This window comes from Chiloscyllium plagiosum, unplaced genomic scaffold (assembly GCF_037043375.1).
Source record: "Chiloscyllium plagiosum isolate Xiang-an unplaced genomic scaffold, Cpla_swu_hap1 HiC_scaffold_30, whole genome shotgun sequence".
NCBI lineage: Eukaryota > Metazoa > Chordata > Chondrichthyes > Orectolobiformes > Hemiscylliidae > Chiloscyllium > Chiloscyllium plagiosum.
Genome location: NW_028270168.1, coordinates 32,191,219 through 32,335,038, shown reverse-complemented (window position 1 = coordinate 32,335,038; position 143,820 = coordinate 32,191,219). Strand labels below are relative to the sequence as shown.

General features: G+C 38.8%; 3 protein-coding genes and 1 long non-coding RNA gene across 9 annotated transcripts; 1 reads left to right on the top strand and 3 right to left on the bottom strand.

Annotated features, from left to right (window-relative positions):
* Positions 1-63,156: 63,156 nt before the first annotated feature.
* LOC122563701 (tissue alpha-L-fucosidase-like) lies at positions 63,157-82,234 on the bottom strand. Of its 2 annotated transcripts, XM_043717809.2 has the most exons (8): positions 81,639-82,229; positions 74,728-74,862; positions 73,248-73,385; positions 72,251-72,356; positions 70,441-70,641; positions 69,567-69,754; positions 67,938-68,037; positions 63,157-63,780 (listed from the first exon to the last, which is right to left on the bottom strand). In XM_043717809.2, the coding sequence occupies exons 1-8, from the start codon at positions 81,992-81,994 to the stop codon at positions 63,640-63,642; spliced, it is 1,365 nt and encodes a 454-aa protein (XP_043573744.2). In that variant the 5' UTR covers positions 81,995-82,229; the 3' UTR covers positions 63,157-63,639. The 2 variants fall into 2 exon arrangements, with proteins under 2 accessions (XP_043573744.2, XP_087832995.1); XM_087976869.1 differs by lacking the exon at positions 73,248-73,385 and having other exon boundaries at positions 81,639-82,234.
* Positions 82,235-82,306: 72 nt separating this feature from the next.
* On the top strand, positions 82,307-89,509 carry LOC122563702 (uncharacterized). The gene is made up of 2 exons (XR_006315696.2): positions 82,307-82,584; positions 89,254-89,509. It is a non-coding gene; the product is annotated as an uncharacterized LOC122563702 (long non-coding RNA).
* On the bottom strand, positions 85,425-112,131 carry LOC122563698 (zinc finger and BTB domain-containing protein 8A-like). 2 transcript variants are annotated; one of them, XM_043717789.2, is made up of 4 exons: positions 112,000-112,131; positions 89,884-90,832; positions 89,202-89,380; positions 85,425-87,812 (listed from the first exon to the last, which is right to left on the bottom strand). In XM_043717789.2, the coding sequence occupies exons 1-4, from the start codon at positions 112,129-112,131 to the stop codon at positions 87,450-87,452; spliced, it is 1,623 nt and encodes a 540-aa protein (XP_043573724.2). In that variant the 3' UTR covers positions 85,425-87,449. The 2 variants fall into 2 exon arrangements, with proteins under 2 accessions (XP_043573724.2, XP_043573735.1); XM_043717800.2 differs by lacking the exon at positions 112,000-112,131 and adding an exon at positions 98,632-98,651.
* LOC122563700 (zinc finger and BTB domain-containing protein 8B-like) lies at positions 107,528-130,717 on the bottom strand. Of its 4 annotated transcripts, none has more exons than XM_043717804.2 (4): positions 130,661-130,717; positions 128,022-128,986; positions 123,490-123,668; positions 107,528-112,494 (listed from the first exon to the last, which is right to left on the bottom strand). In XM_043717804.2, exons 2-4 carry the CDS (start codon positions 128,950-128,952, stop codon positions 112,186-112,188), a joined length of 1,419 nt encoding a protein of 472 aa, XP_043573739.1. In that variant the 5' UTR covers positions 128,953-128,986; positions 130,661-130,717; the 3' UTR covers positions 107,528-112,185. The 4 variants fall into 4 exon arrangements, with proteins under 4 accessions (XP_043573739.1, XP_043573741.1, XP_087832994.1 ...); XM_043717806.2 differs by lacking the exon at positions 130,661-130,717 and adding an exon at positions 129,945-130,649; XM_087976868.1 differs by lacking the exon at positions 130,661-130,717 and adding an exon at positions 130,025-130,649.
* Positions 130,718-143,820: the final 13,103 nt, after the last annotated feature.

Below are 143,820 nucleotides of genomic sequence, written 5' to 3'. Positions count from 1 at the left end.
TCTCTGTCTTTTACTCTCTCATTTTTTCACGCTTTTACTCTTTTTCTCTCACCTTTTTCTTTTTTCTCTCTCTTCTTCTCCCTCTTATCCCCTCTCTATTTTTCTCTTTTTCTCTCACTTTTTCTCTATTTTTCTTTCTGTTTCTCTCTCTTTATCTCTCTCTTTTTCTCTCTCTCTTATACTCTTTTTCTCTCTATTTACCTCTTTTTATCTCTTTTTCTCTCTTTTTCTCTCTCTTTTACTCTTTCTCTCTTCTTCTCTCTCTTTTTCTCGCTTTTTCTCTTTTTCTCTACCTTTTTCTGTTTTTCAATCTCTTTTTCTCCCTCTTTTTCTCTCTGTTTTTCTCTTTTTCTCTCTCTTTTCCCTCTCTTTTTCTCTCGTTTACTCCCTTTTTCTCTCACTTCTCCCTCTCTTTTTCTCTGTCTTTTTCGCTCTCTTTTTATCTTTTTCTCTCTTTCTGTCTCTTTTTCTCTTTCTCTCTTTTTCTCTCTTTTTCTCTCTCTTTTTCTCTTATTTTTCTCTCTCTTTTTGTCTTTTCCTCTCTCTTTTTCTCTCTCTTTTTCTCATTGTCTCTCTATTTTCTCTTTTTCTTTCTCTTTTTCTCTCTTTTTCTCTTTTCTCTCTGTTTTTCTCTCTTTTTTCTCACTCTTTTGTCTTTTTCTCTCTCTTTTTCTCTCTTTTTCTCATTTTCTCTCTTTTTTTCTCTTTTTCTCTCTATTTTTCTCTTTCTTTTTCTCTTTCTTTTTCGCTCTCTTTTTCATTTTTCTTTCTCGGTTTTTCTCTTTTTCTCTTTCTCTCGTTATGTCTTTTTTCTCTCTCTTTTTCTCTCTCATATTCTCTTTCTCTCTTTTTCTCTCTCTTTTTCTCTTTTTCTCTCTCTTTTTCTCGTTTTATCTTTTTTCTCTCTTTTTCTCTCTCTTTTTCCCTTTTGCTCTTTCTCTTTCTTTTTCTCTTTCTCTCTTTTTCAATTATTCTCACTTTTTCGCTCTCTTTTACTCTCTCATTTTTTCACGCTTTTACTCTTTTTCTCTCACCTTTTTCTCTTTTTCTCTCTCTTCTTCTCCCCCTTATCCCCTCTTTTTTCTCTTTTTCTCTTACTTTTTCTCTATTTTTCTTTCTGTTTCTCTCTCTTTTTCTCTCTCTCTTATACTCTTTTTCTCTCTATTTACCTCTTTTTATCTCTTTTTCTCTTTCTCTCTCTCTTTTACTCTTTCTCACTTTTTCTCTCTCTTTTTCTCTTTTTTCTCTCTTTTTCTATTTTTCTCTATCTTTTTCTGTTTTTCAATCTCTTTTTCTCTCTCTTTTTCTCTCTGTTTTTCTCTTTTTGTTCTCTTTTTCTGTCTCTTTTTCTCTCTCTTTTCCCTCTCTTTTTCTCCTTCTTTTTCTCTCTTTTTCTCCCTTTTTCTCTCACTTCACCCTCTCTTTTTCTCTGTCTTTTTCGCTCTCTTTTTATCTTTTTCTCTCGTTCTGTCTCTTTTTCTCTTTCTCTCTTTTTCTCTCTCTTTTTCTCTCTCTTTTTCTCTTATTTTTCTCTCTCTTTTTGCCTTTTCCTTCCTCTTTTTCTCTCTTTTTCTCTCTTTTTCTCAATTTCTCTCTGTTTTCTCTTCTTCTTTCTAATTTTCTCCATCTTTTTCTCTCTTTTTCGCTCTCATTTTCTCTCTCTTTTTCTCTCTTTTTCTCTCTCTTTTTCTCTCTTTTTCTCTCCCTTTTTCTGTCTCTTTTCTCTCTCGTATTCCCTCTTTTTCTCTCTCTTTTTCACTCTCATTTTCTCTCTCTTCTTCTCTCTCTTTTTCTCTCTTTTTTCTCTCTTTTTCTCTTTTTCTCTCTCTTTTTCTCTCTCTTTTTCTATCTCTCTTTCTCTCTCTTTTTCACTTTTTCACTGTCTTTTTCTCTCTTTTGCTCTCTCTTTTTCTCTCTTTCTTCTCTCTCTTTTCTCTGTCCTTTTCTCTCTCCTTTTCTCACTATTTTTCTCTCTCTTTTTCTCTCTCTTTCTCTTTCTCTCTCTTTTTCCCTCTCTTTTTCTCCTTCTTTTTCTCTCTTTTTCTCCCTTTTTCTCTCACTTCACCCTCTCTTTTTCTCTGTCTTTTTCGCTCTCTTTTTATCTTTTTCTCTCGTTCTGTCTCTTTTTCTCTTTCTCTCTTTTTCTCTCTCTTTTTCTCTCTTTTTCTCTCTCTTTTTCTCTTATTTTTCTCTCTCTTTTTGCCTTTTCCTTCCTCTTTTTCTCTCTTTTTCTCTCTTTTTCTCAATTTCTCTCTGTTTTCTCTTCTTCTTTCTAATTTTCTCCATCTTTTTCTCTCTTTTTCGCTCTCATTTTCTCTCTGTTTTTCTCTCTTTTTCTCTCTCTTTTTCTCTCCCTTTTTCTGTCTCTTTTCTCTCTCGTATTCCCTCTTTTTCTCTCTCTTTTTCACTCTCATTTTCTCTCTCTCTTCTTCTCTCTCTTTTTCTCTCTTTTTTCTCTCTTTTTCTCTTTTTCTCTCTCTTTTTCTCTCTCTTTTTCTATCTCTCTTTCTCTCTCTTTTTCACTTTTTCACTGTCTTTTTCTCTCTTTTGCTCTCTCTTTTTCTCTCTTTCTTCTCTCTCTTTTCTCTGTCCTTTTCTCTCTCCTTTTCTCACTATTTTTCTCTCTCTTTTTCTCTCTCTTTCTCTCTCTTTTTCCCTCTCTTTTTCTCTTGTTGTCTCTCTTTTTTGCTCTCTTTTTCTCTTCTTCTGTCTCTTTTTCTCTCTTTTTTCTCTCTTTTTTTACTATTTTTCTCTTTTTCTCTCTCTTTTCTTTATCTTTTTCTCTCTCATTTTTACTTTTCCACTCTCTTTTCTCTCTTTTGCTCTCTCTTTTTCTCTGTTTTTCTCTCTCCTTTTCACTCTCTTGTTCTCTCTCTTTTTCTTTCTATTTTTCTCTTTCTCTTTCTCTTTTTCTTATACTTCCCCTCCTTTTTCTCTCTTTTTCTCTCTCTTTTTCTCTCTTTTTTCTCTCCTTTTTCTGTCTCTTTTCTCTCTCGTATTCCCTCTTTTCTCTCTTTTTCACTCTCATTTTCTCTCTCTCTTCTTTTCTCTCTTTTTCTCTCTTTTTTCTCTCTTTTACTCTTTTTCTCTCTCTTTTTCTCTCTTTTTCTCTCTCTTTTTCTATCTCTTTTTCACTTTTTCACTGACTTTTTCTCTCTTTTGCTCTCTCTTTTTCTCTCTTTCTTCTCTCTTTTCTCTGTCCTTTTCGCTCTCTTTTCTCACTATTTTTCTCTCTTTTTCTCTCTCTTTCTCTTTCTCTCTCTTTTTCTCTCTTTCTCTTTCTTTTTCGCTCTCTTTTTCTCTTCTTCTCTCTCTTTTTCTCTCTTTTTTCTCTGTTTTTCTCTCTTTTTTCGCTATTTTTCTCTTTTTCTCTATCTTTTCGTTATCATTTTCTCTCTCATTTTTACTTTTTCACTCTCTTTTTCTCTCTTTTGCTCTCTTTTTCTCTCTTTTTTCTCTCTTTTTTCTGTCTCTTTTTCTCTCTCCTTTTCTCACTCTTTTTCTCTCTCTTTTTCTCTCTCCTTTTCTCTCTCTTTTTCTCTCTCATTTTCTCTCCCTTTTTCTCTTTCTCTCTTTTTCTCTCTCTTTTTCTCTCTCTTTTTCTTTTTTCTTTCTCTCTCTTTTTCTCTTTCTCTCTTTATCTCTCTTTTTTCTCTCTCTTTTTCTCTCTCATATTCTCTTTCTCTCTTTTTCTCTCTCTTTTTCTCTTTCTCTCTCTCTTTTTCTCGTTTTATCTTTTTCTCTCTTTTTCTCTGTCTTTTTCTGTCTCCTTTTATCTTTTTCTCTCTCTTTCTCTCTTTTGGTCTTTCTCTCTCTTTTTCTCTTTCTCTCTTTTTCAATTATTCTCACTTTTTCTCTCTCTTTTTCTCTCTCTTTTTCTCTCTCTTTCATTTTTCTTTCTTGGTTTTTCTCTTTTTCTCTTTCTCTCTTTATCTCTCTCTTTTCTCTCTCTTTTCCTCAATCATATTCTCTTTCTCTCTTTTTCTCTCTCTTTTTCTGTCTCCTTTTCTCTTTTTCTCTCTCTTTTTCTCGTTTTATCTTTTTCTCTCTTTTTCTCTTTCTCTCTTTTTCAATTATTCTCACTTTTTCTCTCTCTTTTTCTCTCTCATTTTTTCACGCTTTTACTCTTTTTCTCTCACCTTTTTTCTCTTTTTCTCTCTCTTCTTCTCCCTCATATCCCCTCTCTTTTTCTACATTTTATCTTTTTCTCTCTTTTTCTCTCTCTTTTTCTGTCTCCTTTTCTCTTTTTCTCTCTCTTTTTCTCTTTTGCTCTATCTCTCTCTTTTTCTCTTTATCTCTTTTTCAATTATTCTCACTTTTTCTCTCTCTTTTTCTCTCTCATTTTTTCTCGCTTTTACTCTTTTTCTCTCACCTTTTTTCTCTTTTTCTCTCTCTTCTTCTCCCTCTTATCCCCTCTCCTTTTTCTCTTTTTCTCTCACTTTTTCTCTATTTTTCTTTCTGTTTCTCTCTCTTCTTCTCTCTCTTATACTCTTTTTCTCTCTATTTACCTCTTTTTATCTCTTGTTCTCTCTCTTTTACTCTTTCTCTCTCTTTTTCTCTCTGTTTTTCTCTTTTTCTCTCTCTTTTTCTCTTTCTGTTCTCTTTTTCTCTCTTTTTCTCTCTCTTTTCCTCTCTTTTTCTCTCTCTTTTTCTCTCTTTTTCTCCCTTTTTCTCTTACTTCTCCCTCTCTTTTTCTCTGTCTTTTTCGCTCTCTTTTTATCTTTTTCTCTCTTTCTGTCTCTTTTTCTGTTTCTCTCTTTTTCTCTCTCTTTTTCTTTTTTCTTTCTCGGTTTTTCTCTTTTTCTCTTTCTCTCTTTATCTCTTTTTTCTCTTTCTCTTTTTCTCGCTCATATTCTCTTTCTCTCTTTTCCTCTCTCTTCTCGTTTTATCTTTTTTCTCTCTTTTTCTCTCTCTTTTTCTGTCTCCTTTTCTCTTTTTCTCTCTCTCTTTCTCTTTTGCTATTTCTCTCTCTTTTTCTCTTTCTCTCTTTTTCAATTATTCTCACTTTTTCGCTCTCTTTTACTCTCTCATTTTTTCACGCGTTTACTCTTTTTCTCTCACCTTTTTTCTCTTTTTCTCTCTCTTCTTCTCCCTCTTATCCCCTCTCTTTTTTCTCTTTTTCTCTCACTTATTCTCTATTTTTCTTTCTGTTTCTCTCTCTTTTTCTCTCTCTCATACTCTTTTCTCTCTATTTACCTCTTTTTATCTCTTTTTCTCACTTTTTCTCTTTTTCTCTCTCTTTTACTCTTTCTCTCTTTTTCTATCTCTTTTACTCTTTTTTCTCTTTTTCTCTTTTTCTCTATCTTTTTCTGTTTTTCAATCTCTTTTTCTCTCACTTTTTCTCTCTGTTTTTCTCTTTTTCTCTCTCTTTTTCTCTTTTTGTTCTCTTTTTCTCTCTTTTTCTCTCTTTTTCTCTCTCTTTTCCCTCTCTTTTTCTCTCTCTTTTTCTCTCTTTTTCTCCCTTTTTCTCTCACTTCTCCCTCTCTTTTTCTGTCTTTTTTCTCTCTTTTTATCTTTTTCTCTCTTTCTGTCTCTTTTTCTCTTTCTCTCTTTTCTCTCTCTTTTTCTCTCTTTTTCTCTCTCTTTTTCTCTCTGTTTTTCTCACTCTTTTTGTCTTTTCCTCTCTCTTTTTCTCTCTCTTTTTCTCATTTTCTCTCTGTTTTCTCTTCTTCTTTCTATTTTTCTCTCTCTTTTTCGCTCTCATTTTCTCTCTTTTTCTTGTTTTCTCTCTCTTTTTCTCTCGCTTTTTCTGTCTTTTTTTTCTCTTTTTCTCTGTTTTTCTCTCTTTTTCACTCTCTTGTTCTCTCTCTTTTTCTGTCTCTTTTTTCTCTTTTTCTCTCTCTTTTTCTTATACTTTCCCGTCCTTTTTCTCTCTTTTTCTCTCTTTTTCTCTCCCTCTTTCTGTCTCTTTTCTCTCTCGTATTCCCTCTTTTTCTCTCTCTTTTTCACTCTCATTTTCTCTCTCTTCTTCTCTCTCTTTTTCTCTCTTTTTTCTCTCTTTTTATCTTTTTCTCTCTCTTTTTCTCTCTCTTTTTCACTTTTTCACTGTCTTTTTCTCTCTTTTGCTCTCTATTTTTCTCTCTTTCTTCTCTCTCTTTTCTCTGTCCATTTCTCTCTCCTTTTCTCACTATTTTTCTCTTTCTCTTTCTCTCTCTTTTTCCCTCTCTTTTTCTCTCGTTGTCTCTCTTTTTCGCTCTCTTTTTCTCTTCTTCTCTCTCTTTTGCTCTCTTTTTTCTCTCTTTTTCTCTATTTTTTCGATTATTCTCCTTTTCTCTCTCTTTTCTTTATCTTTTTCTCTCTCATTTTTGCTTTTTCACTCTCGTTTTCTCTCTTTTGCTCTCTCTTTTTCTCTGTTTTTGTCTCTCTTTTTCACTCTCTTGTTCTCTCTTTCTTTCTACTTTTCTCTTTTTCTCTCTCTTTTTCTTATACTTTCCCCTCCTTTTTCTCTCTTTTTCTCTCCCTTTTTCTGTCTCTTTTCTCTCTTATATTCCCTCTTTTTCTCTCTTTTTCACTCTCATTTTTCTCTCTCCTTTGTCCTTTTCTCCCTCTTTTACTCTCTCTTTTCTCTCTCTTTTCCTCCTTCCCTCTTTTTTCTCTCTTTCTATCTCTCTTTTTCTCTCTTTTTCTCTCTCATTTTCTCTCTCGTTTCTCTCTCTTTTCTCTCTCGTTTTCTCTCTTTTTCTCTCTCTTTTTCACTCTCGTTTTCTCTCTCTCTTCTTCTCTCTCTTTTTCTCTCTTTTTCTCTTTTTCTTTCTCTTTTTTCTCTCTTTTTCTCTTTCTTTTTCTCTCTCTTTTCTCTCTTTTTTTCTCCCTTTTTCTATCTCTTTTCTCTCTCATTTTCTCGCTTTTTCTCTCTCTTTTTCACTCTTTTTTCTCTCTTTTTTCTCTTTTTCTCCCTTTTACTCTCACTTCTCCCTCTCTTTTTCTCTGTCTTTTTCGCTCTCTTTTTATCTTTTTCTCTCTTTCTGTCTCTTTTTCTCTTTCTCTCTTTTTCTCTCTCTTTTTCTGTCTTTTTCTCTTATTTTTCTCTCTCTTTTCCTCTTGTCTTTCTCTCTCTTTTTGTCTCTCTTTTTCTCATTTTCTCTCTATTTTCTCTTTTTCTTTCCCTTTTTCTCTCTTTTTCTCTCTTTTCTCTCTCTCTTTCTCTCTTTTTTCTCTCTCTTTTGTCTTTTTCTCTCTCTTTTTCTCTCTGTTTTTCTCTTTTTCTCATTTTCTCTCTTTTTTTCTCTTTTTCTCTCTATTTTTCTCTTTCTTTTTCTCTCTCTATTTCTCTCTCTTTTTCTTTTTTCTTTCACGGTTTTTCTCTTTTTCTCTTTCTCTCTTTATCTCTTTTTTCTCTCTCTTTTTCTCTCTCATATTCTCTTTCTCTCTTTTTCTCTCTCTTTTTCTCGTTTTATCTTTTTCTCTCTTTTTCTGTCTCCTTTTCTCTTTTTCTCTCTCTTTTTCTCTTTTGCTCTTTCTCTCTCTTTTTCTCTTTCTCCCCTTTTCAATTATTCACACTTTTTCTCTCTCTTTTACTCTCTCATTTTTTCATGCTTTTACTCTTTTTCTCTCACCTTTTTCTCTTTTTCTCTCTCTTCTTCTCCCTCTTATCCCCTCTCTATTTTTCTCTTTTTCTCTCACTTTTTCTCTATTTTTCTTTCTGTTTCTCTCTCTTTATCTCTCTCTTTTTCTCTCTCTCTTATACTCTTTTTCTCTCTATTTACCTCTTTTTATCTTTTTCTCTCTTTTTCTCTTTCTCTCTCTCTTTTACTCTTTCTCTCTTTTTCTCTCTCTTTTTCTCTCTTTTTCTCTTTTTCTCTACCTTTTTCTGTTTTTCAATCTCTTTTTCTCCCTCTTTTTCTCTCTGTTTTTCTCTTTTTCTCTCTCTTTTTCTCTCTCTTTTCCCTCTCTTTTTCTCTCTTTTACTCCCTTTTTCTCTCACTTCTCCCTCTCTATTTCTCTGTCTTTTTCGCTCTCTTTTTATCTTTTTCTCTCTTTCTGTCTTTTTCTCTTTCTCTCTTTTTCTCTCTCGTTTTCTCTTATTTTTCTCTCTCTCTTTGTCTTTTCCTCTCTCTTTCTCTCTCTCTTTTTCTCTCTCTTTTTCTCATTCTCTTTCTATTTTCTCTTTTTCTTTCTCTTTTTCTCTCTCTTTTTCTCTTTTTCTCTCTCTTTTCCTCTCATTTTTCTCTCTCCTTTGTCCTTTTCTCCATCTTTTACTCTCTCTTTTCTCTCTCTTTTTCTCCTTCCCTCTTTTTTCTCTCTTTCTATCTCTCTTTTTCTCTCTTTTTCTCTCTTTTTCTCTTTTTTCTCTCTCTTTTGTCTTTTTCTCTCTCTTTTTCTCTCTTTTTCTCATTTTATCTCTTTTTTCTATTTTTCTCTCTATTTTTCTCTTTCTTTTTCTCTCTCTTTTTCTCTCTTTTTTCTCTTTCTTTTGTCTTTTTCTCTCTCTTTTTCTCTCTTTTTCTCTCTTTTTCTCCCTTTTTCTCTCACTTCTCCCTCCCTTTTTCTCTGTCTTTTTCGCTCTCTTTTTATCTTTTTCTCTCTTTCTGTCTCTTTTTCTCTTTCTCTCTTTTTCTCTCTCTTTTTCTCTTTATCTTTCTCTTTTTCTCTTATTTTCCTCTCTTTTTCTCTCTCTTGTTCTCATTTTCTCTCTATTTTCTCTTTTTCTTTCTCTTTTTCTCTCTGTTTCTCTCTTTTCTCTCTCTTTTTCTCTCTTTTTTCTCTCTCTTTTGTCTTTTTCTCTCTCTTTTTCTCTCTTTTTCTCCCTTTTTCTCTTTCTCTCTTTTTCTCTCTCTTTTACTCTCTTTTTCTCTCTCTTTTTCTCCTATTTTCCTCTCTCTTTTCTCTCTCTTTTTCTCATTTTCTCTCTATTTTTTCTTTTTCTTTCTCTTTTTCTCTCTTTTTCTCTCTTTTCTCTCTCTTTGTCTCTCTTTTTCTCTCTCTTTGTCTCTCTTTTTCTCTCTCTTTTGTCTTTTTCTCTCTCTTGATCTCTCTTTTTCTCTCTTCTTCTCATTTTATCTCTTTTTTTCTCTTTTTCTCTCTATTTTTCTCTTTCTTTTTCTCTCTCCTTTTCTCTCTCTTTTTCTTTTTTCATTCTCGGTTTTTCTCTTTTTCTCTTTCTCTCTTTATCTCTTTTTTCTCTTTCTCTTTTTCTCTCTCATATTCTCTTTCTCTCTTTTTCTCTCTCTTTTTCTGTCTCCTTTTCTCTTTTTCTCTCTCTCTTTCTCTTTTGCTCTTTCTCTCTCTTTTTCTCTTTCTCTCTTTTTCAATTATTCTCACTTTTTCGCTCTCTTTTACTCTCTCATTTTTTCTCGCTTTTACTCTTTTTCTCTCACCTTTTTTCTCTTTTTCTCTCTCTTCTTCTCCCTCTTATCCCCTCTCTTTTTTCTCTTTTTCTCTCACTTATTCTCTATTTTTCTTTCTGTTTCTCTCTCTTTTTCTCTCTCTCATACTCTTTTCTCTCTATTTACCTCTTTTATCTCTTTTTCTCACTTTTTCACTTTTTCTCTCTCTTTTACTCTTTCTCTCTTTTTCTATCTCTTTTTCTCTTTTTTGTCTCTTTTTTTATCTTTTTCTCGATCTTTTTCTGTTTTTCAATCTCTTTTTCTCTCACTTTTTCTCTCTGTTTTTCTCTTTTTCTCTCTCTTTTTCTCTTTTTGTTCTCTTTTTCTCTCTTTTTCTCTCTCTTTTCCCTCTCTTTTTCTCTCTCTTTTTCTCTCTTTTTCTCCCTTTTTCTCTCACTTCTCCCTCTCTTTTTCCCTGTCTTTTTTCTCTCTTTTTATCTTTTTCTCTCTTTCTGTCTCTTTTTCTCTTTCTCTCTTTCTCTCTCTTTTTCTCTCTTTTTCTCTTATTTTTCTCTCTCTTTTTGTCTTTTCCTCTCTCTTTTTCTCTCTTGTTCTCTCTCTTTTTCTCATTTTCTCTCTGTTTTCTCTTCTTCTTTCTATTTTTCTCTCTCTTTTTCTCTCTTTTTCGCTCTCATTTTCTCTCTTTTTCTTGTTTTCTCTCTCTTTTTCTCTCTTTTTCTCTCGCTTTTACTGACTCTTTTTTCTCTTTTTCTCTGTTTTTCTCTCTTTTTCACTCTCTTGTTCTCTCTCTTTTTCTGTCTCTTTTTTCTCTTTTTCTCTCTCTTTTTCTTATACTTTCCCGTCCTTTTTCTCTCTTTTTCTCTCTTTTTCTCTCCCTCTTTCTGTCTCTTTTCTCTCTCGTATTCCCTCTTTTTCTCTCTCTTTTTCACTCTCATTTTCTCTCTCTTCTTCTCTCTCTTTTTCTCTCTTTTTTCTCTCTTTTTATCTTTTTCTCTCTCTTTTTCTCTCTCTTTTTCACTTTTTCACTGTCTTTTTCTCTCTTTTGCTCTCTATTTTTCTCTCTTTCTTCTCTCTCTTTTCTCTGTCCATTTCTCTCTCCTTTTCTCACTATTTTTCTCTTTCTCTTTCTCTCTCTTTTTCCCTCTCTTTTTCTCTCGTTGTCTCTCTTTTTCGCTCTCTTTTTCTCTTCTTCTCTCTCTTTTGCTCTCTTTTTTCTCTCTTTTTCTCTATTTTTTCGATTATTCTCCGTTTCTCTCTCTTTTCTTTATCTTTTTCTCTCTCATTTTTGCTTTTTCACTCTCGTTTTCTCTCTTTTGCTCTCTCTTTTTCTCTGTTTTTGTCTCTCTTTTTCACTCTCTTGTTCTCTCTCTTTTTCTTTCTACTTTTCTCTTTTTCTCTCTCTTTTTCTTATACTTTCCCCTCCTTTTTCTCTCTTTTTCTCTCCCTTTTTCTGTCTCTTTTCTCTCTTATATTCCCTCTTTTTCTCTCTTTTTCACTCTCATTTTTCTCTCTCCTTTGTCCTTTTCTCCCTCTTTTACTCTCTCTTTTCTCTCTCTTTTCCTCCTTCCCTCTTTTTTCTCTCTTTCTATCTCTCTTTTTCTCTCTTTTTCTCTCTCATTTTCTCTCTCGTTTCTCTCTCTTTTCTCTCTCGTTTTCTCTCTTTTTCTCTCTCTTTTTCACTCTCGTTTTCTCTCTCTCTTCTTCTCTCTCTTTTTCTCTCTTTTTCTCTTTTTCTTTCTCTTTTTTCTCTCTTTTTCTCTTTCTTTTTCTCTCTCTTTTCTCTCTTTTTTTCTCCCTTTTTCTATCTCTTTTCTCTCTCATTTTCTCGCTTTTTCTCTCTCTTTTTCACTCTTTTTTCTCTCTTTTTTCTCTTTTTCTCCCTTTTACTCTCACTTCTCCCTCTCTTTTTCTCTGTCTTTTTCGCTCTCTTTTTATCTTTTTCTCTCTTTCTGTCTCTTTTTCTCTTTCTCTCTTTTTCTCTCTCTTTTTCTGTCTTTTTCTCTTATTTTTCTCTCTCTTTTCCTCTTGTCTTTCTCTCTCTTTTTGTCTCTCTTTTTCTCATTTTCTCTCTATTTTCTCTTTTTCTTTCCCTTTTTCTCTCTTTTTCTCTCTTTTCTCTCTCTTTTTCTCTCTTTTTTCTCTTTTTCTCATTTTCTCTCTTTTTTTCTCTATTTCTCTCTTTCTTCTTGTCTCTCTTTTTCTCTCTCTTTTTCTTTTTTCTTTCTCGGTTTTTCTCTTTTTCTCTTTCTCTCTTTATCTCTCTCTTTTCTCTCTCTTTTCCTCTCTCATATTCTCTTTCTCTCTTTTTCTCTCTCTTTTTCTGTCTCCTTTTCTCTTTTTCTCTCTCTTTTTCTCTTTTGCTCTTTCTCTCTCTTTTTCTCTTTCTCTCCTTTTCAATTATTCACACTTTTTCTCTCTCTTTTACTCTCTCATTTTTTCATGCTTTTACTCTTTTTCTCTCACCTTTTTCTCTTTTTCTCTCTCTTCTTCTCCCTCTTATCCCCTCTCTATTTTTCTCTTTTTCTCTCACTTTTTCTCTATTTTTCTTACTGTTTCTCTCTCTTTATCTCTCTCTTTTTCTCTCTCTCTTATACTCTTTTTCTCTCTATTTACCTCTTTTTATCTTTTTCTCTCTTTTTCTCTTTTTCTCTCTCTTTTACTCTTTCTCTCTTTTTCTCTCTCTTTTTCTCTCTTTTTCTCTTTTTCTCTACCTTTTTCTGTTTTTCAATCTCTTTTTCTCCCTCTTTTTCTCTCTGTTTTTCTCTTTTTCTCTTTCTTTTTCTCTCTCTTTTCCCTCTCTTTTTCTCTCTTTTACTCCCTTTTTCTCTCACTTCTCCCTCTCTATTTCTCTGTCTTTTTCGCTCTCTTTTTATCTTTTTCTCTCTTTCTGTCTCTTTTTCTCTTTCTCTCTTTTTCTCTCTTTTACTCTCTCTTTTTCTCTTATTTTTCTCTCTCTTTTTGTCTTTTCCTCTCTCTTTTTCTCTCTCTTTTTCTCATTTTCTCTCTATTTTCTCTTTTTCTTTCTCTTTTTCTCTCTTTTTCTCTTTTCTCTCTCTTTTTCTTCTTTTTTCTCACTCTTTTGTCTTTTTCTCTCTCTTTTTCTCTCTTTTTCTCATTTTCTCTCTATTTTTCTCTTTTTCTCTCTATTTTTCTCTTTCTTTTTCTCTTTCTTTTTCGCTCTCTTTTTCTTTTTTCTTTCTCGGTTTTTCTCTTTTTCTCTTTCTCTCGTTATGCCTTTTTTCTCTCTCTTTTTCTCTCTCATATTCTCTTTCTCTCTTTTTCTCTCTCTTTTTCTCTTTTTCTCTCTCTTTTTCTCATTTTATCTTTTTTCTCTCTTTTTCTGTCTCCTTTTCTCTTTTGCTCTTTCTCTCTCTTTTTCTCTTTCTCTCTTTTTCAATTATTCTCACTTTTTCGCTCTCTTTTACTCTCTCATTTTTTCACACTTTTACTCTTTTTCTCTCACTTTTTTCTCTTTTTCTCTCTCTACTTCTCCCTCTTATGCCCTCTTTTTCTCTTTTTCTCTCACTTTTTCTCTATTTGTCTTTCTGTTTCTCTCTCTTTTTCTCTCTCAGTTATACTCTTTTTCTCTCTATTTACCTCTTTTTATCTCATTTTCTCTTTTTTCTCTCTTTTTCTATTTTTCTCTATCTTTTTCTGTTTTTCAATCTCTTTTTCTCTCTCTTTTTCTCTCTGTTTTTCTCTTTTTGTTCTCTTTTTCTCTCTCTTTTTCTCTCTCTTTTCCCTCTCTTTTTCTCCTTCTTTTTCTCTCTTTTTCTCCCTTTTTCTCTCACTTCACCCTCTCTTTTTCTCTGTCTTTTTCGCTCTCGTTTTATCTTTTTCTCTCGTTCTGTCTCTTTTTCTCTTTCTCTCTTTTTCTCTCTCTTTTTCTCTCTTTTTCTCTCTCTCTTTCTCTTATTTTTCTCTCTCTTTTTGTCTTTTCCTTCCTCTTTTTCTCTCTTTTTCTCTCTGTTTTCTCTTCTTCTTTCTAATTTTCTCCATCTTTTTCTCTCTTTTTCGCTCTCACTTTCTCTCTCTTTTTCTCTCTTTTTCTCTCTCTTTTTCTCTCTTTTTCTCTCGCTTTTTCTGTCTCTTTTCTCTCTCGTATTCCCTCTCTTTCTCTCTCTTTTTCACTCTCATTTTCTCTCTCTCTTCTTCTCACTCTTTTTCTCTCTTTTTTCTCTCTTTTTCTCTTTTTCTCTCTCTTTTTCTCTCTCTTTTTCTATCTCTTTTTCTCTCTCTTTTTCCCTTTTTCACTGTCTTTTTCTCTCTTTTGCTCTCTCTTTTTCTCTCTTTCTTCTCTCTCTTTTCTCTGTCCTTTTCTCTCTCCTTTTCTCACTATTTTTCTCTCTCTTTTTCTCTCTCTTTCTCTTTCTCTCTCTTTTTCCCTCTCTTTTTCTCTTGTTGTCTCTCTTTTTCGCTCTCTTTTTCTCTTCTTCTGTCTCTTTTTCTCTCTTTTTTCTCTTTTTTTTACTATTTTTCTCTTTTTCTGTCTCTTTTCTTTATCTTTTTCTCTCTCATTTTTACTTTTTCACTCTCTTTTTCTCTCTTTTGCTCTCTCTTTTTCTCTGTTTTTCTCTCTCCTTTTCACTCTCTTGTTCTCTCTCTTTTTCTTTCTATTTTTCTCTTTCTCTCTCTCTTTTTCTTATACTTCCCCTCCTTTTTCTCTCTTTTTCTCTCTCTTTTTATCTCTTTTTCTCTCCCCTTTTCTGTCTCTTTTCTCTCTCGTATTCCCTCTTTTTCTCTCTCTTTTTCACTCTCATTTTCTCTCTCTCTTCTTTTCTCTCTTTTTCTCTCTTTTTTCTCTCTTTTACTCTTTTCTCTCTCTCTTTTTCTCTCTCTTTTTCTCTCTCTTTTTCTATCTCTTTTTCACTTTTTCACTGACTTTTTCTCTCTTTTGCTCTCTCTTTTTCTCTCTTTCTTCTCTCTTTTCTCTGTCCTTTTCTCTCTCCTTTTCTCTCTCTTTCTCTTTCTCTCTCTTTTCCCTCTCTTTTTCTCTCTTTCTCTCTCTTTTTCGCTCTCTTTTTCTCTTCTTCTCTCTCTTTTTCTCTCTTTTTTCTCTCTTTTTCTCTCTTTTTTCTCTATTTTTCTCTTTTTCTCTATCTTTTCGTTATCTTTTTCTCTCTCATTTTTACTTTTTCACTCTCTTTTTCTCTCTTTTGCTCTCTTTTTCTCTCTTTTTTCTCTCCCTTTTCTGTCTCTTTTCCTCTCTCCTTTTCTCACTCTTTCTCTCTCTCTTTTTCTCTCTCCTTTTCTCAGTCCTTTTCTCTCTCTTTTTCTCTCCCTTTTTCTCTTTCTCTCTTTTTCTCTCTCTTTTTCTCTCTCTTTTTCTTTTTTCTTTCTCTCTCTTTTTTTCTTTCTCTCTTTATCTCTCTTTTTTCTCTCTCTTTTTCTCTCTCATATTCTCTTTCTCTCTTTTTCTCACTCTTTTTCTCTTTTTCTCTCTCTTTTTCTGGTTTTATCTTTTTCTCTCTTTTTCTCTGTCTTTTTCTGTCTCCTTTTTTCTTTTTCTCTCTCTTTCTCTCTTTTGGTCTTTCTCTCTCTTTTTCTCTTTCTCTCTTTTTCAATTATTCTCACTTTTTCTCTCTCTTTTTCTCTCTCTTTTTCATTTTACTTTCTTGGTTTTTCTCTTTTTCAGTTTCTCTCTTTATCTCTCTCTTTTCTCTCTCTTTTCCTCTCTCATTTTCTCTTTCTCTCTTTTTCTCTCTCTTTTTCTGTCTCCTTTTCTCTTTTTCTCTCTCTTTTTCTCATTTTATCTTTTTCTCTCTTTTTCTCTTTCTCTCGTTTTCAATTATTCTCACTTTTCTCTCTCTTTTTCTCTCTCATTTTTTCACGCTTTTACTCTTTTTCTCTCACTTTTTTCTCTTTTTTCTCTCTCTTCTTCTCCCTCATATCCCATCTCTTTTTTTCTCTTTTTCTCTCACTTTTTCTCTATTGTTCTTTCTGTTTCTCTCTCTTTTTCTCTCTCTTATACTCTTTTTCTCTCTATTTACCTCTTTTATCTCTTTTTATCTCTCTTTCTCTCACTTTTTCTCTTTCTCTCTTTTTCTCTCTCTTTTTCTCTCTCTTTTTCACTCTCTTTTTCTCTGTTTTTTCTCTCTTTTTCTCTTTTGTCTCTCTTTTTCTATCTCTTTTTCTCTCTCTTTTCATCTCTCTTTTTCACTTTTTCACTCTCTTTTTCTCTCTTTTGCTCTCACTTTTTCTCTCTTTGTTCTCTCTCTTTTCTGTGTCTTTTGGTCTCTCCTTTTCTAACTATTTTTCTCTCTCTTTATCTCTCTCTCTTTCTTTCTCTTTATCTCTCTCTTTTTCTCTTTTTCTATCTCCTTTTCTCTCACTTTTTCTCTCTTTTTCTCTCTATTTTCTCTCTATTTTCTCTGTCATTTTCTCTCTATTTCTCTCTCTTTTTCACTCTCTTTTTCTCTCTCTCTTTCTGTTTTCTTTCTCGGTTTTTCTCTTTTTCTCTTTCTCTCTTGTCTCTCTCTTTTTCTCTTATTTTTCTCTCTCTTTTTGTCTTTTCCTCTCTCTTTTTCTCATTTTCTCTCTATTTTCCCTTTTTCTTTCTCTTTTTCTCTCTCTTTTTCTCTCTTTTTTCTCTCTCTTTTGTCTATTTCTCTCTCTCTTTTTCTCTCTTTTTCTCTCTCTTTTTCTCTCTTTTGCTCTCTTTTTCTCTCTTTTTTCTCTCCCTTTTCTGTCTCTTTTCCTCTCTCCTTTTCTCACTCTTTCTCTCTCTCTTTTTCTCTCTCCTTTTCTCAGTCCTTTTCTCTCTCTTTTTCTCTCCCTTTTTCTCTTTCTCTCTTTTTCTCTCTCTTTTTCTCTCTCTTTTTCTTTTTTCTTTCTCTCTCTTTTTTTCTTTCTCTCTTTATCTCTCTTTTTTCTCTCTCTTTTTCTCTCTCATATTCTCTTTCTCTCTTTTTCTCACTCTTTTTCTCTTTTTCTCTCTCTTTTTCTGGTTTTATCTTTTTCTCTCTTTTTCTCTGTCTTTTTCTGTCTCCTTTTTTCTTTTTCTCTCTCTTTCTCTCTTTTGGTCTTTCTCTCTCTTTTTCTCTTTCTCTCTTTTTCAATTATTCTCACTTTTTCTCTCTCTTTTTCTCTCTCTTTTTCATTTTACTTTCTTGGTTTTTCTCTTTTTCAGTTTCTCTCTTTATCTCTCTCTTTTCTCTCTCTTTTCCTCTCTCATTTTCTCTTTCTCTCTTTTTCTCTCTCTTTTTCTGTCTCCTTTTCTCTTTTTCTCTCTCTTTTTCTCATTTTATCTTTTTCTCTCTTTTTCTCTTTCTCTCGTTTTCAATTATTCTCACTTTTCTCTCTCTTTTTCTCTCTCATTTTTTCACGCTTTTACTCTTTTTCTCTCACTTTTTTCTCTTTTTTCTCTCTCTTCTTCTCCCTCATATCCCATCTCTTTTTTTCTCTTTTTCTCTCACTTTTTCTCTATTGTTCTTTCTGTTTCTCTCTCTTTTTCTCTCTCTTATACTCTTTTTCTCTCTATTTACCTCTTTTATCTCTTTTTATCTCTCTTTCTCTCACTTTTTCTCTTTCTCTCTTTTTCTCTCTCTTTTTCTCTCTCTTTTTCACTCTCTTTTTCTCTGTTTTTTCTCTCTTTTTCTCTTTTGTCTCTCTTTTTCTATCTCTTTTTCTCTCTCTTTTCATCTCTCTTTTTCACTTTTTCACTCTCTTTTTCTCTCTTTTGCTCTCACTTTTTCTCTCTTTGTTCTCTCTCTTTTCTGTGTCTTTTGGTCTCTCCTTTTCTAACTATTTTTCTCTCTCTTTATCTCTCTCTCTTTCTTTCTCTTTATCTCTCTCTTTTTCTCTTTTTCTATCTCCTTTTCTCTCACTTTTTCTCTCTTTTTCTCTCTATTTTCTCTCTATTTTCTCTGTCATTTTCTCTCTATTTCTCTCTCTTTTTCACTCTCTTTTTCTCTCTCTCTTTCTGTTTTCTTTCTCGGTTTTTCTCTTTTTCTCTTTCTCTCTTGTCTCTCTCTTTTTCTCTTATTTTTCTCTCTCTTTTTGTCTTTTCCTCTCTCTTTTTCTCATTTTCTCTCTATTTTCCCTTTTTCTTTCTCTTTTTCTCTCTCTTTTTCTCTCTTTTTTCTCTCTCTTTTGTCTATTTCTCTCTCTCTTTTTCTCTCTTTTTCTCTCTCTTTTTCTCATTTTCTCTCTTCTTTTCTCTTTTTTTCTCTATTTCTCTCTTTCTTCTTGTCTCTCTTTTTCTCTCTCTTTTTCTTTTTTCTTTCTCGGTTTTTCTCTTTTTCTCTTTCTCTCTTTATCTCTCTCTTTTCTCTCTCTTTTCCTCTCTCATATTCTCTTTCTCTCTTTTTCTCTCTCTTTTTCTGTCTCCTTTTCTCTTTTTCTCTCTCTTTCTCTCTTTTGCTCTTTCTCTCTCTTTTTCTCTTTCTCTCTTTTTCAATTATTCTCACTTTTTCTCTCTCTTTTTCTCTCTCATTTTTTCACGCTTTTACTCTTTTTCTCTCACCTTTTTTTCTCTTTTTCTCTCTCTTCTTCTCCCTCATATTCCCCTCTCTTTTTCTCATTTTATCTTTTTCTCTCTTTTTCTCTCTCTTTTTCTGTCTCCTTTTCTCTTTTTCTCTCTCTTTCTCTCTTTTGCTCTTTCTCTCTCTTTTTCTCTTTCTCTCTTTTTCAATTATTCTCACTTTTTCTCTCTCTTTTTCTCTCTCATTTTTTCTCGCTTTTACTCTTTTTCTCTCACCTTTTTTCTCTTTTTCTCTCTCTTCTTCTCCCTCTTATCCCCTCTCTTTTTTCTCTTTTTCTCTCACTTTTTCTCTATTTTTCTTTCTGTTTCTCTCTCTTCTTCTCTCTCTTATACTCTTTTTCTCTCTATTTCCCTCTTTTTATCTCTTGTTCTCTCTCTTTTACTCTTTCTCTCTCTTTTTCTCTCAGTTTTTCTCTTTTTCTCTCTCTTTTTCTCTCTGTTTTTCTCTTTTTCTCTTTCTTTTTCTCTTTCTGTTCTCTTTTTCTCTCTTTTTCTCTCTTTTTCTCTCTCTTTTCCCTCTCTTTTTCTCTCTCTTTTTCTCTCTTTTTCTCCCTTTTTCTCTCACTTCTCCCTCTCTTTTTCTCTGTCTTTTTCGCTCTCTTTTTATCTTTTTCTCTCTTTCTGTCTCTTTTTCTCTCTCTTTTTCTCTCTCTTTTTCTCTTATTTTCCTCTCTTTTTCTCTCTTTTTCTCATTTTCTCTCTATTTTCTCTTTTTCTTTCTCTTTTTCTCTTTTTCTCTCTTTTCTCTCTTTTTCTCTCTTTTTTCTCTCTCTTTTGTCTTTTTCTCTCTCTTTTACTCCCTTTTTCTCTCACTTCTCCCTCTCTTTTTCTCTGTCTTTTTCGCTCTCTTTTATCTTTTTCTCTCTTTCTGTCTCTTTTTCTCTTTCTCTCTTTTTCTCTCTCTTTTTCTCTCTTTTTCTCTCTCTTTTTCTCTTATTTTCCTCTCTCTTTTTCTCTCTCTTTTTCTCATTTTCTCTCTATTTTCTCTTTTTCTTTCTCTTTTTCTCTCTTTTTCTCTCTTTTTCTCTTTTTTCTCTCTCTTTTGTCTTTTTCTCTCTCTTTTTCTCTCTTTTTCTCATTTTATCTCTTTTTTCTCTTTTTCTCTCTATTTTTCTCTTTCTTTTTCTCTCTCTCTTTCTCTCTCTTTTTCTCTCTTTTTTCTCTTTCTTTTGTCTTTTTCTCTCTCTTTTTCTCTTTTTCTCTCTTTTTCTCCCTTTTTCTCTCACTTCTCCCTCCCTTTTTCTCTGCCTTTTTCGCTCTCTTTTTATCTTTTTCTCTCTTTCTGTCTCTTTTTCTCTCTTTTTCTTTCTCTTTTTCTGTCTCCTTTTCTCTTTTTCTCTCTCTTTCTCTCTTTTGCTCTTTCTCTCTCTTTTTCTCTTTATCTCTTTTTCAATTATTCTCACTTTTTCTCTCTCTTTTTCTCTCTCATTTTTTCTCGCTTTTACTCTTTTTCTCTCACCTTTTTTCTCTTTTTCTCTCTCTTCTTCTCCCTCTTATCCCCTCTCTTTTTTCTCTCTTTCTCTCACTTTTTCTCTATTTTTCTTTCTGTTTCTCTCTCTTCTTCTCTCTCTTATACTCCTTTTCTCTCTATTTACCTCTTTTTATCTCTTGTTCTCTCTCTTTTACTCTTTCTCTCTCTTTTTCTCTCAGTTTTTCTCTTTTTCTCTCTCTTTTTCTCTCTGTTTTTCTCTTTTTCTCTCTCTTTTTCTCTTTCTGTTCTCTTTTTCTCTCTTTTTCTCTCTTTTTCTCTCTCTTTTCCCTCTCTTTTTCTCTCTCTTTTTCTCTCTTTTTCTCCCTTTTTCTCTCACTTCTCCCTCTCTTTTTCTCTGTCTTTTTCGCTCTCTTTTATCTTTTTCTCTCTTTCTGTCTCTTTTTCTCTTTCTCTCTTTTTCTCTCTCTTTTTCTCTCTTTTTCTCTCTCTTTTTCTCTTATTTTCCTCTCTCTTTTTCTCTCTCTTTTTCTCATTTTCTCTCTATTTTCTCTTTTTCTTTCTCTTTTTCTCTCTTTTTTTTCTTTTCTCTCTCATTTTCTCTTTCTTTTTCTCATTTTCTTTCTCTTTTTCTCTCTTTTTCTCTCATTTTTCTCTCTTTTTCTCTGTTTTTCTCCCTCTTTTTCACTCTTTTTCTCACTCTTTTTCTTTCTCTTTTTCTCTCTTTTGCTCTCTCTTTCCTCTCTTTTCTCTCTCTCTTTTCTCTCTCTTTTTCTCTCTCTTCTCTCTCTTTCTCTCTCATTTTCTCTTTCTCTCTAATTTTATTTCACCTTTTTCTCTCTCTTTTTCTCTCTTTTTTCTCTCACTTTTTATTTCTTTTTCTCTCACTGCTTCTCTCTATTTTTCTTTTTCTTTTTCTACCTCTTTTTCTGTCTCATTCTTTCTCTGTTTTTCTCTGTCTTTTTCACTCTCTTTTTCTCTCCCTTTTTCTCTCCCTTTTTCTTTCTCTTGTTCTCTCTCTTTTTCTCTCTTTTTCCCTCCCATTTTCTCTCTCTTTTTCTCTCTCTTTTTTTCTCTTTTTCGCTCACTTTTTCTCTTATTTTCCTCTCTCTTTTTCTCTCTCTTTTTCTCATTTTCTCTCTATTTTCTCTTTTTCCTTCTCTTTTTCTCTCTTTTTCTCTTTTTTCTCTCTCTTTTGTCTTTTTCTCTCTCTTTTTCTCTCTTTTTCTCTCTTTTTCTCATTTTATCTCTTTTTTCTCTTTTTCTCTCTATTTTTCTCTCTATTTTTCTCTTTCTTTTTATCTCTCTTTTTCTCTCTCTTTTTCTCTCTTTTTTCTCTTTTTCTTTCTCTTTTTCTCTCTTTTTCTCTCTTTTCTCTCTCTTTTTCTCTCTTTTTTCTCTCTCTTTTGTCTTTTTCTCTCTCTTTTTCTCTCTTTTTCTCCCTTTTTCTCTCACTTCTCCCTCTCTTTTTCTCTGTCTTTTTCGCTCTCTTTTTATCTTTTTCTCTCTTTCTGTCTCTTTTTCTCTTTCTCTCTTTTTCTCTCTCTTTTACTCTCTTTTTCTCTCTCTTTTTCTCTTATTTTCCTCTCTCTTTTCTCTCTCTTTTTCTCATTTTCTCTCTATTTTCTCTTTTTCTTTCTCTTTTTCTCTCACTTATTCTCTATTTTTCTTTCTGTTTCTCTCTCTTTTTCTCTCTCTCATACTCTTTTCTCTCTATTTACCTCTTTTATCTCTTTTTCTCACTTTTTCTCTTTTTCTCTCTCTTTTACTCTTTCTCTCTTTTTCTATCTCTTTTTCTCTTTTTTCTCTCTTTTTCTCTTTTTCTCGATCTTTTTCTGTTTTTCAATCTCTTTTTCTCTCACTTTTTCTCTCTGTTTTTCTCTTTTTCTCTCTCTTTTTCTCTTTTTGTTCTCTTTTTCTCTCTTTTTCTCTCTCTTTTCCCTCTCTTTTTCTCTCTCTTTTTCTCTCTTTTTCTCCCTTTTTCTCTCACTTCTCCCTCTCTTTTTCTCTGTCTTTTTTCTCTCTTTTTATCTTTTTCTCTCTTTCTGTCTCTTTTTCTCTTTCTCTCTTTTCTCTCTCTTTTTCTCTCTTTTTCTCTTATTTTTCTCTCTCTTTTTGTCTTTTCCTCTCACTTTTTCTCTCTTGTTCTCTCTCTTTTTCTCATTTTCTCTCTGTTTTCTCTTCTTCTTTCTATTTTTCTCTCTCTTTTTCTCTCTTTTTCACTCTCATTTTCTCTCTTTTTCTTGTTTTCTCTCTCTTTTTCTCTCTTTTTCTCTCGCTTTTACTGTCTCTTTTTTCTCTTTTTCTCTGTTTTTCTCTCTTAATCACTCTCTTGTTCTCTCTCTTTTTCTGTCTCTTTTTTCTCTTTTTCTCTCTCTTTTTCTTATACTTTCCCGTCCTTTTTCTCTCTTTTTCTCTCTTTTTCTCTCCCTCTTTCTGTCTCTTTTCTCTCTCGTATTCCCTCTTTTTCTCTCTCTTTTTCACTCTCATTTTCTCTCTTCTTCTCTCTCTTTTTCTCTCTTTTTTCTCTCTTTTTATCTTTTTCTCTCTCTTTTTCTCTCTCTTTTTCATTTTTTCACTGTCTTTTTCTCTCTTTTGCTCTCTATTTTTCTCTTTCTTTTTCTCTCTCTTTTTCTCTCTCTTTTTCTCTCTTTTTTCTCTTTTTCTTTCTCTTTTTCTCTCTTTTTCTCTCTTTTCTCTCTCTTTTTCTCTCTTTTTTCTCTCTCTTTTGTCTTTTTCTCTCTCTTTTTCTCTCTTTTTCTCCCTTTTTCTCTCACTTCTCCCTCTCTTTTTCTCTGTCTTTTTCGCTCTCTTTTTATCTTTTTCTCTCTTTCTGTCTCTTTTTCTCTTTCTCTCTTTTTCTCTCTCTTTTACTCTCTTTTTCTCTCTCTTTTTCTCTTATTTTCCTCTCTCTTTTCTCTCTCTTTTTCTCATTTTCTCTCTATTTTCTCTTTTTCTTTCTCTTTTTCTCTCACTTATTCTCTATTTTTCTTTCTGTTTCTCTCTCTTTTTCTCTCTCTCATACTCTTTTCTCTCTATTTACCTCTTTTATCTCTTTTTCTCACTTTTTCTCTTTTTCTCTCTCTTTTACTCTTTCTCTCTTTTTCTATCTCTTTTTCTCTTTTTTCTCTCTTTTTCTCTTTTTCTCGATCTTTTTCTGTTTTTCAATCTCTTTTCTCTCACTTTTTCTCTCTGTTTTTCTCTTTTTCTCTCTCTTTTTCTCTTTTTGTTCTCTTTTTCTCTCTTTTTCTCTCTCTTTTTCTCTCTTTTTCTCCCTTTTTCTCTCACTTCTCCCTCTCTTTTTCTCTGTCTTTTTTCTCTCTTTTTATCTTTTTCTCTCTTTCTGTCTCTTTTTCTCTTTCTCTCTTTTCTCTCTCTTTTTCTCTCTTTTTCTCTTATTTTTCTCTCTCTTTTTGTCTTTTCCTCTCACTTTTTCTCTCTTGTTCTCTCTCTTTTTCTCATTTTCTCTCTGTTTTCTCTTCTTCTTTCTATTTTTCTCTCTCTTTTTCTCTCTTTTTCGCTCTCATTTTCTCTCTTTTTCTTGTTTTCTCTCTCTTTTTCTCTCTTTTTCTCTCGCTTTTACTGTCTCTTTTTTCTCTTTTTCTCTGTTTTTCTCTCTTTTTCACTCTCTTGTTCTCTCTCTTTTTCTGTCTCTTTTTTCTCTTTTTCTCTCTCTTTTTCTTATACTTTCCCGTCCTTTTTCTCTCTTTTTCTCTCTTTTTATCTTTTTCTCTCTCTTTTTCTCTCTCTTTTTCATTTTTTCACTGTCTTTTTCTCTCTTTTTCTCTCTTTTTCTCTCCCTCTTTCTGTCTCTTTTCTCTCTCGTATTCCCTCTTTTTCTCTCTCTTTTTCACTCTCATTTTCTCTCTCTTCTTCTCTCTCTTTTTCTCTCTTTTTTCTCTCTTTTTATCTTTTTCTCTCTCTTTTTCTCTCTCTTTTTCACTTTTTCACTGTCTTTTTCTCTCTTTTGCTCTCTATTTTTCTCTTTCTTTTTCTCTCTCTTTTTCTCTCTCTTTTTCTCTCTTTTTTCTCTTTTTCTTTCTCTTTTTCTCTCTTTTTCTCTCTTTTCTCTCTCTTTTTCTCTCTTTTTTCTCTCTCTTTTGTCTTTTTCTCTCTCTTTTTCTCTCTTTTTCTCCCTTTTTCTCTCACTTCTCCCTCTCTTTTTCTCTGTCTTTTTCGCTCTCTTTTTATCTTTTTCTCTCTTTCTGTCTCTTTTTCTCTTTCTCTCTTTTTCTCTCTCTTTTACTCTCTTTTTCTCTCTCTTTTTCTCTTATTTTCCTCTCTCTTTTCTCTCTCTTTTTCTCATTTTCTCTCTATTTTCTCTTTTTCTTTCTCTTTTTCTCTCACTTATTCTCTATTTTTCTTTCTGTTTCTCTCTCTTTTTCTCTCTCTCATACTCTTTTCTCTCTATTTACCTCTTTTATCTCTTTTTCTCACTTTTTCTCTTTTTCTCTCTCTTTTACTCTTTCTCTCTTTTTCTATCTCTTTTTCTCTTTTTTCTCTCTTTTTCTCTTTTTCTCGATCTTTTTCTGTTTTTCAATCTCTTTTCTCTCACTTTTTCTCTCTGTTTTTCTCTTTTTCTCTCTCTTTTTCTCTTTTTGTTCTCTTTTTCTCTCTTTTTCTCTCTCTTTTTCTCTCTTTTTCTCCCTTTTTCTCTCACTTCTCCCTCTCTTTTTCTCTGTCTTTTTTCTCTCTTTTTATCTTTTTCTCTCTTTCTGTCTCTTTTTCTCTTTCTCTCTTTTCTCTCTCTTTTTCTCTCTTTTTCTCTTATTTTTCTCTCTCTTTTTGTCTTTTCCTCTCACTTTTTCTCTCTTGTTCTCTCTCTTTTTCTCATTTTCTCTCTGTTTTCTCTTCTTCTTTCTATTTTTCTCTCTCTTTTTCTCTCTTTTTCGCTCTCATTTTCTCTCTTTTTCTTGTTTTCTCTCTCTTTTTCTCTCTTTTTCTCTCGCTTTTACTGTCTCTTTTTTCTCTTTTTCTCTGTTTTTCTCTCTTTTTCACTCTCTTGTTCTCTCTCTTTTTCTGTCTCTTTTTTCTCTTTTTCTCTCTCTTTTTCTTATACTTTCCCGTCCTTTTTCTCTCTTTTTCTCTCTTTTTATCTTTTTCTCTCTCTTTTTCTCTCTCTTTTTCATTTTTTCACTGTCTTTTTCTCTCTTTTTCTCTCTTTTTCTCTCCCTCTTTCTGTCTCTTTTCTCTCTCGTATTCCCTCTTTTTCTCTCTCTTTTTCACTCTCATTTTCTCTCTCTTCTTCTCTCTCTTTTTCTCTCTTTTTTCTCTCTTTTTATCTTTTTCTCTCTCTTTTTCTCTCTCTTTTTCACTTTTTCACTGTCTTTTTCTCTCTTTTGCTCTCTATTTTTCTCTCTTTCTTCTCTCTCTTTTCTCTGTCCATTTCTCTCTCCTTTTCTCACTATTTTTCTCTTTCTCTTTCTCTCTCTTTTTCCCTCTCTTTTTCTCTCGTTGTCTCTCTTTTTCGCTCTCTTTTTCTCTTCTTCTCTCTCTTTTGCTCTCTTTTTTCTCTCTTTTTCTCTATTTTTTCGATTTTTCTCCTTTTCTCTCTCTTTTCTTTATCTTTTTCTCTCTCATTTTTGCTTTTTCACTCTCGTTTTCTCTCTTTTGCTCTCTCTTTTTCTCTGTTTTTGTCTCTCTTTTTCACTCTCTTGTTCTCTCTCTTTTTCTTTCTATTTTTCTCTTTTTCTCTCTCTTTTTCTTATACTTTCCCCTCCTTTTTCTCTCTTTTTCTCTCCCTTTTTCTGTCTCTTTTCTCTCTTGTATTCCCTCTTTTTATCTGTTTTTCACTCTCATTTTCTCTCTCTCTCTTCTTCTCTCTCTTTTCTATCTTTTTTCTCTCTCTTTTTCTCTCTCTTTTTCACTTTTTCACTGACTTTTTCTCTCTTTTGCTCTCTCTTTTTCCTCTCTCTTTTCTCTGTCCTTTTCTCTCTCCTTTTCTCACTATTTTTCTCTCTCTCTTTCTCTCTCTTTCTCTTTCTCTCTCTTTTTCCCTCTCTCTTTCTCTCTTTGTCTCTCGTTTTCGCTCTCTTTTTCTCTTCTTCTCTCTCTTTTTCTCTCTTTTTCTCTCTTTTTTCTCTATTTTTCTCTTTTTCTCTATCTTTTCTTTATCTTTTTCTCTCTCATTTTTACTTTTTCACTCTCTTTTTCTCTCTTTTGCTCTCTCTTTTTCTCTCTTTTTTCTCTCTTTTTTCTGTCTCTTTTTCTCTCTCCTTTTCTCACTCTTTTTCTCTCTCTTTTTCTCTCTCTTTTTCTCACTCTATTTCTCTCTCTTTTTCTCTCCCTTTTTCTCTTTCTCTCTCTCTTTTTCTCTCTCTTTTCTGTCTCCTTTTCTCCCTTTTTTCTCTCACTTTGTATCTCTTTTTCTCTCTATTTTTCTCTCTTTTTCTCTCCCTATTTCTCTCTCTTTTCTCTCTCATTTTCTCTCTTTTCTCTCAGTTTTTTATTCTCATTTGCTCTCTGCCTTTTTCGCTCTCTTTTTCTCTCTATTTCTATTTTTCTGTTTTTTTCTCTTCTTCTCTTTCTCTCTTTTTTCTCTTTTTCTCTCTCTTTGTGTTATTCTCACTTTTTCTCTCTCTTTTTCTCTCTCTTTTCCCTCTCTTTTTCTCTCTCTCTTTTTATCTTGTTCTCTCTCTTTTTCTCTTTTACTCTCTTTTTTCTCTTTTCCTGTGTCTTTTCTCCCTCTTTTTCTGTCTTTTCTCTCTCTCTTTCTCTGTTTTTCTCTCTCTTTTGTCTTTTTCTCTCTCTCTTTCTCTCTTTTTCTCATTATTTCTCTCTCTTTTTCTCATTTTCTCTCTTTTTTCTCTTTTTCTCTCTCTTTTTCTCTCTCTATTCCTTCTTTTTTCTCTCTCTTTTTCTCTCTCCTTTTCTCTCTCTTTTCCCTCTCTTTTTCTCTCTCTTTTCTCTCTCTTTTTCTTTTTTCTTTCTCGCTTTTTCTCTTTCTCTCTTTGTCTCTTTTTCTCTCATTTTTCTCTCTCTTTTTCTCTCTCTTTTTATCTTGTTCTCTCTCTCATTCTCTTTTTCTCTTTCTCACTTTTTCTCTCCCGTTTTCTCTCTTTTTCTCTCTCTATTTCTCTCTTTTTCGCTCTCATTTTCTCTTTTTTCTCTCTTTTTGTTTTTTCTCTCTCTTTTTCTCTCTTATTTTCTCATTTACTCTCTCTTTTTCTCATTTTCTCTCTTTTTTCTCTTTTACTCTCTTTTTCTCTCTTTTTTCTCTTTTTCTCTCTCTCTTTCTCTTTTCTCTCTCTTTTTCTCTCTCTTTTTCTCTTTTTCTCCCTCTTCCGATTATTCTCACTTTTTCTCTCTCTTTTTCTCTCTCTTTTTATCTTCTTCTCTCTCTTTCTCTTTCTCTCTTTTTCTCTCTCTTTTCCTCTCTTTTTCGCTGTCTTTTTATCTTTTTCTCTCTTTCAGTCTCTTTTTCTCTTTCTCACTTTTTTCTCTGTTTTTCTCTCTTTTTCTCTCTCTTTTTCTCTCTCTTTTTCTCTCTCTTTTTCTCTCCTTTTCTCCCTCTTTCTATTATTCTCACTTTTTCTCTCTCTTTTTCTCTCTCTTTTTCTCTCTTTTTCTCTCTTTTTTCCTCTCTTTTTCTCTCTTTTTATCTTCTTCTCTCTCTTTCTCTTTTTCTCTTTCTCTCTTTTTCTCTCTCTTTTCCTCTCTTTTTCTCTCTTTTTCTCTCTCCTCTCCCTCTGTTTTTCTCTGTCTTTTGCGCTCTCTTTTTATCTTTTTCTCTCTTTCTGTCTTTTTCTCTTTCTCTCTTTTGCTCTCTCTTTTTCTCTTATTTTTCTCTCTCTCTTTGTCTTTTCCTCTCTCTTTCTCTCTCTCTTTTTCTCTCTCTTTTTCTCATTTTCTTTCTATTTTCTCTTTTTCTTTCTCTTTTTCTCTCTCTTTTTCTCTTTTTCTCTCTTTTTCTCTCATTTTTCTCTCTCCTTTGTCCTTTTCTCCCTCTTTTAATCTCTCTTTTCTCTCTCTTTTTCTCCTTCCCTCTTTTTTCTCTCTTTCTATCTCTCTTTTTCTCTCTTTTTCTCTCTCATTTTCTCTCTCTTTTCTCTCTCGTTTTCTCTCTTTTTCTCTCTCTTTTTCACTCTCGTTTTCTCTCTTTTTCTCTCTCTTTTTCACTCTCGTTTTCTCTCTCTCTTCTTCTCTCTCTTTTTCTCTCTTTTACTCTTTTTCTTTCTCTTTTCTCTCTCGTTTTCTTTCTCTTTTTCTCTCTCTTTTTCTCTTTTTCTCTCTCTTTTCTCTCTTTTTCTCTCTCATTTTCTCTCTCTTTTTCTCTATTATGTACTCAGTCTAATTCCTGAGTAACTGTTCAAAGATAAATAGGGTAGTTAAGAAGGAGTTTAGCTCGCTTGCTTTCATTGCTCAGATCTTTGAGTACAGACATTGGGACGTCATATTGCGGTTGTACGGGACATTGGTGAGATCTTTTCTGGAGTACTGTGTGCAGTTCTAGATGCTCTGTTATAGGAAGAATATTATTAAACTGGAGGGGGCTCAGAAAAGATTTACCAGCATGTTGCCAGGAATGGAGGGTTTAGATTATAAGGAGAAGCTGGATAGGCTGAGACTTTTTTCACTAGAGCGTAGAGGGTTAATGGGTGACCTTTTTAGAGGTTTATAAAATCACGAGGGGCATAGATAAAGTGAATAGCAAAAATATTTTCCCTAAGGTGAAGGGGTATATTTTTAAGGGAGAGGAGAAAGATTTTAAAAATACATGAGGAGCAACTTATTTACATAGGCTCATGTGTGGAATGAACTGCCAGAGGAAGTGATGGATGCAGGTACAGTTACAATGATTAAAAGGCATTTGGATATATACATGAGTAGGAAAAGTTTGGAGAGATATGGCTAAATGCAAGTAGTGGGACTAATTTAGTTTGAGGACACGGTTGATGTGGACTAGTTGGACCGAAGGGTCTGGTTCCATGCCATTCTGAGACTCTATAACTGATTCCATATTTGCATCACAATCACCAACTTCACCTCCGCCAGACCACTTGCATCTTCCAAAGCCTCTTACAATATTCCCAGGACTTGACTCCCATTCATCGACTCCGGACCCAACCCAACTTCAACAAGACTGGATCAGACCACACCCAACCCTCTCTACCGGATATAACCTGGCCTAAAACTCTTCCCACCCACACCCACCCCCTCTAGGTAGCTAACTGCTGTGAAAAGGGGGTTTATCTTCCTCTGGCAGTTCTGTACTACAAAAGAACCATCAGAATCAAAGTAGAGCTCCATATTTCTGAGGGACCTCTGAATGGAATCCCTCAGAAGTGAAGAGCTCCCTTCTTAAGTAAAAAGTCCTAAGTCATAGAGTCATTAAGCACAGAAACTAATCCTTTGGTCTGACTCATCCATGCCAACCAGTTTTCCAAACTAAACCAGTCCAATTTGCCTGCATTTGGCCCATATCCCTGTTAACTTTTCCTATTGATATACCTGTCCAAATGTATTTTAAATGTTGTAACTTACCTGCTTCTACCACTTCCTCTGGCCGTTCATTCCACATACACACCACCTTTCAGGTCCCTTTTAAATCTTTCCCCCACTTGTCCTCTTCAACATTTGTCCTCTAATTTTGAACATCCCTACCTTAGGGAAAAGACCTTGGCTATTCAGCTAATCTACATCGCTCATGTTTTATAAAACTCTATAACATCACCCCTCTGCCTCCTATACTCCAGCGAAAAAAGTCCCAGTCTATCCAGCCTGTCCTTACAACTCAAACCCTCCAGTCCTGTTAACATCCTTGTAAATCTTTTCTGCATCATTCCAATTTAACAATATCCTTCCTGTGGCACAGCAAACAAAATTGTATGCTGTACTTCAAATGTGGCCTTACAGCTGCAACATGACTACCCAACTCCCATGCTCAATGCTCTGTCCAATGAGGGCAACATGCTAAGCGCCTTCTTTACCACCCTGTCTACGTGTGATGCCACTTTCAAGGAACTGTGCACCTGGATCCCTTGATCACTCGGTTCAACACCACTCCCCATGGCCTTACCATAACAAGCGAGATTGCCACACTTTGGAAAATACAACATATTATTTCCACATCCACCATATCAATACCTCTCAGGATGTTAGTGAATTTTGAGAAGATTTGTAGCTCAGGTTGAGGTTCTGGATGTAGGTTTGCTCACTGAGCTGAAAAGTTCATTTTCAGACGTTTTGTCACCATACTATATATCATCTTCAGTGAGCCTCTGGACAAAGCTTCATCCAGAGGCTCACTGAAGATGTTACCTAGTATGGTGACAAAACGTCTGAAAATGAACTTTCCAGCTTGGTGAGCAAACCTACATCCACCCCTCAGGATCTTTATGTGTTTCAATTCAGTAGCTGTTTACTCTTCTAAAGTTCTGAGCATACAAGCCTAGCTTGTACCCTTTCCTCATAAGATACCTATTCCAAATAGTCATGGAGTAAAGTTTCTCTGAACTGCTTCCAAAGCATTTACATCTTGCCTTAAGTGTGCACAACCCTCCAAAGGTGGTCTCACCAATGCTAATTCACCAATTCATACTTTCCGATGTTGTACTTTACTTGCCAGACCCTTGCCCACTCACTGAACCAATCTATATATTTTTGTAGCCTCCTTTAATTCCTCTTTTTATAATTGACTTCCCACCTATCTTATGTAACCAGCAAATTTAGCAACCATATATTTGGTCCCTTCATCCAAGTCATTTATGTGAAGTGTGGCAATTTAGCTTCCAAAGATCCATCCATCTCCACCTCTTACTCTCAACTAATTCATCACTTATCTAGTACTATGTGAGGTTTCTGAGTCAGGAGTAAATTAAAACTTCCCTCTTTAATCCTTGTGAAGGAATAAAATAATTTCACTGACAACTTCCGCCAATCAATAAACCAAATCAGTTACTTTTGCTAAGACCAACTAGTTTCAATAAGGAATTAGGAAAAAGATATAGGAATGTTATGGAATTACCTCGTATCAGCGTAATATCTTGCAAACTCGATGAGTGCTTCCAGTCTTTCAATCTCAGGTCATCAGTGACATTGTTTAAAATGATCATCTCTGCCCTCAGCTCCTCCTCCGCATGGTTTTGCGTCATTCTCATATTCTGTGCAACATCAGATACATTTCTCATTTGCAGAACAAATTCTTCAATTTTCTGCTGTTGGATGAGAATATTTTCCATGCAGGTGATAGTGCCATGAATGTAACCACTCAGCTGCTGAACTTCATTCTGTAATTCTCTTAAGGCTCTCCCATTCATTTCAGTGGAAGTAAGCATCAAAACCATGTTGTGAGTGTCCTCTTCACTTCCCTTTTGTAGCTGCTGTATACTATCATCTAAATATGATGTGGAGGAGCCGGTGTTGGACTGGGGTGGACAAAGTCTAGATTAGAGTGGTGCTGGAAAAGCATGGACAGGTCCTGACGAAGGGTTTTTGCCCGAAACGTCGATTTTCCTGCTTCTCGGATGCTGCCTGACCTGCTGTGCTTTTCCAGCACCACTCTAATCTAGATTCTGATTTCCAGCAACTGCAGTCCTCACTTTTGCCTGTGGTGGACAAAGTTAAAAATCATACAACACCAGGTTATAGTCCAACAGGTTTATTTGGAAGCACTAGCTTTTGGAGCACTGCTCCTTCATCAGGTGGTTGTGGAGCATAAGACCATAAGACACAGAATTTATAGCATGACACTGTAATCTTTTGCTATAAATTCTGTTTCATATGATCTTATGCTCCACAACCACCTGATGAAGGAGCAGTGCTCCGGAAGCTAGTGCTTCCAAATAAACCTGTTGGACTATAACCTGGTATTGTGTGATTTTTAACATTAAACTATTTAGATAATGACCTATTCATCAATTGTACTTGAAAGGTAATCTCCAAAAGGATGCTTTCCAATTTAGTATTACATTCAATAAGTTTACTCAGTGTATCCTTCTGATGCTGCACTGTCTGTTTAAGTGCTGCAGTTACTTTTGCTAACTCATTACAATTCTTGTCATCTTGGTCTGATTTCAATCTCATTTTAATTGTTTTGCTTTTGTTATCAGGATGAATTATTGAATTATTCTGTTTTCTTCATTGTTTATGAACTAAAAATGTGAATGAAAAAGAAAATCGAAGGTTGTCTATTCAAAGAATTTCGAAGAATGTGTGATAAAGGCGGACTCCTTGATAACGATGATATTTTCATGAGAAAGAGTAAACAGTAATATATTAATGATCCTGAAGAAGAATCATGAGCCAGTAATGAAAATTCTTACAATATTCATTCCAAGACACATGCTTACGAAAAATAAGACAACGCACAGAAGAGTAGTAGGATATGGTTTTGTGGCTGAAAAGGTGCATTCCCAATCTCACTCAATCAGAAATTAGGCATCTCCATTAGAGTAGTGAAGATAAATCAAGCATAAGGACAACCAAACAAGAGGATTAGGGGGATATACAGCCCTCCTGTGTACAATGAGACATGCCTTCCTCCCTAATTGCTAAAGTTGCTCTTGATAATGAGATGCTCTTGCTATACAATTACAATTCTTTCACTGCCCCTCAGTTCCCTGCTATGAGTGACATTAACAGAAGTCACGCATCTTATCTGCAGTAAGCTTGTAAACCAGGGAGTTGACAGAAAAAGGTATGACTTGGGACCCATAGCGGTGATACTTTCTGATCCAGCATTTCTTGCTATAATTCCTGGAAGTGATGATGTAGTTCAGACCATAGAAGGCATCCAGGACAATCCTAGATCACTTGTGCTGACTCCCTCTAGGTGTGAAGCCAGGCTGGCCAATCTCAGACCTCCAGGCAGAACAAGTGATCAATCCAGTTAGGAGGACTGCAGAAAATGTCTAGTGCCCATACAAGAGATCTGGAACTCATCCAGATTCTTCTCAGCTATAACATTGCCCTGACTTGCCAAAGTCTGTCCAACATCTACAAGGCACAAGTCTGCAGTGTGATATAATACTCTCTACTTGAGTTCAGTCCCCATAACACTGTAGAAGTTAAAGACTACTCAGGTCAAAGCAGCTCACTTGATTGGTAACCCCCTCCATCACCTTAAACAATCACTCCTTCCACCACCCATGCACAATGGCAACTGCATGTACAACTTACACGATGCACAGCAACAACTTACCAATGTTCCTTCAACATATCCTCCATACACATGACAAGAACCACTTAGAAGAACAAGAGCAGCAAATGCATGGAAAGATCACAACCCGTAAGATTCCCTCTGAGTCCCAACTTGGAACTGTATAATTTCTTCAGTATTGCTGGGTCAAGATCATGGATTTTCCTCCACATCAATATAAATTGTGTACCTATACACCACACAGGCTGCCAAGGTTCACCACCATTTTTTCAAGGGCAACCAGGGATGGGCAATGAGCATTCCAGAAATGCTTGTGTCCCACCAACTAATACAAAATACAAGGATTTCGGTTACTTTTCAAGGATAAGTCAAGTAAATGAACAAGGCACTAGCACCTCCTTTGACCACAGGATGATGCTAATTGTGGAAACAAAGTCTTCATATCACACATTAAATATTCATTGCTTCTCCTACAAGAGGGAGTGAAAAATTGGAAGTGGAAGAGGAATAGTGATGTTTCTGAGCTCAGGGAAGCAGGAAGCACAGCAAATAGCACAAAGTTAAAAATCTCACAACACCAGATTATGGTCCAACAGGTTTAACTGCAAGCACTAGCTTTCTGAGCGCTGCTCCTTCATCAACACTTTCTCACACTATCGAGAATATCCTGTCAGCCTGGGAGATGGCTACAACCCCATGGAGGTGGAACAAGTAAAGTAGCTGACACACTTTTTTAATCAAGCATTTGTTGTTAATGCACACATTCACAACTTCATATGAAAGTTGCTCTACAAAGTCAACATAACTTGGCCATGCAATTGCCTCCCTTTTCTGTAAATGTTGGCGGGGGGGTTCAAATTTCTGGTTCCATTTGGAAGGATAGGGGTTATGCAATCTGCCAACAGAGAGAATGTTAGTCACCCTCCTTGAGAAATGGCGAGTTGGTGTTGACAAGAGTCAATATTATACATTGTCTCAATAGCTTTCAAGTAGCACAATCCTCCTTGAAAATGAAATAATGAGAAATTGGTGGAAATTAGCCTAGGTCCATTTTCCATCTCAAATTCTATACCAACCAAGTTGGGATTGCTCAAATAGGGAGAGACACAAGGTCATCACTGCTTCTTTACACTTGTACTCACACTCTCTCACAGTAAATTCTAATGGAATAAGGGAAATTGTGCCACTTTAAACAGGATAACTATATGTTTTAGTAATAAAATTCAGGTGGCAATCACTCCACTCCAATTTAATTCAGTCTTGCAGCCCAAAGTCCCCTGGACAAGGTTAGTAAATCAAAAGGAAAATCCCAATTGTTCAGTTTGTGCTTTAATCCAAATTGATGCTATGCTTTGAATATATGTTGCCAATAGAATGTTTGTAAAAGGCTGAAGTCAAGTATAAATTAACCCAAATATTGTTCATTTGGAAACAGAGAGCTATGAGCTTCCTGGGTGGGCAGACGATGAAACTGATCTGTGAAGGCTTTGAATGAGGATTGATACAGCAGGGCCAGCTGAAGGAGCTCATTCCAACAGGATTGCCCTGAAATTCTGTGAGGGGTGGCCATCAGTTTGCATCCTATTGTCAGGATGATTTCCCAGCCATTTACTTGAAGTTACCCGAGTGTCCTGTCAAGCTCATGCTGGGAGGTGAGGGGAAATCCATGGCATTTCGGCAGATTATGTTGATTGTGTTCTATCTCTATTGCACCAGAAACAAGTTTGAACCAAGAGCCAGAAGATCCTGAATGCACATCTTCACTTTCACAACCAATTGATTACCGGTTATGTTCCAGCTTTGCCTCCGCAGGGAGCAATACGTCATCTTCACCTCCAAAGATAGGAAAACTGTCAGAACCAGGTGAGCACAATCTGTAAAGTGACACTTCTTAAAACAAAGTGAAATAGACACATGAGGAGATGGATGTGACAGAGGCACCATTGAGACCTGGGGAGGGGGGGGAGGGGTGTCGGGATGTGGAAAAGAAAGTTTACCAATCTAGTACTTTGCAGATGAAAAAAATTGCTACCTACCTGCAATTTACTTAGATTCCTTACAGTGTGGAAACAGGCCCTTCGGCCCAGCAAGTCCACACCGACCCTCCGAAGAGCAACCCACCCAGACCCATTCCCGCACACTTACCCTTTCACCTAACACTAGGGGCAATTTAACATGGCCACTTCACCTAACCTGCACATTTTTGGACTGTGGGAGGAAACCAGAGCAAACCCACGCAGACACGGGGAGAATGTGCAAACTCCACACAGACAGTTGCCTGAGGTGGGAATTGAACCCGGGTCTCTGGCGCTGTGAGGCAGCAGTGCTAACTGCTGTGCCACTGTGCCGCCCTCAATCGATACCAGAATACAGAGGACTACTAGAACACAGAGCAATCACTGCAGTCCTCATGTTCCCAGATAGTAATGGGGTATTGAGATAAGCCTTGCCTCCATTTGCACTACCAGACTCTGAAAAACAGCACAAATTTTATGAAGTAAAATTTATTTATATTTTCTTCTATAGACAATTATGAAGATTAAAGACTAAAACAAAATAGACAATAGCCTTATCAGCATAAAAATCAAACTATTTCATCCAATTGCCTCTTTAATAAATTTACTATACATATATATTTGTGTCCCCCTCCCTGATGTTCTTTGTTCTCTCTCCTGATTGGGTTGATCCAATAAAGGGAATTGATTACATCACCTCTGATGAAACATACTTCCTCAAACATTAATCTGCACCTTATTCTTTCAGTTAATGATTGAATTGCTTTGCACGTCAAGCATTTTTACTCAAAATTCCCAAGAAACCTAATGACGGCAGTTACAGATACATCATGTGTGCTATGTCCCCTCCCTGCTATTCCTACTGATCTACACAACGTCAAGAAGACGGAGCCACAGGAAGTGGATCTTTGCCAGTAGTAATATCTCCTAACAAACCACCCCAATTGGGAAGACCAGCCTAGGTTTTTCAACTTATCAGGAGAGATTGTTGCTCTCAGCAGGATGACCAATTTGCATAAAATGAAATAAGTGGCACTTCATCCAGGAGACTGGGGATTAGTGTGGAGGGGTGGGGCTGGGGAGGTAGGTGCTGGTGACCATGAAACTACATACCTAGCTGAGAAAGGGAGGGATGTGGTGACCATAACTCTTCACTACAAACAAAACAGAAGCATAAGAGCTTATATCAATCTCTGATAGGCTATGCTAGAAATCAGAACAAAAGGTGTCACTTAAGGAACACGGATCATACAGGCAAAATAAGAGACAATCCTTTAAAACACAGAATGGTTGATCAAGTTGGGGCCTCAGCAATTTCTTGTACGAGCACTGCTCAATGTTAAAGAAGAAAGCTTTGCCTGGGTGTTAGGGATTCAGACCCTGATCCTGGAAAGTTCAGCCCCTTTCTGGGTTACTTAAAATTAACATATTTCCTGAATACCAAACTTGCATCCAAGTCAAACCCATCACCAAACAAAGGAAAAAGCAAAGGAACCCGATGAGAGAAAATGCTGGAAAATCTCAGCAGTTCTGGCAGCATCTGTAAGGAGAGAAAAGAACCGATGTTTCGAGTCTAACTGACCCTTTGTCAAAGCTGTGGGTCAGTTAGACTCGAAACATCTGCTCTTTTCTGTCCTTACAGATGCTGCCAGACCTGCTGAGATTTTCCAGTATTTTCTCTTCTAGTTTCAGATTCCAGCATCCGCAGTAATTTGCCTTTGAAAAAGCAAAGGACTTTTGCAAGGAAAAATGTTTTAGTATGCATAAAAATCAAAATAAGATAGAACTCAGTGTCTTGAGGGGTTAATTTAAAATGCTTATGCAGTTGTGAATATTCTGGATTTGCTGAAGCATTTCCTTTTAACAATGTTCCAGTTAACTGTGGAAATTTTAAGCACGCTTCTCAAAGACATATCAGAGAAGGAAACTAGGCAAGGATTCAAATTTATTTATGCAATGGCTCTGAGGTGTTTAATGTTCTGTTTTATAATTTTATAATATTGCGAAAACAACTAGATACAACAGAGATCATCTTAAAGTTAACTGAAACTTCTTCATGTACTGAGTATGAGACAGCACATTCTTTCTTAACCACTGCAATCTGGAGTGAGAAACAGATAAGGTTGGAAATAATCAGCTAGTCAGTGAGCATATTTGGGGAGAACAGCCAAGTTAAGAGTTTGTGCATTGTGTTCAGAATTTCTGAGGATCCTCTGTTCTAATGAAAAGGGCTGTACTGAGAATCTAAATTAATCTGTTCTCACCAAAATGCTTTGTGTTTTGAGTGTTTTCCTTCGCTTTTGTGTCAGATTTTCAGCAACTGCAGTATTTTACTTTTGGCTGAACAGAATGCTTTAGTATCACTAATTCTCCCACTTAAATCACAATTGCTTCCTCTGGCTAGTTGGCAAGCAAGATTTGGTGTATTGGCACTGGTCAAGGCTGGTGCGATTTTTGCTTTCTGAAATCAAACCACATTTCTGATGATCTGCCTATAAAGTATGTAAGACAGCACTTTTCCATCTGCTTTGGTATGGGTGGCAGTTATAAATCAAACCTGCATCCTTTTATCACCTGTCCTAATATCACTTTATGTGACCTATCAAATTTTGTCAGATAATGCAACATCATGGGATGTTTAAGCCACATTTCATAGGGTCCAGAAATGCAGGCAAGTAGTAGTACAGACAATAAGTAGACAACATCATCCTGTTTAACATTCTTGAACTGAATGCTGGGGCACTCATAAAAACAACTTGGTCTAAAGTGGTATAAAATTGAAACATTAAAAACACAGTGCCATTGCATAAATATGTTTGATTACTTGATCTTTGTTATGTTGTTTCCTTCTCTGCTGTGCCTCTGAGATGCCTGTTTAAAGTTTTCAAATTTATCTGAAACACTCTACATAAAAGGATAAAGTTCCACACATTCAGAATGCTCACAATTGCTTAAGGATTTTCAATTAACCCCCTGAAACTCTGAGTCCCATCTTAGTTAGTTGACCAAATGTCTTGTTAGAAGTGGCATAAGACAAGTTTTAAGTCAGACTGCATAAAAGAAACAGCAAAGAACCAGTTCAAGCCTACAGAATTTCACAATGAATGTAAAGCAATAATAACATTACAGAATGTTATGTATTTAATAATTTAGATACATTATTGTGGGACATACAGCAGAATGAACAATCACCATGTTAATGCTTAACCTGATGATATCCCAAATAGACATTAGAGGATGTACCCCTTTAAAATAGAAAACTAATTCAAAATCCATGGTTTTAATTCAAAATCCTCAATTCTGAGGAAGGGTCACTGGACCCAAAATGTTAATTCTGATTTCTCTCTACATATGCTGCCAGACCTGCTGAACTTTTCCAGTAACTTCTGCTTTTATTTCTGATTTACAGCATCCCCAGTTCTTTTTGTTTTATCAAAATCCACGGTGTTAGATTTTGCTTTTTATTTTGATGCAGCTAAATAATCTAACTTAAAATAGAAAAGTGGAATTAAGGAAAAACAGAAGTAAAAAAAACACTAATGATGAGAAGATTGGATAAGAAGATAAAAAAATTTAAAAATCAATAAAAAAGTTCCTTCTCAATAAATATAATTTTAAATGTATTTACCATTACCACATAAATTCAACTCTGAGTGACAACTAGATGATTGCAGCATACTTGCTGCTTCTTTCGGGTTTTCCAGCAGAATAAGGTTATTGCTGTCCTCAGGCAACTTCTCCATCTTTACCATGTCTTAGTAGAGAGCAGCTGAGAGGCAGTTAATGTGACTGAACATATATTTATCTAAATAGGTGTAAATAAAGGCATGATCAAGGAGATGCACAGTGGTGTATTAAGTATGTCTGTATGTCTTTGAAATTAAAATCCATCTCTGCATTCAACAAAATATTAAAAATTAGTTAGATATAAATATCATGGCTATTTTTGTCACTGGAGACTTAGTCTGACAATGCTTTGAATGGAAGGACAGAAGATCCTGGCCTTAAGTCACTGTCAGACACTTTTGGCTTTAACCTAAGTTCAGTTTCTTTATCATAGCATTGCTTTTCTTTATTTTAAAGTGAACTATTTATCAAAACTAATGAATGGAATACAGTCATCCAGTTGCAGACCAAGTAAAAATACATCTGGAGACATTGAAGAACCTGCTGTGCATTCAGTCACGATATCTTTAACTTAATACTAACCTCAGTGAAAGAAAATCTAGTTTATCAGTGGGACTTGTTTTTAATTTTTCTCTGTATTCATCATTATGGCCTTGAGTACCATGACAAATTTAGGCCAGCAAGTACTGAATTATGAATAGTTATATGCTAAGGATCTTCACCTATTAAATACTCCATTAACTCTGCCCGAACGCATTCTATTTCAGAACCTAGCAGCCAGAAAAAAAAGGTATGGGATTCGTAGTCTCAGACTAAGCACATTTTTCAAACAAAGAAAAGAAATGAAAACACAGCAGGTAAGAGCATAGAACATAGAACATAGAAGAATACAGCGCAGTACAGGCCCTTTGGCCCTCGATGTTGCGCCGATCCAAGCCCACCTAACCTATACTAACCCACTATCCTCCATATACCTATCCAATGCCCGCTTAAATGCCCATAAAGAGGGAGAGTCCACCACTGCTACTGGCAGGGCATTCCATGAACTTACGACTCGCTGAGTGAAGAACCTACCCCTAACTTCAGTCCTATATCTACCCCCCCTTAATTTAAAGCTATGCCCCCTTGTAATACCCGACTCCATACGCGGGAAAAGGTTCACACTGTCAACCCTATCTAACCCCCTAATCATCTTGTACACCTCAATCAAGTCACCCCTAAACCTTCTTTTCTCTAATGAAAACAGCCCCAAGTGTCTCAGTCTTTCCTCATACGATCTTCCTTCCATACCAGGCAACATCCTGGTAAACCTCCTCTGCACCCGTTCCAGTGCCTCCACATCCTTCCTATAGTATGGCGACCAAAACTGCACACAATATTCCAGATGCGGCCGCACCAGAGTCTTATACAACTGCATCATGACCTCAGGACTCCGGAACTCAATTCCTCTACCAATAAAAGCCAATACGCCATATGCCTTCCTCACCGCACTATTTACCTGGGTGGCAACTTTCAGAGATCTGTGTACATGGACACCAAGATCCCTCTGCTCATCCACACTACCAAGTATCCGACCATTAGCCCAGTACCCCATCTTTTTGTTATTCTTCCCAAAGTGAATCACCTCACACTTAGCTACATTGAATTCCATTTGCCACCTTTCTGCCCAGCTCTGCAGCTTCTCTATATCCTGCTGTAACCTGCCACATCCTTCCTCACTGTCAACAACTCCTCCGACTTTCGTATCATCCACAAACTTGCTCACCCAACCTTCTAACCCCTCTTCCAGGTCATTTATAAAAATGACAAACAGCAATGGTCCCAAAACAGATCCTTGCGGAACACCGCTAGTGACGGCACTCCATGAAGAAACTTTGCCATCAACTACTACCCTCTGTCTTCTTCCATCCAGCCAATTCCTAATCCAAACCTCCAACTCACCCTCAATGCCATATCTCCGTATTTTCTGCAGTAGCCTACCATGGGGAACCTTATCAAACGCCTTACTAAAATCCATATATACCACATCTACCGCTTTCCCCTCATCAACCTCCTTCGTCACCTTTTCAAAGAATTCAATAAGGTTTGTGAGGCACGACCTGCCCTTCACAAAACCATGCTGACTATCCTTGATCACATTATTCCTATCCAGATGTGCATAAATCCTATCCCTTACAATTCTCTCTAAGACTTTGCCCACAACAGAAGTGAGACTCACCGGCCTATAGTTACTAGGGTTATCCCTACTCCCCTTTTTGAACAAGGGAACCACATTTGCTATCCTCCAGTCTTCTGGCACTACTCCTGTAGACAAAGAGGACATAAAAATCAAGGCCAATGGCTCTGCAATCTCCTCCCTTGCTTCCCAGAGAATCCTAGGATAAATGCCATCAGGCCCAGGGGACTTATCTATTTTCACCTTTTCCAGGATTTCCAACACCTCTTCTCTACATACCTCAAAGCCATCCATTCTACTTATTTGTGACTCAGTATTCACATCGACGACAATGCCCTGTTCCTGAGTAAATACTGAAGAAAAGTATTCATTCAGTGTCTCCCCAATCTCTTCCGCCTCCACACGCAACTTCCCACTACTATCCTTGACTGGACCTATTCCTACCCTAGTCATTCTTTTATTCCTAACATACCTATAGAAAGCCTTAGGGTTTTCCCTAATCCTACCGACTAAGGACCTTTCATGTCCCCTCCTTGCTGCTCTTAGCTCTCTCTTCAGGTCCTTCCTGGCTACCCTATAACTCTCAATCGCCCCAATTGAACCTTCACGTCTCATCTTGAGATAGGCCGCCCTCTTCCATTTAACAAGGGATTCCAATTCCTTATTAAACCACGGCTCCCTCGCACGACCCTTTCCTCCCTGCCTGACAGGTACATAATTATCAAGGACACTCAATAGTTGCTCCTTGAACAAGCTCCACATATCATTTACACTCTTGCCTTGGAGTCTACTTTTCCAAGCCACACATCCTAAGTCATGCCTCACCGCATCATAATTTCCCTGACCCCAGCTATAACTCTTGCCTGTAGTACACACTTATCCCTCTCCATCACTAGAGTAAAAATCACCGAATTATGGTCACTATCCCCAAAGTGCTCACCTACCTCTAATTCTAACACCTGGCCTGGTTCGTTACCCAGAACCAAATCCAGTATGGCCTCACCTCTTGTTGGCCTGTCTACATATTGTGTCAGGAAACTCTCCTGCACACATTGAACAAACACTGACCCATCTAACGAACTTGAGCTATAGCTTTCCCAATCAATATTAGGAAAGTTAAAGTCCCCCATAACAACCACCCTATTACTTTCACTCTTCTCTTGAATCATCCTCGCAATCCTTTCTTCTACGTTTCTAGGACTATTAGGAGGCCTGTAAAAGACTCCTAACAGGGTGACCTCACCTTTCCTATTCCTAACCTCAGCCCAAACTACCTGAGATGGCAAGTCCTCATCCATCGTCCTTTCCACCACTGTAATACTATCTTTGACAAGCAATGCCACACCTCCCCCTCTTTTACCCCCACCTCTGACCCTACTAAAACATTTAAATCCTGGAACCTGCAACAGCCAATCCTGTCCCTGTTCTAGCCATGTCTCCGTAATAGCCACAACATCGAAGTCCCAGGTACCAACCCACGCTGCAAGTTCACCTACCTTATTTCGTATACTTCTTGCATTGAAGTATCCACACTTCAAGCCACTTTCCTGTTTACAGGCACCCTCCTTTGAAATTGATGCCATGTTCCTAACCTCCCTACACTCCAGGCCCTGCACCCTGAAGCTACAATCTGGGTTCCCATGCCCCTGCAGAGTTAGTTTAAACCCCCCCCAAGAGCACTAGCAAACCTCCCCCCAAGGATACTGGTGCCCCTCAGGTTCAGGTGTAGACCATCCTGTTTATAGAGGTCCCACCGTCCCCAGAAAGAACCCCAGTTATCCAAAAACCGGAATCCCTCCCTCCTGCACAATCCCTGTAGCCACGCATTTAAGTGTTCTCTTTCCCTATTCCTCGAATCTCTATCACGTGGCACGGGTAACAAACCAGAGACAACAACTCTGTTTGTTCTAACTCTGAGCTTCCAACCTAGCTCCCTGAAAGCCTGTCTAACATCCTCGGCACTCCTCCTACCTATGTCGTTGGTGCCAATATGGACCACGACTTCGGGCTGCTCCCCCTCCCCCTCCAGGACCCGGAAAACACGATCAGAGACATCACGTACCCTTGCACCTGGGAGGCAACATACCAAACGTGAGTCTCTCTCGTTCCCACAAAACCGCCTATCTGTGCCCCGAACTATCGAGTCCCCAATTACTACTGCTCTGCTCTTCTTCACCCTTCCCTTCTGAGTAACGGGGACAGGCTCCGTGCCAGAGACCTGAGCCCCGTTACTTACCCCTGGTAAGTCATCCCCCCCACAAGTATCCAAAACGGTATACTTGTTCTTGAGGGGAACGGCCGCAGGGGGTCCCTGCACTGGCTGCTTCCTCCCAGTCCCCCTCACTGTCACCCATCTATCTGCCACCTTTGGAGTTACTACTTCCCTATAACTCTGATCTATGACCCCCTCTGCCTCCCGAATGATCCGAAGTTCATCCAACTCCAGCTCCAGTTCCCTAACACGGTCTTGTAGGAGCTGGAGATGGGTGCACTTCCTGCAAGTGTAATCGGCAGGGACGTCGATGGCATCCCTCACTTCATACATGTTGCAGGAGGAACATTGCACTGCCTTCACTGCCATCCCTCTAAAGCTAACTTTTATTTTTTAAAAAACTGGGTCTAAAGAATACAACAAGCAAAATTCAGCACTTACCTACTTACCACAACAGATGTTATTATTAGGTTAGAGGAGGAGGGTGGGTGGGAGGCACTACCCGTGTAGTGCCTCGGGTTCCTCTCCTTCGCGCTTTTAAAGGGGGAAAAAACCTACCCAGGTAAGCTTACACTAACTGCTTCCGGGTCTCGGCTGCCCCTCTGGTCGTCGTCACTTCCCCCTGGTGCTCCCGCTCTTTCTGTGAAGAGAGAGTGAAAGAGAAAAAAAAACACCACTGCCCGCTACCAGTAAGTACTTTTAAAACCAAACGGTCTTACCTTCGCTGCTGCTCGCACTGGAAATGGCTTGTACTATTATCCTGTTTCTTTACACTACACACTAACTCATGCCTGATTTTTAAAAAAAGTTAATTGAATGAAGATTTTAAGTTATCTTGTCTGCTATCACTGTTTATTAAAATAGCTGCCAGCAAATGGGACTCCAGATCACGTGGCACTGATCAAGACCAAATGGAGAAATCAACTCCAATTTGCAATCAGGGAAATGTAAGAAAGAGGGGCTGAAATTAACCTGAAAATCAAATAAACCTGTTGAATTATAACCTGGTGTCATTTGATTACTGACAAGGTCAACAGAAACAGGCCATTCAGCTTATGCCCGAAACGTCGATTCTTCTGTTCCCTGGATGCTGCCTGACCTGCTGCGCTTTTCCAGCAACACATTTTCAGCTCTGATCTCCAGCATCTGCAGTCCTCACTTTCTCCTCAAAGTACACAGACAAACCACCATTATAATGGATTCAGAATTTGAACAACAGTATGAAAGCAATTGGACGCACATACAATAATCCTAAGATCAAGGAGAGAAAGCTAGATCAAGGAAATGTATCAATTAAGAAGAAAAGAAGCAAAGAAACAACGAGGAAATGGGATAGCAACAAATGAAGAGACAAGTAAATAGCAATTCCTGCTCCAAAGAAGAAACAACCAAACTAAAAATCCTTCTGCTTTATATGTAGAAAACAAAATACTATTTAATTTAATAAATGTATTGAATGAAATCAGAAATTCAGTAACTACTCACGAGATTACTTGGAAGCTTGGAACATTAGAAAGTTCTAATTTTCATAAGCTATAGGCGGAGCAGAAATGAGCTGTCAGTGCACTCCGCAAACCATTTCAAGGCCGCATGAGTAGGCTTTATGTAATGATCAGTTCGCAGCACAGATAGGCAGTTCTGCAATCCTATCAAAGACATGCTGTAAATTTTATTAGGATAAAGATGTAACAAAAATAACTGGGTTAGTTAAAATGGAGATATTAGTAAAGCTGTAGTTAAAACGATAGCAATGATTCCCCCTGCCCTTTGAAAATCAGAAAGCCAAATTTTATTACTCTAAGAAAATAGGAAATATTTGAAAGTAAAAAAACTGAGGTGAGCAATTGGCAGTTAATGAAATTGTAAGAGTATTGAAGCACAAACGTTTTCCACGTATGCTATTTCATGAGCTTCAAATAAGCATGTGTTGAGAAGTGATCGATAGGAAAATAATTAAGCCAAAAGTGATAGTAGGATGTGAAAACAAATGGTAACTTTCAAAATGAGAGACTGGAAGCGGTACTATAGAAGAGCTAATAATCAGTGTAAGCAAGGGAATTATATAGTAAGGGTTCTCTCAAAACACTTTAATTGTAAAGATAATTGTAGGTAACTAAAGTGACAAATATATTTGAATCAAGGGGGAAAAGAGACAAAAATGTTAATATGCCAAGCTTATACAGAATAATTTATAGAATGCTTAAATAGTGAGGAGAAAGTGAGGACTGCAGATGCTGGAGTTCAGAGCTGAAAATGTGTTGCTGGAAAAGCGCAGCAGGTCAGGCAGCATCCAGGGAACAGGAGAATCGACGTTTCGGACATAAGCCCTTCTTCAGGAATGCTTATGAAGAAGGGCTTATGCCCGAAACGTCGATTCTCCTGTTCCCTGGATGCTGCCTGACCTGCTGCGCTTTTCCAGCAACACATTTTCAGCTGCTTAAATAGTGAGACAGACAAAGACTGAAAAATACTGTAAAGGGAGTCAGATGTTTTGAACCAATGGGCATCACTTGAGAGGATATGAACAAAATCGAAACTAGTCAGATGGAAGATAAATACTGTTTTGGCATTGGCAACTACAACTTCACTTATAGCATTACAAAATATGTCAAACGTAATTCATAATAAGTGATAACAAGTGATATAATCATTGTAATATAGCAGCAATTCACAACTTAAATGGATTGTTTGTGTTTGAGAAGATTCATTAAGAGAAAAATCTGGGGATAACATTCTATTAATCTAAAGTCATTGATCAGTACACACTCGAATTAGATATCTTGTTTTGGCATCTATACTTGTTAAAGTTGTTAAATGTAATTTAGTGAATGGCCACATGGAAATGCGCATAATTCTGATTCATTGTGGAACAAAAAAAAGAGATATATCAGAAAGTGGTTATTTGACCTTTCAAAGCTGCTGTGCCATTTGATACAATTGTTGGATGATCTTCTACCACAATTCCACCTTCTTGCACTGATAAGCAATAAGAAAGAAAAACAAAAGACACGTGGTCAATGCTAAGGCATTGCCCAGTGCAATAAAATTGGTCAGAGCAATTAATAACAGAGAAACCTTAAAAAGATGAGTTGCAAAACTAAAAAAACTTTTTCATACTACTCGCTGTCCTCATTATACTAACATTCTAACATAAGAGGAAAATATCTTGAGTGTGATCATGTGATCAGTGTTAATTGAGGTGGTTGCCTTTATGTTACACAATGTACTATTGGAAGTCAGCAACACCGATACTGAGATAAATGTGAAAGTCCAACAGTTTATTTGAAATCCAAAGCTTTTTAACTGTTGCTCCTTCATCAGGTGAAATTCATTTTCCACAGCGACCTAGTATAATGGGGTCTACCCCAGATTGAGTTGCTTTCTTTCTCATGGATTTCCCCCGATAAGTTCCTAATTATTATCATCAAACCTCCAGGACTGACTGCAACACCGCCCCCCGCCACCACCACCCCGAACCCCCCCACACACTCCCATCCTTGGGGACTCAAACTGTCCTACGTCCTGGACTAATGTCTCCACAGCTCTCTGACCAACACATCCGTGGTCCCAGACTAGTTGCACGACCTACAAGACTGCAAAGATACTGATCCCCAGACTCTGGTAGGACCATGTGTATGACTGACTGTGGCCTACCTCCTGTATTGTAATCAGACAAGCCCCTGGGGTGCCTATGGCAGTACCCCCTGACTGATGGCAGTCCTCTTTCATCCCAGTAAGCACTTCTATCCCTTGACTTCATGTCACTATTTATTTGAAACACATTCAGTGTATTTGCTACATAAAGTACTGGTACTATTCATGGTGCAGGAATAATGATGACCCAACATGGGTGTCGTACAGGAGAATGCCGACTCCCATGATCGCTCAGTGTTCCCCACCATGACAGAGCTGCTTGCCTCTCTATCTGCCCTAAAAATCAATTCAATGACAGGCTGTAACAAAGCAGCAAAATGCCTGAGCACTAAGAAAGCAACACAAGCCACATAGAGACTGGCAGCCATTATGTCTTGCTGTGAAATCAGCAAGAGTATGCTCAGAAAGCAGAGTGAAGTACACAGAGGCTGGCAACCTTCAAAGTAGGTCCAAAGTGAGTGAGAGCCAAGGAAGCAAGCCAACAGCCATAAGGTTAATCCTGTGCAGATGCATGAAATGAGCTGTGTGTCTCTGCTTATGCAGTTACCTGGCTGAAGTATGCAAATAATAGATGTCCCAAGATAAACTATTGAGGGCCCGAACTGATCTGTGAATTGTTCTGAGAACAGGCAAGCTGACAAGCGAGGCTGGGGGTTTACTGATATCAACTTGCATGAACAAACAGTCAAGGAAGATGGTGGTCATGGAGAATGTAGGGACACTGCTGTGAAGAGACATTTAGATGATGTTGCAGGAAGTATTGAATGAGCTGCTACCATCTGGTACCTGCTTTGATTTACATTTCAGAATTTGCACCATCTCGTTTCTGGGGGAATGAGAGGAGAATTGGAAGAAGCACAAAAATATGGCAAGTTGGGGTTTTAATAAGATGGAAATAAGGTAGTTGCTGTTCAACGGTGAGATTCTGAAATATCATTTAAGATTTGAAGAGAAAATCACAGAAGATTTTCCTCTGTGTCATGATTCTTTTTTAAAAACTTTTGTCTGCATTTTCCCATTTTTCTTGCCATTGCTCACATCATACCAGGGAGGTGAAAACTCCACCAGATATATCTGAGAATAGTGCAGTATAAAAGGTCACAGGCTGACTGATGAGATCACATAATCTTTTAGGTACAAAATAAAGCAAGAGGCATGAGGTCCCTACAGAGACAGCTGTGTCATCTTTGCCCGCCTAATGATTTTGAAATTGGGTCTAACTGGTTAACGTTAATTGTAACTATTGCTATCATGGAAGAATCTACACATTGTTTTGCAAGTCAAAGACCCCTACTTGTTAAGAGGCACTAGTGATCTATTCTCCACCACTGATAATTAAACAAGATCCGAGACTTAAAGGAAAAATGAAGGCTCATATGGTATAATGCTTGTGTCCTTTCAGCCAGGAAATTCAAGTCTCACCTGCTCCAGAGGTCATAGAGTCTTAAAGGTAAACAGCACACAAAACAGCCCATCAAGTCTGCACCAGTCAAAAATAAGCAGCTAACTATTCTAATTCCATTTCCCAGAACTTGGCCCAAAGCCTTGTATCCTTGGTATCAAAAGTACACATCTAAATAATTAAATGTTATGAGGGTTTCTGCTTCACCACCACCCTCACCCTTCTAAGCAGTGAGTTCCAGGGTCCCACTGCATTCTGGGTGAAAAGATATTTCCTCACATCCCTCCCTAAATTTCCTGCTACTCACTTTAAAGTGTGATGGATTAGTGGTTAGTGCTTCCTCACAACGCAGGTTCGATTCCAGCCTCAGGCGTCTGTCGGTGTCAGGTTTTGCACTTTCCTGTATTTGTGTAGATTTCCTCTGGCTACTCTGGTTTCCTAACACAGTTCAAAGATGCACAGCTTAGGAGGATTGGCCATAGTAAATTGCCCATAGAGTCCAGGGATGTTAATGTTACCATCTCTGAAGAGGTTTATGGAAGATTGATTAAAATACCTAGGAAGGACAATTTGGGCCAATGAACTGTACCAACCACAAGCTGTCAGTGGTTGGTACTCAAGACTTCCGTGCATCAATGCTTGAAAATGAAATTGAATTGCAATTAATTAGATGGCATAGTGGCTCTGCAGTTAGTACTGCTGCCTCACAGAGTCAGGAAACCAGGTTTGATCCCAATCTCAGGCAACTGTCCGTATAGTGTTTGTATGTTCTTCCCATGTCTGTGTGGGTTTTCTTCAAGTGCTCTAGTTTCCCCCCACTGTCCAAAGGTGTGCAGGTTATGTGGATTGACCACGTGAAATGCAGGGGATAGGGTTAGGGGAATGGGTCTGAGTGAGATGCACTTTGTAAGGTCGGTGTGGACTCTGAGCTGAATGATCTGATTCCACACTGTGATTCAATGAAATTAGCTTATTTTTAAAATAAGTATCGATTGTGATGAGGACTCTCTAGTCAGAGGCACAGAGAGACATTTCTGCGGCCAGCAGCGAGAAATCAGAATGGTAGCGGCCTCCCTGATGCCAGGATCAAGGATGTTTCAGAGAGGGTGCAGAATATTCTCAGAGGGGAGAGGGAGCAACAGGAAGTCATTGTACACATTGGAACTAATGACATAGGAAGGGAAAAAGATGAGATTCTAAAGTGAGAATAAAGAAAGTTAGACACAAATTTAAAAAGGAGGTCCTCAGGGTAGTAATATCTGGTGCTACGAGCTAGTGAGGGTAGGAATTGGAGATTAATGTGTGGTGGAGGGGAGAAGAGTTCACGTTTTTGGATCATTTGACTCTCTTCTGGGGTAGAAGTGACCTGTATAGGAAGGACAGATTGCACCTGAATTGGAAGGGTACTAATATACTGGCATGGAGATTTGCTAGAGCTACTTGGGAGGATTTAAATGAGTAAAGGTAAAGTGGGTAGGACCAAGGGAGAGAGTGAGGATAGAGGTCAATCTGAGACTATACAGTTGGGACAAGGAGTGAGTCAAACGGTCAGGGCAGGCAGGATCAAAGTAGAGAACAAGGTAGGATTGATAAATTAAACTGCATTTATTTCAATGCAAAAGGCCCAACAGGGAAGGCAGATGAACTCAGGACATGGTTAGGAACATGGGACTGGGATATCATAGCAATTACAGAAACATGGCGCAGGGATGGACAGGTCTGGCAAGAGAGGAGGGGGAGTGGCTTTTTTGACAAGGGATAGCATTACTGCTGTACTTAGGAAGGATATTCCTGGGAATACACCCAGGGAAGTTATTTGGGTAGAATTGAGAACTAAGAAAGGTATGATCACCTTATTGGGATTGTACTATAGACCCCCCAATAGTCAGCAGGAAATTGAGAAACACATTTGAAACGTGATTTCAGTTATCTGTAAGAATAATAGGGTGGTTATGGTCGGGGATTTTAACTTTCCAAACATAGACTGGAACTGCCATAGTCTTAAGGGTTTAGATGGAGAGGAATTTAAGTGTGTACAAGAAAATTTTCTGATTCAGTATATGGATTTACCTACCAGAGAAGGTGCAAAGCTTGATCTACTCTTGGGAAATAAGGCAGGGCAGGTGACTGAGGTGTCAGAGGGGGAGCATTTTGGGGCCAGCGACCATAATTCTATTGTTTTATAATAGTGATGGAAAAGGATAGACTAGATCTAACAGTTAAAAGTTCTAAATCGGAGGAAGGTCAATTTTGACAGTATTAGGCAAGAACTTTCAAAAGCTGATTGGCGGCAAATGTTCAAAGGTGAAAGGATGGCTGGAAAATAGGAAGCCTTCAAAATGAGACAACAAGAATGCAGAGACAGTATCTTCCTGTTGGGGTGAAAGGAAAGGCTGGTAGGTGTGTGGAATGCTGGATGACTAGAGAAATTGAGGTTTTTGTTAAGATAAAGAAGGAAACATATGTCACGTATAGACAGGAGAGATTGAGAGAATCCTTCGAGTATAAAGGCAGTAGGAGTATACTTAAGAGGGAAATCAGGAGGGCAAAAAAGGGGACATGAGATAGCTTTGGCAAATAGGATTAAGGAGAATCCAAAGGGTTTTTACAAATACATTAAGGACAAAAGGGTAACTAAGGAGAGAATAGGGCCCCTCAATGATCAGCAAGGCGGTCTTTGTGTGGAAATGCAGGAGATGGGGTAGATACTAAACAAGTATTTTGCATCAGTGTTTACTGTGGAGAAGGACATTGGAAGATATAGAATGTGGAGAAATAGATGGTGACATTTTTCAAAATGTCCAGATTACAGAGGAGGAAGTGCTGGATGTCTTGAAACGCATAAAAGTGGATAAATCCCCAAGACCTGATCAAGTGTACCCTAGAATTCTGGGAAACTAGGGAAGTGATTGCTGGGCCCCTTGCTAAGGTATTTGGATTATCGATAGTCACAGGTGAGGTGCCAGAAGACTGGAGGTTGGCTAACATGGTGCCACTGTTTAAGAAAGGTGGTAAGGACAAGCCAGGGATCTATAGACCAGTAAACCTGATGTCGGAAGTGGGCAAGTTGTTGGAGGGAATCCTGAGGGACAGGATTTATATGTATTTGGAAAGGCAAGGACTGATTAGGGATAGTCAACATGGCTTTGTGCATGGGAAATCATGTCTCATAAACTTGATTGAGTTTTTTGAAGAAGTAACAAAGATGATTGATGAGGGCAGAGCGGTGAATGTGATCTATATGGACTTCGATAAGATGTTCGACAATATTCCTTATGGAAAACTAATTAGCAAGGTTAGATCACATGGAATACAGGAAGAACTAACCATCTGGATACAGTACAAGTTTGAAAGTGGAAGACAGAGGGTGGTGGTTGTCGAGGGTTGCTTTTCAGACTGAAGGCCTGTGACCAGTGGTGTGCCACAAAGGATCGGTGCTGGGTCCACTGCTTTTCGTCATTTATATAAATAATTTGGATGTGAACATAGGAGATATAGTTAGTAAGTTTGCAGATAACACCAAAATTGGAGGTGTAGCGGGCAGAGAAAAAGGCTACCTCAGAGTACAACAGGATCTTGATCAGTTGGGTCAATAGACTGAGGAGAGGCAGATGGAGTTTTAGATAAATGTGAGGTGCTGCATTTTGGAAAGCCAAATCAGAGCAAGACTTTTACATTTAATGGGATGGTCCTGGGAAGTGTTGCTGAACAAAGAAACCTTGGTGTGCTGGTTCCTAGCTCCTTGAAAGTGGAGTCACAAGCAGATAGGATAGTGAAGAAGGCGTTTGGTATGCTTTCCTTTATTGATCAGAACATTGAGTATAGGAGCTGGGAGGTCATGTTGCAGCTGTACAGGATGTGGGTTAGGCCAGTTTTGGAACATTGCATGCAATTCTATTCTCCTTCCTATCGGAAGGATGTTGTAAAACTTGAAAGGGTTAAGAAAAGATTCACAAGGATGTTGCCAGGTTTGGAAGGTCAGAGCTATTGGCAGAGGTTGAATAGGCTGGGGCTATTTTCCCTGGAGCATTGGAGGCTGAGGGGTGACCTTATTGAGATTTATTAAACCATGAGGGGCATGGATATGATAAATAGATAAGGACTTCTCCCTGGGGTGGGGCAGTCCAGAACAAGAGGGCATAGGTTTAGGGTGAGAGAGGAAAAATTTAAAGGGGAGCTTAGGGGCAGCTTTTTCACACACACGGTGTATGGAATGAGCTGCCAGAAGAAGTGGTGAAGTGGTACAATTGCAACATTTAAAAGGCCTCAGAATGGGTATATGAATAGGAAAGGTTTAGAGGGATATGGGCCAAGTGCTGGCAAATGGGACTAGATTAGTTTAGGATATCTGGTCGGCATGGACAAGTTGGAACGAAGGGTCAGTTTCCATATGACTCTCTGCACATTTCGTCTTGTTATGGAAATGGAAAAACTGTTGCTGTTGCTCAACAACGCCACCTGCAGAGCTTTCTCATGCAAACATCTTAAAAAAACATTTTTCGAATGCGCTTACAAACACTCAATATTGCACATGCTGGAATAAAAACAGAAAATGCTGAAAATATTCAGCATATTGGCAGCATCTATGGACAGAGAGAGAGAGTTAATGTTTCATGTATGTGAGGTTTTATTTGAACAGTTGAAATTCAGTTTGCAAAATTCAATGTTCAGTTATTTTACCTTTAACCTTTGAAGCTAATTATTCCAAAGCAGGGCCCAAGATGGGAGCAAAAGTGAATTTCCCCCTAAAAGAGCCCAGGAAGTCTGGGAAAACCCAACTACAAGTGGATCAATAGAAGAGAAGTTATCCTGAGAAGTAGAAGTGACAAAATCTTGAAGAGCTAATCACAGGCTGCTCCTCTCAAGCTCTAGTGAGCCTATCAGAAGCAAGTAGGGGATAGGAAACAGGCTGTGATTGGAAGAGCAGTGGAAAAGTGAGTGTTGGTGTGTCAGCCTGAGCACAGGAGCAGTGACTGGATTCTGAGAATGATTCACACCAGGCTCTGTGTCTCTTCACAGATGCGGCCTGACCTGCTGAGTTTCTCAAACACATTCTGTTTTTGTTTGAATATTTTTATCCACTAATCAGGAGAGCTAGTAAATGAAATCATCCACTGATTCCCCTGAAAGCTGAATTCCTCTGTTATGTCTTTTATTTTTGTAGATTTTCTTATTCATAGATTAGTTATCAGAAGTTATTAAAACATCTTCAAAAAGTATGTCTTCTTTCATATTTTGATGATTTATAACATCATCTACTGTGGAAGCTACAGCATGCAATATTTTTACTTATTCGGGGTATGATTTAACATTTAGTTTTTTAAGTAATTCTGTACTTTAAGAACTGTTTTCTGCAAGATATTCCATTTTGTGTTCTGTTTGACCTGTCTCAGATATTGAATCTTGTTGACAATATTATTTCTCCTGGTAAATAAAAACTAAAAGAACTGTAGATGTTGTAAATCAGAAACAAAAACAAAAGGTGTTGGAAAAACTCAGCAGGTCTGGCAGCCTGTGTGAAGAGAAATCAGAGTTAATGTTTCAAGTCCAGTGACCATTCCTTAGAATAGATGATAGCTTGGAAAATGTCAGCTGAAATGCAGAAAATAGGGTGGGGGAAAGGGGTAAGGAGTAAATGATAGGTGGGGATATAGCTCAAAGAGAGAGAAGAACAGTTGGAAAGACAAAGTAGTTGATAACCATCAGGCTAGGAGAATGAATAGCTGTTAATGGAGACGGTTAGTAACTAACAGTAGGTAGTGTGTAATGGCAGACCATGTGATAACAAGGGCTGGTATGTGGGGTAGGGGCTCAGACGAGTCCTAAAATTATTGAATTCAACATTTAGTCCAGAGGGCTGCAGAGGAATTTAAGTGTGTACAGAGATCCCAAGTGGAAAATGTGCTGTTGTTCTTCCAGCTTGCGCTGAGCTTCATTGGAGCACTGCAGCAAGCCTGAGACCAAGATGTTGGCCAGGGAAAGGGTGGTGTGTTAAAGTGCCAGGTAACTGAAAGCTCAGGGTCTTTTTTGCGGGCAGAACATAGATGCTCTGCAAAGGAGTCACCCAGTGAATGGTTCATTTCCCCAATGTAGAGGAGACCATATTGTGAGCAGCAATTACAGTAGACTAGATTGTGTGAAATCCAGGTAAAGTGGTGTTTCACCTGGAAGGTATGTTTGGGCTCTTGGATACTAAGGAGGGAGGAGGCAACTGGTCAGGTGTTACACTTTTGGCAGTTGGAGGAGAAGATGCCTTGGGGCTGTTGGGGAGGTGGGGTGGAGGGGGGCGGCGTTGGGAGTAAAGGGAGAGTGGGCCAGGGTGGCCCGGAAGGAACAGTCCCCGTGGAAGGTAGATAAAGGGGGGGAGGGGAATGTGTGTCTGGTGGGAGGTGGCAGAAATGCTGACCTTCTGTTTTATTTATCCTGCTCCTTCTTAATGTAATTTATTCTTATCACTTGTTACAAACTTTAGAGTTTTTATCTCAAAGCTATTAAGCAGTTTATCTCAGGACATGGTGATCAGTGTGGGATTGGAACATAAGTAACTTGAGCTTAGTAATGGTGGAAAAATCCACATGACTCAACAGGGGGAAAAAATACATTTCTGTAAAGAGTGGGTTTACTGCTTTACCAAGGCTCAATCCGTCAGTCAGCAGCTAAAAGAATATATCTACAATAGATAGGTGCTAATGACTTTAAAGCTTACAAGCTTGCATTTAGACAATGCTGTTATAATTTTCTTTAAACTCTGTACAGTAATAGCTATATTGCAGAATTTTCAATTTCTGCAAATGTTTAAACATTATGATAAAATGCTGGACTATTTGCTTTTAAGAAAGATTTAATAACTCCATTATAAATAGTAAAACACTTTAGCATTGCCATAAGTTCCAAATTCTTCTAAATAGCAATACTGTATTTCTAAACTGCTAAATGAGCGTGTGCACTTCCTTTTTTCTAATCCAAATAGTGGTTCAGGAACCAAGATGAAGGTTTCTCACTTCTTTACAGGCAAAATGGAGTTTTCCTACCTTTCACAGGCTAAAATACAAAGCACATGCCTTACACAATTTTTAAAGTAAACATTTGTGGCTCCTTAATATATCTTCCCACTAAAATTACAGTTAAAATTATGAATGTCCCAATCTTATCAAAACCTTAAAATTCCTATATCTGCTTTCATTACAATTGTGTTCAAATTTTCTAAATTGCCCTCTTATCAACTTAAAGGCACTTTGCAATTTTTCTGATGCTGAAGCTTCAGTATAAGCTAATGTCTTGGTCCATCTCTTTCTACTGTAGCCTTGTCTCATGATGCCTGTTCACAGTGTTGGCAATGGTCATTCTGAAGGGCAAATGCTTCATTTCAGCTACTGTCCTTCCCAGCCTGTCTTCTGAACAATTATTTTTTTAAAAATGTCCCCCTTACCCACAGGGATTTCTAAATATATTTATGGATCTCTGAACTGCTCCCATGGGTGGTTCTTGTCTGAAGACTGTCACTTTCCCAGTGTGGCTGGATTCAATTCTCATCCTAGCCCACAGTGATTTTTCTGTGCTTCTTATGAGCTCTGAGGCGATGGTTTTCTTTTGAAGTGCTGTTTTTTGTCCTGTTGCAGACTGCTGTCCAGTTATATTCTTTTAGCTGCTGACTGACGGACTGAGCCTTGGTAAAGCAATAAACCCACTTTTTACAGAAATGTATGTTTTTCCCCCATTGGGTCATGTAGATTTTTCCACCATTGCTAAGCTCAAGTTACTTCTGTTCCAATCCCACACTGATCACTATGTCATGAATTCTGGTAGCAACCACTGCAATTTATGACTGGGGTAGAGTACTGCTCCCACTAATCCTCCTTTATGCTCTTGTTTTCAAAGTAAATGTTCAACAGATTAGAAAGTCCTTGGATGGCATTGTAAGAAAAACAGTGAAGGAACCTTGGGTGACAAAAGTTGTGGAACATCTAGTCAAGAGGAAGAAGGAGGCTTACTTAAGGTTGAGGAGGCAAGGATCAGACAGGGCTGTAGAAGGTTACAAGGTAGCCAGGAAGGAACTGAAGAATGGACTTAGGAGAGCGAGAAGGAGGCATGAAAAAGCTTTAGCAGGTAGGATTAAGGAAAACCTTGAGGCATTCTACATTTGCTTGAGAACAAGAGGATGGCCAGAGTGAGAGTAGGGCTGATCAGGGATAGTGGAGGGAACTTGTGCATCGAGTCAGTGGAGGTAAAGGAGGTTCTTAATAATTACTTTGCTTCAGTATTCACTCCTGAGAGGGACCTTGTCATTTGTGAGGACAGCGTGAGACAGGCTGATATACTCAAACAGGTTGATGTTAAGAAGGAGGATGTGCTGAAAATTTTGAAAAACATAAGGATAGATAAGTCCCCTAGGCCAGAGAGGATATGCCCAAGATTTCTACAGGAAGCAAGGAAAGAGATTGCTCTGCCTTTGGCAATGATCTTTAAATCCTCACAATCAAGTGGAGTAATGCCAGATGATAGGAGGATGGCAAATGTTATTTCTTTATTCAAGAAAGGGAATAGGGATAATCCTGGAAATTACAGACCAGTCAGTCTTGCGTCTAAGGTGGGCAAATTATTGGAGAGGATCTAGCCCACAGAAGACAGAGGGTGGTAGTGGATGGCAAGTATTCAGCCTGGAGCTTGGTGACCACTGGTATTCTACAGCAATCTGATCTGTGACCTTGGCTCTTTGTGATTTTTATAAATGACTTGGATGAGGAAATGAAAGGGTGGGTTAGTAAGTTTGCCGATGGCACAAAGGTTGGTGGAGTGGTGGGTAGTGTGGAGGGCTGATGTAGTTTACAATGGGATATTGACAGAATGCAGATCTGTGCTGATAAGTGGCAGATGGAATTCAACCTGGGAAAGTGTGAAGAGATTCATTTTTTTAGATTACTTACAGTGTGGAAACAGGCCCTTCGACCCAACAAGTCTACACTGACCCGCCGAAGTGCAACCCACCCATACCCCTACATTTACCCCTTTACCTAACACCACGGGCAATTTAGCATGGCCAATTCACCTGACCTGCACATCTTTGGACTGTGAGAGGAAACCGGAGCACCCGGAGGAAACCCACGCAGACACGGGGAGAATGTGCAAACTCCACACAGTCAGTCGCCTGAGGCGGGAATTGAACCCGGGTCTCTGGCGCTGTGAGGCAGCATGGTGCTGAACACTGTATAATCATCAGCGAACATCCCCATTTCTGACCTTATGACAGAGTGAAGGTCATTGATGAATCAACTGAAGATTGCTGAGATGACCGACCCTCCACAACCACAACCATCTTCCTTTGTGCCAGGTATGACTCCAACCAGTGGAGTGTTTGCCCCTGACATCCACTGATTCCAGTTTTGCCAGGCTTCCTTGATGCCATACCTGGTCAAAGGAGGCCTGATGTCAAGGGCTGTCACTCTCACATCACCTCTGGAATTCAGCTCTTTTGTCCATGGTTGAACCAAGGCTGTAATGAGATCAGAAGCTGAGTGACCCTGGGGGATCCCAAACTGGTGTCACTGAGCAGGTGCTGTTTCATAGCACTGGTGATGACCCCTTCTATCACTTTACTGATGATCGAGAGTAGACAGATTGGATGGTAAATGGCTGGGTTGGATTTGTCCTGCTTTTTGTGTACAGGACATACCTGGGCAATCTTCCACATTGTCAGGCAGATGCCAGTGTTGTAAACCATACTGGAAGAGTTTTGGGAGCGGCAAGTTCTGCAGCACACATCTTCAGTACAATTGCCGGGATGTGATCAGGGACCATTGCCTTTGCAGTATCCAGTGTCTCCAGCCATTTCTTGATATCACGTGGAGACTGGTATCTGTAATGCTGGGGAGCACTGGAGGAGCCCGCTGCTTCTGACTGAAGATTGTTGCGAATGCATCAGCTTTATCTTTTGCACTGATATGCTGAGCTCTTCCATCATTAAGGATGGGGATATTTGTGGAGCCGTCTTATGAAGAAAAGTTCAGGGAGCTTGGGCTTTTCTCATTGAAGTGAAGAAAGATGAGAGGCAACTTGGTAGAGGTGTACAAGATAATCAGAGGCATTGTTGGAATGAATAGTCAGAGACTTTTTCCCAGGGCAGAAATGGTTACCATAAGGGGGCATAACTTTCAGGTGATTGGAGGAAAGTTTAGGAGAGATGTCAGAGGTCAGTTCTTTACTCAGAGTGATGGGTTTCTGGAATGCACTGCCAGCAGTGGTGATAATCAGATACATTAGGGACATTTAAGTGACTCGAATAGGCATATGGATGATAGTGAAATATAAAAGGTCAGCACAACATCAAGGGCCAAAGAAATTGTACCATATTATACTGTTTTATGTTCTAAAACAAAAATAAAATCAAAGGATTCACAATTTTAAGTGAACAGAAACTTATCAAAATTAAATTAAGATGTCATCTCTGGGAGAATTCTTTTCTCTATTCTATAAAATTAGCAATAAAGGTTTAGACAGCCAGTGGTGGGGCATTATAACAAAACAAAGTCAACTTATTTTGATAAAATTAAATCAAAGTATTGTTTTTCAGGTGATGTAACCCCTGCAAGGGTCAGTCCACTGATTGTAAGGACCTGTATCATACTGGTGAACTCTTCGTGCTCCCTCTCTGCAGACAACCAAACATGGACATGACCACAGCAGAGGTGCAGATAGGTGGGTGCTATAATGCCCTCCATAGCCCGGTGCCTGATGTTATTGGTGTTCAATGTCTGCCCACTCTTCTCAGCACAGACTGCCCATAGATCAGAAGCATGAGACTATACGATATACAAGCAGAATTAGGCCATCTAGCTGAGTGAATGGTAGAACAGACTCAGACATGGCTGATGTTTCTCACACCCATTCTCCTGCCTTCTCCCTGTAACCCTTGATCCCCAATTAATTAAGAACCTATCTATCTCGGTCTTAAAAACACTCAATGACTTGGCCTCCACAACCTTCTACAGCAATGAGTTCCACAGATTCACCATTCTCTGGCTGAAGGAATTTCTTTTCTCAGTTCTAAAGGTCATACCTTCATTCTGAAGCTATACATTCAGTCACTAGTCTTTCTTACTAGTGGAAACATCTACCCAACCCTCTCATTATTCTGAAAGTTTCAAATGAGATCCCCCTCATCCATCTAAACTCCATATACAGACCCAGAGTCCGCAACTAGCCAATTAGCTCCCCTTCATATTTCATCTTCTACCCCTGTCCCCATTGATTTTTTAGTTAGCTTCTGCTGGTTATTAATGGCTTTCCAATCCTCTTGTCTCCCACAAATTTTCACTGTCATTGTAAGCTTTTACTTTTGCTTTTATGCTGTCCAACTTCCCTTGTCGGCCATGGGTACCTCATCCTCTCCTCTATACAGTTCTCCTTCCCTGGGCTGAATTTCAACTGTGCCTCCTGAATTACCCTCAGAAACTCTAGCCATTGCTGCTCCACTGCCTTCCCCACTAGGTTCCCCTTCCAATCAACTCTAGCCACCTCATCCCTCATGTCTTTGTTATTACCTTTACTCAATTATAATACCGTCATATCTGAGTCCAGCTTCTCCCTCTCAAACTGCAGGGTGAATTTTATCATTATGGTTACTGCCCCCATGGGGTCCTTCACTTTAAGCTCCTTAATCAAGTCTTCCTCATTACACATTACCAAATCCAGAATTGCCTGTTCTCTACTGGGCTCTACCACAACTGCTCCAAAACATACCATCTTGTAACATTTTATAAATTCCTTTTCTTGAAATCTACTATTAATCTGGATTTTCCCAGTTCACCTGCACATGAAGTCCCCATTGTTATTTCTTACATACTTTTTATATCTCCTAAAATATTTTCTTCCCCACATCCTGGCTGCTGTGAGGAGACCTGTACATAACTTCCCACAGGGCCTTTTTCCTTTCTGGTAACCGCATGTACAACTTCCAACTCTACATCATTTCTTGATATTGAATTAATTTCATTTCTTATAACAAGATCCCCTCTGCCAATCTGTCTGTTCTTTCAATAGGACATGTATTCTTGAATATTTAGTTCCCAGCCGTGATCCTCTGTGATACATACATCATACCTGCCAATTGCATTTTGCACTACAAGTTAATTTACCTTGTTCTGTATACTGCATGTATTTAAGTACAACACCCTCAGTCCTGCATTGACTGTCACCTTCTCAAAGTTTCCCCCTTACCTACAATACCTAAAGTTAAATTCCTGACCCTTTCCATACTTGGCTCTATTTCTTGTTTTGGAAACTTTAATAACATCTACTGAGCCTTCCTCCCCACCCCCCAACCCCATTAACATTTTCAATAACTTTCCATGCAAATAAACCCACTATTTAGTTTAAAGCCCTATCTACAGCTCTAGTTATACAATTTGCCAGGACTTTGGTCCTAGTATGTTTCAGATGGAGCCCGTCCCATCAGAACAGCTCCCTCTGTCCCCAGTCTTGCACCAATGTCCCATGAATTCAAACCCATTTTCTCCCACACCCATCATTAAGCCACACGGTTATCTTTCTAATCTTGTTGATCCTGTCCCAATTAGCTCATGGCTCAGGTTGTAATCAAGAAATTATTACCTTTTTGGTTCTGCTTTTTATAATTTAATCCCAAGCTGCTCATATTTCCTCAGCAGAACCTCTTTCCATCTATATCATAGGTACTATATAGACACAACTCCTCCCACTCCATGCTCCTCTGCAGCTCAGATGAGATATCCTGAATCTGGGCACCAGGCATACCCTTTGGGATTCTCTCTGCTGGCCACAAAGGACAGTGTCTATTTCCCTGACTATACTATTCCTGATTACAACTACATTTCTTTTTTTTTCCCCACTCCTGAATGGGTCCCTGTACCACAGTGCTATGGTCAGTTTGCACATTGTCCCTACAGCCCCTGCTCCACACAGGGAGCAAGTCTCTCAAACCTGTTAGACAAGCTCAAGGGTTGAGGCTCCTTCAGCACTACCTCCTGGATCCCTCTATCCGCATGGGGCTGAAATGCAACAAACAAAATTCAAAAGCAAGCCCTTTAAAAAACTAAAATAGGCTTTGCAAGCAAAAACATTAAAAGTAAACAAAAATAAACTGTTTCCTCCACATCATAAAAGCTACATGTAGCTTGGAATCCCGTGAAAGTCCTCCATTCATTTTGAACAAACATATTACTTCACTTTCCACCCCACCAGCATCCACAGCCAAAGGACCACAAGCCGCCATTTCTGCCACATCCAGTGGGATGCCACCACCACGTATTTCCCTCCCCTTGTTTGTCAGCATTTCACAGGGATTGCTCACTCTAGGACACTCTACTCCCCTCCTCCATCATTCCCAACACCTTCCCTGAAATCGCTGAAGATGCAATACCTGCCCATTTACATCCTCCCTTGTCTCTCTTCCAAGAGCCCTGACACACCTTCCAGGTGAAAAAGCAATGAACCTGTGCTTTAGTCAATCTAGTTGACTTTGCTCACAATTTTGCCTCCCCATTGCAGTGGAGACCACACGCTGACTGCATGACTGCTATGCGGAACACCGATGTTCTGTATGCAAAAACGACCACGAGCTTCCAATTGCCTGCCACTTTAACACACCACTGTGTTCCCTGGCCAAGATCTCTGTCTCAGGCTTGCTACAGAACTCCAGTGAAGCTCAGCACAAATTGGAAGAATAACACCTCACTTTTCACTTGGGGATCCTGCAGCCTTCAGGATTCAATATCAAGTTCAACAATTTTAGAACCTGAACAGCTTCTTGTGTCCTTTATCGACTCCCACACCTCAGGCCCTTTCATGAGATGGGCTACATTCAGCACAGCCAACCCATTTTCACCTTTGTATGGTCCCTATTGTCAGGTTTCTTTTCTCCCCGGCAGACTATCATCCATCCCTTTGTCATTCTCTCTCTCTCTGGGCTCTACCTCTGCTTAATTGCTAATCATTACTCCACACCACATCTTCAGCATATATGTTACTTTTTCGAGGAGAAAGTGAGGACTGCAGATGCTGGAGATCAGAGCTGAAAATGTGTTGCTGGAAAAGCGCAGCAGGTCAGGCAGTATCCAAGGAGCAGGAGAATCTTCAGGAATGAGGAAAGTGTGTCCAGCAGGCTAAGATAAAAGGTAGGGAGGAGGGACTTGGGGGAGGGACACAAATCCCTCGAACTTGTCTCAGTCAAATCCCTCGAACTCAGCACTGCCTTCCTAACCTGCAATCTTCTTCCTAACCTCTCCGCCCCCACCCTCACTCCGGCCTATCACCTTCACCTTGACCTCCTTCCACCTATCGCAGTTCCAACGCCCCTCCCCCAAGTCCCTCCTCCCTACCTTTTATCTTAGCCTGATGGGCACACTTTCCTCATTCCTGAAGAAGGGCTCATGCCCGAAATGTCGATTCTCTTGCTCCTTGGATGCTGCCTGACCTGCTGCGCTTTTCCAGCAACACATTTTCAGCTCTTATATGTTACTTTCTCTTGCTACTATCAGTTCTGAAGAAACATCGCTGGACTCCACCCTCACCTCCATCCAAGGCCCCAAATGATCTTTTCACATCTGGAAGAGATTTTCCTGCACATCCAAGCATTTCATCCACTGTGTCTGTTGTTCTGGATGTGGTCTCCTCTACATTGGGGATTCAGGACGGCAACTTGCAGAATGTTTCAGGGAACATCTCTGGGCAACACACACCAAACAACCCCACTGCCCTGTGGCTGACCACTTCAACTGATTTCTGATGATGGGATTATGCCGAAACACTGAGTTTCCTGCTCTTTGGATGCTGCCTGACCTGCTGTGCTTTTCCAGCACCACTCTCTTAGCCCCCATTTTAACTCCCCCTCCCATTCTACCAAGGACATGGAAGTCCTGGGCCACCTGACACCTGGAGGAAGAACACCTCATCTTCTGCCTCGGGACGCTCCAACCACACAGCTTCAACATCGATTTCACCAGTTTCCTTATCTCCCCTCCCCACACCTCATCTCAGATCCAACCCTCCAAATCATTATTGCCCTGTCCTTCTTCCTTCCCACCTATCCACTCCACCCTCCCTCATGACCTATCACTGTCACTCTCTACCTGCCTCTACCTATACTCTTCCCAGTTACCTTCCCTCCATCCTATTTATCACCCCCCCACCCACCATTCCTGACGAAGGGCTCGTGCCTTAAACGTTCACTCTCCTCCTCCTCGGACACTTACTGACCAGCTGTGCCTTTCCAGGGTCATATTTTTCAACTCTTTCTCTCTGCAGGTGCTGCCATACCTGCTGAGTTTCTCCAGCAATTTGTTTTTCCTACATTATTACACATCTGGGGCAGGTCAGGCTTGAACTCAGATCTTCACTTGACCTTCTGGTCCAGAGAATCTACCACAACAGGTCTGTAATCCTCCTCTCTGTTCTTTTAAATGTCAAGCTAACAGATGGTTTATCAGTCCCTCATAGAACACCGCAACAGAAACACTACTAAATCATTAACAAAGACTTACAAAAGGTGAACGGAAACTTATCAAAAAAAAATTGTCCGGGATGATGATATACTCCAGCACCTGCAGTGCCCACCAGTATCTAATGTTACTGAGTCTTTGGGCCCATTTAATTAGCAGAGATGGGGATAAATCACTCCTGAGTTCTAATAATGAGGCACTTGATTTACATAATATGTAGTTTATTGTATGATACACTGAGTTACTTTGACCAGTTAGACATAATTATAAAGACTTATTAAAAGCCAGTGATGACACATCTGGACCAATTGAGAGATCATGTTTAATTGTTTTTCTCCTCTGAAAAAGGAGCTTGATGCAGCTTCAACATCAACTCTTTCAGAACCATCACGTTGTACAACATTACCTTACATAACTGGAGAAGGACACTTTAAGAAAGAGAAGCAACGCAAACTGGAAGATATTGTTATTACATGACTGCATAACCTAGCAAAGACATTAGTGAAAGCTGAAAAGGAGCCCCTGAAAATAAAATCAAAACATAGTCCAAGAAAGTCTCAATACAGGAAGTTCCAAAACAAAGTAATCTGAGATACAAGCATTCATTGAAAGTACCCCAAAACATTGAGTCAAATTTAATCAATTTGCCATCTGTGTAATCACCTTCTCAACACAGTTTTTAAATCCATCCTCTTGGCACCGTCAAATCCTTTGATTGATACTTATAAAAGGAAGCAATAAGCTGCTTTGAAGGACATTCTCAATTAAATTGATAACATTTCTTGATTATGAAACTCCTTCCAGTTTCACTGTCCAACCATCTTCTGAGGGGAGAGCGAACATGGAAACAGAGGACAGAAATACAAGAATGCCTTTTGGTGAAGAAGCCTTCCATTTCAGGGGCGCTGGGACTCCCAGCATTATCACCTAGAGAGACGACACAAGGACATGAAACACGAAAACTAACAATACACCAAGCCTGTTGCTTCCTCAGACCAGGTACAATTCGTTTGGTACAAGTTATCTTACCCAGCATTAACGAGTTGAATTCAGGCCCAGGAGTGGGGGTACAAAATGGTGCTAATCACCAGAGTCCATACTTTCAGGTGGAGCCAAGTCTCAGGCAGCAACACCTCTTGCTTACAAACAAATACACGTGGCCTTAATAAAATCAAAAATCAGCCAGGCTGCATTTTTGGTGCTGTGGTTTGCATCTGGTCTTGGCTGTTCTCCCATACAGGGACCACCCTGCTAAAGGTTTCCAATGCTGTTTTCAGAGCACGTTCTCCCTCATGGCCAAAGAAATATTTTAACCTGAGCTTAGTGGAATGAAGATAAGGTAGGGTGTGTGAGACTTTACATTTCTTATTTCCCTGTATAATTTTTCCCAGATTCTGGACATGATTTAACATTGTTTTAGTTGCATTCATACAGTTCAGATAACTATTCCTCTGCCCTCAGTTTAACATAAAACTGTTCTACCTCACTGACTGAATGCTGCACACTTGAAGGATATGAGCAGATGGAGAGGCAAGAATAAGGGACCATGAAACAGGAGAAGCACCATGGCCATGCTTGAATTGAAATCTGTTCCATGAATAGATCTATCAAATCTTATTCACCTGTAATGATTGCACTGCAAAACTGTACTAAGCATAAAAATGTTAGAAGAATTAGAAGTGGAGACAGTAAGGAATTTGTTGAATTACTGAAACCTGGTTAAAAGCAATGTGAATGAACATGGAAGAAAAAAGTGCTTTACATGACCTTTGGATATCTTAAAGTGCTTTTTACAACCAATGTTTTTTTTAAAAAAGATGTACTTACCCCTGTAAAGTGGGAAATACAGCAGCCAAGTTAGAATCAGCAATTCTCATTAACCAGTATGATGATGCTGAAATAATTTATTTTTTGTGATGTTGATTGAGAGGTATATATTGGATAGGACTTTGACAATTACTCTTATATAAAATCTTTGGGGAATGAGACATCTGATTAATTAATGCTCCCTCAGCACTGCTGCTGAAGTGTTCACCTTGTATTTTATGCTCAAAACGTGGAGTGGGATTTGAAACTGCAGCCTTGTGTTTCAGAGGCAAGTGTGGTACCAAGTAAATCACAGCTGATCTTCAGGTTTGTTTGTGCAGGCTTTAGAGATCTTATAGAAGAAAAGAAGGTCTACGGAATAGCATATACAACCAGGAAGCTTACAGAGATGAAAGAACTGGAAGTTACCATTTTTTTCAGGGTGGATCTGGAAAACAGGAATAATGATACAAGGCACCCACAATAAAATGGATGTGAAATGGAAATACCATGGCTGCTCTTATTAGAGAGAGGGATAAACTAGTGGTGACTTTATACAAAGGGTCAACACACCTCAAGCAAGCAGCAATGCCTTCATGGTGACCTCAACTAGCATAGGAATTGAACCCATACTGTTGATATTATAGAGAGGCACAGCCAGGAAACAGACCCTTTGGTCCAACTCGTCCATACCAACCAGATATCCTAACCTAATCTAGTCCTATTTGCCAGCACTTGGCCCATATTGCTCTAAACCCTTCCCATTCATATACCCATCCAGATGCTTTTCAAACATTGTAATTGTACCAGCCTCCACCACTTCCTCTGGCAGCTCATTCCATACACACACAACCCTCTGCATGAAAACACTGCCCCTAAGGTCCTTTTAAATTTCTCACCTTGAACCTATGCCCTCTAGTTCTGGACTTCAGCATCCCAGAGAAAAGAACTTGTCTATTTACCCAATTCATGCCTCTCATGATTTTATAAACCTCTATAAAGTCACCTCTCAACCTCCGACATGCCAGGGAAAACAGCCACAGCCTATTGAACTTTTCCCTGTAGCTCAAGTCCTCTAATCCTGGCAATATCCTTGCGAATCTTTTCTGAACCCTTTCAAGTTTCACAACGTGCTTCTGATAGAAGGGAGACCAAAATTGCACACAATATTCCAAAGGTGGCCCAACTAATGTCCTATACAGCCACAACATGACCTCCCAACTCCTGTGCTCACTGCTCTGTTCAATAAAGGAAAGCATACCAAATGCCTTCTTCACTATCCTATCTACCTAAGACTCCACTTTCAAGGAATTCTGAACCTGCACTCCAAGGCTTCTTTGTTCAGCAACACTTCTCAGGATATTCCCATTAAGTGTATAAGTCCTCCTCTGATTTGCCTTTCCAAAATGCAGCTGCTTACATTTATCTAAATTAAACTCCATTTGCCACTCCTCAGCCTGTTGGTTCATCTGACCAAGATCCCATTGTACTCTGAGGTAACCTTCTTCGCTGTTCACTACACCTCCAATTTTGGTGTCATCTGCAAACTAGACCGCCTATTTTCACATTCATATCATTTATATAACTGCATTGTAGCCCACCATCCAGCCAACTGAGCTGACCGTACCTCCAATAAAATGGAGGTGGATGTACTGTCTCAAGAGGTCATAAAGATTAGTAATATAGCCTTTGTTGTGAAGACAGCAGATTTTAATCTTTCTAACAAAGATGGAACTTGAATGAAAAGGGATGTCACAGAAAGTATCAGGAAATAGAAATATATGTATAATTCGGAAATATACAGAAATGGAATAAGGAAAAGTGCAAAAGAACTAGAAAATCAAACAATTAAAGGATAAGAAACAGAAAACAGTAGATGAATAGAAAAGAAAATACAATAGGCGATAGCAAACTATTCTTTAACCCTCTCTTTCTCTGATATAATTAAACAGATACTGGATCAGACAAGAACAGCGGAAGGTAGGCATTTTGACTGAGGACAGAGGTAGCAGAATAATTAAACTATTCCTTTATAGTTTTTATTGCCATGGAAGATGGGTTTGAGGTATGGAGCAGGGATAAAGCAAAGAGATATCCCTGCAGAAAATAATTAGGAGGGAGATTTCAGGCTGGAATACCCATAGTCTCAGAAGAGAAGGTAAAAACATTATTTTAAAAATTCTTAAAGTAAAATAAACTACATATTTTGGTAGTTATAACAGCTGTGCAAATTCCAAAAGGCATGCAATCAGTTAACAAAATATTAGAAAGCTGGAGTTAACAGCAAATGTATTTATATGTAATATATGGCCCCAAGGTGTTTCACAAGAGCATTATGAGGCAAGATTTCATGAGTCACTTAAGGATATGATGGGAGATGATTGAAAGCTTGACTAAAGACGAAGGTTTTAAGAATCATGATCAAGGAGAAAAAAAGAGTTAGAGAAATAGAGAGGTTTAGGAAGGGTATTTCAGAGCTTAGGGTCTTGAAGCTGAATTTACAGCCACCAATAGTGATGTAATTAATATTGAGGATATTAAAGAGGCCAAAATTGGAGGAGTGAGATATCTGAGTTACGGGACTGATGGAAATGGAAGAATATGAGAGCAAAGTTTTAATAGTCAAGGTGTTTCTTAACCAAGGTCATTATAGAACACACTGGATGGCGGATGGATGGAATTTAATTACCATTCGCTATAAACTGTTGCCATCAACCAATGATTGAGACACTGAATAATTAGTGTGCCCAATGGCCTTGTGTCTGCAGTAAACAACTGAAATAACTTAGAAATAAGATTGACACCTCATCAAATTCTGTAGACTACTGTTAATGAACTGTGTTTCCTTAATATTTACTTCTCCACCCACAACACCTATGTTTGTCTGAATGGTGTGCATAGGAGTTTAAGAATGAGTTGGCCTAATAGGTCCATAGGACTATCAATAGTCATGGATAAGACTGTTGTCCAGAACCAGTCTCAAGAGTGTAGTGCTGGAAAAGCACAGCAGGTCAGGCAGCATCTGAGGAGCAGGAGAATCGATGATTTGGGCATTCCTAATGAAGGGCTTATGCCCGAATCGTCGATTCTCCTGCTCCTCAGATGCTGCCTGACCTGCTGTGCTTTTCCAGCGCCACACTCTCCAGCATCTGCAGTCCTCACTTTCTCCCTGTTGTCCAGAACCAACTTGGTTCCAAAGGAGAGAACTGTGAACAAGTCAAATGAAGGCTAGAAAGCACACACAGGAAGAGAGAAAGAAACAAATCTTAAGCACTTACTTTGGTGCTCGATGAGCTTATTGGAGATTCCAGTTTTAATGTATTATCAGTGGGCCACTTTATGAACATTGCATAAATGGACGATCCCTTACTAGTATACCTGGATGCAAAGGAACAACACAATAAGGTAAACACCAAACTAAAAGCAGAGGCAGAAAAAAATAAATTTTAAAAAAAGCAGAGTTGCCACATTTTAATATTTCTGCAAGTGTGGCCTGTCATCTGGTTGATTTGTTGATTATACAATTCACAAGAAACTACCCAGAAAATGATGTCAGAACTTTTTAAGTTGACATTTTTTTGTTTCGCCTCTATTGACACTATAAATTGGTTTCAATAAATTATTTAGAATTCTATTAGATTCAGCTTTACACAATCATACAATAACACTAAATATTTTTCAAAGTTACAGGCACTACTGAACTCAAAATGTTGTTTTTCAGATCTTTAATGACAGAGTCTCATGGGAACATGACTTCTGAAACTGGGGCAGATACATCTGAACTTTGATACAATAGTGAGAAGTGAAATCTTAGTGAATCCATTGATATCACATCACTTCCACCAAACTAGTGTTTTGCAATTGCACATAGATACAGCAACTACAGAACTCAACATTATCAAAGGTCATCATATAGGAAAATACAGGTCATTCTGGTATAACAGGCTACAAGATTGCTCGCTGAACTGGTGGATTTGTTCTCAGATGTTTCATCACCATGCAAACATTATCAGTGAGCCTCTGGTGAAGCATTGGTGTTCTGTTCTGCTGCCTATCCTGGTAGCCACCAGGATACATGAGCACCATAAGCCACCAAAATACATGACCAACTATCACTGGTATCCATAAACACAAGTGAAGAGGGATACCAGTTTGACTAGGACAATACATCCATCCTGAGACAGGCTAAACAAAGACGCTCACAGGAATTCCTCAAGGCCTAGCATTCAAACTGGAACTCCATTAACAAACATATAGATTTGGACCCCATTTACCAAGCTCTGAGAAACTGAACCAGAAATGATATCACCTACCACAACAAACCGAGACAGATAAATAGCAAGTGGGACAGAACACCTACTGATGATGTTACCTAGCATGGTGATGAAACGTCTGAGAACAAATCCATCAGCTCAACGAGCAAACTTACTACCAGATCCACAACCTGAGCTACAAACCTTCTCCAAAATCTCAATTCTGGTGTAACATGTGTTTGTCAACACAAATAAGTTATACCGCGATTGACGAATTCTGGGCGCTGTTTGGATAACGTGAACTTTCTACTGAATGGGTATAGTGATTTTCTGTCGTGATCTTCTACAACGTGACTTTCTATGCTGGTTTTCCATAGCGTGATTTTTTTAGCACAAGGAACACAACTGTCACATTATAGCACCATGCCCTGTAACAGGAATCACAATTGAAAGGTTTCCCTCTAAGGTTTTTCTTCTGTTTAATATCCACAATCTTAATGGCCCAGTCTGCATGTCAGCAAACTCAAAGACATCCAAGTTATTTTCAGCTTCTTGCTTTGACTTTAAGCATAAACTAAGGTAACAGTGAAGAATGTGGAAATAGAGTGAAGGGAAGAAAAACAATTGTTTATATTTAACTCTAATAGGCATTACCATACAGCTGTAGAGTTCTCCTTCTGAACTCGCCATGGTTTTGATGCATATATTGCTTCACCATTAACACTTAGCCATTGTCCCAGACCTTCCAATCTTTCCTGGAAAATTACAGGGATTGTACCATCTTTGGTAGGACCAATATTAAGCAACAAGTTTCCTCCATAAGAGACTGTTGTCAGCAAAGTCTGTCAGAGAAAGAACAGTGATGAGATGAAATGATTGTGTAATGCAGTCAATAAGACAAGCTCCCATTTTAATCCATGGCCTCAACCAACAGGCATGTACAATCATTTTTTAAAAACTGTTCCACAGCACCTAGCAAAGTCAGGGAAATTACTGTGTTACCATTGTCTACATCATCTCATTTTCTGCTGTAACAATAAGTCTAATTTCACATAGTTATCTTGATATAAAAGAATGACAATAATTTCCCATCAATTTGTGAAATCCCTTAAACATTTGACATAAATCGTGCCAAAACAAATACATCTCTTACACTCTTTTCTGTCCCTAAATTAGAAGGTATTTTTATTACAGACACAAGTGCTGATATGGAGCATGAATGATATATATACCACATAGGCTTCACAGCTGTACATAACATCAACGTATGTTCAATGCAGGATGTACGTTGGCAATCAAAAGCACCATTCCCAAACTTCAGGAAGATACAGGCCAACTGTAACATCTTAGCACAGACTGGATAACAAACTGTGACCCTTCCTCTTGTTCGAATGGTTCAGCTACTCAATAAGCTCACTCTTTGATGCACTTGTTGACAAGCCAAGATCGCAGCAGAACTCCAATGCACCCTCACTTGACTTTATTATCATTCTAGCCATGTTCATAATTGGTTAACAGAAGTACATACACTGATAATTGATGGCAAGTCCATCACTTCACTGAGATGCATATTTCTACGATAACCCCATGATCTTCTGTCGATCGAGGTGCACATCTCCCATTTGTGATTTTGTAGCTTGCTTGGGCTGTATTTGTCTGCACAGTTGAAGAATCCACCATGTTTACAGGAACAGCCAGCTCCCCAGCGGTCATTGGTTACAACTGTATCCTAGTAACAAAGATAATAGAACAGATATTTACATAGCACCTTTCAAAAGCTTAAGGCATCATTCAAGTGACTTCCATCCAGTGCAGTACCCTTGAAGTGTAATGACTACTGAAATGTAAGAAAAATGGCAGCTAATTGGTGCACAGCAAGCTTCCCAAAACAGCAACAAGATAACATTGAGATTGTCTGTCTTTTTAAGTAATGTCGATGGAGAGATTGAGTTAAGAATTTTAGATCATGACTTCTGCCCCACATTTTGAATCGCAGCAGGTGCTGATTCTACTGTTCTCACTTACATGTCCTCCAGATGCACTTTATCTCTTTACTTGTTTCATGACCATCTCTTTGTGCATGCACAATCATCTTTCATCATTTAATCTCTCCTGCCTTCTTCTACATAATCGGAAACTTTCCTTTTTTGTATCTTTCTCCAGTCCTCCACCACCCAGTTTTCCCCCATCCCCACCCCCACCCCTCTCCCCCACACCCCCATCATTTCCTCTACCTTGCATAAAAACTCAGTATTCTGATAAAGGGTAATTGGCTTGTGATGTTAATTTGGTTTCTTTCTCCACAGGTTTAAGGGCATGCGGGGGGGTGGGAATGGAATCATCTGTTTGCACATCATAGTACCTTCTTTGTAAAATAGTGACCAGAGGTTACAGAGCTCACAGAAGAATGGAATGAAAAAAAAAATAGGTTGGCTTCAAAACACTAAAATGTAAAATACCTGGGAAGGAAAATAAATGGATGCTGCAAGAGACTGAAAGATACAAAGTGAACATTTCTATTGTGGAGAAAACACCAAGTTAAAACAAAGGCACTGCACTAGATGACCAAGTTAGTACAGATATAAAGACAATTAAAAGAGATAAGAAGGGCACTTAGCTCAAGAGATCATTTCAAATGGACAATTCACTCAACATAATACAAATTTAGGAAATCTCAGTTCATAACCCAGTTCACCCACAACTGACCAAATTCAGCCACAAGGGACAGTGCTCACCTTACATTAATATTTGTTAGTGACCCATAATTTCAGCAAGGACTTGATGGGTTGGAGTTGAATATTTTACTTTTGTGACATAATGATTTCATTAAATGTACAGAAGATGGAGATTGTACTATACTTGGGAGAGGAATACTGGCCCTAGAATGGTCATGTTTAACATAAGTAGTAGCCAAGAATTCCCAGATCCAGAAGCAAATACCTAATTTCAAAATGGCTGAACAATGCTACAAAGATGATGAATACAAAATTATTCTGTTATGAGGTGTTTGCACAATAATATTCCACAATCTAACATTTAGTTAATGTGGTACAACTTTTTCTAACTCCTCTCATTACTACTCAAGACAGATGCAAAATGAAGGCACAAACATTGCCAACTTCAGTCCAATGAGGGGAGAACAAACGAAATAAGATAATGGGACAGAACAGTGTTGCTTAAAAAGGGAAACAGGACAATTTTAAAAAAGACTGTCCCAAATATGCTGTGAAAATAATCAATAAATTCCATTAAATAATCCAGATTTCAATGGTAATAACAAATTAAAATTAAAGTAAATTAGAATCCACCGTAATGTTCTTGTGAATATTACAAAGTACCTTGACAGGGCTATCATTGTAAAGCCAGGCCAGAAATCCAGTGGAATTCCAGTAGGAATCTGGTGCTTCCCAGTCTCCATCTGACCAGATTATATCTGGTTTATACCTATCAGAAGAAGAAATTAAACAAAATTCCCAGTTATTTCCAGGGTGTAATTATGTAAACCATACCAATTTATCAGTGACAAAAGCAGTCTTCTTTAAAACTGGCTCTGAGCATTAATTGTGTCAGCAATTCAATTGTCCAAGTCCTTAACCAACTTTAAATGTAGGTTTTATATTTTGACTTGAAAGATATACAAAAAATGTATTGTGTTTGTAATACAAGATTAGAGATTGGGGGTTTGTGTCATCATTTTGTGTCTAACCTGAACAGTAAAACTAACAAGAAAAAACTACACATTAGCCAGAATCCTGTGAAATATTATTGTACAAGCATCACATTTTGGACCTGAAATTATTCTGTTTTTTCATTAGCAGTAATGCTTTCACCCACTAGTATCACATCACATACTTTACAGCCAAGTTTACTTAATGGGGGCAACACTGTAATCTTTCAATTGAAGTGATGCACTGAATAACTGTTGTCAATTTTAGAATGGATTCTGCTTGAAAAAACTGACCATAATTTAATATACCTTCTCACTCTCTGCTCACGATTTAAACAGATTTAAACAGATCATCACAGGATTTGAAGTACTTTTGGGTCTCCATAGTGAAAACAGCGAAGTGAATTAAACATGTTTATAAGGACAAGGTATTGACATTCACAGCAACCTCAGGATCCATAGGGGCTAGGTGCATGGACTCCCCACGAAGAATAGAAGATGAGAATATCACTACCATATAATCAGACTGGATGAGTTTAAAGAAAACAAATAGGTAAGGTCTGGGGCCGATCTTGCAAATACATGGACCTGTGGGTGGCAAATCCCATATAACAAGAAGTGAGTGTACAATGTGTTGAGATGTTGCAAGAATCACCATATTCCATTACCTCATGACTAGATCATACAGTTCTGGCAATGTTTTATCCACAACAAATGTCTGGGTCTTGAATTTGTTCTTTTTGTCATACAAATAAAGAGGATTAAACCACTCAAATAGAGAATGGTACACTCCATAATGTAAATTCCTGTCGCAAAAGAACAAGGTTAATATTAAATTTCAAAATGGACTATAACTTAGTTTTCAAAACTTTTACATATTAGATAAAAGTATCTAACAGTGTGAAATTAACAGTGTAACAACTATACTAGGTATAAATAACCACACATTCAATCTTCTTATTCTTTGGACAAGGTAGGTAAGACACTAGGCGTAAAAACAAAACTGGGGCTCACAGAGCATTTGAGAATCTATGAGAACAAGTATAGGAGAACAAGAGACACAGCAATAAGGGAACACTAAGTTAGAGTTGTACCTCAGATGCATTTGCTGAAATTGTATTGAGGGAGAAGATAAAGGCTGAGAAGGACAATATATTGGAAGTAGTCAGTGATTGGGCTTTCAAGAGTCCTTTAATGACTTTCCATGATCTAGCCAGACCATCAACCCCAGAAGTGCATTTCAAGACTCAGATTTAGCAAATAATAGCAATGAAACATTAACTTTTCTTAACAATACGTCACCTATTTTTGCTCTAACTGATGACATATATCTATGTTTGCATTAATTTGCCACCTGAAGTTTTAGATGTTGAAAATGGAAATATTAAACTTTTGATAAGTTCCATTTCTGGTCCCAATATCACTATGGAGATACTCCAGCTGAATTTAGAAAATGAAACAGTAAGGAAGTTTTAGCAATTGATTTTAGCAATTGATTTTTTTAAATTTTCTTTGTCATTAAGGAAGTGATACTGATTTTAGCAATTGATTTTATTGATTTTTTAAAATTTTCTTTGACATTTCAGTAAATATAGAAAATACAAACAAAACAACCATAAAGCCTTCTTAAGGACTTTTGAATATTAGATTCCCTACAGTATGGAAACAGGCCCTTCGGCCCAACAAGTCCACACTGGTCCTCTAAAGAGTAACCCACCCAGGCCCATTCATCCCTGACTAATGCACCTATCACCTAACTCAGCATTAGCCAATTCATCTTTGGATTGTGGGAGGAAACCACAGCACCCAGAGGGGACCTGTGCAGACACAGGGAAAATGTGCAAACTCCACACAGCCTGTCACTCAAGGCAGGAATCGAACCCAGGTCCCTGGCGCTATGAGACAGCAGTGCTAACCACTGCAGGGGTTTCCCACACAGGGATGTTTGTACATATTTTGGTCACTAAGGCTTTATTTACAATTTTTGAATTAAAGTTTTGTGAAATTATTATTGAACAGACACTGACCAGGGTTGGCACTATTCTGTTCATATTCTGTATGTTTAGCTTGGGTTTTAATTGTCAATATGTGTTCATGATATTGTAAATATCCTGCAATTTGCAGAAATTCATAAAATTAAATACAAACCGTTTTCGGATAGCGACTGCTAGATCACCCACCAAATCTCTATGTGGACCAGTGTCAATGGAGTTCCAGTTCCAGGACACAGACGATCCCCAGTTTGTGAATCCTTCATGGTGTTTGGTCGTCAGAACCACATACCTGGGAAAAAACAATTACCAACCAGAGGGAAAAAAAAGCGGATAGAAATTGATACCAAAGTCCCTTACATTTTTTTTAAATTCATTCATAAAATGGTCAGTTGTCTATTCCTGATTGTCCAGAGGGCAATTACAATGCTATGGCTCTGGAGTCACATATAGGCCAGACCAGGTAAAGACAGCCCATTTTCTTTCTTAAAAATGATTATTGAGCCAGATTTTTCTTTCCTCCTGACAATTGACAACAGTTTCATAGTCATCGATAGACTCTTAATTCCAATTTTGTTGAATTAAATTTCACTTTCTGCCATGGTGGGATTCAAATGCAGGTCCCTAGAACATTACAAGGTTAATTAATAACCTTTGATTATACCACAGGGCCATCTTCAAATGGCAGCGAACAGGTCTAGATTATTTCAAAGCATAGTCAGCTTATGAGAAGCAGGGGTCTTAAAAGAATACTTTCCACAGATTGATGCTTTACCTTCTATTCAAATTGTGTGTTTGGCTTTTGACAGGTATTGTAAAATATTTTCTCTCAGAGCGTTTAAGTGACATTAAGAAACAGGGAAATACGTCCAAAGTGGTTCTGGTATTATAACTAAATTTATAATGCACAACAACAAATCTGCAGCAAGTATAGAGTAAATGAAAAGTTCTCATGTGATTTCAAAAGCTATCTTGGTCACTGAAACTGAATTTGCAAACAGTTGCAATGAAGGAGACTATGCTCATAGAATGTACCACACCATCAATGAGGATGTGAGAACAGATGACAATACTATTTGCCTACAATCCAATAAAGAATCAAAACAATTTTGCAATGTGTCACAAATATTTTTCTGAGAAAACATCACAGATGTATGAACTTAGTAAAGAACATTGTGGGTATTGTGATAAGACGCAAAGCTTTGATTGATAGAACACTTCATTTTAATGATATATAAAAATGATGGATAAATGCACAGTGTATTTACAAAGAAAATAATCCTATCCCCACGACAGGGGACAGGAGAAAAGAAATTTGGATTGTCGGTCTGCCAGAAGGTAAGGAAGGTGAGCAGCCGCTGGAATTTATTGAGGACTGATTGCCGAAATTCCTTAATTTGGAAGCTAGAATGAGAAGCTTGAAAATTGAGAGGGCACACCAGGTCATGGTGTGGAGGTCAGGTCTGGGCAAACATCCTCGTTCTATCTTGGTGCAGTTTCATCACTGTAGAGAAAAGGAGAGAATCGTGGAAGCTTCCAGAATCCAGGGGAAGGATCTGAAGGCCCTAGTTTTCGAGGGCTCTAAGATCATGTTCTTCCAGGACTTCTCAGCGGCAGTGATCCGGAAAAGAAAATCCTATGACAGCGTCAAGAGAAGACTGAGGAAGCTTGGGATCCAGTACTGTCTGAGGTATCCAGCAGTGCTCAGATCACCTTAGATGGATCTGTACATCTTTTTGACGCGTCGGAGAAGGCAAGAAACTTTGTGGACAAATTAAATTAATATGAACAATTTAGTATGTATAAATAGTAGTATTGTTTGGGTGTGTCTCTGACTTTCCGCAAAAAGAAAAGAAGGCCATTCGGGGCTTTCTTTCCCTATTTTTTTAAATTGGTAATAATCTGGTCTAAACTATGTTCGGGGAAGGTTGGGATGTGTACTTTCAATTCCTAAGTTAAGTCATACCAAAGGATGGGTGGGGTACTTCCCTTCATTTTCATTCAAAATTTCTTTGTTCACATTGTGATTTCATGGTATATTTTCTTTCTTTTCTGCTAGTGTTTGCAATGCAGCTCTAGCTGGGGAGGGGTGGGGGGGAGGACGTGGTAATGGTTGGGATGGCTAGATTCCTAATTACAGGCAGTTTATGGAAAAGCGCAGCAGGTCAGGAATGAAGAAGGGCTTATGCCCGAAACGTCGATTCTCCTGTTCCCTGAATGCTGCCTGACCTGCTGCACTTTTCCAGCAACACATTTTCAGCTCTGATCTCCAGCATCTGCAGACCTCACTTTCTCCTACAGGCAGTTTATGCCTGGTTCAGGTAGTTAAATGCCCTGGCTGCAGTATTGGCAGCGGGATGGGAAGTTAGGTCTGGAATGTGTAGATTCCCCCTTTGGGCAGGGGGTGAATTCCCCTATTCAGTGCCACTGTGCTTTATATGTTGGTTTGTTTTTTGGTTTTTGTTGAATATAATCTTTGACAGCTTTGTAGGTTTGTTAACTGGAGTGGGTTTAGTTTACGTAGTTTTTATGTTTGATGGATTTTCGGACAGTAACACTCGGCAATTTGTAATTTGAGTTCCTCCTCTCTAGAATCGAAATATTACTGCAGAAGGTTATGGCAATTTACTTGATTAAATGGTGTACTTGGTACATCAAGGGGAGTCATTCACCAATTAAGAGGAAGAAGGAATTCTCGAGTCTTAGAAAGGAAAAGGTGGATATTGCTTTATTGTGGGACACACACTTGGATGATAGGGAGTATTTGAAACTACAACAGAATGGTTTTGATCGGGTTTACTTTTCATCTTTTAATACCAGAAGTAGGAGAGTGGCTATATTGCTTCAGAGGAATCTCCCATTTAAGTTACTCAAGTGTGTTAAAGACATACACGAGAGGTTTGTAATTCTCAAAGTCCTGATAAATGAGGAAGAATATGGTGTTTTAAATGTCTATTGCCCTCAGGCCCATCCCTTCAAATTTCTGGTAGATCCGTTCTCTAAATTGATCAGTCTCAAGTCCTGACATATCATTATAGGGGGAGATTTTAATTGTCTTATGGATCCCATGGTAGACAGGTTGCCCAAAGGCCCCCCGATACCGTATGTACAAACTAAACAATTCATGGATCTGTGTATGGAGTTAGGATTGGTGAATGTCTGGAGGCATCTCCACCCTACAGACAGGGATTTTATGTTTTTTTCCAATCCACACAGATGTCACACCAGGATTGTTTTTTTACTGACCCGCATGGCAACCCTGGACTTGGTACGATTGGTAATATTACCATCTCCGATCACGCTCCAGTACACTTGTTGGTTAAGATTAAGGACACTGTAGTGGGTAGGAGGCACTGGCAAATGGATCCCTTTATCCTTAAGGATAATAAGTTTGTGGAGTACTTCTCTAAGGAATTTAGGCCATTCCTAGACATTAACTCAGGCGCGATTAGTAGCCCGTCTGTCCTTTGGGAAACTGCTAAGGCCTATGCCAGGGGGTTAGTTATTTCCTACTATGCCAGTAGGAAGTAGCAAAAGGGTGAGCAGCAGTGTCTCCTCGAAGGACGGTTGAAAGCAGCCAAGAAGGCTTACTTTGTCAGGCCCTCGTTGTCAAGCTACAGAGGATTACGGCGCTGCGGTCTGCATTAAATTCCATGCTCACGCAGATAACAAAGAAGGAGCTTACTTTCATAAAACAAAGGTTATATGAGCATGGTGACAAGCCAGGCAAGTACCTAGCATATCTTGCCAGGAAAAGGAGTGCCCCTCAAGCCATTACATTGATTAGGCAAGGGTCTGGGAACCTAACATGTGATTCAAAAAAGATTAATGTGGGGTTCCAGAGATTTTACTCTGAATTATACCAATCTGAGGGTTGTGAGAAGGAGCAGGCCAAGATGGAGTCCTTTTTCAAGGATCTAGAGCTGCTGGGTGTGACCCCCGAACAAGAGTCCTTTCTCAATGTCCCCTTATCAGAGCAAGAGGTGCAGGAGGCAATGAAGCAGCTTCAGAATGGAAAGATGCCCGGTCCTATTGGACTTCCCAGCAAATTCTGTAAAAGAAATTTGTAAACATATTGTCAGACTCGATGCTCAACATGTTCAATGACTTGTACAGTCATGATTGTCTCCTGCCATCTCTAAGAGAGGCCAATATTTAACTTATTCTTAAAAAAGGGAAGGTCTCGGAGAACTGTGCTTCTTACAGGCCTGTTTCACTCTTAAATGTGGACTTTAAAATCCTCTCCAAAAGTCTCGCATTAAACCTGGAGATTGTGTTACCTTCTATTGATAAGAACACCAGATGGGCTTCATAAAGGGTCGCAGATCCTCCAATAATGTTAGGAGGCTGCTTAACGTAATTCAAACATGTCAACAACATTCAGCACAGGGATTGGTGATTTCTCTATATGCAGAGAAGGCATTTGACCGAGTTGAGTAGCCGTGTCTTTGGAGCAGTTTGGCTTGAGTAAAGCCTCTATAAGATGGGTAAAGGTTCTCTACAGTGACCCTCTCACTGCAGTCATTACCAATGGAGTACGATTAAGCAATTTTAGCATTTTTAGGGGCAGCCAGCAGGGCTGTCCTCATTTTTTTGTCAAATCCAGCAGTTTTGGTGCATCGCCTGATACAATGTATCAGCTCATTTGGCTACACGATTAAGTTTGTAAAATCAAAGGCTATGCCTATGGGTGGTCTTACAAAAGTGCTAGGTCTTAAGTGGTCACAGGGGGGTTTTCTGTATTTGGGCATATTCATTACTCCAGTTCTTGATTGGTTGTTTAAAGCTAATTTTGTTCAATTATTCAACAAAATCAAATAAGACCTTCAAAGATGGGAGGCGCTTCCAGTCTCATGGTTATGTCGGATAGAGCTTATTAAGATGAGTATACTCCCCTGTTTGTTGTTCCCTATACGAAAGCACCCCCGATTTTCGATAAGCAAACGTTCAGGAGACTGAAAGGCTGGTTCCTTTATTTGGTATTGTAAGCGGCCCTTATTAAATTAATTCAGCCGCAATTGCCTCACAGACTGGGGGGGAGGGGATCTCCCGGATGTTAGAAACTATCAACTGAGTTTGCTTTTATCTTATGTGAGTGATTGGGCTCGTGAGGACCCTTTTTCAATATGGTTAGATAGCGAAACCTCTCAGGCAAGGTGCCCCCTTTCTAGCTTGCTGTTTTTGGACAAAATGAGGACAGTTAAGGAATATTGCCATAACCCAATAGTTATTAATACTGTTAAAGCATGGAGGGCAATTCAGAAGAGGAAAGGCAATATTGGCAACACATCCTTTTTTACACCTGTATGCCAGGTTTTCAAATGGGGATGATGGATTAAGGATTCAAATATTTGGCAGCTAGGGGTGTGTCTTGCATGGGTGATTTATTTGAGGGTGATGCAATGATGTCCTAAGATCAGTTAGCACGGAAATACAAGCTATCTAGCAGGGACCTCTTTCGTATTTTTCAAGATAGGGATTTTATTCAAAAAAGACTACACTTTTGACTGATCCCTACAAATCCGACATAGAGAGGAGGGTGCTCAGTGCTAAGAGTACACTTTCTGCCAGCACCTTAATCATCAACTGGGGAGGGCGGCCCCTCAGATGAGTTTGATTGATTCTGCAGGGTGTGGGAGAGCGAGCTAGGCGTTGAGGTCTCCTCAAAAGCATGGGAAGATATTTGGGAAAACGGAAGAAAGATATCAATTTGCAATAGGACACATGCTTTACAGTTGGAGATTCTCCACAGGGGATCCACTTGGCTCCAGATCGTTTGTCAAAATTTAAAGCGGGGGTATCTTCAACACGTCCCAAGTGTAAAGTTGATACAGGCATTCTTACCCTTTGTCTCTGGCCCTATGATAAGCTTCAAACATGCTGGAGCATTGTGGCAGGTGCAATGGGGGGATATTGGGTGTTAAGAGTGGAGAAGGACCTGCTACCTCTTCTTCTTGGCCTGCCCAGTGTGTTCCTTGTAGATGCGCATAAGAAAAAACTTTTCAACATCCTCACTTTCTGCACAAGAATACCCTGTTAGTTTAGGTATCCGAAAATCCCCTGGGCCTTTTGGGTTGGTGTAAGATTGTTATGGAGCATATCCCCTTCGATTTTCTCACAAGAATGGTACAGCACAAAATTGAGAATTTCTGAGACATAGTGGCCCTTTCTGGAATACCTGGACACAGATTTGACCGCCACACTAATAAAGGCTTTTATATCACTGTAACAAATGGGCGCTATGAGTCCAATATCCAGGGAGGGGGTGCTGCGAACATATGAATAGGTGAAAATTAATGCTCTTGATATTCGAGAGTTAGTGTTTTATTTGGCTGAGCTGAATTATTAATTAGTGTGTTGTTAGTTATTTATTTAGTTAAGTAGTTGGGTTTTTTATATATATACATTTGTACATGAGGGCGGTTTGGGTTTTTACATTTTTTGGTGTTCTTCCTTTGTATTGTTTTGTATTTGTTGTAATATTTTAAAAATTTCAATAAAAATATATTTAAAAACAAGAGATAGATAAGTTCCGATTGCCAAGGGGATCAAAGGTTACAGGGAGAAAAGGCCAATTTGCTTTAGTTTTCACACCGCAGAAAGAAACTACGATGCCATGAAGAGAAACGGACTTGAAACGATGAAGACAATTCAAAAACTGTAGACAACTGGGGCAATGTTGGCTGGAAGACTTCCATTTGTTGGTATCATGTGACCGTGTGTCACATTACTCAATGTCGTAATTCGAATGTCACATGACCTACAAAGCTAACCTGGTGTTGTGTGATTTTTAATTCTGTCCACCCCAGTCCAACACTGGCACCTCCACATTATTACCAGCCAAAGTGGACGGTAGCACTGAAGTAGGCGGCAATAATGACCTTGCTGCTGTTAACCACATCCAGGGCAACTAAAAACAAAACTGCTGCTGGCGTTTCAACACCTCACAAGCACATTTTATTTGGTTTGAAGTTGTGATTAATATCGACAATTCTCTAAAACTCCCCCAGTTAACATTCGATTCCCCACATTCACAACGTTTTCGAAGTTCTTCATGTTGTACTGTACCTGGCTCCTGATTTCTGAATCACCTCTGCCCACTGATCCGGATCGAAGAACTCTGCGGTAAATGCTGGGGCGAACTGACTGTATTTGAACCCCTCTGGGTAGTTCTCCTTCATAAAGTTCACATACTCGGGCTGGTGCACACCTTCCCAGTTCCACCAGAACCACTCGCTCCCGAAACTGGGCACGGAAAAGACGCCCCAGTGAATGAATATTCCAAATTTACTCTCATCGTACCAAGGGGGCAAAGGTCTGCTGTCCAGACTCTTCCAGGTCGGTTGGTAGCGGCGACTGTGAGCAACCCCTGGCCAGAAGATCCCCAAAACACAAATATAACTCACTAAAATCTGCAATCTCATCGTCTTCACGATAGATCTTCACCAAAGAAGCCTCACTTCTCGAATAAAGCGGAAATTGCCTCTCGCGTGATTTCACTCAATATAAACTTCGCTTACAATACGGCGGCAATAAACATTAAGGTTTTGTAAGTAAGTTCCTCTTGTCTATTTCCAGGCCACCAGTATAACTATAAAGCACCCCCACTCTTTGTTAGCGATGCTTAGCGTCATTGAATGTTTGCAACGAATTATGATCATCGGACAGAAATTAGCCTTAAAGATGAAACGTCTTCGTCGGTGAGTGAAGACATCTTTCGAAGTATCATTTTCACCCAAGATATCATTTCTCGGCGACGCCGCGCTTTATTCAACCTAACTGTGTTGCATGCTTCATAAGCCCCAAAATAGATACCCTCATATACTCCCTCCTTCTCCAAATCCTTCCCCTTTCCAGTAGTTCTGGGGAAGGTGTGCACCAGCCCGAGTATGTGAACTTTATGAACGAGAACTACCCAGAGGGGTTCAAATACAGTAAGTTCCGCCCCAGCATTTACCGCAGAGTTCTTCGATCCAGATCAGTGGGCAGAGGTGATTCAGAAATCCGGAGCCAGGTACAGTACAACATGAAGAACTTCGAAAACGTTATGAATGTGGGGAATCGAATATTATATCAATATGTATTTTGAATTAGGATTTTTTTCGCGGATATACTAGGAAGCTAGGAATATTTGCATTTAAATTACGCCTACTTAATCTAACCGATGTCTCTGCACACTCAAATAAATGTCACCAACACACTATCAAGAGGGCAAAACCAAGTTTTCACGTGGATGACCACTTTCCATTCTTCCGTCGGGGGTTGGGGATTGTGGTGAACACGTTTTGGAAAGATAAAAAACTAACGCGAATTTCGGCAAAAGAAAAGCATTTGCAAAGCACTAAATCGATAATTTAAATAAATAGTTATTTAAAAATGGCCATTAAAAACAGTAGAGGTGACTAACAAGACATTTTCGGTTCGCCTTTTCACTTCAGAAGCAGAATGCCAGAGACAGACTAGCCTCAAGTACTGATCACTTAGAAAGTGGTTTGAGAGCAGGATGGTGATAAGAGGTGGGATTTAAGGTGGCCTTGGGTTGCACTTGGCATGAATGTTACTTATTAGCCAAAACATGGATATTGTCCAAGTCTTATGATAATGGACTGCTTCAGGAATTGAGTCTTGCGAGTGGTGCTGAATATTGGTCAAAATCTGTTGAACGTTGGGCAATCATCTGCAAACATGCTCACTTTTGACCATACGGTGGAGGGATGGTGATTGATTAAGCAGCTGGAGATGGTTGGGCCTAGAACACCATCCTGTGGAACTCCTACAGAGATGTTCTGAAGGTGAGATGAGTGATCTCCAACAACCACACCATCTTCCTTTTTAATCAGGTATGACTCCAAATAGTGCACCTCTTGACTCAATTTTGTTAGGACTCCTTTATGCCACACATAGTCAAATATAGCCTTGATGTCAAGGACAGTCACCCCTACCTCGCCTTTGGAATTCAGCTGTTTTGTCCATGTTTGAACTGAGACTGTAATGAGGTCAGGGGTTGCGTGTGCTGGTAAAATCAAACTGCACATTAGTGACCAGATTATCACTAAGCAAGTGTTGCTTGATAGCACTGTTGATGACCACGTCATCACTTTATTGATAATCAAAAAGAGACTGGTGTGGTTGTAATTCACTGGATTGGATTTGTTAACTTTAGTACTGCTAAAATACTGACAGGGCCCAAAGACCTTACAGTATTTACTGCCCCAGCTTTTTCTTGATATCATTCAGAGTGGATTAAATTGACTGAAGACCGGTATTTGTGATACTGAGAACCTCTCAAGGAGGCCAAGATGAATCATCCACTTGACATGTTTGGCTGAAGATTTTAGCAAATGTATGAGCCTTAACCCTTTTATTGATATGCTGGGCTCCCCCATAATTGAGGATGGCAATATTTGTGGAGTCTCACTGTCCAGTAAATTGTTTAATTGTTCACTGTCATTCATTACTAGATATTGAAGGACTGCTGGCTGTGGAATTCTTTAGCCCTGCTTATGCTTTTCAATACACAAGTTGTCCTGTTTTGTAGCTTTTCCAGGTTGACAATTTTTTAGATCTGCTTGGTACTGCTCCTGGCATATCCTCCTGCACTTTTAATTGAGCCAGAGTTAATTCTCTGTCTTGGTGGTAATGATAAGATTGGCATTTAACAAGTTATAAGGTTGCAGATTGTATTGAGTATAATTTTGCTACTGCCAATGACCCATCAATGCCTCAAATTAGCGATCTATGTGGCCTCAATACCAGTTAGCACAGTGATAGCACTACATCAAACAATGCAAAGTATCCTCAATATGAAGCCAGAAGAGACAATGTCACCCTGAAATAATAAAGATACAAGTTCCAATGAGAATATGAAACTGAAAAATATTAATGAGTGAAAAAGTTGCATTGACAAAATTATGGGACTGAAATTTGACAAGTCCTCAGGATCCAATAACTTTCACCCTAGTGTTAAGATATGGCAACAGATATAGAAAATGTATTATTCATCTTTCATAATTCTATTAAGTCTACAAAGTACTGGCAAACTGGAAGGTTCCAAATGTATCACCATTGTTTAAGAAAGGAAGGAGAGGAAACTACCGACCTTTTAGCTGCAAGTCAGTAGTGGCAAAACTAGAGAAACTATTAAAGAGTGTGATTGTTAGATATTTATGTAATATTTATGATAGGACTGAACCAACATGGATTTATGAAGAAAAAAATTGTGTTTGACAAACCAGTTAAGAGGTTTTGAGGGTACTACAAGCAAAGCCCTTGACAGAGAACCAATTGTTTTAGTGAGATTTGAATTTCAGATGGCCATTGATATTCCCCATATGGGAGATTAGCAAATTAAATTTAAAGTGCTTGAGACTGGGGGTAATATACTAGCATGGATGATGTCGTTGTAAAGACACTGGCCGAGTAATCCAGATCTCCAGGCTAATGTCCTGAGGATGTCAGTTGAAATCCCACAATGGCAGATAGTGAAGTTTGAATTCACTATAGATCTGGAATTAAAATTCACCTAGTTCACTAATGCCCTTTAGGAAAGGAAATCATACATCCTTACCTGGTCTGGTCTATGTGAACTACAGCAATATGGCTGACACCTAAATTGCCTTAGAGTAGTTACGGATGTGCAATAAGTGCTCGTCCGGCCAGCAATACCCACATCTCATGAATGAGTGAAAAGAAAATTTAAAAATTAAACTTAGGAGCTATGAGACTATATAGTGGTGATCTCAAATATGTGACAATTGTAATGCAGTTAATTGATCCACAATTGTCATTTGTGCTGAACTGAAAATGTAATAATCAGAACACCAAAATTAGTTCATATGACTGACAAAATTTATGAAAAAAATGTTCAATTTATTTTGTCAGTTATTTACACTCTGTTGAATAAACAGACATTTTTCTGCCTCCAAAGTACAAAGAAAATTATTTGGACTTACAACTTGGACATGATTTAATAACACTGTTGTTCTAAAGCTAACATAATACATTACAAGTCTCAGCTATTAAAACGAAATGTGTTTGGCTATTCAGAACACTCATTCGATCCATACCTAACTTAAATAATTAGTCCCACAACAAAACATTAAGTTTAATTTTGAATATTTCAAAATACACAATCATCCAAAAGTAATGAACCATATCATATTTGAGCAATCCTTCAACTCCTGTAAGATAAAATCCAAGCAAACATGTACATTTTAAAAAATTCCATTCCTTGCAATAGCACATAACTGTTCTGGCTCAGCCTTATGTTAAGGCTTGAACCACAAAATTTTAATTCGTGATCACTTAAAATCAAATTCCTTATCTTTTCCCTAAACCATTTATGTAAATTGAGTCTTCTTTGCAACAAAATAGAAAACATGTATCCCATTATCAAGAGTGTGGTGCCCATTATCAAGAGTGTGGTGCTGGAAAAGCACAGCAGGTCAGGCAGCATCCAAGGAGCAGGAGAGTCAACATTTCAAGCATTAGCCTTTCATCAGGAATCAGGGCTCCAGCTCCTCGGATGCTGCCTGACCTGCTGTGCTTTTCCAGCACCACACTCTCGACTCTGATCTTCAGCATCTGCAGTCCTCACTTTCTCCTATATATCCCAAAATACCTACCTGTGGACCAGTGAGTAACATGTACCTTCCCTTTTTTTTGTATAGTGGTGCTCAGAGAGTCACCTGAATGGACACTTTAATTTAAAGCTTAGGCATATAACCAGAGAGACCATTTCCAGCAATATTTTACATTCAGATCTAATAACACCAGGCCATGAAAAGTAATGAAGGATAATAATGACAGTCTCTGTACGATGAGTTACCGTTTACTAAGGCAAATAGTTTTACCTTATTATAGATGCTGTATTAAACACAAGTTATTGTTCTGCATGTGATTCTATATTTCTGAAGTCCAAGGAGTCCAAACACCAAGGATATTTTGTATACCCCAATACATCATAACATGAGAGTGACAAAGATGTTCTAACTAAAACTGAAGAGAATGAGCAACATTTGCTTTAACAAACTAAGAAGCAAAGTAGATAATGACATGGGATATTTATTCTCTACATTTCACATGACCAAAAAGTAAATTGTATGATTTCAAACAAAGTGAACCTTTAGAGGAAGTATGTTGAAAAAAAATTGATTTGGCAACATCATTAAATGAGGTTTGTTCTAATTCCTGCCATTGAGAGTTTCTATCTGAAGTCTGAAAAAGTAATTAGATCAAGAGTTCAATGGATAAATAATTGGGGCTGCCAGCAGCACCACTACACTCACTGGAATTAAAGTGACGGTAACATGTACCTTTCCATTTCCACAAATGCTTACTTTTCTAAAACAAGCCAAGACATAGGTTTTGTATTTGTTCACACTTGCTTTGAACATAACACAAGAACAGTAAATGGTGGCCTTGTCAGCGACATCACATTTCCCATGAATAAAAATACAATTCCAGGACCACTTTTGAGTACAAAATGTTGCTGTTGAACCTCTCATACCTATGTACAACATTAGATAGGACAGTTTGCCATGAGAATTGGCTCTCTGATAGCTGTATTTTATTTTTACTTTTGAGCACAAAAGAAATCCAGAGGAAGATCTATTCTAATCACATCCGGAAGATTCACTTCCTTTTTACCACTCTTCACGTAACATTAAAACAATTTAATTTTTAAAACAAGAGTTAGATATTTTGTTGAAGAATTCACCCCTCACCCCATTTAACAGGAATGAGAAACAAATATATATCTGCGGCCTTTAACCCTCTGTTAGGCAAAGAAATGTAGATATTGTTGGAATCTGGCTCAGGAACCTCAATAACTATTATATGTTTACTTTCTGTTAAAGAAAAATCTGTATATTTGTTTATTCAGTCACTATTCTTAATTTTCTCATAAATTTGGACCTTTTCATCTGCATCATCCAGGATTTCTTGTACTGCATGAACTTCGTTGTTTCCTGAACCCTCGCCCCCTGAGCTCAGGATCTCAGTCTCTCCATCTGGCTCTGTGGACATCCAGCCAGATTCTTTGTCACTTTCCTGAAATTCCAGATCCTGGTCTGGCTGTGCTTCCAGGTCAATAGGCTCATCATCGTGACCGGAGTTCATCAGACATGCACAATTATTGCACAGTCCATAGCACTTGCCATCATGTTGCACAATTTTAGCTGCAATGCCGGTGAATGGCTTCCTGCAGACCTTGCAGATAACCAGCTTTCCGGATTTGTGGATCTAGGAATGTTCAAACAAAATATAAAATTAGGAAAATGAAAGCCATAGATAATGTCGTGGATTGATAGAGACTTTATCTAGTAGCAAAATGGTTGTAAATTGGAAGACAGATTTAAAGTAATTGGCAAAAGAAATAATGGACAACCTGAGAATTCTTTTTTTAAAGGCAGTGAATATTGTGATTGGAAGGAGAATAATAATTCCAAGAGATCTGGATAAATACTTGAAGGAACAAAACTTGAGCTTTGGAGAAAAAAGCAAAGAAGCTAGGCTATTTTGAGAGCACTGCAAGACAGCCAGCACAAGCAGTGGATCAAGTGGCACATTCGTATGTTTTTATGAGTTCATTATACACATTAACTTCTGCTCCATTACGTTAATTGTAATGTTTTGGGAAGTGGGGTCAACTGATATATGCCCAATATTGCAATGTAAATAAACACTGACTATATCAAGCACTCATCAGTAAAGCAACAATTTGTTTGTTTCAAAATCAGCAAGATAAGTTCCATCACTGTTAATGGGAATAGATTGACCACATATAGTATTTAGAGCCAGACATTTGAAATTGTTCAAGGTTGAATGAAAGCAGAGTTCTTTCAGTTTTAGAAGTTCTTAAATCATAAATCATCTGTAATCTATTAAACTTTAAAATAATCTTTTCTTGTACATATATAGATGGCCTGTTAGCTAGATGGCTAGTCTGTAATTTAAATAATGACAGCGCAGATTGATTTGTTTTCCAGCTGAGGTAGATTTTGGGCTTGCCTTTTCACCTTGCCCCAAGAGTGGAAGAGAATTCTGAACGATCACTGGCAAAAACTGCCAAGAAAATTGTTCAGGATAAAGCATCAGACCGTGAGCCAAGGACCTGAATTTTAGCAAAGCATATGCAAATGAATGAGTAAAACTAACTAGTATATTTTTTATCGATAGTCCAAAGTAAAAGTGCAGTTTGAACAGGATAGCAGGAGAGAAAAATATGAGTCAGTTATGTAAGTTGAGTTTTAAATGACCAAATTTTACTTTAAAAACCCTATCGAAGAGAAAATGAAAGAAGATCGGGTATTCCACAATCCTGGATGCAAGTTTGCTGACTGAGCTGGAAGGTTCATTTTCAGGCGTTTCGTCACCATACTAGGTAACATCATCAGTGAGCCTCCAGATGAAGCTCGTTAGTATTCCACAATTCTATGCCTGATCTAATCCAAGTCGTAGTCTGGTACTAATCAGTCATACTTCTCCCCATTCCAGCTTACTGATTACATTACTGTACAACAGATAATGGTTCAGTTAAGTTACAGGAATTCAAGATGAGCATATGCTGTGATGAACATAGGAACGAGAAATAATTTGCAATCTCACAGTGCAAAAGGAGTTCATGCTTACAGTTAGGACATGACTACGAAGATGCTCAAGCCGTGTGAATCTCTTCCCACAGGAGTCACAGGGATATGGTCGCTCCCCTGTATGTGATCGAAGATGCCGCTTCAAGTCAGATTTCCTCTTTACTGTATGCGTACAGAATGGACACTTGAATCTCATCTTTGGTAACATACTGCAGTCTCCTTGGAAAAAATGCACTTTTTCAGTACAACCTTCTTATACTGAAATCAAAATATTGACAACGTTCTACATATGCAATGTAACCAGATGAATGTAAATATAAGTTATATTAAAATCGCATGTCCACGGCATTTGAATTGTTGGAATTCCTTAAATAAGAAAACATCTAAGGGAGCTACATTTACAGTTGTATTCTCATCACAATCTTTTACACTTCTTCAATTCACACAGGAAGGGACAACCTTTTTCCCTCCTGTGTTTCTGAAATTTGTAATTACGAATCAATTAAATTGGCAACAACCTTTCAAATTACAGGATTCTAATTGAAATACTAACATACAGCAAATTTACAGATCTGATCTCATATATGTGGGCTATCCTGTCTTTAGATAGGGGTGAAACTAGATAAAGATGTTTTACAGAAAACAAAGGGAGCCAGACACCAAAACGCACTAGAAATGTGCCCTCCATCCCATTCTGACACACAGGATATAAAACACTTTACCTGCACCTTCTCCACTCCAGTCCCCCACAACTTCCAAAATTGTAGGCATTGGAGGATACCAATCTTCAGCTTTTCGACCTCTACCTCGTGAAGGTTGCCTTACTGAGTCACCGTTTCGTCGTGGCAATGGCCAGTCCCTGGGCAAAACATCAGGCTCATGCCTGAACTGATAACTCACATGAGGGGCACTCAGTTCGGAATCTGGTGTTCTTTTTTCCTCAGCTTGAGAAACAGTGTTTATATTTTCAGATGTTCTGGCAGTCACACCAGAACCACACAGATTACTAACTTTGAAAACAGGAAGTTCAGGTACTTCCTGGTGTGCTCGATTATTCACTAAAGAGTTTGGCAGATGGTCTCTTGGAGAATGCTGGAGGTTTGCAACTTGTTGATGAAAGTTGAAGTTTCTCCAGGAGTGTCCAACAACAGACCCTGGATCGGTACTTTTTTGAACGTGAACAGAGTTAGTCTCCAGACCTCGGCTGCTGGTATACAAAGATGACACATCCCCACACTTATTTTCACCATTACTGGAATGGTTGAAATATCTCTCTTTCTCACTGATGTCCAGAGATGATTTGATGAAGCTTTTGCAGGCACTGATCACGTCAGTCATCTGCAAGTAGCTGGCAGCTGACATCACATCAATGACATTTTGGCTTGTGAGGGACAGCCTCCCAGAATATATGAAGTCTAAAATAAGTGTAAATGCATCAGCAGAAAAGACATCAAAAGTCGCTACCGTAGGCTGTCCCACATCCTGTGCGTTATGTAAGAGAAGCATCCGAAAGTAGCCACAGCTGGCAAATAAAACATTACGATGACCCTTGAAGACTCTTCCCTCCACAATGATGCTGCAATCACAAAACATTTCTTGTTTGCGCTGTTCATTTAACTGTTGAAGCAGTCGGGCTTGGTGAGAGGAGATCTCCATTTTGAGAGCTGTCTTCTGTGGACATGAAGAATGAAGAACATCACTTTACTGATCGGAAATAGATGCAGCAATAGGCTAGTCAGCCCCTTGAGCCTGCTCTGCCATTCAATGGGATCATGGCTGATCTCCTAATTCATGCCATTTTCCTACACTTTCCTCATATCCTTTGATGTCTTTAATATATAGGCACCTACCAATTTACAATTTATATTAAATTCTTAATTCATTCCAAGTAGCATTTTGTTTCTTAAAAAATTCTGTATTAAGCAAGAAATAATGGAGATTGCAGAGGTTGTTTATTTGAGCTTTAAAGGTTTTCAATACAGTCCTACAAAAGAGATTAGCATGTAAAATTAAAGTGGATCTGACTGGGGGTAATGTACTGATATGGATTGAGAAGTGGTTGGCAGACAGGAAGTAAAGAGATTAAATAACTGGGTCTTTTTCCAAGTAGCAGCCAGTGACTAGTGAGGTACCATAGGGATCAGTGCTTAGACCCAGCTATTTACAATAATGTAGAGGAGAGACCTAAATATAATACCTGAGTTTGCAGGTGACACAAAGCTGGATAGGAGGATGTAGAGATGTTTCAGTGTGAGGTGAACAAGTTCAGTGAGTGGGTAAAAGCATGGCAGATGCAATATGATGTGGATAAATTTGAGATTATCCACTTAGGTAGCAAAACAAGATGGATTATTATCTTAAAGGTGATAGACTGGGAAGGGTAGAGCAATGACAAGACCTGGATGTCCTTGCTGAAAGTAAGCATGCAGGTGCAACAGGTGGTGAAGAAGGTAATGTTATATTGGCCTTCATTACAAGAGGATTCAAGTAAAGGAGCATGGATATCTTGTTGTGATTGTTGAGATCTTAGTAAGACCGTAGCTGGTGTGTTGTGTGCTGTTATGGTCTCCTTGTCTGGAAATGGATATTCTGCCGAAGGAGGGAGTGCAACAAAGATGTACCAAACTGATTCCTGGAAAAGACACGATTGGTTAGGACTATACACACTGGAGTTTAGAAGAATGAGGGGAATCTCACAGAAACCTATAAACTATTCTGACAGGAGTAGACAAAATAAACACAAGAAAGGATGTCCCCAATTACTGTGGCGTCCAGAAACAGGGGTTATAGTTTAAGGTTACAGGGTAGGCCATTTAGGACCAAGATGAGGAGAACATCCTTCAGAGATTGGTGAGCCTGTGCAATGCTCTCCCACAAAGAGCACTTGAAGACAAAACATTGAATATTTACGAAAGAGAGATAGATATTGTTCTTAGGTCTAAAAGGGTATGAGGAAAAAGTACTGAATTGGAGAATAAGTCACAATGATAGTGAATGGTGGAACAGGCATCAAGGACCAAATGGCCTATTCCTACTCCTAACCTCTGTCTCCAGACAATAGAAAAAAAAGACATAAAACCTGCAATAATACTGAATACTTTAGTAAACCAAATTTATCAATATTAAGTTCTCAAAGCCCACCTGCTGAATCCTTTTGACATATATCTCTACAAGACAATCTCAGCTGTTTCCTGTTCTATTGTGTATTTTCTGCATTTTAAAATCTTTTTCTAAAGCGTCAAGTCAACATTTTACGTAGAAAGCACTCCAATAAACAATACAAATAAGGGACAAGATTGCAGGCAGTACATCTAACTAGAGTCATAAAATTGTAGAGTCAAACAGCATGGAAACAGAACCTTCAGTCCAACTGGTGCACACTAAACATGTTCCCAAACAAAACTAGTCCCACCTACCTGCATTTGACCCTCCAAACCTTTCCTATTCATTGTACTTATCCAAATGTCTTTTAAACGATGTAACTGTATCTGCACCCCCACTTCCTTTGGCAATTCATTCCACTTACTAAACACTCTCAGTAAAAAGATTGCCCCATGTCCTTTCTCCTCTCACCTTAAAAATATGCCTCCTACTTTTGAAATCCCCCACTTTAGAGAAACAACCTTTGCTGTTCATCTTATGTATGCTCCTCATGAATTTACACTTTCAACATAACACAACTTTAAAGTAGTTTAAAACAAACTTTTTTTTGTTAGTGACTCTATGGAGTGACATAATCAAAACTGCTTTTTCAAAAATATATATTCAAATATGGGCCCATTACTGGCAGGATAAAGAACTTATGTTGGAAAATAGAGAAAAAAATGAGTTTGTGTCTGTTTTTTGAGAAAGATATAAGTAACCTCTCAGAACTAGAGATCCAAGTGACTAAGGAGATGGAGGAATTGTAGCAAATTATTGTACTGGAGAAATTAATGTGGCTGAAAGTTGACAAATCCTAGGACCTGACATTCTATATGAGGTGGCTACTGAGCTAACACATTGGTGATTATGTTCCAAAATGCTACAGGTACTGGAATAATTCCTGCAAATTGGAATGTAGCAAATGTCACACCTCTATTTCAGAAAGGAGCAAGGCAAAATTCAGAACTATATACATATTAGCCTTATATAATAGGGGAAAGTACTAGAATCTGTTATAAAGGATGTGTTAAATAGATACAGATAATAACAATTGATTGGCTATTGTCAACAGGATTTTTGACAAACAGATTTCTGAAGACATTACTAACAAAATTGATAAAGGAGGGCCGATGAAGGTGTTATATTTAGATTTTCAGAAGGCTGCTTAGAAAAATTAAGATACATGGGATAGAAGGTAATGAACTGACATGCACTAAGATTGACATATAGAAAATAAAATGTACGTATAAATAGGTCATTTTCACATGGGTAGGTTGTAATTACTGCAGTACTTCAAACCCCAGTTCTCACAATATATATTGAAAACTTAGAGCTGGGGATCAAACATAATATCTCCAAATTTGCAGATAATACAAAGCTAAGTGAGAATGTACATTGTGAAGATGTAAAACAATATCAGGAGGATTTGGACAGGCTTGGTGAATGGGCAAGAACATGGCAAATGGAATATAATGTGGAAAATGTTATCCACTTTGGCAGGAGGAACAGATGTGCAGAGTATTTCTTAAATATTAAGACATCAGATGTATAGATGTACTGAAGGACTTAGGTGCCCTTATCAATAGTCACTGAAGACTAAAATGCGGATATAGCAAGCTATTGGGAAGGCAAATTGAATGGTAAACTTCATTGCAAGAGAATGTGCATACAGGAGAAGTGAAGTCCTACTTCAATTATATAGCAGCCTGGTTAGACTGTACATTACAGAGTTTTTTTGTGTATTTTCTGCATTTTAAAATCTTTTTCTAAAGCGTCAAGTCAAGTAACTGAAATCACTCATCCCTGAAACTATTCATATTTACTCATCTACATGTAATACGGCATGTAAGTTGGTTTGTGCAATACAGTAATAACATTGAGAAGTTAAGACGACATTATATATCATGACAGTAATGCTGTAGTTTTTTTGTATTTACAAATTTTATACTTGAAATACAAAAATACAAATGTATAAACCAGGAACAGTTTCTGCCATTTGGTATGATCATGGAGGATCTAATTGCAACCTCAACTCCACATACTCACCTTCCCCTGCACTCATTCCCTGTGCCACTTGCTTACCAAGAATCTGTCTGCCCCGCCTTAAAATTATTCAAAGATTGTGCTTCTACTGCCTTTTGAAGAAGAGTTCCATAGACTTGCTTCACAAGTTTAAAATAAATGAGCCTCATTTCTATTTTAAATGGGCAACTCCATATTTTCAAAGTGACCCCTAGTTCTAGATTCATCCACAAGACAAAACATTCCTTTCACATCAATCCAGTCAAGATGCCTCAAGATCTTAAATGTTTTAATCAAGTCACATCTACCTTTTCTAAACTCTAGCAGATACACGCCTGGCATGTCTAGTCTTGCCTTATAAGATAACCTACCTATTTCAGATATTAGTCTATTAAACCTTCTCTGAAATTTTTCCCAACATATTTACATCCTTCCTTAAATAAGGAGACCAACAATGTACTCAGAACTCCAGATAAGCCCTCATCATTGAGCCCTGTGTAATTGAAACATAAGCCAGATTTTGATCACTCACTTAACCTACCCAAATCCCTTTGTAGCTTCTATGTGCACTTCACAATTTAAATTCCAATCTGTTTTTCTGTCTTTAGAAAAGTTAGTAATCATACTTTTAGTCCCTTCATCCAGGTCATGGATGAATACAGGTCAAGGTCCCAACACTGACACCTACAGCACACCACTTATTACATCTTGCCAACCTGAAAATGATCCATTAAGCCTTCCCAGTTTCCAACTATCTAACCATGCCAATATGCTTACACTCTGTTCTGTGAACATTCGTTACATCCATGTGGTAATAGGAGGGAGCCAACAAGCCAAACTCACTTGACATCATCCTCATCATTCACAGATGCATCTGTCTATGGCACTATCATTAGGAAAGATAACCATACAAGTCAATGATGACACAAAATCCAGTCTTCACATAAGGGTTGGCAATATTGTGTTGTGTACCCAACTACTGAAATGAATAGTACTGACTTCCAACAGATTTAACAACTCAAAATTGGGCATCAATGAGATGCTGTACGCTATCAGCAAAAGCTGAATTGTATTCAACCACAGTAACCTCACAGCTTGGCATAATATCCTACTCCATACAATCTAATGGGAGATTATTCCTGGTTCAAAGAAGAGTACAGGAGGATCTACCAGGAGCAACACCAAACATACGTAAAACCAAGGTGTCAACTTGGTGAAGCCAGAACTCAGGACTACTTGCACATCAAACTATGTAAACTACGGGTTTAAAAAAAAAGGACTAAATTATCCCACATTCAATAGATTGGATATAAGCTTTGCAGTCATGCCACATCTAATTGTGAGTGGCACTGGACAAGGAGACAACTGAAAGGAAAAAAAGAGGTTCCACGTGTATTGTCAATGATGGAGCAGCCTAGATTATCAATGCATAACACTGAATCATTTATACCATAGTGTCCAGAAATGTGGAGTCACAAGGATAGGGTCAGGGACTAGGTTTGGATGGAATGCTCTGTGGAGGGTCGGTGAAGACTCAATGGGCTGTCGGGATTCTATGACTCTATTTATATCCATCTTCAGCCAGATGTGCCAAGTGACTGATTCTCCTCCGCCTCTCTCTGAAATCCCAAGCATCAGAGATACCACACAACAACCAGGTCAATTCTCTATATGTGATATCAAGAAATGGCAGGGGGTACGAGATACTACAAAAAGCTTTAGGCCTTGACAGCATTGCACCAATAGTACTGAAAACATGTGCTCCAGAACAAGCCACACACCTAGCCAGGCTGTTCCCATAGAGTTAGACTATTGACATCTACCAGACAATATGGAAAATTACCCAGGTATGTCCAATACACAAAAATTCAATATGACCAGTTACCATCCGATCAGTCTATTCTCAGTCATCAGCAAAAGAACAAAAGGGGTTGTCAACAGTGCCACTAAGTGGCACTAGCAAAGGAATAACCTGCTCACTGATGCTCAGTTTGGGTTTTGCCAAAGCCACTCGCTCATCTCCTGACCTCATTACAGTCTTGGTTCAACCATGAACAAAAGACTTAAACTCCAGAGTGAAGTGAGAGTTACTGGCCTTGACATAAAAGACAGCATTTGACAGAACAGCATTCAGGATTCCTAACAAAACTACAGGCAATAGAAACAGGAGAAAAGTTCTCCACTGGGTAGAGTTGTACCTAACACAAAAGATAGTTATGGTGTGGAGGTCACTCATATTAATTCGCGAACTTCACTCTTGGAGTTCCTCAGGGCAATATCCTAGGCCAAACCATCTTTAGCTGCCTCATCAATGGTCTTCCCTCTAACATGAAGTCAAAAATAGGGTTGTTCACTCAAAACTGCCATTAGCAATTCACTCAAAATTGCACATTCAGTACCTTTTGCAACCTTTCTGTTACCAAAGTAGTGAATTCCCAATTATCAATCTCCCAGAGTTTGCTATTGACCAGAAGTTCAACTGGACTAGCCATATAAATGCTATGGCGACAAGAATGGGTCATAGGCTTGAATTATACACTGAGTAGCTCACATTTCCCCCCCCACCCCCCCCACCAATACTTGTCCACCAATACTTGTCCACCAATAACAAGGCACTAATCAGGAGAATAATGATTATTCAGCTCCAATAACACTCAAGTTCCAAATTAGCCCACTTGATTGGCACTCTTCAAAATTCAGTCCTTTTCCCACCAATGTACACTTAGGCAGTAGTATGTACCATTTACAAAATGCATTACATCAAGTCACCGATCCTTCTTCAACAAGACTTATTGTGAAATCAAAATTCTGGAACTCACTACCTGACAGCACTGTCCCTTACACCAAAGGAGCACACACCATTACCTTCTCCAGGTGAATAAAAGCTGGCCTAACCAGCAATGGACATATCCCATGAACAGATAAAGAGAAATTTTAAAGTATGATAAAAACAGATTTCACCGAACCCTTTTAATGGAATCTGGGCATGTATTTTATGACTTAAACAAAACTATTTTGCAGGATTATGGGGAAAAGGCGGTGATGTGGGATTAAATAGAATAGTTCTTTCAAAACAGTGATACAGACAATTTGGTAAACAGCCTCTTCCTTTGCTGCAAAATTCTAAGATTCCATGGTTTTATATTTCGGAGATGCCGGTGTTGGACTGGGGTGTACAAAGTTAAAAGTCACACAACACCAGGTTATAGTCCAACAGGTTTAATTGGAAGCACACTAGCTTTCGGAGCAACGCTCCTTCATCAGGTGATTGAATCACCTGATGAAGGAGTGTCGCTCCGAAAGCTAGTGTGCTTCCAATTAAACCTGTTGGACTATAACCTGGTGTTGTGTGATTTTTAACATGGTTTTATACTATAGCTCATCAGTTATTCTCTTATTCTTGAAGATGTTGGAGAGCTTAACTTGAACTAGGGAGTCTGAAAAAACAACTTACTTTCAATGCATGCCTATCCACAGAACAACTTCCTATCACCAAATTTCATTATAAATTCTAGTTCACATTCCAAAGGTGAACTGCTAGCCACATCACACTACAGTTACATTTTTGCCAATTACAATGGTCCCACTCCCAAATTCATCCTTTTTACAGATATATTGTAAAAACAGTAAATCTCCAATAACTTTAACTCTCAGTTCATAAACTACCAAAAAATGTTAATATTTAATAATATACACTAAAATGAAAATATGATAAAAAGAGACATAATGTGTGACTTTAATCCAGAGTTGCACAATCTGATAGATTATCCTGTCCTCCAAACCCAAAAGTCTTCCAATGTCACGTTAATTTAAAAAATAATGCGCACAAATGGCAAAAACAAATAAAATGGTTATATTTAGGGAAAACAGCCGATTTCTTGATCCTGCCAACTCAGTTGATGTTCCCAAGATTTTATTTATCTAATGATATCAACTGATGAACAGGACTGCTTTCACCGTGAAGCACCCGAATAGGCTGCTCATACTATAATCACACATTGAAAACAATCAGATCAGGAGTACTTAGAGGAAGCAATTGATAAACCTGGACAATTTGAGCTGGAAGATTTTTTAAAATTCCCCCAAAATGGACAGCTGAGAGTAAAACCTTGGCGGGAAAAGTAGATAGACTCAGCTCACGTCTGCACACAGAACCCGCCTCTTCCCTGTTGTAATTGGCTACTACGGACGCCAATCAAATCGCAGCGACACAATAGATAACAATAGCGAGTAACGCCCGGGAGCCAATCCGCCGGCTCGCTGTCCGGGACTAACCGCCCGTGCTCGTGCTCGCCGTCACTAACCGTCAGTTTATTTCAATCCCTGCCCACTCCACAAGAATCCGCCCGTTCAATGCGTGGTCACCCCCGCCCCACCTTGCCTTTCCCGCCCGGTCAGTCTCACTGCCACCCGCTTCTTCAATATGCGATGAACTCCTCCCTTTCTCGAATCCGCCCGGTCAGCCTCACCGCCTGTTCAATGAGCAGTGACTCCCCTCCCCCCCCCCAGAATCCGCCCGCTCACGGCATGCTGCTCCTGTCCCACCGCCCACCATCAATCCACCCGCGCTCGGAACGGGGCAAGCCCGGTACAGACCCCCACCACCAGGATTTCCCCCTCACCCACTTGACCGATTAAGCCTCCGTGCAGTTAAAACACCCGGTTTTCTGCGAGTCGCATACACACAGGATCTTATCCTTCGGCACAATCCCGGACACAGAGTCCGCCAGTACCCCCCGGGGTTATACCCCCGGCCACCAGACCGATCCTGCCTCTCCCTCCCTCACCGGGGTAACCGATAATCCGCCCACCCCCGCCAAACTCAGCAGCCCTTGGGTGGTAATTTAGATTTATGATTTAATGCTGGCATAACGCCCCGAACCCTCCCTTACCAACAACCAACGCTGCACTCCACCCGGTCCGACCCGGACGTGCTTTTAACGCCCGGATTTACACCCGGAGGCACTTAAGAGACGAAAGGCAGCACGAACGATTGAACCGCAATTTTCATTCCAATTGCTGTGGTTATACTAATTTTGGCGGTTTTTGAGTAGTTTCCGTGGTTGTAATTTTATTTTATAAGCTTCTAGAAAATACCCAACTGTTATTTTCCACCAGTGATACACAGACCCCACCTCCGAGGTCTCATTACAGGAGTAGCGAGCTGCATTAGTTGACAGCAAACATCATCCTTCCTGAGCATTTAACCAAAGGGGTTAAGAGCTATGCAGAGAACGGGAAATAAACTATACACTGATTAAGAACCGAAGTATAAATCTGAAAGAGACTTGGCAGTCTTGAGCTCCCTGCTGTAACGCCCATTTTTCTTTACCACCTGCACGGTATAGAAGATCTTTTTTCACATTGCCAGTCTTATTTTCTTCTTCACTAACTTACAACATATTGTATTTGTCCAGCATCTCATTTTAAGAATTCATCTGACATGTACAAAATGAAACGAGTCTCTATAGTGCAACTGCCCATAGAGCTGGAGCTTTGGTTTCCTATCATTCACCTTTCTGCAATATACCTAAACGGTGTCTAAAACATCTTTTAAAAAGTTTATTTATTTTGTTCGTAGCAGTATCTCAATCCAAAACTAGTCCTTTTTAATTTAGAAACTTACTTTGTTATTGAGAACAATAAATAATCTAAACTTTATAATGATGATCATTCTTACCCAAGTATTCTCTCACATTTAGTAAACCTCATTCCCAGCACCAGGTCTAGCAAAGCCTCATACGTAGTTGAACATTGGTCACTTTTATTATATGTATTCTATTTCATAACACTCCTAACACTTAGACAAGTATTGATTTAGATATTGTTTAATTAGCATCTCACTTTCATACCTGATTACCATGCAAATTTGCTCCTTACTCACTGAGGGCTACAAAATGATCACAGGAACATGATCACTCTATTCTCGATTCCGAACAAATGAATTCTGTTCTTTCCCGTTTAAGTTCGTCATCTTTCAAATCAATGTCTTTCCGTCAATATCTTCAACTTATCTTTCGTTTTAGTCGCTTTGTATGCCCTAGTGTTTTGACTGAATGCTCTCCTTGACTGTCTTTGATAACCAAATGAGGTTCGTCCTTGTCAAGTACATCTTTTTGACATAAATACATTTTTGCTAAGCATTATAAACTATCTACTTCCCCCACTCCACCCCCAGTCTATTTTCCTAGCCACTTCAGAGCTCTTTCTTCATATCTCCGCAAATACCCTTTTTAAGTTTAGAACACTGTTTTGAGATCCAAGTTATTCTCTCTGTTTTGTGATTGTCACCCTCCAGAGGGTTAACTGCACCAGCTTTTATTAATCTAACCTCACTACAATTACTAGATCTAAAATACCATGATCCCCAGATAGGTTTTGCAAAATACTCACTAAGAAACAATCCCTGGTGCACTGTATACATTTACCTCCCATGTTACCCTGGTCCATTTAATATGTCCAGTCAAAAGATTCTATAAGTACAATGAGAGCAAAAGAGTGACTACGGAGACAACAGGGCCCCTTTAAAGATTAACGTAGCCATCTATGTGGAACCACAGGAGATGAGAGAGATACTAAACACAAATACTCATATCAGTATTTACTGTGAAGAAGGATATGGAAGCTAGGGAACTTGGGGAAATAAATTATGATGTCTTAAAAAGAATGCATTATACAGGCCAGCAGGTGCTGGAGGTCTTGAAAGTCATAAAAATGGAATTGAGGGTTATCTTTTTTCCCCACACAGAGGGTGGTGCACGTATGAAATGAGCTGCCAGAGGAAGTGGGTACAATTCCAATATTTAAAAGGTGTCTGAGTGGTATAGGAAAAGAGTTTAGAGGGATATGGTCCAAATGCTGGTAAATGGGACTAGGTCAGATTGGGACGTCTGGTTGGCACAGATGAGTTGGACCTAGGGTCTGTTTCTGTGCCGCATGCCTCTATTGCCATGCGCCTTCCTTTGTTTGAACACCTGATATCCTCAAATATTAACCCCCCACTCCTTGTCATTTTTGGATGTTTCCATCATTATTATTGCAAACTCCCACGTCTATTTGAATTAACTAAACCAACACACCATCCTACAAATATGTAAATGTGCATTTTAAACTGATTGCATTCCTCTTTGTCCTTAGTCTGCTCCATTGTTTAATAATGACAGGACTCTTCTAATACTATCCATCCCTTGTTTTGTGCAATTTATTCCTCTTCACTACATTTATATATCAGTGCTCATATCTTCCTGCCAATTTAATTTCAACCCATGAAGAATTAACCTCCCTGCAATAAAAACGGACCCAGCCCTATTGAGATGCAACCCATCCCTTTGAACTAGTGCCTCCTGTCAATAATTTTTCCAATGCCCCAATTATCTGAAAGACCCTACTGCAACAAACATCAAGCCACTAATTATCCTCCCACAGACACTCAGAATTCTGGTGGTGCAGGAGGAGGGCATTTGCCCCATCATATCTGCACTGGCTCTCTAAGAAGCATGACTTCATGCAATTCATCTATGTTGTTCCCACATGTGGCATATCACTTCAAATCGGTGCCTTCCTCTTCTTGCTCCTCTACCTTGGTATCATGAAGTATCATCCTTTTCTTGCTCCCCATCTATCGAGAACACTTATGATTTTGAAAATCTCTTATCAGGTTTCCTTTTAGTCTCCCTTTCCAACGACTGCAGTCTCAACTTTTCAAATCTATCCTCAGAACTGAAGTTTCTTATCCCTGCAATCATTTTTATAACCTTTTCTGCACTCTCTCCAATGTGTTCATATGCTTCGTATAGTGGGAAGAATGAGCTGCCAGAGGAAGTGGTAGAAGCAAATATAATGACAACATTTAAAAGGCATTTGGACAGGTAGCTGAATAGGAAAGGTTTAGAAGGAGATGGGCTGGCAAAATGGGATTAGTTCAGTTTAGGAAACCTGGTTGGCATAGACAAGTTGGCTGAAGGGTTTGCTTTCCTTCTGTATGGCTCTATGACTCTTAAGTATTTCAACAAACACTTGAATTGCCATAACCTGGTTGGAGTCATGTACGGCACATAGGAAGATGGGTGTGATTGTTGACAGTCAGTCATTTCAGCTTTAAGACATCTCTGTAGTAGTTCTTCAAGGTAGTGTCATAGGCCCAACCACCTTCAGCTGCTTCATCAATGACCTTTCCTCCATCATCAAGTCAGAAATTGGGATGTTCACAATGTTCAGCACCACTCATGACTCCTAAGATACTGAAGCAGTCCAAGTCCAAATGCACAAGGCCTGGACGATATCCAGGTGTGGATAACAAGTAGCAAGTAACCTTCATGTCACCCAATTGCCAGCAATAACCATCTCCAATAAGAGACAATCTAATCACTGATCTTTTGACACTCAACGGTGTTACCATCAATGAATCCCAGATTAAACATCCAGGGGTTACCACTTCACACAGAGGGTGGTGGGAATTTGGAACACATTGCCAGCAGAGGTGATAGAGGCAGGCACAGTAGATTCATTTAAGATGCGTCTGGACAGATGCATGAGTAGGTGGGGAGCAGAGGGTTACAAACGCTTAGGAATTGACTGACAGGTTTAGACAGTACATTTGGATCAGCTCAGGCTTGAAGAGCCGAAGGGCCTGTTCCTGGGCTGTAAATTTTCTTTGTTCTTTGTTCACTGACCACAAACATCATTGGACTTGTCATATAAACAGAGTGGCTACAAAAGTAGGCCAGAGGATAGGAATATTGCAGCTTGTAACTCACCTCCTGACTCCCCAGAGCATGTCCACCATCTATAAGGCACAAGTCAGATGTGCCATGGACTATTCCCGACTTGCCTGGAAAGCTCCAACAATGCTCAAGAAACTTGACATCATCTAGGACAAAGCAGCCCGTTGAATGGGCTACACCATGTCCACAAACATTCAGTCATTCCATCATTAACACAGGAACAATTCTGCTGCTGTTGATGATCCACAGTACCTCATGATACCAAGGCTTGATCAAGTCTGTCCCATTTAGTACAGTGATAGTGCCACCAAACATGATGGAGGGTGCTCTCAATGTGAAGGCAGGACTTTGTCTCCATAAGGATTGTGTGTTGGTCACTCTTATTGATACTGTCATGGACAGATGCCTCAGCAGCTAGCAGATTGGTAAGCATGAAGTCAAGTATGTTCTTCCCTCTTTTGGGTTTCCTCATCACTTGCCACAAACCCAGTCTAACAGCTATACCATTTAGGACCTGACCAGTTCAATCAGTATTGATGCTGCCAAGCCATTCTTGATGGTAGATGTTGCAATTGTACTAGCTTCCATCACTTCCTCTGGCAGTTCATTCCATACATGTACCATCATCTGCGTGAAAAGGTTGCCCTTTGGGTCTCTTTTGTATCTTTTCCATCCTACACTAAACCTATGCCCTCTTGTTCTGGACTACCCCACCCCAGGGAAGAGACTTTGTCTATTTATCCTATTCATGCCCCTCATTATTTTATAAACCTCTATAAGATCATCCCTCAGCCTCTGACACTCCAGAGAAAACAGCCCCAGCCTATTCAACCTCTCCCTATAGCTCAAATCCTCCAATCCTGGCAACATCCTTGTAAATCTTTTCTGAACCCTCATAACATCCTTCCGATAGGAAGGAAATCAAAATTGCATGCAATATTCCAACAGTGGCCTAATGAATGTCTGCAACATGACCTCCCAACTCCTGTACTCAATACACTGACCAATAAGGGAAAGCATACCAAATGCCTTCTTCACTATCCTAACTACCTGCGACTCCACTTTCAAGGAGCTATAACCTGCACTCCAAGGTCTCTTTGTTCAGCAACACTCCCAAGGACCTTACCATTAAGTCCTGCTAAGATTTGCTTTCTCAAAATGCAGCACCTCTCATTTATCTGAATTAAACTCCATCTGCCACTTCTCATCCCATTGGCCCATCTGATCAAGATCCTGTTGTAATCTGAGGCAATCTTCTTCACTGTCCATGACACCTCCAATTTTGGTGTCATCTGCAAACTTACTAACTATACCTCTTATGCTCACATCCAAATCATTTATATAAATAATGAAAAGTAGTGGACCCAACTCCGATCCTTGTGACACTCCACTGGTCACTAGCCTCCAGACTGAAAAATAGCCCTCCACCACTATCCTCCGTCTTCTACCTTTGAGCCAGTTCTGTATCCAAATGGCTAGTTCTCTCTGTATCACATGTGATCTAACCTTGCTAACCTCTCTTGTGGAACCTTGTTGAACACCTTACTGAAGTCCATATAGATCACGTCCACCACTCTGCCCTCATCAATCCTCTTTGTTCCTTCTTCAAAAAACTCAAATTTATGAGACATAATTTCCCATGCACAAAGCCATGTTGATTATCCCAAATACATGTACATCCTGTTCCTCAGGATTCCCTCCAACAACTTGCCCACCACCGACGTCAGGCTTACTGGTCTATAGTTCCCTGGCTTTTCCTTACCACCCTTCTCAAACATGGCGCCATGTTTGCCAACCTCCAGTCTTCCGACACCTCATCTGTGACTATCGATGACACAAATATCTCAGCAAGGGGCCCAGCAATCACTTCCCTAGCTTCCCACAGAGTTATAGGGTACACCTGATCAGGTCATGGGGATTTATCTACATTTTTGTGTTTCAAGACATCCAGCACTTCCTCCTCTGTAATATGGACATTTTTAAAGATGTCACCATCTATTTCCCTACCTTCGTTATCTTCCATGTTCTTTTCCACAGTAAACACTGATGCAAAATACTCCATTAGTATCTCTTCCATCTCCTATGGTTCCACACACAGGCTACCTTGCTGATCTTTGAGGGGCCCTATTCTCTCCCTAGTTATCCTTTGACCCAGTGATTAGTCTCTGCAGAACTTTAGATGTCATTCTGAACCACTGCCATAACAATTAAGACTCGGGACCAGACATTTGTCAGTGGAATTAGGCTGGTTTGCTATTTTTATATCCGCACAGACAGGAAGGGCTTGATGGCTTCCTTCTGTGCCATAAAATGTCTGATGATTCTAAGTCCACGCACACTTTCTAAATGTACAGGAGAATCAACAGGTTCCCACGCAGGACATCTGCATCCTTATACCTTAATCTGAAAAGCATTCAGAAAATAATTATTTTATTTTCATCTCTCAGACACTTCCTTCTTGTCAGAAAAGCTTGAAGAGTTGCTATTGGAATCTTTGAATTCACTTCGCCATTTTGATTTTGACCAATTTTAGTATTTAACCTCATATTTCCATAAAAATATCTGAAGTGGTGATTTGTTTGCCTCTTTCATGTAATGCTGCTCCCTCTCACTTCAACAGTTCTGCACTTTAAGGAAAGGTTTAAAAAATGTAATTCTGCTCCCATGCTTTGCATGGTTCTCAGAGCACCCCCTCTCTCATTCTTTCATTCAGTTATGAAATGACAAGCTTGTTTTTCGTCTTGGATAAATGTGTATAGAAATTGCTATTCCTGTGCGAATCCAACAACACTTCTAATTCCATATTTTGGACGAATGACAAACTGGAATTAAACAATCTTCTAGATAAGAGAGAAAGAAAGAAATGCAGTCAGTAACATTACCCTCTCCCTCCTTCCTCCCCCTCTCCTCCTGCTGAGGTAACAAGAGAAGTCAAACAGCTATCAATCAAGATGGACTTCCAGAAGTAATTAGTCTCTAAGCGACCCCGGAGCTAAAATACCTGCAAGCACCTGAACAGAAGTAACAAGTCAGCTTCACAGTTAAACAGTATAATCTGGTTCAGAATCCAGACTATGCCAAGCAATATTGCAGGGGCTCAGTTATAATATACAAGATTCAAACGGTTTCTTTTGCACTCCAAGATGTATTCTGTATTTTGAAACAAAGCAAGTTACTGACCTGAAGCTTGAAATACAGAAGCATGCTCCAAAGATTGGAGAAAGCAAATGGTCAGTCTTAGTTACTACTGCATGCAGCAAACCGGGGATATGGAATCCCAACCAAAGTTGAGAGCAACCAGAAAGTGTTTGCTATAAGCACTGCAGTTCCATGGAGATTGCAATGAGTAATAAATATGAAAGGAGAATGTTCCTTTCTATACTTAAGTATAAGTTGCCCACAAAAAGTGTTTAGTCATTTTGTTATAGTAAACATTTTAAAACAAATCTTGTGCTATTCTTTCAACTGTAACTGGAATTTTGAATCTCTTTTCAGAAGTTATCAGTCTCTACAGAGATTGTAACAACAGTTGAGACCAGGAACCTGGATCATTTGCAACGAATACTACAGTTGTGATCTCAGAAGGTCAAGCAGTGCAGCAGCATAATCCTTTTGTTATGACTTTTTGACATAACAAAAGTCTTCAATTTTCACAATTTTGGATTTTTGATTTTCTTTTTAAACAGAGAAGATATAAAAACTATATTTGAATTTTTAAGTTTTAAGGCAAAGTAAATTTGCACAGACTATTCAACCACAGATGTTAAGTATTTGGTACTTTTTCCTCTCTCAGATTGGCTAACAGAACATCCAGAATCTATTATAATGTGTGTGATTTAATTACGGAATTCAGAACGTGGTGTCTAGTCAGCACATACCCTTAGGCGAGAGACAGTCAGTTAGCTTGGCTGCCAAACATACTAGAAAATTCCTGATAGGGAACAAGTTAGAGACATTGTTCTTTCTCTTCCTACAAATGCAGAAGGAAAGAAAAGGGAGGGGAAAGAAAGACACAAACAATCAGCCATTTTTTTTGAAAATCAGTAGTAAAAGTGAAAGATCTGAGAGCTAAGTGCAGGAAGTTAGCTTTTGCAGTTAGTCATTTGTTGAGAAAGTTAATGCCAAAGTCAGCCAACAAAAAGAACACTGCGTGTCGTTTTTCTTTATTTTTAAATCCCTCCCCCCCCCCCCACTATTTTCAAGAGAAGCAAAATTGAAAGAAGAAAAATGAGGTTTGCTTACAAAGGTTATTTCACTGGCTATCTGTAAAACAAAACAACATCAACAATTCAAACCAGGGCTCATGTCACAAACGTGGTTCACAATCTTCCAATTCAAATGAGACCAGATCCAAGGTTCCAATTATTAAACCTTCAGATTATATCACGATATAACTAGATAAATTCACCTTATCTACTTCAATCTTCCATGCTCCAAAACAAGTCTGAAGAATACAAAATACCGTAATGACATACAATATGAAAATGCACTTTAATAACAGTAATACTGTAGAGATACAAAGCACTAGGTCACATTTATTGTGCTGATGGGGTGGTGCACATTCTAGGCTAATAGTTACTAAAGATGTAATCAGCCAGAACGCTGACTTTTGTCTGGGATCTGCAATACAGTTAACAAATAAATAAACAATCACTTTAAGAATATAGTTTTTAAAACTGCCATTTTGTTGTTTGGCCATAAAATAAAGAATTTTGTCATTTTATTGTGCCTGCTGGCAAGTTCATACTAACTGTGTTCCTCGGATCACAATTTGTGAAATTCAAAGCAAGATCACCAAAATGGTTCAGTAATATTCAGGGTTCATGATGGAGGGAGAATATTCCTTTCTCTAGGCAGAAGACATGGGTAAAAGTCCCACCTATTCCAGACGTGTGTCCTAACATTTCTGAACAAGTTGATTTTTAAAAAAATCTAGGGCATAGTGGTAGTGTCTCTATCCCTGGTTCAGGAGGCTCAGGTTCGAATCCCAACTGCTCCAGAGGTGTGTAATAATTTCTCTGAACTGATTGATTAGGAAAAAAGTTAAAAACAAATCTACAGGCAATATTTAAACGATCTTCAAAACAAGTAGGGTTATCAATGCTCAGTTGCAACAAGTTCACACCAAGTCTCACCAAATCATGAGGTCCGATACAATGAAATTGAAAGCAAGTCTTCAATTTTCCCTGCAGTATTAAAGACTTGATTTACCAGTAAGACAACTGCAAACGCAATGGTGATCAAATATCTTAAAGCATATACTGACACCAAATTAAATAAAACAACTGGGGATCAGCATCTCTGCCATTGCAATTTTGCCAGCATAAAGAAAATTCCAGATTGCCCACTTAAAATGTACAATCTGGTTTAGATATACATTTCTTTTCAAAAATTATTCAGCGTAGTGGTACAGGATTTTGATGTGGCAAATAATGACACCACAGAGCATGGTCAAATGTAGGTCTTTAATCTATGAATCTCTATACAGGAAGCTTCTGCTCAGCTGGGGGCCAAGACGAGAAAGTAAACAAAAAGGACTGGACACCACAAGCATGCAGACTTCCCACCTCAGACACTGAAACAACAGAAAGAACTTAGAGGGTTGTGTATTGAGGCATTTTAGATAGAAAAAAATGCACAGAATACATTATCAGGAGGCAGAAAATACGAACCCAAAAGAGTGAATTTTTTTAAAAAAGAACTAGAAGTTAAGATCCATTTTAATTATATTTAGTAGATGTTTTATACCCTGAATTCGAAGTTCCATCACCAATTAGAAGTCACCCAGCAGTTACAGAAACAGGGAGATTACTGTAACTGACTTAATTCATTCAGCTGACAGGTTTCAGAACACACAGTAATCATACAGCTATAAATTCCATTTATTCTCCAGAAGAAAGAAGCCAAAATGAGAGGGCCAAGGAAGACAAAATGAAAATCCCTTTCTTTGTAGTAAGATAATATTTCTACTCAGTGATATTGCTACTGTAACACTCAATACCACTAGCAACTCTACTATAAAGGAACACTCTTTTTAACATTAATTCAGCATATAGAACTTCTAAAAAGTTGAACAAGATTCTAATTCATGCATTTTTGTAATTACATTATTTTTGAGACAGAACCTGCTCTTCGGAGAGATTTCTAAGTTACATCTTAAAAATTAAACAAACATTCATTAAACAGCACATTAGCCAGTTAACATCTCTGAATATCGTGGTGTTCTCCAAAAGGATGGAAAGTGCCTTAATTGGAGAACCAGGGCTTATGCTCTGACACAATACTGTTACAATAATTAAAATGCCATGTTCCAACAGTGCAGTTCAATTTTGCCTTATTCTTAGCATCCTGTGCGGATAGAGCGAGAGGTTATTCATTTGCAATAGACTACCACCCACATCTTGAGATAAACATTATCGTGCTCATAAATCAAATGTATTACATTCAATTTAAATGGATTATAATAGTTGCAACAGAGAACAAAAGGGCATATTTCAGCTGTGTTGCTGCTTCACCCCAACTAATCCTCCCCTTCCTGCTAGCTGACTGCCAAACAGTCCAACTGCTGCACTTGTGTTCATAACTTTGTGATGCCAAATATAATGCTTCAGCAAAATGGTCCTGAAAAGAAAGACTGAACAATCTGTAATTTTTAAACAAGGAGTCACAATTTTTGATTGGAAACATTAAAGATTTTTTTCTGCACGAGTTTGAGATTGTATGGTATCTTGAGACATTGAAAATGAATGCCTTCTTACTTTGGCTACTTTGCAATGGCATCCAACATCCAGCTTGGATAGTGGGTCAGGTACTGGTGCATCATCTTTATTTTGCACCAAGAGATCTAATTTCTGTCTACAGTTGGTCCCTTTGGCCAGGAATTAACTGTTGCTAATCTGCCTCCAGTACTGGGAATAATCACTTGATACAGCACTGAGGTATACTAGGTATCCCTTCTCATTTCACATATTTTAGCTTTGACTCCTTGGCTCCACCTAACAGTTACATAGGTAACTTAATCTGTATTCCACCAGATTACTTTTAATCTCAACTGTTGTTGGTATCTACTGCAATAGTGTAACTTCGCCTCCAATGCCCACATCCTTGCCCTAAATAAGATAGCCAATAAAATATGAATAATTTATACTTTAGGTAACTAGAGTAGGGTGCAGATAGAACAGATATATACCACTATTCTTCGCTGAAGTTAATATCCAGGTCTCTAAATTTAAAAAAAAAATGAAAAGATCAGGGTTTTAACTTACTTCACCATCTGATCTCTTTTTAATTTCAACTCCTATGAAGGGACTAGAAAGGGGTCAGTGACACTGAATAGTGCAACAAATTGTTTTTATAAGTGAGATATGGTTGCAAATAGAAAAGAAAATTTTAAAGGAAGGTTTTCTCAGAAACATTACTCATTTATCAAAATGTAACTGGTTAAAATGTGGGAGCTGGTTTAATCTTATTTGTCATAAATAAACAATGCAGGGATCTAATAAAGACAAGAATATACTTATAACCATTTATCATGGGGTAGAGGAAAGAGGAATCAATATGGGATATTAATCAATTGTTTTCATAATTTGAGATAACTGGCTGTATGATTTCTGGCCTTCTGTTTTAAGTTATAAAAGGATTCTCTGTTCCCAGTCAAAGAGGATAAAGTTAGCCTCAGTGTAATTGAGAACAAACTTTACAACATGCACATGTACATTAAAATCACATCCACTCAGTAATTATTAAGATAAAACATTAAAATATAGTGCCCAAATCAACAGAAAAGATCAGACAAAGGAATAATGTGTCAACAAGACACAAAGTGACACTTTCCAACACAACGCAGCCAACACAAAACAATGACAGTTGAGTTGGGGCCAGCAAACGGCAATGTAACCTATTAGACTGATTGCTTTATAGATGAGCAGTCCATTCTGCTACTTGACCCTTTTAGGCAGGTCAAATTTAAATTTTAAAAAATTATTGCAGTTTAAAGGAGTTCTGATGTAGCCATCAGAACATGTACACATTTATAGCAGACAATTTTCAGTTTTGTTTCCTGTAGAACAAGCTCTTTTTAAATACTATTTTCTAGCCCTTGAATTTCACCTTCCAAAAGTGAAGAATAGGGTTCATCAAAATCTTTATCATTCCAGCTGTTCAGTTTCCACGTCCGTTTAGCCAAACCTGTAGGCTGCCAGGAATGGGAATAAATTTAACAACTTACATTAAAAAAGGAGACAATAATGAGAATGGATACAATTATTATAAATATATAGACAAGTGCCAGAAAGCCTTCCTCAGTTGATTGGGATCTACCCTACCTCCATCCACCTGTGCCATATCCTGGTCAAATAATGTTCTGTATCCCACAGGGGCTGGGGAAATCCAGTGGGTCTGGCTGAACCCCGAAGAATAATTCTAAGAGAACAGATTTTACCCAACTGTAGGAACACCAAGACAATATCCACTATGTACAAGTTATAAAACATCCACATATTAACCAACAGTGAATACTTCATTACACCAAGACCACAGTATTTTAGTGCTATTTTTTAAAAAAACAACTTTATGTACAAAGTTATTCAAAGCACTGTATTTCAAGCTGTTTGATCTTGAAATTTTAAATGATTTTCCAGTGGACCAGCCCAGTCAACCACTGGTGTTTTCATTCCCAGAACAATTTGCTTACAGTGGAATTATTCCACCTCTGTTGTATTTGTATAGAATATTGTACGGGAAGAAAAACATTTCGCACAAAGATAAATACTCAGCAAATGCTGAAAAGGAATTGGCTTTAAATTTTCTGCCAATGCAGAAGATTTCACTTTGGTTTTACCAGCAGATATTTGGCTCCTTCCATTCAAGCTGTTACAGAAAGAGGTTTCTCAGCTTCCTCCATTCAGATTGACACGCATTGTGTAGCAGTCTCCTCTCCAGTTTACTGACCTTATAACGAACTCCTTGGATAGGGGTTCTTTTAAATTGCTCTGATCTTGAGAATTCTGTAGTGGCTGGAGTTTCTTTGGCCTTGGAGTTGTCAACTATATACAGCGGTACATAACTGCACCTGTTCAACATGATGTTCAGAGAGTATTTACAATCCACCTGGAAAGGAAGTCATTTCCGGTGGCCCTAAATAAATCCTTCACCATCTGTCAAGTTTCTCTGAATCTGCTGCTTGTCATCCATATTGTCTCCAGCAGATTCATTCTCCTCACTGGATTCTATGTACACAGGCCAACTGGCATCTTTGTCCTCCTTCTCCTGGTTCTCCAAAACTTGCTCAGTCTGACTTAGATTGACTGGTGATGTCTCCTCATTGGTAGTCATCACACATGTGCAGCTGTCACAGAGGCCAAACCGTCTTGCACCATGCTGTAAGTTGCTGGTAAATGTTCTCCTGCACCCTTTGCAGACAATTGGTCTGTTCGAGCGATGTACCTGATGAAAACAGAATTCAATGCAGTTCAATTTTTAACACAGATTCTTTAGTCAAATGGAATACAATAGCAATGCAAAAAAAAGAAATAGGAAGTTAACTAAATTGTAAGCCACAATATTTATGTTAATAAATGGTTAAGTATATTGGCAGATATTTATGGACAATTATGGAAATGAAGTCACACTTATATCAGAGACTAATCATGATCACACCCAACGTAAAAGAGTGGACAGTAACCAGAACATTTAGTAGTAAACAGGGTTTCAGATTGAATAGTTAGGTGTGGTTTGAAGATGATTTAAAAAACATCTGCACCAATGAACAAACTCCTATATTCATCCAAGGAACCCAGCAAATTTATGTAATGCTGACAACCAACGTTTAAAACTGAAAGGTACTTCAATTCAATCTTTGGCTGGTCTTGACTCTGACTGCTTTTATACTGGGTGGTAATATTTTTCATTGATGATGTAACACTGACAATACAACTCCAGTAATTATCCAATTTCATTCCAAAATGTGCAGGGTTAGAAACAGACACAACCACTCCATAGCGAACTATACCAAACAGCAAAGAATAGCTGAAATGAAGAGAAGCTGAAAACAACAATACCCTGGTGTTTTGTCAGTACAAGTTTCTTAAATACATAAGACTTTTATGGCAGGTTTACAAAATCCAAATTACTTACAAGAATATTGTATCTAATTTCTGAATAGCTTTGATAAAGGCAGCAAGTGCATCTGCCTTGCTACATATTAGGTCAGAATATGGCTGACACGAATTTGGGAGACCTTTCTGTCCACAGAACTGACTAGACATGCAGCTTTGTATTGGAAAGAAGCTTTAGGTGCACAATGCCTCGTACACCTGGATCTGGTATTTCACAGTGAATATTTTTCAGGCCCTATCCAGGCAGTATATTAACATTGGTCACTTCCATAGCAGTTTAAATATCTTGCATTCAGCAGTACTACTGTAATACCCAATATCCAATTGTAAGATGTCATTGCCCATAGATATAATAATAGGAACTCCTTATGATCTGAACAGAATGTTAGGTCTTACACACATCTCTAATTTTCTGAAGACAGATTGAAACTTGTTAGTGAAAGAAGCCACATATTATTGCTGTTTTGCCCTAAAGACAGAAGGCACACTTACAATATAACATATATAAGCAAATACATCCCAATTTCCCCAGTTGGCTATCTCAGTATTGCTTTTTTGATGAGCCTTCCAATTTTACCTGGATCTATGTTTCAAATGCCAGGTTTACTCTCCAACTCGTTGGTTACTTGAGTGATTGTTCAAAGTGACCTTTTGACATTTTCAGTGATCAAATCAGAGGACAGTTTCTAACTCCTTTTCCTGTTCTGTCATTAAGAAACAGGTTTGTCATTAAAACAGGATAGGTCGCCTTCTACCTTGGGTTGAAGGTTTAAGGAAAAACATCTTGTGCTGTTCTCAAAATAAAGTTGAGCTACCCAAGCTTAACAGACACAAGATGAGACATTTGACCCTTGAAGTTTCAGTCTGAAGAGACAATGAGCCATGACATTCCACATCTGGATCATTTCGTTTCAAAATTTCAGTTCCTAAAATCAGAGACTTTTATAATGAACAGCCTGTGTGAACAATTTTGTTTTGAAACATATGTAAACAATACTCATTTCCAAACAGTTTCCAATGAAAAATACTGTCAAATTACTTAAGACAATTGGCCTCAGCATGTGTCTAAAGTGTAAAAAAGGGGTTAAGGTGTTTAGACCTGGGGGTGTTATCCAGTAATTCTTAGTAGAAAGTTCATGAAGGCATCAGAGAGTACAGAATTATGATCATCTGTGAAGCATGGCAGTGTCAAATAACCTAGTGACATATATTGTGGAGAGTCAGAAATGTAGAATGAACATTTGTTTCCTATCTTTTCTAGCTTAATCTCTTGCAACATTTTTGCAGAAACTGCCAAACCAAAGGAGTCAAACTAAAACATGAATACACACAAAATATTCAAAAAGGGAAAGAGAGAGTAAATGATTAAAACAGAAAGCTATAACTAAATAGCATTCACTGAAATTTGCCTAGTTAATCAAATATTCCTGAGGTTAAAACATCCAGGAATCAAATGAAGAGGGTACCAAGTGAAGAGGGTACAGGTAAGAAACAAAAATATCATGGTAATAAGAATTTAATTAAGTCGGTCATGGATTACTGACTGCACATTATACACTGAAACAGTGGAAATGAAACTGTGGACTGCATTTGTAGACAACTTAAAAATGTACGCAGTAACTTTGTAAATTTTAAATAGACTAGGGCATGGAAAGCATTCATGATGAAAAAGAAACCTTTTGTAGTGGGGTTTCCTTTGTCAATATTTTGCTACTTCAAGAAGGAAGGAAGTATTACTCAACATAGAGACCACAAACATAGGGAAACATTTGAGAAACCATGCCCACCATTTCAAAAGGTTCATCTTTCACTGGAAAAGGGAAAGAAAAGAATATAAAAGAAATAAAATGAATCTTAGCCAAATTAAATACATGGCAAAATAGTAATCAGAAGAGTAGGTGAGTATTATATATATTTAACCAGGGATAGGGGGTGCAAGAAGAGACACAGTTAGTCCAATGTGTGCACAAATGTTTCAATAAACATAAAGGTTTAGCAAGGCAAGTTAACAAGACATATTAATAAAGCAAACAAGACTTTGAATTTTATAAATAGAGACACTTACTACAGCAGAGAGTTATGCTAATCCTTTATAAAAATTGGCATCAAATGAAATAGTGTGTCCAATTCTAGGGTCCACACTAAAGAATGACATGAAGACTCTGGATAGGACACTGAAGAGATTTGCTCAAGTGTGGAGGAATTAGAGTTATACAGATAGACTTAAAAATTCTGGGTTATCATCTTGAGAGGAGAGAAGGCTAAGCAGAGATGTAGCAGTGATGTTTAATATCATGAAAGAATAGGTAAAAGTAAATAAAATGTATAGTTTCAAATTGAACAGTAAATGGTAGAGAAACTGGAGAGAGCAAGAGGAAAAGTTCTAGTAAATCATAAGGCTTTGAAATACATTCTCTCTTAAGGTGATTCAATGGGAGGTTTCCAAAGGGAATTAGATAATTACTTGAAAGAGAAAGAAAAGACAGAAAAATGGGGAAAGAAAGGGTGTAGGCTAATCATAGTTTTCCAAAGAACCACTACAGAGATAGTAGACCAAATGCTCCCTCAGTCCTGTATTATTCTATAGTTCCATGACTCTAGCAAGATAAAATGGGAGTACGTTGAAGGCTGGGAATCAATGCATAAACCAATGAAACCATATCCAAAAGCCATACCAGCATACATATTTAAAAGACAGGCTATGTTTGACTAATGTTATAGAATTCTTTGAAAAAATTATGGAGGATAAAAAGAGTGGATGCAGATCAAATATATTTTAAAAACCAATTTAATAAAATATAGACTCTCAAAATTGTTACAGAGCTGAAGGACGCCACTCAGTCATCATACCTGCACTGGCCACTAATGAACACTACCTTGTGGTGCCATTCTGCCGCCTTTTCCCAATAACCTTGCATATTGTGTCTATTCAAATAATCATCTAATGCCCTCTTGAATGCTTCAACTGACTTGTCTCCATCACTCTTCCAGGCAGCGTGTTCCAGACCCAAACCACTCATTGTGTGAAAAAGCTTTTTCTCCACATCACCTTCGCAACATTTACAAATCACTTTAAACCTGCGTCGTCTCTTCTTCAACCCTTTCGTGAATGGAACAATTTCTCCCCATCTACTCTATCCAGGCGTCCCATGATTTCACAAATGTCAATCATGTCACCTCCTAGCCTCCTTCTCTCTCCAAGAACAATCCCAACCACTGCAGTCTATCCCCACAATTGAAACTTTTCATCTCTGCAACCATTCTGTAAGCCTGTCCTGCACTCTTGCCAATGCATTCACATCCTTCCTATAGTAAGGCTCCTAGAACTGTACACAAAACTCCACTTTAGGTCTGACAAACGTTTTCTGGGTTCAGTATAATTCCCACACCTCTATAAAGCAAAGCCCAGGCTACTGTAAGCTTTATTAACTATTCTTTTCACCTGTTCTACTGTCTTCAGCGATCTATGCAGGTATACACCAAGGTCTCACTGCTCTTCCACCTATTTTATATTGTTGTCCATGTTCTTCCTACCAAAATGCATCATCTCATACTTCCCCACATTGACTTTCATTTGCCACCTGTCCACTCACTCCACCAGCTTATTTATTTCATTTTGCAGTTCTATATGTCCTTCTCTCAGTTTACAATGCTTCTACGTTTTGTATCATTTGCAAACTCTAAAACTGTCTCCTGCATACCAAGATCTAAAATCATGAATATATACATGTATCAGGAAAAGCAAGGGATCAATTCTTAATGCGAGAGAACCCCAATACAAACAACCAGCACAAAACAAAACCCACTGGCCACTACTGTTTCCTATTTCTCAGCAAATCCCGTATAGATGTCACCAAAGTCCTTTTCATTCCATGAATTATTATGTTTCTCACAAGTCTATTGTGTGGCCTAAGAATACCTTTTCAAAGTCCATACCAACAGTATTACCCTCATTGCTCCTTTCTATTATTTCTTCAAAAACACCAGCAAATTGATCATACTATTTCCCTTTTAGAAATCCATACTACAGCTTGCTTAAAAAAAAACTTTTCCACGTAACGACTAATTCTATCTTAAATAATTGTTTTCAGAAGTATTCACTTGGTAAAGGTAAAGAAAGTTATTCAGCTCCTCAGATATGCTTCTTGCTTCCAAAGGTAAAGCCTTTATGGTCCGTTATTAGCCCTACCCTTGTTACTATTGACATGCCTATGAAGACTTTGGGATTATCTTTTACCTTTGCCACCAGTCTTTTCTCATAACCCCTCTACGCTTATCTATTATGCTTTTTCTCTTCTCCTCTGAATTTTCTATATTCTTCTTGGATTCTCAATTGTATTTGCTACCTAATACCGGTCATAAGCATTTTGTTTCTTCATTATTGCAATTTCTATGACCATTCTCATCCATGGAGCTCTGGATTTCTTTGTCCTCCCTTTTCCTTTTGAGGGACGACACCTTGACTGTACCTGAACCATTTCCTCTCTGAAGGTAGCCTATAGTTCGGCTATAATTTCTTCACAGTAACTTTATGTTCCAATCTATGTGACCTAGCTCCATCCTTGTCTCAAGGTTCACCTCAGTTAATGATTCTTACTCTGGATTGTCTAAAATTATTAGATATATGGCAAAGATAATGGTACATACATTCTAGTACTTTCCTTAAAATCCATGTTAAACTGACACATCTTCAGTTACTGGTTTTCGTTTCCTCCCTCCCTTCGTCAAATAGAATGAATTGCATTTGTAATTTTTCAATTTACGGGCATGATTTAGACACTTTGGAATTTCCTTATCTATTTCCCTGATCATTCTAATGGAAATCTTAAGGTACACACATTTCCAGCTCCTGAAGTCCATATTTTCCTCTCCCTTTACTTAGATTCCCCTTTGCCACAGTGAAAATGAATGCAGAATACTACTATTTAAACAAACGTGTCATTTTAGTTATTTTTCTTTTAGCTGGTCAACATTCCTTTCCACCACTGATTTCTCTGAATACGGTCATGAAAATGTTTGCTGGTAAGTATATTATGCTTATTATTTTCACAGTATCCCACTGTTGCATTTATTACTCTCCCAGTCCATTGGATCTCCATGTTAAATTGTCTTCCTTTTGTTTAAGTTTTTTCTTTTACAATACTGCTATCCCTTCTCTTACTTGTTGATCATATTTGCTGAAATGGAGCCTTTGACTTTCAGGGGAATACATTGGTTTGTATTATAACAATTTTTTTTTTAAGAATACTCCCCACCATTTGCTGTAGGATTACCCATCATGAGTTCAGCTAATTTAACTGGGGATATTTATAACATACAACAGTACAAATGGAACAGCCTGCAATGTCTGCAATGACCAACATGCCATGTTAAATTAATCCCATCTGCCTGCACTTGGTGCGTATTTCTCTATGCCCTGCGTGTTCATGTGGCTATCTAAATTACTCTTAAATATTATCATATCTGCTACCACCTCGTCTGGCAGTACATTTCAGGCACCTGTCACCTCCTACTAAAAAGAAAATGCCTTATACATCTCCTTTAAACTTGCCCCTCTCACTTTAAACCTATCCCTCCTCATATTTAACATTTCCAGCCTGGGGAAAAGACTCTACCTATCCACCCTATAAATCCCTCTTATAAGTTTACGTACAGCAAATGTTTTCTTAACCAACACCTATGGGACCAGGGAAGTGCCAGTTGATCCAATATTCCGGATGATGAAGAAATCCAAATAATGAATGTAAAAGGAAACACTAAGTAAGAGAAACGTAATGCAGGGGGTATACACATCATTTTATTTACAGCCTAAGTCATTTAAATTACAATGCAAGTTTGCCTTAAATAAAACTTACTGGCAGAGAGCCTTCTCACTCCCACTCTGAACTGACTACTCAGATATTGTAGCATTTAGGGAGAAAATGATTCGAAATTGAATCAACTTTTGATATTGTTCAATTGAATGGTCACACGAAATAAGTATATTTACACTAAGGTAAACTAAATAAAAACTATAATAATCATACAGAATAATACAATAAACGCAGTATGAGATACAACATTTTTGCTTGTTTATCAAGCATGCTGGTTCATAAGATGGTAGTTAAAACAAAGTTTACTGTATTTCTAGAAGATCGCCTCTCTGCCCCCAACGCGCTAGTGAAAACAAGCCACAATGGTCCAACCTCTCCTTCTAGACAATACATTCCAGTCCAGGAAACATCGTGGTAAAACTCTTTTGCACCCTGTCCAAAACTTCCAAATCCTTCCTACAGTTTAGTAACCAGACCTGCAAACAATCCACCAGATGTGGCTAACTCAAGTTTTTTTTTTAAAACAGCTGCAACATGACTTGCCAAATTTTATATTCAATGCCCCAGCCAATGAAGGCAAGCACGCCATACACCTTCTTTACCAACTTGTCTGCTTGTGTTACCACTTTCAGGGAGCTATCGACTTGCACCCCAAAATCCCCCTGTATGCTAATATTCAACAGACAATGGTTGCAGGAGTAGGCCATTCGGCCCTTCGAGCCAGCACCACCATTCATTATGATCTTGGATGATCATCCACAATCAGTATCCTGTTCCTGCCTTATCCCCATAACCCTTGATTCCACTATCTTTAAGAGCTCTACCCATTTCTTTCTTGAAAGTATCCAGATACTTGGCCTCCACTGCCTTCTGGGGCAGAGCATTCCATATATCCACCACTCTCTGGGTGAAGAAGTTTCTCCCAACTCTGTTCTAAATGTTCTAAACCCCTTATTTTTAAACTGTGTCCTCTGGTTCTGGACTCAACCATTAGCAGAAACATGCTTCCTGCCTCCAGAGTGTTCTATCCTTTAGTAATCTTATACGTCTCAATCAGAACCCAGCTCATCCTTCTAAACTCAAGTGTATACAAGCCCAGTCGCTGCAATCTTTCAACATATGATAGTCTCGCTATTCCGGGAATTGACCTCATAAACTCACGCTGCACTCCCTCAATAACCAGAATGTCCTTCCTCAAATTTGGAGACCAAAATTGCATACAATACGCCAGGTGTGGTCTCACCAGGGCCCTGTACAGCTGCAGAAGGATCTCTTTGTTCCTATACTCAATTCCTGTTGTTATGAAGGTCAGCATACCATTAGCTTTCTTCACTGCCTGCTGTACCTGCATGCTTGCTTTCATTGACTGTTGTACAAGAACACCTAGATCTCGTTGTACTTCCGCTTTACCTAACTTGACTCCATTTAGATAGTATTCTGCCTTCCTGTTCTTGCCACCAAAGTGGATAACCACACATTTATCTACATTAAACTGCATCTGCCCATGCATCCGTCCACTCACCTAGCCTGTCCAAATCATGCTGTATTCTCATAACATTCTGCTCACATTTCACCCTGCCACCCAGCTTTGTGTCATCAGCAAATTTGCTGATATTACTTTTAATGCCCTCATCTATATCATTAATGTATATTGTAAACAGCTACGGTCCCAGCACCGAACCTTGTGGTACCCCACTGGTCACTGCCTGCCATTCCAAAAGGGACCCATTTATCACTACTCTTTGCTTCCTGTCAATCCAAGTCAGTACCTTGCCCCCAGTACCATGTGCCCTAATTTTGCTCACTAATCTCTTATGTGGGACCTTATCAGTCTTTCTGAAAGTCCAGGTACACTACATCCACTGACTCTCCTTTGCCCACCTTCATAGTTCCTAAGGGTGCTGCTATTTACTGTATGCTCTTCTCTTGTATTTGACTCCCAAAATGCATCACCTCAAATTTGTCTGGATTAAACTCCATGTGCCATTTCTCCGCCTAACTTTCCAACTGATCTGTATCCTACTGTATCCTTTGACAGCCTTCCTCACTATCCACATCTCCACCAATTTTCATGTTGCTTGCAAACTTACTAATCAGACTACATTGATTTTCCTCCAAATCATTCATACATATTACAAAGAACGGAGGATCCAGCACTGATCCTTGCAAAACACTACTGTTCATAGATTTCCAGCCAGAAAATCATTCATCTACAACTACCAATTGCCAACTCACCTTGGATCCCACATCCTTCTGAACTAGCCTATCATAACGGACCTTGTCAAACGCTTTAGTAAAGTCCACGTAGACAACATCCATTGCCCTACCCTTAATATCTTGGTCATTTTGTCAAAAATCTCAATCAAGTTTGTGAGACAGACGTTGCCTGCACAAAGCCATGCTGACTATCCCTATTGAGTCCATTCTTCTCCAAATAAATAAAATTCTGTCCTAAAAATCTTCTCCAATAATTTCCCTATACTGTATTGATGTAAGGTTTACCAGCCTATAATTTATTGGATTATCCCTATTGCCCTTCTTAAACAAAGGAACAACATTGGCTATTCTCCAGTCTTCTGGGATATCACCAGTGGCTAAAGAGGATACAAAGATTTCTGTCAAGGCCCCAGAAATATCCTCCATTGCCTCCCTTATTATCCTGAGATAGATCCCTTCAGGCCCGGAGACATTACCAACTTAATGTTTTTCAAGACACCCAAAACCATCTCCTCCTTAACACCGATAAGCCCTAGAATATCAACATAACACTCCCCAATCTTACCATCATCCACATCCTTCTCCATGATGAATACTGATGCGAAGTATTCATTAAGGACCTCACCCACTTCCTCTGGCTCTACACAACTTCCCTTTCTCCTTGGCTGGACCTACCCTTTCCCAAAGTACCTTCTTGCTCCTAGTATGTTTAAAGTGCCTTGTTTAAGTTCTTTACTCCTTCCTTTACATTCTCCAAGGACCTTGTGTGATTTCAGTTTCCTAAATTTTACACATGCTTCCTTTTCCCTTTTTAACTAAACTTTTAATACCTCTTCTCATCCAAGGTTTCTGAATATTGCTATCCTTATCTTTCATCCTCACAAGAACATGTTAGTCCTGAACTCTCATTTTGTCCTTTTCTGCCAAATATATTGGAATTTGCTTTCACCCAATTTAGCTCTTGCACCCAAGGAGATATCATATTGTGAAAATAGAATCCATAATTCTGTATCTAGTGGCATGTAGTATTGAAATAAGGAGTCAATGTCAAATTTGTACATGTTCTTAAGTTCAAGTTACAATAGAATGTTTAGAGTTTTGAGCATCCCATCTTATGAAGTACACTTTCTAAAAGCAATGAGAAACATGCAGCAATCATTCACTCAGAGCTTATTAGGGACGAGCAATTATAGCTACAAGCTTGAGAAGTTAGACCGTATTAAGACTATAAGAACCACAAGAAACAGCAAAGGGAGTAGGCTGTTCAGTCTCTTGAACCTACTCTGCCAGTCAATAGAATCATGGCTGACACAGCTGGGACACAGGGAGGGAGAGACACAGAGGGAGGAAGTGATACACAGACTCCGATGGAAAGGCAGGGTGAGAGAGACATACATAGGAGAGGAGGGGAGAGAGACACACACAGAGGGAGAGAGAAACAGAGAAGGCCAACCACAAAGATGGTTATAATGCAGTTCTCTACCAAATAACATTGTTGAAGCAAGTGTACAACTATGTCTAACATGAAATTTGTTGATGAGAGTGTATTAAATCAAATAGGAAACTACAAAAGTGGGGCCAGTGTGAATTGAATAAATAGCAATACTGAAGAAGAGATTTTGATGAAATTACCCTACAATATGGCGTAACATTCTAAGCTTTGAAGATCAGCCCAAAGTAGAATAGCAAATTAGGATAAATATTGTAAAGGTAGAAGAAAATAAAAAACATGAAACCAGCACATCAGCGAGGTATAAGTACCATCCGTGAATGTATTTGCTGTAGTAGCCTAAAAATAACTTCATAAGGTGCTTTTTATGACCTTAGGACATCCCAAATTCTATTAACTGCTTTTGAAATAGAGTGACTGCTGTAATATCAGAAGTGTGGCAGCAAATTTGCACATGTCAATCTCCTACAGACAGCAATGCCATAATCAGATCGTCTGTTTATATATGATCTAAGGGGAAAATATTGGCAGGAAAGACTCCAAAGCTCTTTCTTGAAAATAATGTTGTGAGAATTCTTGTATCCACTTTGTGGGGCAGATAGGGCATCATTTTAAATGTAACAGAAATGGCAAACTCTACACTTCAGCAGTTGACTGACAGTCTAGACTGTGTACTCAAGTCCTTGGATTGTGCCTTGAATTCAGAGTTTAAATTGGTCAAGAATGACTGTAAAAATTAGGTGCTGAAGAAATATGATAACCAGACATTGTGAAGGTTACGGCAAAAGATTTTACCTAATAACCATTTGAACGTTAAAAGCTAAAATATGCAAACATTACTCACACTTAAAGCATGGCTTCGGAGATGCTCAAGTCTGGTGAACCTTTTTCCACAGGTCTCACATGGGTATGGGCGCTCTCCAGTGTGTGAGCGCATGTGTCGTTTTAGGATTCCTTTCTGCTTAGCTGTGTAAGTGCAGAACGGGCACTTATAGATCTTTTTTGGCACAATTATTCCATTCCCTAGAAACAAAAATCATCAGAATCATAACATAGAAATCTCAAGTCAACCACTCAGTACGGAGGGGGCAATGTGATAGCCAATGTGGAGAATATTGTTTAGAAAGCAACTATAGGAATACATCTTCATCTGAAATAATGAAACATCAAGTGCACTAAAAAACATTTTACAATATGATGGGAATAACCCCAAAAATCAAAATATAACTGCATTGTTCTCTGTCAAAGTTCTGCACAATCTTAATGAAGTATTCCTGAAAACTGCAGACAATCATTACTTTGAATCTTATAGTATTGCGTTTATATTTATTTTCACTTTTTACTGCACATTTAACAGGAGCATCACAGGATTAGTTCACAGAATACAATTACACCACATATTGGCAGCTCTAGATGATGCTAGCTTACCCTGTTCCCAGCAAAATTTCTTCCACCACTCATTTCTTTTCCTGAAAGTATTGATTGTTTGGTGAAGCATGGTTCTGCAAATGCCAGAACTTGCACAATTGGACATCATCCATGCAAATGGCTCAATGGTAAAGAACAGCAAACTGAAGGCCAGACTAGTCATCACCCAAATCTCAAATCATAAAACAACTTACTCAACAGATGACAGGTCGAACGCAGGATCATCTTCCATGCCCTTCCTAGGTGTGTTAAGCAAAACTGTAGTGACTTATTGTTATCCCTAAGGAGCTCACCTAACAACACAAGCTAAGGATCGAATCTCAGAATTTTCACGTGTTGTTCAATGAGAAGAAACACATTATTTTGTTGTAAAAGGCAATAAAAATATGAAATACATCTTGAAAAAATGGGCTACCACATGATACAAAGGCACTAGATCAGAGAGACTACATTACACAAACTAGGAATAAAATCTGTAAAGTTAGTTAACCTGCCTAAGTTAACAACATTTATAGGAAAGGAGATGGGGTGAAAGAAAAGAATCAGGTTCCAGCTTCCGGATGTTACCAGATACTTCCTGTGGGAAAATACTGCTCGTTATTCCCTTTACTCCCACCCTCCATAGTCTAATTGCTGGAAATGTCCACATTCTATGGCTTTCAATTCTTAAAATGTATAATTAGCAGCCCTCCAGCAATTTAATGAGTGGAAGGAAAGGAATAGTTTGTGAGACTAATTTAGTATTAGAGTCAGACATAGTAAATGCAGCATCACCAATGCTGCAGATCTAAAGAGCAAGTTTTTGAAGTTATCCAATCTCAACTGTTATAAGAATGGAATATTCATGCCCTCTCTCCCACACACTCTGGTTCACTACAGATTGCACACTTTATATTTACCTTCAACATGCTAAGCAACTATCAATCATCAACAGTTGCTACTTTGCCGCATCTCTGTATAATCCCGCATTAAATATCTGTGGTCAAAAACACATACTGGGAATCTCAGAACAGTGTCCTGGAATTTGCTTACTTCTATCACTCAAGGAGCAGGGCAAGCAAGAATAAAAATAGGAAATAGTTTCACAAGGATTTCTGCACACCTTTCATCTCATGATCAAGCTCTTCTAAAAATCAGAAGGCTAAGGCAAGAGATCACCAAATAGGAATGTGATACCAAGAGTCACCATCATTCTTCAAAGGCTTTGACATCATTCCTAAATTGTGGTGCCCAAAGTTGGATGTCATACTACAGCTGAGGCCTAGCCATTGTTTTATAAAGTTCTGCTGTACCTTTGTTGTTTTTGAATGCAGACCATAAAATGCAGGAGCAGAAACCATTCAGTCCATCAAATTTATTCCACCATTCAATGAGACCAGGACTGATCTGATTACCTTCAACTCTTTTTTCCTAACTTTACCCCATAACTCTTGGTTTGCTACTGATCTATTTTAGTCCTGAATATTCTAAGCAATCTGACCTCAACAGCTCTTCGCGGGAACAATTTCAGATTTACTACCATCAAGTAAGAAATGCCTCTGTCTTAAATGTGCAATCACTTATTCTGAAGTTACATCCTCTGATCCTAGATACTCCCACAAGGAGAAACAATCTTTCCACATCTACACTGTCAAGTCCCCTAAGAATGTTGCACGTTTCAATAAGATCACCTCTCATTCATCTAAATTCCAATTTGTACAGGCCTAACCTACTCAACCTTTCCTCCATAAGCAGTTCTTCTATATCCAGAATCAGCCCAGTGATCCTTCAAAATGGGTTAAAAACTGGTTAGGAAAGAGGACACAGAGGGTGGAATTGAAAGCAGCTTCACATTGTGGATAACAGCAGGTAGCAGTGTGCCATAGAATTCTGTTCTAAGACCACTGTTATTTTCTGTGTATTTAGATTTAGGAATGCATGGAAGTGGGAAGGTAATGACATACTGATGTCATCACTACCTAGTTATTTGGATGACGAGTCCAATGTTCTGAGAACCCACGTTCAAATCGCTCCATGACAGATGTTTAAATTTGAATTTAATAAAAATCTGTAATTAAAAGTTCAATGATGACAAGCAACCATTGTTGTAAAACCCCATCTGATCCACTAATGTCTTTTAGGGAAGTAAAAGTGCTGTCATTACTTACATTTGTGGAACTGAGACAGATTTTTCTGTTCAACAAAGAGTCACTGGACTCGAAATGTTAGCTTTATCTCCACAAATGCTGACAGATCTGCTAGTGTTTCTCCAGCACCCTAAAACCACATTCATATTTATAATTTTTTTAATGTTGAGGGTTTGGGCTTTTGGTTTTGAATTAGTAACCAATGGGTTTTGTGTGTATTTGCCTCATTTGATTTGTAAATATTTTTGCTGCTATTTCTTTTAAAATTGGCTTTTGAAACCTGGCTTTAGATTGAATGGATTTTGTCCAATGTGAATTGATTTTTGTTTATTTCGATTATTTTACAACTTAACACAGCAAATAGTGGGATTCAAGGTTTGTTAGCATATTCTGGAACTTCATTTTTTAAAATGATGAAGGGAAACACAGGCTGCCAAGCGAGTGAGACATACTGACACTTTAATTTCACTTTTGAGTGAGGCAGTCCTATAAAGTCCTTGGAATAAGATGGGTGGGTAGAAAAGTGCTAGAGGGAAATATATATATTGTGAAGTAAGTTACTTTAGAGTGAAGAGTGAGTGCAGGTCCCAGATAGTTGTGTTGCAATAAAACCCTGAAGAGATTATTTAAAGTTGAGTGCATTTAAGCAGATATGTGATAGCTTCTTCCTGGTATTGATCGCATTTCTAGTCTAAATGTTGTGATTTCAACTGATTTAAATCTACTGAGGTTTAGGGACAAATTACTGCAGATGCTGGAATCTGTACTGAAAACAAAAAATGCTATAAATCACAACGGGTCAGCCAGCATCCATGCAAAGGCAGAGCAGGCTAACCTTTTGAGTCTATATGACTCTTCATCAGAGCCATCTAGACTTGAAACATTAGCTTGCTCTCGCTCCACAGATTCTGCCTGATCTGTTGCATTGGTTTAGAGATTCTGGTGCAATATTATACGAGTGGTGTTTTGTTTCTTTTCAATTTATAAAAGGAGTGTTTTGGGATTAATGGCATTCTGTTTACAATTTTCTAGACTTGTCTCCCCATTATCCAATCCTCAGTCCAGCACAGTATACTACTCACTATGTTGTACGCTAATTTTGTTTACTAACCATCAATGTGGGAGTTTATCCAAATTCTTCTGAAACACTGTTAGTAACATCTTTGAAAAACATTTATGAGGTTTGTCATATGTGAGTTACCTTTCATAAATCCATGTTGATGCTGCCCAATTAAACCATAATTTTCCAAGTGTCCTACTATCACATCCTTTATAACCAATGTTAGTATTTTCCATAGCGCAATACTGGCATCTAACTAACAGTTCCAATGTGTCTGTCTGTCTGTCTCTCTCTCAGTCACTGGGTATATTGTTAACCATACTGACCCTTATTTACTGGAGTAATTTTAAACTAAACCGGATGGGAATTTCTGTGGGTTTTAAACAAAAAATGTCTCACTGTCACTTTATGGCAATCTAAGATCAATAAGGTTGACATTTCCAAACCCTTTTAAGTGTTGATTCAATTAACTTCATCCTTAATATTACTTCAGTTTCACAAAGGAGCACATAGTGGGCAACAGAATTCAGTGTTCCCCATGTTCTCATGGAGAAAGGCATATTGGATGGAAAGTTTTCACTATACCAAAATTACTGGATTAGTCGTCAACGTGATTTCACAGTATCTAAATTACTGATTAGTCATCAGCGGTAGAAGTGAATATGATACATTATCAGCATACAGATTCCCTAGATAAATGCATATCTTCCTAGTGTTACCAATGTAATTAATTTAGATACTGATTAGCAATATGGATCTCACCTGCATCCTCCCCATACCAATCACTCTGCACATCCATCATATTGGAAAAGGAGCCCCCTCCATCCTCTGGACGGGCCCCTCGGGAAAAGTGCTGTATCAGATCCTCCTTCCGCTGGACATTCCCTGTCCTCAATAAAACCTCTAAGAATTGCTTCATCTGATAATTTTCATAGGCTATTTCCATAGCTGGGGCAGTCTGCAGCCTTTCCTCAGCCTGATCTGTGGCAGATGGTGTAAACTGTCGGAAACGGTCAACTGATTCCACTTCGTCCTCGTCAAACTCAACTTTAGGTTCTGGAAGTTTGGGTAGTGATGGAGGATGAAGTTTCTCTGGAGAAAGGTTGTCCTGATCTTTCTGTACAAGATCTATGGGATGATAAGAATTGCACTCATTCCATGTTATGCTTTGATTATTGTCAGGGCTTGATTCCTGCTGTTGAACTGATGAAACAGGGTTTGGACATTGATTTCTACAAAAAGACACAGCATCTCCAAAGGCTGCGATATTATTCCCATTCTCCACATGATTACAGTTATCATCTTTCTCATCTTTCACACAGATGTCAAGAGAAGATCTGATATACAGTTTGCAAAAGCTGACTACATCAGTCATCTGCAGGTAACTAGCAGCTGACATCACTTCAATGACATTTTTACTGCAAAGATTCAGCTTTCCAGAATAGAGAAAGTCCAGTATTATGGAAAAGGCCTCAGATGTAACAATGTCCAGGGAGGCAGTGCTAGGACGTCCACTATCATGGATGTAGTGAATCAACAAGGCTCTGAAGTACCCACTGTTAGCAAACAGAATATTCCGGTGAGCTTTGAAAATTCTCCCTTCCACAATAATACTGCAGTCACAGAAGAAGTCCTGCTTCCGCTGTTCATTTAGTTCTCCCAGAAGTTTAGTGTAATATGATGTGATCTCCATCTTTCGTGACCAGGAATTTGTCAAAAAATGTTTCCTTAAAAGATCAGAAAAGAATTTTTTAATTTGTTTTCAAAGACAAGAATATTAGTTCTACAGTTGGAATCATTTTTCACTTTGGCACGCAGTGCAGAATCAAGCAATTTCAAGAGCAAATAGAACAAAGCTCTACTGAATAAAGAAAGTACTATTATAGAAAAGATCTCACATCACAATATTCAAACGATAAAGCTTCTTTTACTTTGTCCTGAAAATATACTTTAACCCCAATAACAGCCCAATTCCCCAGTACAAATAACATTTTTCATTTCGCACACTAGATTTTCATACACCATCAGCATCCTAGACACTAAACTGAGTCTGAGATGACTTATGAAGATTTTTGCACAATACAATTGTGCTCCCGAAAGCCGAAATACTGGGTTGGTACTACAAGAAAGAATGAAAGGACCACCAGATCAGAATTCACAAATGCGAAGGTTACCAGTAATTGTATAGAAATTAGTTGACTGAATCATTGCTAATGCAGGGGTGGGTACTGCAGATGCTGGAGATTAGAGTCAAGATTAGAGTGGTGCTGGAAAAGCACTGGAAGTCAGACAGCATCAGAGGAACAGAGAGAGATTTTTTAAAAATTGACAATTCGAGCAAAAGCCCTTCATCAGGGATGATCCTGACGAAGGGCTTTTGCCCGAAAAGTCAATTTTCCTGTTCCGCTTTTCCAGCGCCACTCTAAGCCTGAACCATTGTTAATCTCAGTTAAGCACTCATCAATGACCATCAATGAGTCTTGAAATACCAAAATAAAATTGAACAATGAATTTGATTCAGAAAAAGAGACACATAAATAAACATATAATGACAGATAATCTCAATGTTCAGCAATAATTTTTAAAAGTTTTGAACTACATAAGTGAATAGGAACAAATCAATTGATATAACCATAGCAGAGATCCCCAGAGCATTTCAGTACAAGAGGGTAGGCTAGCACTCACCATTTTCAATAAAATCTATTAAGAAAAAAATGCTGATTACAGAACAGTGGTAATACATCTGACAAAAAAATTGCTCTTACCATTATGACTGCACACAAAAAACCTACCATTCATAAAACAACACAATGTTGAAAATGCTTGACATGGCAGGGCTAGTTTTTTTCATTTAACTACTGGTTTCAATTTAATTTTGTTTCCCTTGATCATAAGTTTTAAAATAAAGCTCTTCTGTCTCACTTTTGAACTTGAATTTGGAAAACTGGATAGCAACAAATAGTAGAATAATTATGGAATCCCCAGATTATGACAACGATGCATTAACACGAACAAGCCTGTACTTAGGAAACGCCAATTTTGCTATTGTTTCAGGACCAGTTCTAATGGGCTAGTTTGCTTAAAATATTCGGTCCTTGACATTCCTTATGACATCATAGGAATTTATTTGACTCACTACACAAATAATTTCTGAGATAAACTTCCTATCAAAACCCGGATCCATCAAATATAATCCCAAAGATAAGAAATAAAGATTAAACGGTGTTAGCGATCTAACTCTCCTGCAGCAACATACCACTTAACAGTTGCAATGAAGACCACAACAGGTCAGACTTTAAGACTACACACTCTCATTCGCTTCAGCAAACATCCCTTTCACTTCATTTGTTATCTCATTGACTTGTAATAGGCCAGAATCACCCAACTGACTCCATATTTACCTTTGCTTCCTTTGGCTAAAGCAAAATATCTCACCGACGCCCCCCCTCACCCACACACTTCACCAACCTAACCTGTTCTCACACCGGAACTCGCTGCTGCGTCCATTAACTGACAACATCCCGTACCAATAGGAAAACCGAACTGAGGAGAGGATGAAAGAGTTAGCCAATAGACGTGGAACCGGGGGGCTGGCCTAATCGGTCAGCATGTTAGGTTGTAGGCAGTTGCTGGCCTGGCGGGCCTCCGCATCAGATTCACTGTCGGGAATTGTAGTTTTCCTCCCTATTGGTCGCTGTGGCAACCCGGCAGAAAAGAACCACAACTCCCAGCATGCAGCGCGCTTAGACATCTGGCCCACGTCAGTGACGATAAGAGGCTACCGGTCCAGTAATGGTTTCCGTTTAGTTCAGTGACCGTCGAATGGAACCATTGAGAATAGAGCAATGTTAATGTGCTGAAGCTTGAAATAACGCTGGTAACGTAGAATGGTAACAGCACAGGAGATTATTCGACCAGTCATGCCTGTGCTGAAGAATGTCTTCAGAAGGAGTAATTCACCCAGTGCCACTCCCCAGCCTGTTCTGTGTCGCCATACAATTTTAAAATAATGATCTAGTTCCCTTTCAAAAACCCGAGTTGACTCTGACATTTGGATTGCTATTATTTTCATTCGTGCATTGAAGGCTCTTTCTCACAATCCTACCGCACTTGCTCCAAAACTCTTTATTACCCCTGACTTTTACCATATTTATATTTCGATGTGATGTACCACTATATTATTACCACTAAAATGAAGTGCTTTGATTCCAGTGCTGACAAACTTTAAAAACAGAATAGTCACAGGAAAGAAGAGACTTTTTTTATACTGGTTGTACAAGATCACTTGTTTCAATCCACTTTTACCCCATTGCACTGCAATAGTTGTCTCCAGATAATTTCCAGTTCCTTTTTGAAGGCCAAGATTGAACCTGCTTCCACCACAATCTCAGACGGGTGCATTCCAGATCCGAATAACTTAATATCAACATTTTCCTCATGTTGACTTTAATTGTTTTGCTTTTCACATTGAGCTGATTTTTAACTGATCTGATGCATACCATTCTCCATCTGCTCATAAATTTTCACACAAGCAAATTTATTCTCAACCTTCTACAAGAGGAACAGCCCCACATTTTCCAATCTCAGGAATGCTAGGTCTCTCAGCTCTGAAGTTAATCTTGGAAATCTTTCCTGCACCTTTGAATGTATTCACGTTCTTTACGAGGTGTGATTCACATTCTTTTCGAGGTGTGGTCCACGTGATTGATTCCAGTATTCCTGTTGATGCTGATTTATGAAAGTTCAACATAACTTTCTTGTTTACATACTCAAACATGGTATTTATAAAGAGCCTTTTCAGCTCTTTCTCTACCTACCCGTCACCTTTGTCAATTTGTACCCATACAACCATAGGTCCTCCTCCTGCACCTCTTTAGTATCCTTTTTTGTATTGCCACTTTCATTCTTCCTCCCAAAATTAATCATTTCACACTGCTTCACATTAAATGTAATCTACCACGTGTCTATCAATTTAACTAAAATGCCTAAGTTCTCTTCAAAAGAACATAGCTTCCTCACAATGCTTTCAAGTTTTGTCCAACCATAAATTTTCATATAGATTAAAAAGTGGTTCTAATATTAATCTCTCATTAATCCCACTACTTAGATATTCTTCTGGTCCAAAAAATTTTGCCATTGCTGTGTTTCCTGTCACTTAGCCAATTTTGTATTTGAATTGAATTGAATTTATTGTCACACGTACCAAGGCACAGTGAAAAGCTTTGTCTTGCGAGCAATACAGACAGATTGCATACGTAAATAGCCTAGATAAGTAAATAATAGGTAAACAGTGGCAAAAACCAAAACACAGGTACTGGCAAATGCTAAGAGTTTGTAAGTCCATTCAGTATTCTAACAATAGTAGGGTAGAAACTGTTTTGAAACTCGCTGGTGCGTGTTCAGGCTTCTGTACCTTCTCCCCAGTGGTAGAGGTTGTAGAAAAGCATTGTCAGGGTGGTATGGATCTTTGAGAATGCTGGCAGTCTTTCCTTGACAGACAGCCATGTAGATGGATTCTATAGATGGGAGATTGGCCTTTGTGATTATCCAGGCCGAGTTCACCACTCTCTGTAACCGTCTCTGATCTTGAATGGTACAGTTGCCATATCAGGTCGTGATACAACGAGACGGAATATTCTCGATGGTACACCTATGAACGTTGGCAAGGGTATTCACCATCATGCCAAATTTTCTCAGCTGCCTGAGGAAGAGGGCCTTTGTAACCAGTGCGTCCACATGAAGAGTCTAAGAAAGGTTGTTGTTGATGACCACTCCCAGGAGCTTGACACTCTCCACTCATTCTACCTCTCTGCTATTAATGTGTAGGGGGGCATGAGTAACATCCCACCAAAAGTCAAGAATGAGTTTCTTAGTTTTGCCAGTATTGAGAGCTAGGTTGTTCTCAATGCACCATTTTTCAATGTCTTCCACATCCCGTCAGTAGTCTGTTTCATTGCCATCTGAGATTCGACCGACTATAGTGGTGTCATCAGCAAAACATGTCTGGTATTTGGCGATGCAGTCAAGGGTATACAGTGAGTACAGTAGGGCGCTCAGTATGCACCCCTGGGGGGACTCCAGTGTTGACTGTTAGGATGAAATATTGTCCCCAATCTTCACTGATTGTGGCCTGTGGGTCAGGAAACTGAGGATCCAGTTGCAGAGAGTAGGGCTTAGTCCAAGATCACTAAGTTTAGTAATCAGTTTCGAGGGGATAATAGTGTTGAAGGCTGAAGTGTAGTCAATGAGTAGGATTCTTACATAGTTGTTCTTGGTGTCAAGATGTTCTTGGAAGGAGTGAAGGGCAAATGATATGGCATCTGACGTGGATCTGTTGGTCAGGTAGGCCAATTGGAGTGGGTCAAGAGTAGTGGTGAAGCTGGAGTTGACTAATGCCATTTCCCTCCCCTCCCCTATCAGCGTTCCGAAAAGACCACTCCCTCCGTGACTCCCTCGTCAGGTCCACACCCCCCACCAACCCAACCTCCACTCCCGGCATCTTCCCCTGCAACCGCAAGAAATGCAAAACTTGCGCCCACACCTCCCCCCTTACTTCCCTCCAAGGCCCCAAGGGACACTTCCATATCTGCCACAAATTCACCTGCACCTCCACACACATCATTTATTGCATCCGCTGCACCCGATGTGGCCTCCTCTATATTGGGGAGACAGGCCGCCTACTTGCGGAATGTTTCAGAGAACACCTCTGGGACACCCGGACCAACCAACCCAACCACCCCGTAGCCCAACACTTTAACTCCCCCTCCCACTCCACCAAGGACATGCAGATCCTTGGACTCCTCCATCGCCAGACCATGGCAACACGACGGTTGGAGGAAGAGCGCCTCATCTTCTGCCTGGAACCCTCCAACCACAAGGGATGAACTCAGATTTCTCCAGTTTCCTCATTTCCCCTCCCCCCACCTTGTCTCAGTCAAATTCCTCGAACTCAGCTCCGCCTTCCTAACCTGCAATCATCTTCCTGACTTCTCCGCCCCCCACCCCACTCCGGTCTATCACCCTCACCTTGACCTCCCTCCACCTATCGCATTTCCAAAGCCCCTCCCCCAAGTCCCTCCTCCCTACCTTTTATCTTAGCCTGCTGGACACACTTTCCTCATTCCTGAAGAAGGGCTTATGCCCGAAACGTCGATTCTCCTGTTCCTTGGATGCTGCCTGACCTCCTGCGCTTTTCCAGCAACACATTTTCAGCTAATGCCATTACTAGCCTTTGAAAGCACTTCATGACCACCAAAGTTAGAGCCACTGGGCGGTAGTCATTGAGACCTGCTGTATGACCCTTCTTAGGCACCGGGATGATGTTGGCCCTCCTGAAACAGGCAGAGAAAGTGGCCTGCTGCAGGGAGAGGTTGAAGATGTCAGAGAAGACCTCTGCCAGTTGATCTGCGCATGCTCTGTGTGCATGACCTGGTACTTTGTCTGGTCCCATTGCTTTCCTTGGATTCACATGAAGGAAAACTGATCTGACCTCTGATGCAGTGACTATTGGAATAGGTTCGTCAGGACTTGTCGGAATAGGTTCGTCAGGACTTGTCGGAATAGGTGTTACCTCTCTGCCAAAATTCTGCTCAAAGCGAGTATAGAAGGCGTTGAGATGATCTGGGAGGGAATTGTCATCATCTGCTATCTTGTGCTGTCTCTTTTTAGAACATGTGATGTCATTCAGTCCTTGCCATAGTCACCGGGTGTCTGTCTGGGTCTCTAGTTTGGATCGGTATTTGTCCTTGGCTGTCTTAATGGATCTGCGAAGGTCATACTTAGATTCCTTATATTTGAGTGGGTCTTCTGATCTGAAGGCCTCGCATCTGGTTTTTAGCAGGTTCTGTATGTCCTAATTCATCCAGGGTTTCCTGTTGGGGAACTCCAGAATTGACTTCCTCAGTATGCAGTCTTCCACAAACTTGCTGATAAAGTTTGTGACGTTGATGGCGTACTCTTCCAAGGTACCTGTGGACTGTTTGAACATGGCCCAATCAGCCAATTCCAGACAGCACCGGAGTTGATCCTCTGCCTCCTCCGACCAGCACTGAACATGTATCCACGAGGTGGTCTCCTGCCTGAGTTTTTGCCTGTTAGCAGGGCAAAGAAACTCTGCATTGTGGTTGGAGTTCCGAAATGAGGGTGGGGATGGAGTGATATGCATCATTCACAGTGGTGAAGCAGTGCTTTAAAATGTTCGGGCTCCTGGGGGGGCAGTTAATGTTCTGCTGGTACTTGGGCAACACCTTCCTTAGATTGGATTGATTGAAGTCGCCAGTTACAATAAACAGGATCTCGGGGTGTTCTGTCTCCAGGGTGTTAGTAGAGCTCCCTCAACCTTTGCTTGTGGCAGTATGTACACAGCAGTTAGTATAGCAACAGTAAATTTCTGTGGTAGATAGAAGGGGCTGCATTTGATGGTGAGGAATTCAAGGTTTGGGGAACAATGGCTGCCCACGGTTGCAATGTCCATGCACCACAAGTTGTTGATTAAAAAGCAAACCCCTCCACCTTTTGTCTTACCCTAGGACGCTGTCCGGTCCATACAATGGATAGAAAAACCATCAGCCTGAAGTGCACAGTCGGGAATGGATGGGTTGAGCCAAGTGTCTGTGAAGCAGAGTGCACAGCAGTCCTGCAGTTCATGCTGGAATCTGAGTCATGATCTGAGTTTGTCCATCTTGTTCTCCAGAGATTGTACATTTGCTACGAGTAAGCTAGGAAGGAGAGGGTCTTGAAACTGCGTAGTCTCAATCTTACTAGCAGGCCAGCATGCTTACCCTGCTTCCTCTCAGGTGTCTTACATTTGAATGGGCCAGTGATCTGGTGGAGTGGATTGTGACTGCTTCCAGTTAAGTGATCCTTCCTCGGACCCTGTAGAGCAGGTAGCTTGCAGTTTAGTGTATTTTTGCAGAGGGTCTGCTTAGGACCCAGTGTAGCAGGTAATTTACTGTGTCATTTCTTTTTACCGGAGCTGTTTTATTCCTCGAAATTCAACATTGCTGGCAAGCCAAGAAACTACAGAGAGTCATGAACACAGCCCAGTCCATCATGCAAACCAGCCTTCCATCCATTGATTCCATCTATCCTTTCATGCCCATTTATATTCTCTTTCACTCTCTTTCATTGGGCGGAAGATATAAAGGTTTGAATACATGTACAAATAGATTCAAGAACATCTTCTTCCCCATTGTTATGAGACTTTTGAATGTTCCTCTCAAATGTTAATTCTGATCTCCCTCTCTCTGCACCTTCTGTGTAGCTGTAACATTGTATGTGGCACTCTGTTCTGTTACCCTGATGCACTTTGTGTGGTACAATCTGCAGTATAGCATGCAAAACAACACTTTTCACTGTATCTTGATTCATGTGACAACATTAATCAATCATCAATCAACTATGTTTCATTTTATCAGAAGTTTTTAGAACCCATGTATACCACATTAACCATGTCATAAATTCACAATGTTACCTTATCACAAGATTCAATCAATTTACTTAAACACAAAATACGAGAAATATTCAACACATCTGAGATAGAGGTAGCATTTCAATTAGCAGTTTAGAGAAGAAAGGCTTAATGAAGGAGGGTTATCAGAACTGGCTGCATAAATTGGACTCAAGGATGCCAGAGGAAACTGAAGAATAATAGCTGCTTTTAAAGAAGAGTTTGGTACGTTTTGGCGCAGCCGTTTGGGCACCGGCATTTTGAAATGGCCGTTTGGGCGCCAAACCTATTTGGCGTCAGCCCATTTGGCGTTGGAAGTTTTGGCACTAAGAACATTTCTTTATTTGTAAATCTGTCAGTATGGACAGCTTTAGTGTAACAAAATTACAATATATCTGTTATATTAGCCATCTGTTGTGTTGAATAACCACGCATGTTTATCAAATGGTGTAAATAAGTTTAATTTCAACATAAATATACTACTTGTACATATGAACATATAATTGCAAGCTTTTTTTGTCCTAAGTGTTTTGTATATAGCAGTTGAGCATGCAGCCTCAAAAAGACCAATAGGTATGTTGTTGTTTGCACTTCCTTTGTATTCCTTTGTATAAATTGAGCTAGTACATATTTGAAAACAGGAAAACTAGCTCTCTCCTCGTTTAGCTGTTTGCTCAGGCTACAGTTAGTCCTTAGCCTCAGTTGAGTTAACTGCGGGTGTGCTGCCACAAGTGTTTCATTCTTTTGCCATTTTTTTTTAATCGTTTTATCCATATGATGGCTGAGGAGGTATTAACAAAACGTGATAAAGAAAAATTTGCACATATGGATTCCTCGACATCTTTGACAAAACAAGCAAAATTGACAGCGACTTGAAATTTTGGCATTGTGAGCAAAAACATCGGTGCAAAGCACGGCTCCATACTAAAGCTGAAGAGGTGGTGAGGGAGCTGAACAGCCATTCGCATGAAGCTTCTGCTGCACAATTAGAGGCTACACTTGCGAAAACTAAAATAAAAAAGAGAGCAGAGGAGACTGTAGTTGTTAATGAATATTTGACAGACGTATCCCAAGCTAGGTTCTGGATCAGTGGTGCTGGAAGAGCACAGCAATTCAGGCAGCATCCGAGGACAGGCAAAATCGACGTTTCAGGCAAAAGCCCTTCATCAGGAATAAAGGCAGAGAGCCTGAAGCGTGGAGAGATAAGCTAGAGGAGGGTGGGGGTGGGGATAGAGTAGCATAGAGTACAATAGGTCAGTGGGGGAGGAGATGAAGGTGATAGGTCAGGGAGGAGAGGGTGGAGTGGATAGATGGAAAAGGAGCTGGGCAGGTCGGACAAGTCTGGACAAGTCAAGGGGATCGTGTTGCTGGAGGTTAGAAACTAGGATGAGGTGGGGGAAGAGGAAATGAGGAAGCTGTTGAAATCCACATTGATGCCCTGGGGTTGAAGTGTTCCGAGGCGGAAGATGAGGCGTTCTTCTTCCATGCGTCTGGTGGTGAGGGAGCGGCGGTTGAGGAGGCCCAGCACCTCCATATCCTGGCAGAGTGGGAGGGGGAGTTGAAATGTTGAGCCACGGGGCGGTTTGGTTGCTTAGTGCGAGTGTCTCGGAGATGTTCCCTAAAGCACTCTGCTAGGAGGCGCCCAGTCTCCCCAATGTAGAGGAGACCACATCGGGAGCAACGGATACAATAAATGATATTAGTGGATGTGCAGGTAAAACTTTGATGGATGTGGAAGGCTCCTTTAGGGCCTTGGATGGAGGTGAGGGAGGAGGTGTGGGCACAGGTTTTACAGTTCCCGCGGTGGCAGGGGAAAGTGCCAGGATGGGAGGGTGGGTTGTAGGGGGACGTGGACCTGACCAGGTAGTCACGGAGGGAACGGTCTTTGCGGAAGGCGGAGAGGGGTGGGGAGGGAAATATATCCCTGATGGTGGGGTCTGTTTGGAGGTGGCGGATGATTTGGTTTATGCAAAGGTTGGTAGGGTGGAAGGTGAGCACCAGGGGTGTCCTTGTTGCGGTTGGAGGGGTTGGGTCTGAGGGCGGAGATGCGGGATGTGGACGAGATGCGTTGGAGGGCATCTTTAACCACGTGGGAAGGGAAATTGCGGTCTCTAAAGAAGGAGGCCATCTGGTGTGTTCTATGGTGGAACTGCTCCTCCTGGGAGCAGATACGGCGGAGGCGGAGGAATTGGGAATACGGGATGGCATTTTTGCAAGAGATAGGGTGGGAAGAGGTGTAATCCAGGTAGCTGTGGGAGTCGGTGGGTTTGTAGAAAACGTCAGTGTCAAGTCGGTCGTCACTGATGGAGATGGAGAGGTCCAGGAAGGGGAGGGAAGTGTCAGAGATGGTCCAGGTAAATTTAAGGTCAGGGTGGAATGTGTTGGTGAAGTTGATGAATCAGGGTTGACTAGCCATCATTAGTATGTCTGCTTTGAGGAAAATAATATGCAGAAAGCGTAATTCAGTGATGAACGCCCCCACCAATCCAACTGATTTGCAACATTTGTGCCAGAATGCTACAGAATATATGTCCCTCAACCAGGTGTAGAAGAAAATATTTTACTGTGTGATAGCGGACCAGGTCCCGACCGGATATTAATCTTCGGAAGACAGAGCTGGCTTCAACACTTAGTGACATCTGATATGTGGTTTGCCGATGGCACACTCAGTATTGCTCCCAGCCTCTTTCCTCAGATTTATGTAATTCTAGCAAAAAAGCACGGAGGTGTTCACCCTATAATGTATGCTCTTGCCCAACAAGCAACACACCACATATGTGGGAATCTTTGAGTTATTGAAAGAAATGGAACCCAATTTGAAACACACTTCAATCATCTGCAATTTTGAACAAGCTGCACACAGTGCTATGAAGGACATATTCCCTGATGTTCAAATAAAAGGATTTTTTTTTCATTTAGCTCAAAATATGCAAAAAACATTTAGCTAAATTGGGGTTAACTAGTTTGTAAAGTTCTACCTTTGAATGATGATGAATCAATCAACATTTTTTTCCTAGCACCAAACGTCCGTCGCCAAATGTGCTGGTGCCCAAATGGCCGTGCCAAAACGCCGGCGCCCAAATGGCTGCGTCCAATCGTCCCATTCCGTTTAAAGAAGATATTATTCCTTTACTGTCAAATTACATTCCCATTAGGGAGAAAAGTTGGAACTTTTTAAAGGATAGAGCACCCCAATGACAAGAAAGTTAAAAAATATGATAAAGCAGATAAGGGATGAGTCTGACAAATATTAGGTTAATAATATGGATAATGACCAGACAATACAATAAAAACTTCAGAGTGAATATGCAAAATGAAATAAGGATGGCAAAGAGAGAGCAAGAGAACAGGCCGACGGTTAGGCATATAAACATACCTATAAATAATAAAAGGGGAGATTGGGGCAGACTGGAGACCATAAAGTAGATCAAACCATAGATGCAAAATGCATGGCTGGGATGCTGAATGTGTACTTTACATCTTTCTTTACCAATAAAGAAGTTGCCCTGAAAGTAAAGAGGAAATAGTTGAGAGACTGGGTTGGCTAAGCATTGAAAAAGAGGAGATAGTAGAAAGGCTAGTTCTACTAAAATTGGTAAGCTTCCAGTCTGGATGGTTGCATCTGAGGGGGCTGAGAGGTAGTGAATGAAATTGTTCTGGTACAGGCCATAATCTTCCAATCTTCCTTAGATACAGGGATAGGACTGTGAATTGCAAATGTTATACTTACATTCATGAAAGAGTATAAGGATAAATTCAACAACTGCAGGTGAGTCAGTTTAATTCTATTGTTAGAAAAGCTTTTCAAAACAATAACCTAGGTCAAAATTAACAGTCATCTTGAATAAGTATGAGTTACTTGAGGAAAGCCAAAATGGATTTGTTAAAGGAAAATTTGTCTTTAACTCACCTGACTTGTGATTGTTTTTTTTAAATGAGATCAGAGAGTTTAAGAGAGTAACGCTGCTGATGTGGTGAACATGACTTCCAAAAGGTGTTTGATAAAGAGCTGCATGCAAGGCTTGCGAGAAAGTTGAAGCCCATGAATAAACAGAGCAATGTCAGTATGGATATGTTGTTGGATGAATGTCATGAAACAAAGTGCTGGTGAATACTTATTTATCAAACTACAGTAAGTTGTACTGTGATGTTCCCTAAAAACCAGCACTAGGACCGTTGCTTTTTTCCCTACATTTAATGAGCTAGACTTGTGAAAAAGACACAATTTCAAATTTGCAGATGACATACAACAGAACTTGTTAATATTGTGAACTATTAGCTAGATAGCCATGATTTTCCCGGAAATATGGGTTGGTGGAATGGGCAGATATGTAGCAGGTAAAATTTAACTAAATGAAGTAAACCATTCTGAGAGGAAAAATGAGGAATGGCAAAATACTGTAAACAATACATAATTCTAAAACAGCATAGGAATGGAAAAATCTGGGGAGCATGTTCATTAATCATTTGAAGGTGACAGGACAAATTGTGAAAGCAAATTTTATGATATATGGAATCCTCGGCAGAGACATGAGTCCCAAAACAAGGCGGTTATGATTCTTCATAACTGGTTTGGCCCCAGTTGAAGGATTGCATTCAATTCTGGGCAGCACACTTTAGGAAAGATGTGAATGCTTTAGAGAGGATGCTGTGGAGATTTAGGAGAACAGCACCAAGAATGAGGTTTTTGAGTTACACAGATAGCTGGAGATTTGTCTGCTTGGAGAAGATTGAGAGGAGATTTGACAAAAATGTTCAAAATCATGCGGAGTCTCGACACAATATGTAGAGAGAAAAATTGTTCCCATTAGCAGAAGGCTTAAGAGTTACAGAATACTGATGCAAGGTGAATAACAAAAGAATCAATGGCGCCTTTGGGAAATGCTTTTTGCCCAGCATGTGGTTTAGATCTATGGCAAACTGTGTCTGAGTGTATCTAATCATAGTTTTCAAAAGAGAATTGGATAAGAATTTAAAGAAAAAGGAATTTAACAGGCAACGGTACAAATGGAGTGAAAAATATAAAACAACAGCAATTCAAATTATTTTCTGTTTTGTTTAAATCTGACATTATTTTATTTTTGTTCATTTTCTTCTGTCTCCTTGAATATATATTATGCTAAATATGTTTATGTTTACATGATTTATGAAACTTGCTCTTAGCTATACTGAGATCAAAAACCTTGATTGGAAATGAGTGCCAAATTTTATCACATTGGGTACATCTGTGAACCAGGGTGCAGAAAAAGTAACAAAGCCAAGTCATCAATGCCTACATGCAATTCATCATGGATTTAAATGACTAATCCATTAGGTCCAATGCTGCTTGAGAATTTCTCCTTTGACTTCTTCACTGTCTTGGTAGGGGAGTCTGAAACACAAGGTCACAGTCATAGAATTTAATATATAATTTTGAACTGAGATGAGGACAAAGTTCTTCATTCCAAGAGTTGAATGTTCAAAATATGAATGTATGAATCATGAGCACAAGGGGTCATTCAGCCCCTCAAGCCTGCTCCACTATTCAGTAAGATCATGGCAGATCTGATTCTAACTTCAAACCCACATTCCCTGGTAAACTTCACCCCCTTGTTTAACAAGAATTTATCCACCTCAATCTTAAAAATATTCAAGGACTTTGCTACCACCAGCATTGCAGGGAGACAGTTCAAAAGGTGCGCAGCCTTCTGAGAGACAAAATTTCCCCTTATCTCTGCTTTAAATGGGCAACCACAGGTTTTAAAATCATAACCTCTCGTTCTAGATTTTTACATAAGAGGAAACTTTCTCTCCATAATTATCCTGTCAAGACCCCTCAGGATTTTATGTTTCAATCAAGTCACCTCTTACTCTCTACATTCCACTCTGCCCTATCCTGACTAACTTCTCCTCATAAGACAAGCTGCTGATTCCAAGTATTAGACTAGTAAACCTCTAAATTATCTCCAATGCATTTACATCCTTCCTTAAATAAGGAAGGATGTAAATCACCAGTATTGTGAACAGTACTCCTGATGAAGTCTGACCAGTGCCCTGCCTAACTGAAGCATAAGCTGCCTACTTTTGTGTTCAGTTCCGCTCACTATAAATGACAATATTCTATGAGCTTTCCTAATTACTTGCTGGACCTATATTCTAATCTTTTGCAATTCATGCACGAGGCCACTCAGATTCCTCTGTACTTCAAAGCTCTGCAGTTACTCACCATTTAGATAATATGTCTCTTTCTATATTTCCTGGAAAAATGGACAAATTCACATTTTCCCACACTATACTCATCGTTAGCCACATCGTTAGCCACTCTCTTAACCTGCATATAACTTTTGTGTTTTCCTCACAACATACTTTCCTACCCATCTTTGTGCTATCAGTAAGTCATTACTATAAATTGTGAATAGTTTTGAATTCTCTAGCCCAGAGAATATGAGATGGTGAATTTATTCAAGATGGGGATCAGTACAGGTCAATCTGCTATAACGTGTGTTTCATTAATGCAAATTTGTTATAACACGATTGATGAATTGGGGACATTGTTCCTAAAGCAGGATCTTTTAAAGCATGTGTTGATTCTGGCCCCATTAGTTTAAATGGTGCTGCTATTATGCAATTTTCTTATAACAGGATTGCACGAAAATGGAACTACCACGTTATAACTGAACTGACTAAATGTTTGCACACAGAAAGAATGACAAAGTCTATGGATAGTAGTGGAAGGTAGAATGAAGTGGATAAACTTCTATAATATTTGACGGAAAAGGATGTTCAAAGTGTCAGATGTTGTTAGGAATGTGTATATATTTATGGACTGAGAAACTGCAATATGAAACTTTAACTGGGCTGAAGAGACTTTATCATGTGATTTCTTGGAAACAAAATGTCAATAGTTCAAAGAGAACTAAATATCATCTGCTATTTACTCTAAAACAAGTAATTTTGTGAGAAAGTTCAGTGAATATTTTTCAGAGAGATAAGAGGTGAATTTTATGACCAGTAATTGCTAGACAAACAGACTTAGAAAAACCCTAGGATCTGTGCTTTTAGTGGCCTAGCAAGTTGCAAGATTGACATGCTGTGAGTTGTTGAAGATGTTTGCAGCAAAAAGCAGCTATCTTT

Excerpts from the sequence above, each read along its gene's own strand:
- LOC122563698 (XM_043717789.2), bottom strand. The coding sequence starts at position 112,131 with ATGTTGAACAGGTGCAGTTATGTACCGCTGTATATAGTTGACAACTCC. Across the intron at positions 90,833-111,999 it reads TCCAAGGAGTTCGTTATAAG|AAGACAGCTCTCAAAATGGA; the intron begins GTCAGTAAACTG and ends TCATGTCCACAG. Across the intron at positions 89,381-89,883 it reads CTGGAGTGGAGAAGGTGCAG|GAGACTGCAGTATGTTACCA; the intron begins GTAAAGTGTTTT and ends ATTTTTTCCAAG.
- LOC122563700 (XM_043717804.2), bottom strand. The coding sequence starts at position 128,952 with ATGGAGATCACATCATATTACACTAAACTTCTGGGAGAACTAAATGAA. Across the intron at positions 123,669-128,021 it reads TTGGTATGGGGAGGATGCAG|GGAATGGAATAATTGTGCCA; the intron begins GTGAGATCCATA and ends TTTTGTTTCTAG. Across the intron at positions 112,495-123,489 it reads TCCGAAGCCATGCTTTAAGT|GTACATCGCTCGAACAGACC; the intron begins GTGAGTAATGTT and ends TGTTTTCATCAG.
- LOC122563701 (XM_043717809.2), bottom strand. The coding sequence starts at position 81,994 with ATGAGATTGCAGATTTTAGTGAGTTATATTTGTGTTTTGGGGATCTTC. Across the intron at positions 73,386-74,727 it reads GCAGTCGCTATCCGAAAACG|GAATTTACATTATGGAGTGT; the intron begins GTTTGTATTTAA and ends CTTTTGCGACAG. Across the intron at positions 63,781-67,937 it reads TAAGCTCATCGAGCACCAAA|GTGATAATGCTGGGAGTCCC; the intron begins GTAAGTGCTTAA and ends TCGTCTCTCTAG.